This window comes from Oncorhynchus mykiss, chromosome 6 (assembly GCF_013265735.2).
Source record: "Oncorhynchus mykiss isolate Arlee chromosome 6, USDA_OmykA_1.1, whole genome shotgun sequence".
NCBI lineage: Eukaryota > Metazoa > Chordata > Actinopteri > Salmoniformes > Salmonidae > Oncorhynchus > Oncorhynchus mykiss.
In genome coordinates, this window is record NC_048570.1 from 25,577,788 (window position 1) to 25,703,476 (window position 125,689).

Sequence of the window (125,689 nt, forward strand, 5' to 3'; positions counted from 1 at the left end):
ATAATCAGTTCATATCCTCACCGGAAGAAGAACCCATTCAATCTGAGTCATCATTGCCATTTAGTTGCATTTATAACTCTCAATGAAGAACTTTGAATGAGTAAAAGAAAGTGCTTCACTATTCAGTGCTGCCAAGTTAAACACAGCACTCTTTGATCTTAAGAGCAAGAGGAGCTGGAGGAGAAGGAGGAATGGTGGGCCTATGTCTTGTAGCTGTCGATGAGAATTAGGAATTGTGGGCCTGTGTCCTGTAGTTGTAGAGGAGAAGGAGGAATGGTGGGCTTGTGTCCTGTAGCTGTGGAGGAGAAGGAGGAATGGTGGGCCTGTGTCCTGTAGCTTTGGGGAAGAAGGAGGAATGGTGGGCCTGCGTCCTGTAGCTGTGGAGGAGGAGGAGGAATGGTGGGCCTGTGTCCTGTAGCTGTGGAGGAGGAGGAGGAATGGTGGGCCTGTGTCCTGTAGCTGTGGAGGAGGAGGAGGAATGGTGGGCCTGTGTCCTGTAGCTGTGGAGTAGAAAGAGGAATGGTGGGCCTGTGTCCTGTAGCTGTGGAGGAGAAGGATGAATGGTGGGCCTGTGTCCTGTAGCTGTGGAGGAGCTCCTCAATGAGCACAAAGAGCCTGCAGAGGTGGGGCCAAACTATGAGCTCAAGCAGAGCCTGTTGGACCAGGGAGCCGAGGGGATAGGGGTGTGTGTGTGTTAGGGCTGTGGGGATATTTTCCATCCTATTCTGTCCCTCTGATGTGGTCCACTGAGCGCCTCTATGCAGTTGAGTGAGTGGTTGGTCAAGTCCAGAACCACAGCCATAACCATTCAGACTCACTGTACCCCTGCTTTTAGGTAACTGTCTCTTCTCTTTACTTGAATTCAAGCCAACTACTGTCACGCCCTGACCTTAGATATCTCTGTTTTTCTATATATTTTGGTTAGGTCAGGGTGTGACTAGGGTGGATACTCTAGTTTTTGTATGTCTAGGGTTTTTGTATGTCTAGGGTTTTTGTATGTCTAGGGTTTTTGTATGTCTAGGGGTTTTTGTATGTCTATGTTGGCCTGATATGGTTCCCAATCAGAGACAGCTGTTTATCGTTGTCTCTGATTGGGGATCATATTTAGGTAGCCATGTTCCTCATTTGTGTTGTGGGATCTTGTCTATGTATAGTTGCCTTAGTGCACATCAGTAGCATCACATTTCGTTTGGTTGTTGTTTTGTTCAGTGAGTTTCGATTTATTAAAATTATGTGGAACTCTACTCACGCTGCGCCTTAGTCCGATCCTTACGACAAACATGACAACTACAGTACTGTGGCCTGAGATAGACTTCTTAAATGGAACTATAAATGGTTTTGAATTCTTATTCAAGTATATGATATGGACAATGGATACACCTATTCAATGCACTTTATCCAATACAGTTTCCACAAGTATGGTATGATGATACATTATGTGATATCATTTTAACAATGTTTAAATCTAATTACCATCCCTTCAGATTACAGGAAATTCAGCCTGAAGTAGAAATTACTTTTCCAAATTGCCTTGTGAAACGTGTATGGAAATAATATTGTAGTCTGTGGTTGTTGAATCCAGGCACACCAATTGTACAGTAGTCCATCATCTCATATGCAGTGGAAAATAGCAAATTCCCACTTTGTGGTTCCTCTGGTTTCACCCTCCAAACTGAGTCTCGTCCTGGAGTCTTTTTTGGGGATAGAAGTCCATATTTTAATCTGGAAAGTATTGCAGGGGTTTGCAGAACATGGGAAACAATAACATCAGTTGGATTCCTCTTCTATCCAGAGTGCTCTGTGAGCAGGAATAGATATGCATTGACCCTTTTTTTCACTAACTCTCTTGCACTGACTCTATGCACATACATTGGACTATACCCAGACACTCACACATATTTACACTGACACCCCAACACACACCCATGCATACTGATGCCAAACACCACATACACAGCTGCTGTCTATTATCTCTTTCTATCACCCCTCTCTCTCTCTCTCTCACACACACACACACACACACACACACACACACACAGGCTGCTACTTTCTATTGTCTACTCCTACCTATATGTACAGTACATAGCTACCTCAACTACCTCGTACCCCTGCACATCGTCTCGGTACTTGTACTCTCTGTATATAGCCATGTTTTTTCTACTGCCTATATACAGTATAGCCATGTTATTTAACTTCTTTTTATTCGTTATTCATTGTACATTTATTCCTTGTGTCACTATTTCAATTTGTTATCTTATCTTTAACTTAGAATTTTTGGAAACATACCAGTAAGTAATCATTTCACTGTTCCTCTACACCTGTTGTCCACGAAGCATGTGACAAATAAATTAGATTTGATACACTGCAGTCTGCAGGTTCAACCCACCACACTAACCACAGCAATCCCCCAGTCTCACAAAAAAAATGTCCATCATGCACACTGTACTGGGCGCCTGAGTGGCGCAGCGGTCTAAGGCACTGCATCTCCATGCTAGAGGTGTCACTACAGACCTTGGTTTGACTCCAGTCTGCATCACAATTAGCAGTGATTGGGAGTCCCATAGGGCAGTGCACAATTGGCCCAGCGTCGTCCGGATTAGTGTTTGGCTGGGGTAGGTCATCATTGAAAAATAAGAATTTGTTCTTAACTGCCTTGCCTTAACTCCAGGATGGCCCGGTGTTCTCTGTTATTCACCAGATTCAACTTCACCATTTCCTACTGCCCAGGATCCAGGAATGTGAAACCTGACACTGAAGGAGGCCAGACGGAGTTTGCCGCGGAGTCTTATTCTGAGCACAAACAGTGCATGATGTGACGAAGGCAGAGGCATCAGGAACCATTGTGGGCCACCAGAAATGTTGTCAGAGGAAGGTCAGTGTTCGACGGGAACCCGGATGGCAGGTAAGCCTGGAGGAATAAGCCCATTTCAGGACCTGGGACCGTACTGAATTAGGGACAAACAACCGGTTAGCTGGGCTCCCTCCAGGGACAGGCTGGGAACGTTGTGCCTGTGGACCAGGGTCTCAATACCCCGGCCCACTGAAGCCGCAAGGCATGAGGTAGGGAGGATGGTCTCGGGGTCAGAGGGTGTGGCAGCGGAACTGTGTAGGCAAGAGAGTGTGTGTCAGGTTTCACATTCCTGGATCCTGGGCAGTAGGAAATGGTGAAGTTGAATCTGGTGAATAACAGAGAACACCGGGCCATCCTGGAGTTAAGGCGATTGGCTATGCGGCGATATTCCAAATTCTTATGGTCGGTCCAAACCAAAAATGGATGTTCTGTTCCTTCCAGCCAGTCCCTCCACTCCTCTAGTGCCATCTTGACCGCTAGGAGTTCTCAGTGACTTGCGTCATAGTTTCTTTCTGCAGAATTGAGACAATGGGACAGGAAGGCACAGGGATGGACCTTTTGGTCCACCACAGGGACAGGATAGCCCCCACTCCAACGTCAGAAGCATCGACCTCAACCACAAGCTGACGGGACGGGTCCGGATGAACGAGGATGGGGTTTCACATTCCTGGATCCTGGACGTAGCTCGGGCAGCTCTTCTCAAGACCAACTCCAGGTATCATCAACAAGCGGACCGCTGCCGGACTCTGGCTCCTCGCTATCGTATTGGGCAGAGGGTATGGCTATCCACATTGGACCTCCGCCTTCGGGTGGAGTCCCGCAAACTTTCCCCCCCATTTCATTGGTCCTTTCACCATCTCTAGAGTCCTTAGTTCCAAAGCTGTCCGTCTTCTGTTACTCCGTGCTCTCCGTATTCATCCTACGTTCCATGTGTCTAGGATTAAACCCGTGTCTCACAGCCCTTTGTCTTCTGTTTCCAGGCCCACCCATCCCCCGGTGTCATCGATGGCCATCCGGCGTACACAGTGAGACGCCTCCTGAGTGTTCGACCACGGGGCAGGGGTTGCCATTATCTGGTTTACTGGGGGGGTTATGGCCTTGAAGGAGAGGTTCTGGGTCCCCGCTAGAGACATCCTGGACACAGCCCTTATCGCAGACTTCCACCGCCGGCACCCTGGTCAACCAAGTATACACCCGGGTAGGACACCGGGGGGGGGGGGGGGGTACTGTCACACACACCCTGATCTGTTTCACTTGTCCTTGTGCTTGTCTCCGCCCCCCTCCAGGTGTCGCCCATCTTCCCCATTATCCCTGTGTATTTATACCTGTGTTTTCTGTCTGTGCCAGTTCATCTTGTTTGCCAAGTCAACCAGCGTTTTCTCCTAGTTCCTGGTTTTTCCCAGTATCTGTTTTTCTCATCCTCCTGCTACTGACCCTTGCATGCCTGACCATTCTGCATGTCCCTGACTTCAAGCCTGCCTGCCGCCCTGTGACGTTTTGGACTCTGACATTGACCTGGTTATGAACTCTTGCCTTTTGCCTACCCCTTGGACTATAATATATATAAACCAATTCTTCCTTTGGCCGCCTCTCCTTCCAGTTCTCTGCTGCCAATGACTGGAAAGAACTACAAAAATCTTTGAAACTGGAAACACTTATCTCCCTCACTAGCTTTAAGCACCAGCTGTCAGAGCAGCTCACAGATTACTGCACCTGTACATAGCCCATCTATAATTTAGCCCAAACAACTACCTCTCCCCCTACTGTATTTATTTATGTATTTATTTTGCTCCTTTTCACCCCATTATTTATATCTCTACCTTGCACATTCTTCCACTGCAAATCTACCATTCCAGTGTTTTACTTGCTATATTGTATTTACTTCGCCACCATGGCCTTTTTTTTGCCTTTACCTCCCTTATCTCACCTCATTTGCTCACATTGTATATAGACTTATTTTTCTACTGTATTATTGACTGTATGTTTGTTTTACTCCATGTGTAACTCTGTGTTGTTGTATGTGTCAAACAGCTTTGCTTTATCTTGGCCAGGTCGCAATTGTAAATGAGAACTTGTTCTCAACTTGCCTACCTGGTTAAATAAAGGTGAAAATAAATAAATAAATAATAAATATTAGAGATCAAACCATCTGCTTCCCATGTCTGCATTTAGGTCTTGCCTTGTGTTGTTATATCTATTAAATAAACCTACTTTAATTCTCAGCTTCTTAACTAGCTCAACCATATGTTTTTTAAATGTAAAATGTTTGTCAATCCAAAAGCCCAGTTATTTATAGGCGGTGAAGGGTTGCTGGACAGGTGTGAGTGGGAATCTCTCTGTGGATAACCCACAGACAGTCAGGGACTCCCTCATGTTTAATATGGCATTATAAACTGAGTGGTTCGAGCACTGAATGCTGATTGGCTGACAGACGTGGTATATCAGACTGTATACCACGGGGTATGACAAAACATGTATTTTTACTGCTCTAATTACATTGGTAACCAGTTTATAATAGCAGTAAGGTACGTCGGGGTTTGTGGTATTTGCCAATATACCACGGCTAAGGGCTGTATCCAGGCACTCCTCATTGCGCCGTGCGTAAGTACAGCCCGTAGCCGTTGTATATAGGCCATATACTACACCCCCTTGTGCCTTATTGCTTACATATAATGAGGAAGCTGAGGCTACAGGGTCAAGAATGACTTATTTTTCCAAAGTCTTTCTAAGCAGAGTGATTTCCTTCTGCTTTCCTCATCTAGGCAGCCAAGGCCTTCCAGAAAATGATTAACTATTGTTTTCAGAGAGGAAATCATCACGACTGATTTGTAAGCTCATGTCAAACACAATCACAGTTGGGACACATAAAGGAAAAAGCCCAGCCAACACAGCCTTCTCTTTGTGGTGAATGTCAAGTGTGGAGAAATTTCCTATAAAAAGCAAGAATACAGAACAGCCAAATGTCTGTCACAGTCAATTAATCCCATTGTACCAGTGCATCTTTACACATCCTACTACCTCATGATCCTCTACCGCAGTTTTGTAGGTCTTGGTGATTAAATGTTCTCGACCATCAGTATCTCATTAGAAGTTGTCCATGCTGTAACTCTCTCTGGTCTGGGGATGAACCCCATGGAACAGCTAGGGAGCATGGTGGCCTGATTATTTTACCCAACTTCTGGTCTGCTTATTTGAGTTCTAATGATCCAAGACAAACAGGCTGAGCTTTCAAAGAGCTCAGTGTGGTCTACCTGTGTGTGACTGCAGTAGTAGTGCCCGACTCTAACTCTGCCCACAATGTGCCAGAATGATGCCAGTGAACCACCAGGAGGGGAGGGCTACATAGATTCTATCTAAAAATGGTTATATAGAGCAATATAACACTGTCCAGCGGAGGATTGGACCTGGTCAGGTTAAAGGTCACCAGTGTTTCCGGTTGTCAAGGTCTCTCAATGGGAGATGTTGAAATCAGTCATCAGCGTCTCTGCTCTGATGCATCTCTGCACAAGGCGACTGGGCTTCTGTGACCACAGAAAGTCGTGTGTTTCTTGGCAGGGACACACAAATACAGATGCTATTCTCAAACATTGGGGAGGAAAACACCACACTTTAGTGACTTTGGCCAAATAAACTGGACAGAGTGTACGCCCAGGTGTTTAGGGTCACTGTCTGTGGCTTGGAAATATACTCATTAAGCAGGAATTGATCTGAATAAAATGATGGATGGCTAGCAGACTAATGTGAAATGGAGGACAGTGAGTGAAGACACATCAGACATACAGTACATCATTAAAGAAAGTCTCCTGGCTTCAAGTTCTGTCAGATATTTGGCGGCTAAGCATAACTACAGTCGTTTCAACTTCTTCCACTTTCATTCCAATCAAGAAGAAAAAGGAATCCCCTCACTAAGTGCTGTATGAGTACTGACTTTTAGATTACTGTACATGCATTAACCAATTTTGTATATCATTGATCGTGACAGAAGGTTAGAATATAGCTTAAATAGGAGACATGGCTAACAGGACAGTGCATAAATAAAGCAATAGCCCAGCTAGCACAGTGGATCTGGGCTGATTCCCGCTGAGAGTCGGGGCACTCGGCTGAGATTCAGACTTGGCCTATGTCATGTGGCCCGAGTCTGGGCCGCATTCAGCAGTATTACTTATGGCTAGGATGCGAGGATTGAGCTCGGGCCGATTCCGGTGTGAGTTATCTGGCCCAAATGTATTACTTGTGGCTCGGCCCGATTTGGGCTACTCTCTGACAGATGATTGCACGGGCTGTTTTATATAATTAACACTTCATTATTTATTTATCCATATTTTCTCATTGTTTCTGTGTTAAAAAAAATACAATTAACATTTAAATTAAATTTATTTAAGAGTCCTGTTTAAGTAGTATTTTAGTATTTTGATACTTTGTGCAAGGCAATTGATAAGCATTAAAAACGTTCTGGGTAGAGTCTCCCGAGTGGTCTAAGACACTGAATTGCAAACTGCTTTGTTACAGATGCCGGTTCGAGACCCATGCCGTTTGCAGCCGGGAAACCTATGTGGTGACACACAATTGGCCCAGCGCCGTCCGAGTTTGGCCAGCCAGAATGTCCTTGTCCCATCGCGCTGTAGTGACTCCTGTGGTCGGGCCAGGCGTGTGCACGCTGACACGGTCACCAGTTGTATGGTGTTTCCTGGCTCAGAATGGTACCACACTTCAGTAGGGATTGGAGCTCTGCTCACCAAGGTACATAAACACAGTGGAAATTGGGTATGGATGGATCAGGACAGGAGTCCCCCCCATACCGCTGTTCCCACTGATCACTAGGCTGTCCCCAGGATATCAGCCATTAAAGTCAGCAGACCTGAACCTAAATACACACCAGCAGAGCACATCTTGTTCTCCACAGTCAAGCAGTCGAGGCAGCACTGAAATGGGATTCATGTTAACACCACTACAAGCAACACTTGGCATGAAGACCAGCTTGTTCAAAACTGCTTTCAAAATGATGTTGTTCTCCTCATAAAAGTTGCATAACATTACCGACTACAGGAATTTGAGGTGTAAAACATAATCATTCAAGAGTCTGTAAAACGGAGCTGTCACATGGGCGTGTTGTATTAAGATGTTAGGGATAACTTAGAAGCGGGGTCTTGTTTTGCCTTACTAAGTGTAACTAATAAACTGGAGGTAGTATTATTCTTCACTCCTACTACTACAAACTAAGACAGAACAGTCCACTGGAATGATCTAAGTAAAGGCATTTACCATTTATCGTGTTTATTAACTGTATATACATGTAATTTTATCATTACAGAAAAGTTCAGGTTTTCTACATCCACTTCAATCAAGCTGGTATTTCAACAACTAAAGAAAATGTGTTTTTAGGGGGGGGGGGGGGGGGGATGTCAAATATTCTGATACTATTCAATGAAGTAATTGACAGCATGATTTTGTGGTGTGTTTATCATGACCACTCCTGTTGAAAGAAACTCTCCAGCGTTACCAGGCCTTCCTCACGAGGTCCCATGCCATCAGGTATGCGATAGAGAAATCCCTTCACTATAATATTTATTTGGTCCAGCTACCATTGCCTTTTCATCTCCTCGTTTAGTTTATCCATCATTATCGGTTTAGGTGAGGCAGTCAAGAGATATGGCACGTCCTTCTATTTGTTGTTATTATGTTCTGAAACGGTGACAATGTTTCCTGACATGGAGCACCTGCTAACATCTTTACCTAACTCTGTCTTCTTGGATTTCCTTCCCAGTGATGTACAGAAGTCAGTCATAAAATGCATGACTCGAAACCATAAGGTATGGCTTTAGAAGCCTTTGAGGCCTACTGATGTAGGATTTTAATTTGAGACAGTTTGCTACAGAAGGAAAATAATTCTGCAGCAACATGTAATGTTATTCCTTTAGGGGTTGATATGTTTTTCTTAAGGGAAAATCAAATCTGAAAGTGGACATTACAAACTTCAGAAACCTTTCTAAACCTGAAATATACTACAAGTTTTACATTTGCTCCAGCAACAGGGTGATCAAATTAAGATCCTACATCTGTACAAATGTAACATTGAACTTGAAATGGCATGGCTTTTAGATTTGGAATACATAGTATGTTGTCAAATGTAATACATTTAGAGGACAGATGTACTGAGTTAGATGAGCTTGCTCCTCTGTAATCCTGGAGGATTGCAGAAGGGTGACTTTTCTCCCTATCTCTAGTCAAGATTTCTGTCAAGCTGAATGGCTGTTAAAATCTGCTGTAATTGAATAACAGCACAGGGTTAGGATGTAGTTCAGGGAGACCAGGTTGCTAGATCCCTGAAATGTGACATTTGCAGCTTCAATACTTGTGGTGATGAATCAATAAATCATACAAGCTGGGATTTATGGGCAGGTAATTTGAAGACTAGGCCACACAGGCCTACATTCCTATAGCCACTCACACTTTCAACTTCAGACTCATAAAGTTTAAATGAAATCCCATTCCTCTGAATTCTCACACGTTCCACATTTGGTGGTTTCATTCTGAGGCTTTTAACACTCAGTGTGATTCTGACAGAATCCTGAGCCAGACACATTTTTTCCACTCTCATCATAAAACTACATTTCTACCTCATAGGATCAGACCAGGTTCCAGCTTAACAATCACATCCGGCACAGCATTTAGTCCTTCCCAACTGACATGCAATGGCTGGATCCATACTATGTAAAGATAGGCAGGCCAGTTTTCCCCTGCATCACTGAGAAAGTCCAAAGTGCGATTACTCGTATGATTAATGTGAAATGACCTGATAACAAAAAACACATAAAACAACAGCATGTGAACATCTAAATGTATCATGAAAGAATAGTCATATGCCGTGTGATGGTGTACAAACAGTGAGATCATTGACCTCCCCGCCCTCTTCTTCAAAAAGCAAATCCTGTGACTCACTTAGAGATGTGACCTGCGTCCGAGTCAGTCTTAACCCAGAACACTCCATCTTCCCAGCAACTCCAGCTGTCTTTACAGCTCCACAACAGCAGACCTCCTCAGGCACATCACCAGATGCACAGCCAATAGAGCCATCCATTTCATAAAAAATAAAAAAAACATCACAAAGTTGAAAAGTACATGAGAGGATGGAAAATGATTCAAGTGTTACACGGAAAAGGCCCCAGTCTTGGTGAGCAACTAGGGGGAGGATACAAGAGACTGTAGTTACAGAGTGCCTGTTCTGCGTCTCAGAACAGGTGAAACAGATATCAATAATTCTACCAGACTGTAATTCTCTTCATGATGCATGATAGTTGAAACTGAGTGATGATGAGGTGTTCATCTGACTGTTTACTTTAGCTCTGGGGCTTGTGTGTGAGGAGTGGAACAGTCTGTACAGTAAGTGCACTGTACTGTAAATTGTAAGTAAACAAGTCACCCAGAAATAAATATAATTTCCAGACAGAAATTCACCCACCCAATACTTCATCCAGAGGGAATAAGCATGCTCTGATGCTAAGATTCCACACAAAAAGAAACCTATATTTCTCTTCTGGTCCGAGAGCTGTCAGTCAACTAAGGGCTTCCAAACAGTGAGTAACAGTTGAGAGCAGCCCAGGGGTGACTAGGTCTCTAGGGTTACCATGGAACCATCCATCATGGCCAGGGAGACAGGGGCACACTCTGGCCTTGTGGTTCAGCAGAACCATGTTTATCCTGCAGGGGCTGAGCAGCATGCATACCACACTATGTGTGTGTGTGTCTGGTGATCTGACACAGTAGGGCACACATCAGGCACACACTGTTCAGCTAAATCACAGAGATGTCTACCTCATCTCTATTCCATCTCTTTGATTGTGTAAGATTATGTTTTCTCTCTTTCCTAAATATATCGTACCTATTGTCCTATGAATACACTCGGTGACTCTGACGGTATATCTATGCTACAGTACTGCATGTCATGACTCTGCAGTTGGAATAAGGTCACTGCTGCTCATTGACAGTACATACAGCCACATCGACAGTAACTGGGAGCTTATACTCATGAACACTGGAAAGCCAGTTAATCCATCTGTATTAGCCACGATGAACTGATCACAGTGATATGAATAAAAACAATGTTGTGTGTCACAGTGTCTCTGTAAAATGGAAGCTTGGATTTCTGCTGTTTTGCTATTTCTGTTCACTCTTGTTTATCTTCCCATGGCTTATTGCTTACTGCTTGATGCTACAGTACATCCCTCAACTAAGAGAGGGATAAAGACAGATAGGAACTTCAAGTTGTTGAACTTCAGCCCTGGGCATCAGACGGAATTCAGAACTTCATGTCACAGTTACCAGGATGCAGTGCTGATTAGCACAACATACAGTACATTTTCTCAAATTCACTCCCTGTTTTGATCAAAGAAAAGGCTGCAACTTGATTCTTGCCATAGTAAAAATCCATACCAAAATCCTTAGGGATTCTTTTGGGCAGTTCTGTTACTTATACAGACATGATTTAGGATGAAGCTTTACTTATGATAAAGGGCCTGAGGCATTTAGAGTAACAGCAAGACAACACAAAGTTCATATAGGCATAGGCCAAAAACCAAGAGGCAACACATCAAATCATCTGCTTATCCATTACCATTGCCTGTATTCAGACTTAGATTCCTTCACTTTCCACCACAAACTCTTTTAAGTTTAATGTGGAACACAATAACTTTGCACAATGTGTTCTGTATGAGATGCTCTTCCATCCCTAAATAGATACTGCTACATTTTAGCAAGGGAGTCTTTGATAGGCTGTGACAAGTCCCTGAGCCTGTCTCCCACCATGTGGTGATGATGTGAGCTGTATGTGAATGATCTGCAGTGCAGACCTCTTTTTCTTTGTATAGGCCTCTCATTACCATGATTTTCTGTGGATAGGGAAGGCGGCTCATTGCAATGTCCCCTCTTAACGACCGTCCTTTCACCTTTTAACGTTTAGCCTAAACCCTAAATCTCATAATATGTACATTTGCTTTCATACTGAATGTGACAAAACACATTTGAGAAAAAAAGAACAATGCATGCTTAGTACATAAGTAGATGAGTTGGAGAAAAAAGGTTTAGTGTATACCTAGTTTACATCAACACAGCATGCATAACAACCATTATGGCATTGAATCAATCAGTCCAATGTTGTCACAAAGTGCTTATAAAAAAAGTGCTGACACAGAAACCCAGGCTAAAACCCCAACGAGCAAGCAAGATGTAGAAGCACGGTGGCTAGGAAAAACTCAATAGAAAGCCAGGAACCTGAGCAGAAGCCTAAAGAGGAACCAGGCTCTGAGGGGTGACCAGTCCTCTTCTGACTGTGCCGGGTGGAGATTATACAACTACATGGCAATTAAGACCAGATCGTTCTTAAAGATTAGAGAGGGAAAGAGATGGTTGAAACAGCAGGTCTGGGACAAGGTAGCATGTCTGGTGAACAGGTCCGGGTTCCACAGCTGCAGGCAGAACAGCAGAAACTGGATCAGCAGCACAACAAGGTGGACTGAGGACGAGGACAGACAGAAGTCATCAGGCCAGGTAGTCCTGATGCATGGTTCTAGGGCTCAGGTCCTCTGGGAGGGGAGAGATAGAGATTGGAGAATTAGAGGGAGCATACCTAATATCACACAGAACCCCAAATAAGACTGGAGAATTATACCAGACTGACCCTAACACCCCAGCACATAGACAATTGCAGCATAGAAAGTATTCTGAACCCTTGACTTATTCCTCACTTTGTTATGTTACAGCCTTATTCTAAAATGGATGAAATTGTTTTTTCCCTCATCAATCTACACACAATAGCCCATGACAGAGCAAAAACAGGTCTTTAGAAATTTTTGCAAATGTATTAAAAAAACTAAAAACTGAAATATTACATTTACATAGGTATTCAGACCCTTAACTCAGTACTTTGTTGAAGCACCTGCCACGATCGTCATTGGAAGCATACTCGGACCAATGTGCAGCGTGATCTGGGTTCCACATCTTTTTTATTGAAGTAAGTGAACCGCACAACAAAACAATAAAGAAACAACGAAACGTGGTGCACATGCACAAAACACAAAATAAGATCCCACAAACACATGTGGGAAAAATGCTACCTAAATATGATCCCCAATTGGAGACAACGATTACCAGCTGCCTCTAATTGGGAATCATACAAATCACCAACATCCTTAGGGCAAATGTCGTGCATCTTCCACCAACTCAACAACTCTCTCCGTTCTTTCTCCTCCAATATCTCCATCCACTCACTGACAGTTTCTGACTCTCTCAGTTCACTCTCCTCCAGTTTCTCCCTCTTCTCCCAGACTGGCTCTGGTTCACTCCTCGGCTCTGCCGACCACCCCTTGTGCCCCCTCCCAAAACATTTGGGCTGTTTCTTGGGCTTTACATGTGGCCGCGAACCCCGGCGTCGTCACCTCCCTTCTCTACAGACCATTCGACCTCACGGCTTGATTTTTGCTCTGACATGCACTGTCAACTGTGGGACCTTATATATTTCCAAATCACGTCCAATCAATAGAATTTACCACAGGTGGTAAATCAAGTTGTAGAAACATCTCAAGGATGATGGAAACAGGATGCACCTGGGCTCAATTTCGAGTCTCATAGCAAAGGGTCTGAATACTTATGTAAATAAGGTATTTCTGTTTTTTATTTTTAAGACATTTGCAAAAAAACTGTTTTCGCTTTGTCATTATGGGTTATTATGTTTCGATTGCTGAGAAAATAACATATATTGTGGAAAATGTGTGGAAAAAGTCAAAAGGTCTGAATACTTTCCATAGGCACTGTAAGTACAGTACAAACCATTCTCATGAAGGAAAAATTTTGGGGATGACAAATTCTGGAACGATGATGAGCATGCATTGGCAATCATGAGTTAAGTTACTGTATGGGCACAAAATAACATTCACCAGGACTTGCATATTAATCACATTAATCCTTTGACCTCATGGCTTGGTTTTTGCTCTGACATGCACTTTCAACTGTGGGACCTTATATAGACAGGTGTCAGCCTTTCCAAGTCAAGTCCAATCAATTGAATTTACCACAGGTCAATTACAATCAAGTTGTAGAAACATCTCAATGAAGATCCATGGAAACAGGATGCACCTGAGCTCAATTTCAAGCCTCATATTAAAGGGTCTGAAATACTTATTTAAATAAGGTTTTTCTGTATTTAAAAAAATTATGTTTTCACTTTGTCATTATGGGGTATTGTATGTAGATTGATGAGGAATACGTCTGTAACACACATTTTTTTTTAAAGGCAAAGGTTCTGGGCGGGGGGGGGGGGGGGGGGATGGGGGGGCGACGGCGACACTGTAGCCCCATCCAAAATGACCTCCCGATAGGGCCAACCAGGCAGGATATAAACCCACCCACTTTTACCAAAGCACATCCCCCACTCCACCAAAGGGATATCATCGTAGCACCCTGAGAAAAGGCAGAGTATAGCCCATTCACATTTGACGGACAGAGAAGGATCATTCATGGAAGTGACATTCATGGAAGTGATCAATAATGATGAACACACAGTCCGTCCAGTGAAAACACCTGCTCTGGCTCAGTGAAGGATGGCTCTTGGAGCTATAAAGACAATTCATTGGGTAGATGGATCTCATGCAGTCTTCAAGTGAGTGAGAAGAAACTCAAAGTAGTCAAAGTACTCTCAAAGTAGTCGCTAGTTGCAAGCTCCACCAAATACCTAACTGCTACTTTATCTTAACGGCTTCGAGATATTGTCGTTCAGTGGGTTTATTTTCAATACCTTTGAATCCACAATATGCATTTACTTTTATAAAGTCAACAATTTTCCAGGAATTGCTCAGCTCAGTAAAGCTAATGCCAAGAAGAACACCTGAGCACTCTCTTCAACTTTTCCAAACTACGGTATTTTTTTTCATATTTAACGTTCATTTAACTACAATATATTGTTTTGAATGTTTGTTTTAGGACTGGTGCCCAACTGAGCGTTCTACTCAATGCAGTCTTTTTAATTTCTTTAACCTCTAGGCAAGTCAGTTAAGAACAAATTCTTATATGAAATGACAGCCTACTCCGGCCAAACCCAGACAACACTGAACCAATTGTGCACCGACCTATGGGACTCTAAATCAGGACCGGTTGTGATACAGCCTAGATTCGAACCAGGGTGTCTGTAGTGACACCTCTAGCACTGAGATGCAGTGCCTTAGAGCGCTGCACCACTCGAGAGCCCTTTTCTGTATAGAAATGAGAACTCAAGGTTTCATTTGCAAATAATACAAACGTGTTTCTGGTTAGAAATGCATAAATGCAAACTGTCTTTCATTCATAAACGCTCATTGATGTCGGCCTACTGCATTTTAACAGTTAAGTAGCAAATCAGTAGAATCTCAATGAAGGCAGGCTGCTAAATTAAGAACTTCACTGTTATAAGAGTTGGTGTCATGATGTGAAAGCAAAATGCCTACACTAAATAGAAAAATGTGTTCAGCTATGGCAATAAACATTATGTTTTAGCTATTTTAATCTATATTTCAGGTTGCAGTTAAGTTAAAGCCTGGCATTTCAGTGTTGTAAGTATCACATTCCCTCTGACTCATAACAATGTTTTATGTGTTTAAACAATGGAGGATTATAAACGTAAATCTTAATTTGACTATTTGGTCGACAAGAGGTTAGGTCTTGCCTGATGGACGGGAGGCTAAATAGCCTATAGGTCTCATGTTTATACCTATAGCAGTGAGAGGCAACATCTGAATCACATTAGAATGTATGTAGCTCAAGGGAAAAGCCAGACATCCTGTACATTGTAAAAACCCACAGTTTTACTTAATGATTTTATTTTACACCAAGCTCCAATAAAAGCAGAGAAATAACATGCTTATATAACAGTGTAGCATTTATAATATGGTAACATGTTGTAGCCTGCTGTTTCAGCCGACCAATATTTCTCTTCAGTCAGCTTTGATCAAGTATCACAAACCAACAGTCTGAGCAAGAATGATGGCAACTACTAATATTTTGTTATTATTACATACTCACTATTGGAAAGCAAGTAACTATATTTATTTATAACCGTCTAGTACCCTTACAAAATGTTATTTGTTGCTGCAAATTTCCTGTACATTTGTGGCAAATTTGCTGCAAACTAAATAGAGTGCCACAAAATGTTGCCAGAAGTATGCAAATGTTTGCCACTAGTGATGAATTTGCGGGAAAACTTTGGCAACAATTATATTTATTGCTGCTAATGGAGGCATAATCACTCCTCAAGGCAAACAATTATCTCTAAATTCTATTTCAATCTGTGGCAAAACCTTTGGCAGTTTACTAGTTGTTTCTGGTGAACACATGTTCATAACCAAGTGGGAAGGTGGTATTTACCGAATAAAACTGGGAAAAATCCACTTGAACGCCCCTGCAACTGGTAATTAGTAGTGGGAAGCTCGTCTATCATCCTTGTGCTCTGACTTCTCCCACATGCTGACTTCAATAACAGCATTTCCGGCAATTAAATAGGAAGACAAAACATTATTTATAAAAAGCAATCTATAAATATGCTTTTGGAACAACATAATTTGTTTGCGAGCATTATAGTTGTACTTTTAGTTTATTATTTGTCATTAGACAATCAGTGTTTCTCAAGGAGTTCTAAGCACATTAATGCATCCAACTCGTTTTTACTACTTCACAAGTGCAAATTACCACCTTCCCACTTGGTTATAAACACAGCATGTGTCCCAGTTTATAATATAGCATTTATATAAGGCAGATTGTTTCCTTGCTGAAAAAATATATAGAATGGCAGTATCAGTGAGAAGCATAGCAACATCAAGGCAACTTTGTAACAGATAACCCCGCTTTTCTAATGCCAAACCTGCACATTAGCTGCTGAGTCAAAATTTTAAGATGCCAAAATATAAAATGTTTTCAGTAATTGTTTTTAGTCGGTGTATCTTAATGTTGTTTTTGATTGTTTTAGTGTATGTATTCAACAAGCTTTGGCCGAAGGACTTCTAGAGGGCTGCCATCTCCAAAGTTCACTCATAAAGTAAATAGTTCTGAACTGGGTATGATTTTGTATTTCTTGTGAATTTAATTATTTCATTTTGTTCATACTCTTTAAAAATTCCAATGGTTGAAAGCTCATTGCTCAGTTATCACTTAGCTAATGTACATTCTGACATTGTCTCTTTAAACATCCTAAGGTTAACATCCCCATAGCGTTCACATTTTCTCATGTAAAGGTTGTGGCTACACAAAAATATGACATTTAAAAAAAGATCAAATAAACAGTTTAAAGAGGAAATATTCAGTCTGCTTCTTTCTTTATTCACATGCTGATGTTTTCAAGGTTAATATTGTAGCACTTTTTTTAAGACACTTAATACATGCTGTTTAGTATTTTTAGTACATTTAGTATGTTTAGTTTAGTTTCCTCTGTGAGTAGCAAATTCATTTAAAGTTATATGTGCTTTGTTATTTAAAATAAGACATTTCAACACTGTTTGCTAGGTCAGCTTATTGAGATCATTATGAGGGGGTTTCTCAAGTGGTTGAATGGGGATGTCACGGTTTTCTAGGTGTGAAGGAGAGTCAGACCAAAATGCGGCGTCGATATTGCGATCCATGTTTAATGAAACTGAAGCAACACGAATCCAATTCAAAAACTACAAAACAATAAATGTAACAAAAACCAAAACAGCCTAATACTGGTGCACATACACACGACAGAAAAAGGACACTAAGGAAACCCAACACCAAACAGGCTACCTAAATATGGTTCCCAATCAGAGACAATGACGAACACCTGCCTCTGATTGAGAACCATATCAGGCCAAACATAGAACTAGACAAACTAGACATGTAACATAGAATGCCCACCCAGCTCACACCCTGACCAACCAAAACATAGAAACATACAAAGCAAACTATGGTCAGGGTGTGACAGGGGAATTGGGCTTCCCGGGAAAATGTTGCAACAGTAACCAAGTGGGGCGGGGTTTAGTGAAGGGTGAATTGTTTGCAACATTTTCCTGGGAAGCCCAAATTTGCAGCAAATTTGCCAAAAGTTTGCCACAACTGTTTGCCAGAAGCCTGTTTTTTTGGTAAGGGTAAGGTTAATTTAAATGTCTACATATAATTATCATCCTAGGTTGCTAATCACCCTGGTTCAGACAGTATTCTAAATAAACACGTCATGTAAATAAAGAATTAAAGTGGAATCCGGAAACCTAGTAACAAGACTATTACCTTAAGAAATAAACAATTCAGTCCTTATGCAAAATGAGAGAGCAACAAAACCTATTTGAGTATAGCCAGTTGAAGACTGTCACAGCCAATTCTCTGCATGACTGCTTTTCTCAGCTTTGGCAAGCTTGTCTACACACTAACACATCATGAACACGCCTTGGCTCTGTGCATACTGAGCAACATGTTCCCAATCAATCTAACAAATTCCAGGCATCTTCTTCAAACAACAAGAACAAAACAAACACACAAACTCAATAATGCAAAGAACCCCAACAATAACAAAAACAACACTGGGTAGATAAGGATGAGGAGATAATAAATACATTAACAGTTTAAATCATCCTCATCAGCCCAATCTGGTGCCCTCTGTAGAGCGGCTTTTCACAACCGAGAGAGCCTGCCCATTAGCTCTGGTCTAGGGACAACTTTCTCTCATCCAATCCAAAGATGAACTACTATTAGCTCAAACCAAAACTGCCATTGGACTAATGCTTGGGTATATTTTCTCCATATAAGCTGCTTCCTTCCTCCTACAGTGGCTCACATACATGATCAATTAGGCTCTGATTACTGTGACATCACCACTCCTTGCTCTTACAACCAACAGCCAATGCCAGAAATAGTGGTGGTGGACCAAGAGGGGGATGGGAAACTGGAGTGAAGTGTGTATGTGTGTGGGAATGAGAGAGGGGAGGTGTGTGTAGCCAGAGCTTGTATCTCATGCTTGTGGGTGTCTTTGTGCCAAGGGGAGGAGAAAGGAGAAAAGGGGAGGGCCTGTGCTAAATTTGTCAGCTTACTGAAACGTTGTGTCAGAGCATTTTTCATCATGTAAATGCACTGAGAGAGGAAGAGAGAGAGAGAGAGAGCGCAAAAGAGAGAGAAGGAAAGTGAGAGACAGGGGAGGGAGAGAGAAAGGAGAGAAAGAAAAGGGGAGTTATTAAGGGGGGCAGCAGAAAAAGATTGTCTCAGTCGTCAGCAGAAGTGATGGACTCAGCACATAGAAAGTGATAGTCTTCTCCTACCGGCCTACAGAGAGCACACTGACCAGACAATGCTGGCCTCTCACTGCCTGCTGCTCTCTCACTGCCTCTGAGGAAACTACCCATTACATCTAACACATTTGGATGTATTCTCTTTTAATTGGTAAGTGTCTAAAATCTTATGAGGTTAATTTTTTTATCCTTGCCCAGTGCCTACAGTACAAAGGACTTATTCCCAGCAAGTGCAGCTCCTGGTTGTAATAACATGATTCAAACCACAGTCAACTATTGAGTGACAGGGTTTACTCAGGTGCCAAAGAGCAAGTGATCCAGAGAGAGAGGGACAGCCCCAAGCAGCTTTTACACAGACTGGTGATGACTTTCTTCAAGGGGACACGTCAATCAGTGTTGCCGGGAGGGCAAGGGAACTGAAGGGAAAACAAGCTACAGTCTACAATTATCTGGTAAGGATTCAGTGGCATTTGACTTTCCCTGTATCTTTCACTGTCTTTATTGAATGTGTACATGCAACCATCTAGCATGGCTTGCTCATAGTTCTTTAAGTGTGGCTAGTCTTATCTGTTGATAATCTAGTACAAAATTGATCGCTAAGCTGCACAGTGACAGAACGGCTTTGGCCACCCTGTGTTGAGTTAGCCAGAGATTCCTGCTGATCAGTTTGAAGCTTAGCCCTTCAGTGGTATCTCTATGGAGATACATGGAGAGGTTTGTTGCCCGGGGCAATTCCCCTGTCTGATTCCTTTAAGTTGTTTAACAAGGCAGCTGGCTCTGATATAGACACAGCAGAGAGGGATTGACACAAAAGCAGAGATAACGAAGTAGTGAGCTTTCCAGAACAAGGGCTTGATAACCACGGATAAACACTCAGCTTATCATCCTTCCAAAGACATACTCGAACAACAAAGATAGGCTGCCAGTGAAAAGTGTCAATAGTAGGAGCCTGGTCTTTTTACCAGGAGCATCTCTGGGGCATTCATGATTGTAAGCAGTGCCATACGAAGCTATGCCCTCCTTGTGTGATGTGGTTCACACTAGTAGAAGTTGCTTATTTGAGGGTGTTTGATTATTCAGAAAAATAACAGAAATTCACATCACAAAATGCCAAATTTCAGATGCATTTTTAGTCTAAATGAGTTTGCTGTCATTTGTACATGAATGGATAAAGCTTATGAATATATACCGTTTAAAAAAAAAATAGAATTCTGCACAAAGTACTGGGTACAACTTTCTGCTGCCTCATGATATACCTCCATGCTGAAGTGGACACGGACGAAAAGGGCTGTTCTGTTGAATCTCTGCTTTGTCTCTGCTGCCAGGGCTGTGGATAAGAGTGCTTTGATGGTGCAATTAGGAACATATCAAAACGATTTCTGAAACCCCCTGCCTGACAGCATGTCCAAAACACACCACAACACACAATCCTGAAAGAGTAAAAGAAAGAAACCTTATTAAATTAAATGTTAAATGTGCTAAACTATCATCAGAACTATTCTCTGCCGTGGAAAGCCATAAGAATGGCTGCTTTCCATCAGCGTCCGACTCAGAGCAGACTGAGCAGGTAGCGGAGGTTGGGGCTGAGGCTGGGCTGAGGTTAATTATGTCTACAGTGTCATGTTATGGGCAAACCAGGATTACATGCGTAAGGAAAGAATGGTGTCACCTTAGATAATGAATTACTCAGATTACCATTTCAAACTGAACTTAATTCTGATCCAAGACATACTGAATGTTTACAACCAGCACTGTCAATTGGTCCTAATTTGAGCATATACCTCATTTTGCACAGTCCTCCAGTGCTGTAGATTTGGAGGTGTTGAATTGATATGTTATGACTAGTAATAAACTGTGAAGAATTATGTGCATTTGTATTAGTTTGTGGTAGTTGAGATAACAGAGCTGCTGGTGTATGTATGACTAGCTGTGGTGTGGTAGAACAGAAGGCAGAACTGACTTGTAGGTACAGCAGAGCTGGAGCAGAGGAGGCGTCTCTCTCTGTCGTTCTCTCTCTTCACAACTACCAGCGTGTCTGTCTGTCTGTCTGTCTGTCTGTCTGTCTGTCTGTCTGTCTGTCTGTCTGTCTGTCTGTCTGTCTGTCTGTCTGTCTGTCTGTCTGTCTGTCTGTCTGTGGCAGCTCACTCTAAAGAGTGGCTAAGAATGTGAGGAATGCCACACTCACTCTGAAATGAGAGGGGCTAGGGCGAGGGCTAGGGCTCTGCTCACCTACTAATTATTATGGGCTACGCATGAACAAAAACACTGGAGCACGCTGCTGCTCACAGCCACACTGACCCACACAAAGCACTGCCTGTCACACACTATTAGATACGGAGAAAAACAGGGAGATGATTTGATAAAGTCATTACCAAGCTGTGAATTTGACAGACATTCTAATGAGCAAAACAACCCTAATTAGACAATCCTAATAAGGAACACTGTTTACCTCAAGTGCACTGTCATCCACAAAGCTACTGTAGTTATTTGTCTATAGTAACACCGTCCTCTTTTTATGTCATGACAATAAGAAGGCCAGTTAGTCAGCTGTCTTTGTATAACTACGGAGGAGAAGAGGGCATGGGGCCTGCTGTTGTTGCCTCGGGTGCTATTTAACGGAGGGGTTAATAATAGATTGACTGTCTTGGGGCAAATAGAACTAACTCTGGTCCCTGGGAGCCCTGGGAGCCCTGGGAGCCTGAGTCTGGCATGTTGTGTTATCTGAACACACACACTCCCCCACTGCCAGCTCAGGCATTTTCCTCCAGCTTTGAGGTGGTGGGAAGCCTGGCTGGGAGACTAATTGGAGACTCCTGGCTGACCGCGTAGTACTATGGAGCTTTTCTGTGGCATGGAGTGACATGGAGTGGCCGGAGCATAGCTTCTCCCAGACACAGAGCTAATGTTCCAGAGAGGGAAACCACATCAATCCCAGGCCATTAACATAAGGGAGACAGTGACTGTTCCATTAGACCAGATCATTATCATGTGTTGTTGTCCTCTTTGTCCCACTGAGGAATTCATTTTTTCCCCCTGTTGTACATCCCACAACGTGGTCTTATATTACTGAAGGCCATCACTGTCTCTTTCGTTCAGAACCTTAATAAGGTCTTCTATGTATGTTTAGATAATGTAGCTTGATCCAACCTTTACTATCGTCTCTTAGTCAATCAGCATCTACTTTGTTGACGTCACACCGCATCATACAACACGGCTTTGTGGGAATTGATTCATTCCATGAAAGGGACCCATATACTGCATTCAGAGGAGAGTTTCACACTAAAAGACTAAAACTGAAACCAAAACTTAACCACGGCTTCTTCTGAGCTTTTACTCGTGGGAAGACACTTTGTGAGAATAACATATGGGCATTCAGTAACAATATATATTTAAATGTGTTAAAGACATGTTTTCACAATTAATGGGAGACAAAAATGTAGGCTAGGCTTATACTAAAATATATATATATATATATATACATATATATATGTGTATGTATGTATAATAATATAGTAAAGATATCAAAACTATGAAATAACACATGGAATCATGTAGTAACCCAAAACGTGTTAAATCAGAATAGATTTTAGATTCTTCAAAATGGCCTTGTTGACAGCTTTGCACACTCTAGGCATTCTCTCAGCCAGCTTCATGAGGAATGCTTTTTCAACAGTCTTGAAGGAGTTCCCACATATTCTGTGCACTTGTTGTCTGCTTTTCCTTCACTCTGCGGTCCAACTCATCCCAAACCATCTCAATTGGGTTGAGGTCGGGTTATTGTGGAGGCCAGGTCATCTGATGCAGTACTCCATCACTCTCCTTCTTAGTCAAATAGCCCTTACACAGCCTGGAGGTGTGTTGGGTCATTGTTCTGTTGAAAAACAAATGATAGACCCATTAAGCGCAAACCAGATGGTGAATCGCTACATAATGCTGTGGTAGCCATGCTGGTTAAGTATGCCTTGAATTCCAAATAAATCACACACAGTGTCACCAGCAAAGCATCCCCACACCATCACACTTCCTCCTCCATGCTTCGCAGTGGGAACCACACATGTGGAGATCATCCGTTCACCTACTATGCGGCTCACAAAGACACAGTGGTTGGAACAAAAAAATCACAAATTTGGACTCATCAGACCAAAGGACAGATTTCCACCGGTATAATGTCCGTTGCTCGTGTTTCTTGGCCCAAGCAAATCTCTTCTTCTTATTAGTGTTCTTTGGTAGTGGTTTCCTTGCAACAAGTTGACCATGAAGGCCTGATTCACATAGTCTCCTCTAAACAGTTGATGTTGAGATGTGTTTTATACATGGGCTGCAATTTTTGGGCTGCAATTTCTTAGTCTGGTAACTCTAATGAACTGATCCTCTGCAGCACAGGTAACTCTGGGTCTTCCTTTCCTGTGGCGGTCCTCATGAGAGCCAGATTCATCATATCGTTTGATGGTTTTTGTAACTGCACTTGAAGAAACGTTCAAAGTTCTTGAAATGTTCCTCATTGACTGACCTTAATGTCTTAAAGTAATGATGGACTGTCTTTTCTCTTTGCTTACTTGAGTTGTTCTTGCCATACTATGGACTTGGTCTTTTACCAAATAGGGCTATCTTCTGTGTACCACCACTACCTTGTCACAACCTAACTGATTGGCTCAAATTTATTAAGAAGGAAAGAAATTCCACTAACAAACTATTAACAAAGCAGACCTGTTGATTGAAATGCATTCCAGGTGACTACCTCATGGAGCTGGTTGAGAGAATGCCAAGTGTGCAAAGCTGTCATCAAGGCAAAGGGTGGCTACTTTGAAAAATCAAAAATATATTTTGATTTGTTTACCACTTTTTTGGTTACTACATGATTCCATATGTGTTATTTCATAATTTTGATATCTTTACTATATTAAAAACCCTGGAATGTGTAGGTGTGTCCAAACCTTTGACTGATATTGTATATATTTTTTAACCTTTATTTAACTAGTTAAGAACACATTTTTATTTACAATGATGGCCTAGCAAAAGGCAAAAGGTCTCCTGCGGGGATGGGTTCTGGGATAAAAAAATAAATACAATGGGGCAAAAAAGTATTTAGTCAGCCGCCAATTGTGCAAGTTCTCCCACTTAAAAAGATGAGAGAGGCCTGTAATTTTCATCATAGGTACACTTCAACTATGACAGACAAAATGAGAAAAGAAATCCAGAAAATCACATTGTAGGATTTTTTATGAATTTATTTGCAAATTATGGTGGAAAATAAGTATTTGGTCAATAACAAAAGTTTATCTCAATACTTTGTTATATACCCTTTGTTGGCAATGACAGAGGTCAAACGTTTCTGTAAGTCTTCACAAGGTTTTCACACACTGTTGCTGGTATTTTGGCCCATTCCTCCATGCAGATCTCCTCTAGAGCAGTGATGTTTTGGGGCTGTTGCTGGGCAACACGGACATTCAACTCCCTCCAAAGATTTTCTATGGGGTTGAGATCTGGAGACTGGCTAGGCCACTCCAGGACATTGAAATGCTTCTTTCGAAGCCACTCCTTCGTTGGCTGGGCGGTGTGTTTGGGATCATTGTCATGCTGAAAGACCCAGCCACGTTTCATCTTCAATGCCCTTGCTGATGGAAGGAGGTTTTCACTCAAAATGTCACGATACATGGCCCCATTCATTCTTTCCTTTACACGGATCAGTCGTCCTGGTCCCTTTGCAGAAAAACAGCCCCAAAGCATGATGTTTGCACCCCCATGCTTCACAGTAGGTATGGTGTTCTTTGGATGCAACTCAGCATTATTTGTCCTCCAAACACAACGAGTTGAGTTTTTACCAAAAAGTTACATATTGGTTTCATCTGACCATATGACATTCTCCCAATCTTCTTCTGGATCATCCAAATGCACTCTAGCAAACTTCAGATGGGCCTGGACATGTACTGGCTTAAGCAGGGGGACACGTCTGGCACTGCAGGATTTGAGTCCCTGGCGGCGTAGTGTGTTACTGATGGTAGGCTTTGTTACTTTGGTCCCAGCTCTCTGCAGGTCATTCACTAGGTCCCCCTGTGTGGTTCTGGGATTTTTGCTCACCGTTCTTGTGATCATTTTGACCCCACGGGGTGAGATCTTGCGTGGAGCCCCAGATCGAGGGAGATTATCAGTGGTCTTGTATGTCTTCCATTTCCTAATAATTGCTCCCACAGTTGATTTCTTCAAACCAAGCTGCTTACCTATTGCAGTGCTGCAGGTCTACAATTTTGTTTCTGTGTCCTTTGACAGCTCTTTGGTCTTGGCCATAGTGGAGTTTGGAGTGTGACTGTTTGAGCTTGTGGACAGGTGTCTTTTATACTGATAACAAGTTCAAACAGGTGCCATTAATAAAGGTAACGAGTGGAGGACAGAGGAGCCTCTTAAAGAAGAAGTTACAGGTCTGTGAGAGCCAGAAATCTTGCTTGTTTGTAGGTGACCAAATACTTATTTTCCACCATAATTTGCAAATACATTCATTAAAAATCCTACAATGTGATTTTCTGGATTTTTTTTCTGATTTTGTCTGTCATAGTTGAAGTGTACCTATGATGAAAATTACAGGCCTCTCTCATATTTTTAAGTGGGAGAACTTGCACAATTGGTGGCTGACTAAATACTTTTTTGCCCCACTGTATATAGGACAAAACACACATCAATACAAGAGAGACACCACAACACAACATAAAGAAAGACCTAAGACAACTGCATAGCATGGCAGCAACACATGACAACACAGCATGGAAGCAACACCACATGACACCAATATGGTAGCAACAAAACATGGCAGCAGCACAAAATTTTTAAGTGAGTTAATATCTGGCTGTCTCTCCCATTCCATGCCTTTATATCTTTCATATCTTCAACTATAATTTCCCTCATACCAGCCAGAGATCTCCAAAGGCCTTGTTCTTGGACAGTTTTGCTCTCCATCTCTTTAACCTAATGTGCTGGCCCCAAGCCCAGAATAGCAAGGCAAAAACAAGTGTTCTCCCCTCTCATTCTGAAGGCAGTCTGAGCATCATGCACGTGGTTCTCCTTTGGGTCAGACATCTAGCAGTAACTGCTGAACAGTTCATATAGTTACCCTCATACTGAACAGACTCAACAGAACTAGGCAGCCATGAGCCTGCCCTGCACCAAGCCTCCCACTTTGAGATAAGAAAGGATTGTCCTGACTCTGGGGAGGTGTTGCACAGGCTCCTCCATAATCCAATATGCAGCAGCTTTCAATTAAGGAGCCCCAGGGGTACAGGCCCTTGTTATCACATTCTCCTCTTCACTCTGGGGCATCCCCTCCGCTTCCAATAACACCACAGCCCCTCCAACTGCTGCCCGGCTATTTTTCTAATATAAATGCCTTCACTTTGAAATATGGAACAAACAGTCAAAGTGCCTATTTTTCATGCACTCCTGCAAAAAGCTAAGGGTTGTATCTTAAAATGTTGTTGTGCATTAATCACACTACTTAAATGTAGCTTCTCTGCAGAGACACACTGTCAGGGAAGATTGATATTACACAACATTCTCTCAACACTGATAAAACAGAGTAATGCAATGATCCAGAGCACATTGAGAAGGTTCAAGAGTTTACATTCTTTTCAGGTTAAATTTAGATTGAAATTCCAATATTCCAAATACATATAGGAAATTATATACACACAATGATGTGTTCTTTAACTTGTGAATGCACCCCAGTGTCCTTCTCTTGGTAAACAGTTCAGGTCTGATACAATCTGATCAATATATTAAAGGCGCAAGAACAGCATCAGCTGCTATGCATGTCAAACTTTCCATAAGAAGTGATGCCCAGGCCTGCACAGCACTGAGGAGCAGATGGGGGATAGACATTTGAAAACACTCCTCCTAACAGTGGCCGTCACCCAAGAGAGCCAGAGTCAGGACAGCTAGCTAAACACAACTCCCTGACATCAATAAAAAAAACTTACCAACTAGAGAGATCAGTACCTCATTAGCTAAAAGAAACAACACTTGCCTTAGCAGAGGTGGAAAGGGTTAGACTATTGACACTCCAACAACTTCCATTTAACACATCTAATTCCGGTCCACTGAATAACAGTTCACAAACCCAAGCTACTGTATCGCAGATGACTTTACTGTTAAGTAAAAGCACAATCCAGATCAAATTGTATGTCCCTGTCTATGTGTCTGGCTAAGTTTTTCATACTCAAACATACATTTTAAGGTTATTCCTCTACTTTTATTATGCAACACAGTTACAGTTGATGTTATATAATACAAAGTCACAGCATCCTAAGCAGGAAATGCTTCCTTTTATGGTGGCCAATATTTATTTAGCCCCAAGGACCCTCAGAGTTGCCCTAGGCTGGGCTCTGGAATGAATAGGGGCTCCCAGGGCAGGACAGGACTGCTCCCTGAGGTGTGTGCCTGCCTGGCCCTCACAGGTAATAGAGACTGGGAGAAGGCCATTCTAAGGGACATGCGGCCTCCGGTCTCAATCAGTGGAGCTGTGAAGGCTCCCATTAATGTCCTGTCAGTGTAAGAGTAGATCCCAGCCTTGTGGGTCAACAGCAGGGGCCTTAATGGACTAAACAGGCAGGCCACGAAAAAGGTTTCTTAATGCCCAGAGCCAGCCATGCTCTCATAACCATAGCCAACACCACCAGCCTGGTGCCTGTTTAGAAACATGATGGGACGGCAGCTTGGCATCTTGGTGAAATCAAATCTGTCTCGGAGTTGAGATTTCCACTGTTTGATAACATTCAATGATATCACAAGCATAGAATATGTGGTGCCAGATCTTGTGTTGGAATCAGTGTCTTGTTTCTTTCAGCCTGTACAGACAGGACCCATGGAAAACACACCATTACCAAAGTGACAATACCTGACAAAATAATACCCTTTCACTTGAGACATGCTAACCCCAAGAAGTGAATATGAGTGTGAGTTTAAAGGAAAAACCACAATTTCCTTTAATTTTCAGTGTTAAATAACAGTAACAACAATATTTTTTGTGAACAAATGTTTCATTTTGACGTTATAATAAGCTAGGTAGCAACATTGAAAATCATTGTGGAAATCTGTTGCAGCTCAAGTCGACTACATTGTGCAAAATGCAATGCTTTGTCTATAGGCTGGCTGGCTAGCTAGCAAATGTAGCTAAACACACAATAATACCAAAGACAATATCAGCATGTAATGTAGCTAGTTAGCTGTAAAATCGCTTATACAAACTGCACAAATACATTTCTACAAGGGCAGATATACTTTTGAGGAGATGGGAAACGTTGCTCATGCTACGTCAATGGGCCGCGAGGTGTATTCTGGGAAAAAGAGTGCTCTCCTTCAAGGAGTCAATGGGAGTCTATTGGGCGCCAGCTCAAAAACATGAAAACATGACATCACTCAGAGATGCACAAAAACAATATAACATAAAAAATGGGTGAACCTTTCCTTTGAATTATACAAATGAGTTTGTTTAGGTTTTATAACACATTCATCCATTTATCAAAACGGTAGGCCTATATTGTGCGATTAGAGATCATTTCAATGAGATAGCTGACCACAGCGTGGAATATCACAGTATTTTTAAAACAATTCATTATTTGTGCCAAACCAATGACCTCCCTTTCTCTTTCCCCGTCCATTCCTGTTGTTCTAAATCCCTATACCTCCTAAGGTGTGTGTGAGTGAGAGCCCTTCCCAGACTGATGGAGCTCCCCGTGGTGCTGCTGTTCCTAGTGTATGGTCTTGTCTCTGGAGCCAAGCAGCCCCAGGGTCCGGGGAACCCTCAGGAGAGCAACCCCCAGGCCAGGAGCAAGGAAAGGGAGAGCAATGAGGATGGCCTGGAGAGAGAGTTCCTGTATCCTGGGCAGAGGAGCAGGCGAGCCGCAGCTGAACCCCAGCAGCCTGACAAGTGTTCCTACACCTTCATCGTTCCCCAGCAGAAGGTGACAGGGGCCATCTGTGTGAACCGCAAGGAGCCGGATGCAGCGCTGGAGAACCGCGTCAACAAGCAGGAACTGGAGCTGCTGAACGAGGAGCTGCAGAAGCAGAAGAGGCAGATCGAGACGCTGCAGCAGCTGGTTGAGGTGGACGGAGGCATCGTCAACGAGGTGAAGCTGCTGAGGAAGGAGAGCAGGAACATGAACTCCAGGGTGACCCAGCTCTACATGCAGCTGCTACACGAGATCATCAGGAAGAGGGACAACGCCCTGGAGCTGTCCCAGATGGAGAACCGCATCCTCAACCAGACCTCGGAGATGCAGCAGCTCACTAACCGCTACAAGGACCTGGAGCACAAGTACCAGCACCTGGCCACTCTGGCCAACAACCAGTCGGTCCTCATCGCCCTGCTGGAGGAGCAGTGCCAGGGTCGGCCCGTCAGCCCCCCTCGCCCTGTTCCCGTCCCCCAGCCAAGGCCACAGCCCCCACCCCCACCTGCACCATCACCACCCATCAACAAGCCCTACCAACCTCCCACCTACCCACGCCTCACCAACCAGATCACCAACGAGATTCAGAGTGACCAGAAGTCTGTACTGCCTGTCATTCCTACCATGCCCAGCGGCACAGGCAGCCCCTCTATCACTACCAAACCCTCTGGTGAGTCTCTCTGTTTCATTGAGCAGCCTGGCTGTTTTATGTTACCAATTGAAATTAATATTCCTTGATACAGATCTGGTCTGAAGTTACATTTATATGAGGGGTCAAGCGGAAATAGAGAAGCTGGCATGTTCTATGAACACTCATCAGACTAATGTCTGCGCCAGTCTGAAACAGAGGGTTGTGTGTGAGAGCAGTTTGGTATTTCTTAATCATCAGCCAACAGCAGCTCTCCATTCTTTATCCATTCTTCTCACTATTGTCTATGGGAATAATAAGTTCCACACATTCCCTGAGAAAAGGCCTCTAAGGGAGAACAGAGCTGTTGTTGTCTCAAACCCTTTGAGATGCATATCATCTAATGGGCTTGATACTACAGTCAGCTGATTACAATCCACACAAGAATCTTAAAACACATATTTATGTGTGCTCATGGATGGTTGGGCTAGAGCCCTCTGGTTTTGAGGCCAGTGAAAGTGGAGCTGTCTGAACCTATCCTCCTTGATTTGGTACACTTAATGAAGCTTAAGTAAGTGGATGATTAATTGATAGATTTAGTTAACTGTATAGTTGATGAAATACAACAGGGATCACAACTGGATAAGGCTGTCTGTCATGTACTCTAGTTGTGTGTGTGTTTGGCGAGTTAACTTGGTCTTTATCTGATAAGAGAAGTAAAACAATCTGACTGGTCTTCAACAAAACATGACTAATTCCTACAGTATATCATTGTCTTTAAAGTTTTATTCCTTTATTCCTCATATTTAACTGTTAACAGTGAAATGTTAGCTCGTATGTCTGTGCGGGTGACTATTGCTGTTGGATATGAATATTCCGACATTAAAAAAACACTACAGTTAACTATAGCATACTACAGTACTTACTACAGAATTATGTAGTAAACTGTAGTATACTATAGAACAGTGGTTCCCAAACTATAGGTGAGGTCAGCAAGTGGGGCGAGGAGTTCCCCTCCTCCTCAATTGTCTTTTTTTTTTTAAGGAAGTCAGTCAGGCTTTCAACTTACTGATGTTCACCAATGGTGGAAGGGGGGCCCCGAGTGAAAAAGTCTGGGAACCACTGCTGTAGAATACTATACTACACACTGTATTATCCCTCGATCATCTGTAGTACTTACTATAGATTATTGTAGTGTACTGTAGAATACTATAGTATTATCCGCAAAAAAACACTGTAGTAAATACAACAGTAATGTCCGCAAAAACACTACAGTTCGAAAAGAAAACACCTCTTTTTAAACTACAGTAATACTATAGCAGTTAATTTGCATATACCCTGCCTATTCCCCTCCTCCATATCCCAATTTGTGCAACCGATTAGTGAGAAACCTACATGCCAAGTATAGACCATATATTGTGTTCCCTATAGGTTACAGAAAAGAGCAGACGCTCTGAACTATCCGTTCAGACCCCAGTCCTACCTACCTACCTACAGGTTATGGAAAATGTGCTCTTTTAGTATTTGTCCAGTAGGTTTCCTCAAGGAGAAAGACCCCACTTCTATGTCAAAGATAATTAAACAAAAACACTACAGTAAACACTACAGTAATGTCCGCTATAAAACACTACAGTAAACACTACAGTAATGTCCACTATAAAACACTACAGTAAACACTACAGTAATGTCCACTATAAAACACTACAGTAATGTCTGCTATAAAACACTACAGTAATGTCCGCTATAAAACACTACAGTAAACACTACAGTAATGTCCACTATAAAACACTACAGTAATGTCTGCTATAAAACACTACAGTAAACACTACAGTAATGTCCACTATAAAACACTACAGTAATGTCTGCTATAAAACACTACAGTAATGTCTGCTATAAAACACTACAGTAATGTCCACTATAAAACACTACAGTAATGTCTGCTATAAAACACTACAGTAATGTCTGCTATAAAACACTACAGTAATGTCTGCTATAAAACACTACAGTAATGTCCGCTATAAAACACTACAGTAATGTCTGCTATAAAACACTACAGTAAACACTACAGTAATGTCTGCTATAAAACACGACAGTAAATACTACAGTAATGTCCACTATAAAACACTACAGTAAATACTAAAGTATACTACAGTATGCAAAAACACTACAGTAAATACGACAGTCCACAAAAACACTACAGTAAACACTACAGTAATGTCCGATATAAAACACCACAGTAAACACTACAGTAATGTCCGATATAAAACACTACAGTAAATACTAAAGTATACTACAGTACGCAAAAACACTACAGTAAATATGACAGTCCACAGAAACACTACAGTAAATACGACAGTCCACAAAAACACTACAGTAAATACTACAGTATACTACAGTCAGCAAAAAACTACAGTAATTACTATTGTATATACAGTTCTCAAAAACAGTACAGTAATTACTAGTTTATACTACAGTTTTTTTACAACAGTGTTAGTCAATTCTAAATACTACAGTATACTACAGTAATGGCCGCAAAAACACAACAGTTAATACTACAGTAAAGTCCGCAAAAACCCTACAGTGAATACTATAGTATTTATACCATAGTATACTATAATATTTTTGAGTGAAAAGCAGATGTGTCTCAGTGGACAGACACCAGATGAAGGGAAGTTTAGAGACAGGGATTGTGTGGTCTCAACTCACCATGGGCTACAAGCCGACTGCTGAGGGGGCGAAGCCAGCTTACACTGCATTTCATGGTCAATCTATCCCTGACAATGGTAGCATGGTAAATATAGCGTTTCAGTTATGAGGGAAACCCCACCACAGGCTAGCAGCACTCTGCCACGGATTGTCCAGAGGATGTATAAGACTCGGTGAGGCTTCCATAAGGAATTTTCTTGTTAACAGATACAGTACATCCACTAGATACCATGTAATTTGAATGTAGTCGGAAACACTGGCTTATGCTGTACAGCTCTTTCCATAGAAATGTTTGTGTTCCACAGTGTGCTTTCCTGACTGTGTTTGAAGGGGGGCAAGCAATTTCCTGTCAGGGCCGACTGCAACTCACCCCTCAAAGGTTATACAAACTCCTCACACAAAAACTGAGTCCTATTACAATGCAGAAAGGAATGGAGAGAGAGAGGTGTGGTGGTAGAGAGAGAAAGAAAGAAAAGAAAGAAAGAGTAAGGAATAGAGGGTATGAAAAGAAAGAGGAAAGATAATGAATACGTATCTGTGTGATGTCATTTATTCCATCCCCACTAGGCTTGTATCAGTCAAATGTTCTGCCACAGTGGCAGGCTCAGCCCTCTGGTTTATGTCTAAACAACACAGCTCTTCCACAAAGCCCACTGGAGAGAAGGAGGCTGGCTGATGGATTACTTCCCACATGCAATCCAAGCACAACCTGACCTGTTTTAGCCTGGCAATTTACAATGTGAACCTTTGTTCCTCTGTCTCTGTCTGTGACAGTCCTGCTTGTCGTTTACAGTCCTACTTGGAATTAGCTCCTTGATTTCCCTCCTTTTTATTCTGATACAGCCAGGCTGTCAGTGTGACCTCTTTATGAAAGCCTGACATCCCCCTGTCTGGTCTTCCTCTCTTTCTATCACCCCTCTCTCTCTCTCTCACACACACACACACACACACACACACACACACACACACACACACACACACACTGCCTTTTCCCAGTATTTTAAACCAGGGCTCGCTTCCATTCCCTGGTTGGACACAGACTAGCTGCTTCAGTCTCTGTGTGTATACCTCTCTTCCTCCTGTCTCTGTACAAATGTCCATCTTGTCCTAAACAGGTCAGTTGGCTAATCACATCAGTGTAAGCCAGTGGTCACCAACTGGTCCAGTTCATGTTTTTATTCAGCATTGTCAACACTGTTTTTATTCAACACTATTACAAAACATAAAGAGCGCTTCTCCCTACTTCCACTCGCGCTGCAGCTGCAATGAATGAGTAGCCAAGTGTACCGATACCACAGGAGGTTGGTGACACCTTCATTGTGGAGGACGGGCTTGTAGTAATGGCAAGAGCAGTATCAACAGAATGGTATCAAATATATCAAACACATGGGTATCTTTCTAGAGCTCCAACTTTCCGACCTGAAGATCACTGACATCATGATTTGACCTAGTTTTTTTTTCTGAGTTCCCGGTTGTTTTGAAAGCACCATGACCATCAGATGCAGGTAACATCAGTCCAGTAAAATAGAAAAGCTAATTATTTCAACTTACGCTCAGCTGTGCCTTGCACATCAACTTATCTATTATGTTATGAAAGCTTGAGTTTTCAAATATAATTTGTTCTGAGAATAATAATATTGGCAGGCCAGGCATATAGCCAATATGCTGTGATAATATATTAGGCCTAGTGCACAAACCTCATTCCTACAGAACAGTTTTTATTAGGATAATGTAAATAAAAAATACATGTTTTAAAAAATTCTGAGCGGTAGAGCTCGGCTTGCTTTTTGACCGTGATAGTGATTTTGACGCAGAAAAGGTTGGTGACCACTAGTGTAAACTCTTGAATAGGAAAATACTGAAATGGCTAGCTAGTTAGCGGGGTGCGCGCTAATAGCGTTTCAATCGGTGACTTCACTCGCTCTGAGACCTTGAAGTAGTTGTTCCCCTTGCTCTGCAAGGGCCGCGGCTTTTGTGGAGCGATGGGTAACAATGCTTCGTTGGGTGACTGTTGTCAATGTGTGCAGAGGGTCTCTGGTTCGAGCCCAGGTAGGGGCGAGGAGAGGTACGGAAACTAAACTGTTACATTAATGCTGTTGACCCTGATTGCTGCGGAAAAGGAGGAGGTCAAAAGGGGGGTGAGTGTAACTGATGTGAAATGGCTAGCTAGTTAGCAAGGTGCGCGCTAATAGCATTTCAATCGGTGACGTCACTCGCTCTGAGACCTTGAAGTAGTTTTTCCCCTTGCTCTGCAAGGGCCGTGGCTTTTGTGTAGTGATGGGTAACGATGCTTCGTGGGAGGCAGTTGTAGATGTGTGCAGAGGGTCCCTGGTTCGAGGCGAGGAGAGGGACGGAAGCTATACTGTTACACCAGCAGCCCAATAGAAGCCGGTTTCCAAGTATGATGACTAGAGCTCTTCTAGGTGGAGAGTAACGGCTGACAGGCAATAAGCCAATTCATGTTATTACAGATATGAACCTGTTTTTACAGATATTAACCAGTTTCAAAGAGAACAAACACCAAGAGAGACTAATAAACCAAACACGTGCAGCATTTAACATAAACTTCATTCCTCGTTAAATGATATACGGCAGAACAATAGAAAACACATCCTGCTCAGAATTTGGTATCTGTCAGAGCATCCATTTTAGCATACAGTTCTGTTACTTCTATGCAGTGAATCATATTATATATGCTGCTAAATGCATTAGAACATCTATGGTGGTGGAGGATGTTTCAGAGATAAGGAAACATACTTTAACCTACAGAAAGACACAACAATGCTTTAATGGTCAGTTTTCAAATTTGTCTTCAAAACATAGCCATATTAAATACCCCATCACAGTACTTCTGTTAAACGACCAACTGCCAAGTTGGGAATTATGTCAGATAAATGAAACGTGAAGTGAAAGTTTGAACATTTTGGAATTTGGGATAAGTTCCAGCGGTCTCCCTGGCAGAGTTACTGAGGTAAAATAAGGATTTTAATGTAGCAGGATTATTTTAAATTAGTCCAATTCAGTATAATGAATTTGAATAAACAACCAGATTAATAGTGTACACTTGAAGAGGTTCAGGAAAATCTGAGTTGAGGTAATGTTTTGCAAAAAGTATCATTGTAGTGCTGCAAGACCCACACAGTCTGATGCTGGAACACCCCAACATATTTTTTTCACCCACATACTTACACTAGCAACGCACATGCCTCGTCCACCTGAGGTGGTCATCTGTCATTTTCAGCCATATATTGTTGATTTTTTTTTTATCCGAGGGTATTCTGCTATTGACACTCTTATGCAACAGAACGTGACAACAACAGTAATTAATGAGGCTGTCTAGACAGTGCAGGTAAGTGCAGGTAGGGCAGAGAGAACAGGTAAGAGCAGGTAGGGCAGACAGAACAGGTAAGAGATGGTAGGGCAGACAGAGCAGGTAGGGCAGACAGAACAGGTAAGAGCAGGTAGGGCAGACAGAACAGGTAAGAGCAGGTAGGGTAGACAGAACAGGTAAGAGCAGGTAGGGCAGACAGAACATGTAAGAGCAGGTAGGGCAGACAGAACAGGTAAGAGCAGGTAGGGTAGACAGAACAGGTAAGAGCAGGTAGGGCAGACAGAACATGTAAGAGCAGGTAGGGCAGACAGAACAGGTAAGAGCAGGTAGGGCAGACAGAACAGGTAAGAGCAGGTAGGGCAGACAGAACAGGTAAGAGCAGGTAGGGTAGACCAAAGTGTTTGGTGGTTGCAGCCATGTTCCGCCCTGTTCCATCCCTTTGTGTAAATTTATTAATGCAAATACGCCCAATAGTTATCTATTTTAACACAAAATATCTGATGCAATAAGAAAATGTATATATGATTGCGTTCTAAGAAAAAGTGAAATTCAACAATAAATTCAATGCCTGAATTCCCATCAAAATCACTGAACTCCATACATTATTTGTCCATGTCAGTAAAATGTTTTATGTGCTATAAATCAGTCAAAATCTGATGGATTATTTAAAAAATAAAACATTTGCAGTATTTTCATCTATTGCCCAACTTTTGCATTTATTAGAATTGTTATGATGATTTCTACTCGACGGAGGTGCAGCCATAAGACAGAGCATAGCCTGTACTTGTACTTCTCCAAGTTGCGTATTCATGGGTTGCACCTCCGTCACTAGGTTGCATCGTTGCCATTGCTATCAACGTTCTACAGATGCTGCAGCATATTGATGTCTGGCTGATGGTTGATGCCAGGTCTTTCTGATTGGGGGCTAATGACTGTTTCATCAAATGTACACTATAATGGCTTGAAAACATTGCTGCTTGGACATTGCTGAAGTAGATTTTAAAAAATCCATTGTAGAAAACAACTTTGTCATCATTATGATGTGGTCAAGTTAACTTTAAAGAGATGGCAAGGTTGCCATGAGCTAGCAAAGTTAATCAGAAATACAGTTGAAGTCAGAAGTCGACATACACTTAGGTTGGAGTCTGACTCGTTTTTCAACCACCCCACAAATTTCTTGTTAAATAACTATAGTTTCGGCAAGTCGGTTAGGACATCTACGGTATGCATGACACAAGTCATTTTTACAACAATTGTTTACAGACAGATTATTTTACTTATAATTCACTGTTTCACAATTCCAGTGGGTCAGATGTTTACTAAGTTGACTGCCTTTAAACAGCTTGGAAAATTCCAGAAAATGATGTTATGGCTTTAGAAGCTTCTGATAGGTTTATTGACATAATTTGAGTCAATTGGACGTGCACCTGTGGATGTATTTCAAGGCCTACCTTCAAACTTTGCTTGACATCATGGGAATATCAAAAGAAATCAGCCAAGAACTCTCACAAAAATTGTGGACCTCCACAAGTCTGGTTCATCCTTGGGAGCAATTTCCAAACGCCTGAAGGTACCACGTTCATCTGTACAAACAATAGTACACAAGTATAAACACCATGGGACCACGCAGCCGTCATACCGCTCAGGGAGGAGACGCGTTCTGTCTCCTAGAGATGAACGTACTTTGGTGTGAAAAGTGCTCCAAAACCGCCATAAAAAAGCCAGACTACGGTTTGCAACTGCACATGGGGACAAAGATCATACATTTTGGAGAAATGCCCTCTGGTCTGATGAAACAAAAATATAACTGTTTGGCCATAATGAACATTGTTATGTTTAGAGGAAAAAGGGGGAGGCTTGCAAGCCGAAGAACACCATCCCAACTGTGAAGCATGGGGGTGGCAGCATCATGTTGTAGGGGTGCTTTGCTGCAGGAAGGACTGGTGCACTTCACAAAATAGATTGCATCACGAGGACAGAACATTATGTGGATATATTGAAGCAACATCTCAAGAAGTTAAAGCTTGGTCGCAAATGGGTCTTCCAAATGGACAATGACCCTAAGCATACTTCCAAAGTTGTGACAAAATGGCTTAAGGATTTAAAGGCAATGCTACCAAATACTAATTGAGTGTATGTAAACTTCTGACCCACTGGGAATGTGATGAAATAAATTAAAGCTGAAATAAATCAATCACTCTCTATTATTCTGAAATGTCCCATTCTTAAAATAAAGTGGTGATCCTAACTGACCTTAGACAGGGGATTTTTACTACGATTAAATGTCAGGAATTGTGAAAAACTGAGTTTAAATGTATTTGGCTAAGGTGTATGTAAACTTCCGACTTCAACTGTAGATAGCAATGCCAACGTTACCTAGCTAAATGCTAGTCAATTTGGAGACATCACAGTGATAGCAAAAGCTTGTCCTACTAATTATTTCCCTCCTTTTAAAATGTCATCGTGTTTCCAAGCCACAGTAATGCACTTTAGACAAAATCTTCATCAGCACCCATTAAGACACCCATTAAGACTCACTAGGGCTCCTGAGTGGTGCAGCGGTCTAAGGCACTACATCTCAATGCAAGAGGTGTCATTACAGTCCCGAATCCAGGCTGTATCACATCCGGCCGTGATTGGGAGTCCCATAGGGCGGAGCACAATTGGCCCAGCGTCGTCCGGGTTTGGCCGGGGTCGGCCGTCATTGTAAATAAGAATTTGTTCTTAACTGACTTGCCTAGCTAAATAAAGGTAAAACATTTTTTTAAAGACTGCATTGAGTAGAACGCTCAGTTGGGCATCAGTCCTAATACAAATGTTCAAAACAATATTGTGATGAAATGTGGACAGACAGCTGTATGGCACATGGTGTGTCCACAAATACACAGGTCTTTCCAGATGAAGGAGGCCATTGTCTCAGTAGAGTTTTAATGGCTGATATCTGAGATTAGATTACCAGAGAATGGCCAAGCTAAAGCCCACTGCTGAGAGAACACGCTTTATGAAAACACTATCAATCACATGGAATGTCTCCGATCTGCATGACAGCACAACTGCTCTCTGGGTCAGTATTGTAGAGGATGTGGTTTTACCTCCACTGGGGTAGGTCAAAAACACCCATTGACAATAACAACATAAGAAACATGCAAGGGTTTAATAGGGGTTTAGAAAGACAGTGATTAAATATTAAGAGACTTTCCAACTCTACTTCAACAAAAGAGTGTTTTCTACAGCCCAATGCCCATGATATCATTCATCAACAAGGGACCTTTAGAGTGCCTGCTGATCTACAGTATCTGCTAATGTTGCATCATTCAGCAATCAGGCCTCCCTATAGCCATGTGCCAATGTTGCTCTTGGCTGCACAGCCTGCAGTCATTTCACTTGTGAGAGCAGCAACCAAAGTCAATCCTGGCCTTAAACTGAAAGCTACTGTAAAATGGGAGTAGCAGCAGTAACATGATGCCGTGGTCTTTTCAATTAGGCTGTATAGCATCGATCTCCAGTACTGTGATGGTCACACAATAAGAATGTTGCATTAAGCCTTGTGTGGTATTCAGGTCTGTGGGACCCATTTTCAATGTTTACTAAAGAGAAATTATCAAATTGATAACTTTTTTCAACCTGAGACTCATTGGCCTTGGCTCATTTTCTGTGAAGAACATGTAAAATAACACATTTATTGAGTGCACACTGTGCACCCCCCTACACATGTATATTACATACAGTATGTGGTGTTTGGGTCCACTGGACCCAGGTTAATTAAAAAGTGTAGAAAAGTGTGTGTGTAGGTGAAAACAAGTAAAAATTAAACAAAAAGGTTTGCTGTGTGCCTTCACTCTGTCTTCCTCCTCCCTGGGCCTGCTGTTTCAACATAGCACCAAGAACCTGTCTGTCTCCCTGCCTGTCTCCCGCTTTTCTCACACTCTTTACCCTTTGTAGTGTGTGAAACTAGACAATGTTTTGCGGGAACCTACGCAATGTTATTACAATACATTATTTCGATACATTGTACAAAAAAATCTGTATTTTCCCACACTCTACCCCAGCCAGGTGCAAATTGGGGGAGGGACTCAACAAATAAATAGCTTTGCATGTGTGCTCCTTACCACAATCAATCAGTATAGCAAAAATAATCTCTGATCAGAGGACCTTAGAAATAATTTTTGTAGAGAGAGAAGCTAGTGTGGAAATACAGTGCCTTGCGAAACTATTCGCCCCTCTTGAACTTTGCGACCTTTTGCCACATTTCAGGCTTCAAACATAAAGATATAAAACTGTATTTTTTTGTGAAGAATCAACAACAAGTGGGACACAATCATGAAGTGGAACGACATTTATTGGATATTTCAAACTTTTTTAACAAATCAAAAACTGAAAAATTGGGCGTGCAAAATTATTCAGCCCCTTTACTTTCAGTGCAGCAAACTCTCTCCAGAAGTTCAGTGAGGATCTCTGAATGATCCAATGTTGACCTAAATGACTAATGATGATAAAGACAATCCACCTGTGTGTAATCAAGTCTCCGTATAAATGCACCTGCACTGTGATAGTCTCAGAGGTCCGTTAAAAGCGCAGAGAGCATCATGAAGAACAAGAAGTTTAAAGCCGGATTTGGATACAAAAAGATTTCCCAAGCTTTAAACATCCCAAGGAGCACTGTGCAAGCGATAATATTGAAATGGAAGGAGTATCAGACCACTGCAAATCTACCAAGACCTGGCCGTCCCTCTAAACTTTCAGCTCATACAAGGAGAAGACGGATCAGAGATGCAGCCAAGAGGCCCATGATCACTCTGGATGAACTGCAGAGATCTACAGCTGAGGTGGGAGACTCTGTCCATAGGACAACAATCAGTCGTATATTGCACAAATCTGGCCTTTATGGAAGAGTGGCAAGAAGAAAGCCATTTCTTAAAGATATCCATAAAAAGTGTTGTTTAAAGTTTGCCACAAGCCACCTGGGAGACACACCAAACATGTGGAAGAAGGTGCTCTGGTCAGATGAAACCAAAAATGTAACTTTTTGGCAACAATGCAAAACGTTATGTTTGGCGTAAAAGCAACACAGCTGAACACACCATCCCCACTGTCAAACATGGTGGTGGCAGCATCATGGTTTGGGCCTGCTTTTCTTCAGCAGGGACAGGGAAGATGGTTAAAATTGATGGGAAGATGGATGGAGCCAAATACAGGACCATTCTGGAAGAAAACCTGATGGAGTCTGCAAAAGACCTGAGACTGGGACGGAGATTTGTCTTCCAACAAGACAATGATCCAAAACATAAAGCAAAATCTACAATGGAATGGTTCAAAAATAAACATATCCAGGTGTTAGAATGGCCAAGTCAAAGTCCAGACCTGAATCCAATCGAGAATCTGTGGAAAGAACTGAAAACTGCTGTTCACAAATGCTCTCCATCCAACCTCACTGAGCTCGAGCTGTTTTGCAAGGAGGAATGGGAAAAAATGTCAGTCTCTCGATGTGCAAAACTGATAGAGACATACCCCAAGCGAATTACAGCTGTAATCGCAGCAAAAGGTGGCGCTACAAAGTATTAACTTAAGGGGGCTGAATAATTTTGCACGCCCAATTTTTCAATTTTTGATTTGTTAAAAAAGTTTGAAATATCCAATAAATGTCGTTCCACTTCATGATGGTGTCCCACTTGTTGTTGATTCTTCACAAAAAAATACAGTTTTATATCTTTATGTTTGAAGCCTGAAATGTGGTAAAAGGTCGCAAAGTTCAAGGGGGCCGAATACTTTCGCAAGGCACTGTAGCATCTTCCACTTTGGAAGATGAAGAATTTTCAGAATATGAGGATCATGTCTCTGTCAATTCGGAGTCTGACAGTGAGTTGGAAGAAGACGATGAGATTGACCCTCAGCCAGCCCCAGAACCAGCCTGTCAGCAACCAGCTCATCAGCAGCCTGCAGGAGGAGAAATATGCCCAAGGAATGAGCCACCCCGCATAGCTGTCAATGTGATAAGGATGCAACCAGGGCCGATGGCGGTTACTCATGTTCAGGACATAAAGTCTTCTTTTGAACTGTTCATCCCAGACACCATCCAGGAAATCATTCTGGACTGCACTCATTTGGAGGGAAGGTGTGTTTTTGGAGAGCGATGAAAGGAGATGGACCAAACTCATTTACATGCATACTTTGGGGTTCTTATCCTTGCTGGTGTTTTCAGTGGGGAATCCACAGAATCCCGGTGGGATGCAGAAACTGTCAGAGAACTCTTCCGTGCAACAACGTCTCTGAAAAACTTCAACATTATTTCTATGATTATTCGCTTCGATAACCGAGACACCAGACCAGCTCAGCGGCAGAGAGACCAGCTAGCTGCAATCAGGTCAGTGTGGGACAAGTGGGTGGACCGCCTTCTCCTGTTTCACAACCCTGGGCCCAACGTTACTGTTGATAAGCAGCTTATTCCATTTAGGGGACACTGCCCCTTCAGGCAGTACATACCGTCTAAACATACAAAATATGGAATCAAGATCTGGGCCCTCTGTGATGCTGCTTCATCCTATGCGTGGAACTTGCAAGTGTATATGGGGAAGCCAGATGGAGGAGCCCCTGAGAATAACCAAGGGATGTGGGTTGTCCTGGACGTGACACAAGGACTCCGTGGCCACAACATCATAGGAAAAACTGTTTTACTTTGCACAAGTTGGGACAGGAGCTCCCCAAGATGAAGCTGACGATGGTAGGAACAGTACGAAAAAAAACAAGCCAGAGCTCCCAACTCAGCTGTTGAATACACAGAACAGGCCTATCAATTCCTCTACATTTGTGTTCACGGCCTACACGGCCCTAGTGTCCTTAAAGAAAGACAAAAATGTGGAACTCATGAGTACACTGCATTGGGATGGCAGAATCTGTGGCCAGGAACATCAAAAAACAGAAATCATAATGCATTACAATGCCACAAAATGAGGGGTGGACAATTTAGACAAGCTGGTGACTGGCTACAGCTGAAAAGAAGAACCTTACGATATTCTTCAACATCTTGGACATCTCAGTGTACAATCCGTTTGTCATCTTGATGGCCTTGAACCCAGATTGGAACAGAGGGAAGCTCCAGAGGAGATGGCACTTTCTCGAGGAGCTGGGCAAGGCATTGGTAAGACCTAAAATCCAGAATAGGCAACATATCCCAAGGACCCCAGCTTCTGCAGCCATCATGAGGAGGATGCTGGTGCCCCATCCGTCTGACCCACAGAACCAACAACTCCAATACCAGAGGTAAGTGTTAGTGATGTTGTTGCATGTGTGTGTGTCTGACTCTCCTACCTTGGCCTGCTGTAACTATACATGTGAGTGAGTGAGATGTTAGTAAAATTCCTGAACTAAGTGTTTTCATCATTCTAGATTGCAACCGGTAGCAACAAGAAGAAGTGCTGCGTTGTGTGTGGACCCAAGATGGACAGGAAGACACAGTTCACATGCATCAAATGCAATAAATACATTAGCAACACACCCACAGTAAAACTCTGTCCCTCATGTGGTGTGTAGACCGGCCTTAATTTGTGTTCAATGGGGCTCATTTATAATTTCCATAAAATACTGTATGTAAAATTAGTCCTTCCAATTTGTTCAGTTCAAAGCAATAAACATCAATAGTGAGGAAAACCTTGTTTCATTTATATTTGTTCAAGATAAACATTTTTTTTAAATTAATTATAATTGATTTTTGTTTACATAATGAAAAAAACGAATAGCTCTTTTATTGGTCAATGTGATCTAGCAGAGGTAAATGGCAAATATTAACCATGTATGCTGTCTATATTCCTTGTAATTGATATCAGTCAACATAAAAATATTAAGTGTTAAGTATTTTTACAAAAATTGTTATGGCTGTATTGTTTTAAAAACCCAATAATGTTGTGGGTCCAGACCCGCAAACATTGGGTGAATAACAAAAACATGAACACCACACAAGGGTTAATTATGAATGTGAAAATGACTCATTTTATAGAAAAAAAGATCCTTTGACAACCTCCACTGACTCCACCAGGCTTTCTGTCTAACCACTGTGTCTGTCTCATTTCCTGTCCCATGCAGGGCCATGGAAGGACTGCCTACAGGCCCTTGAGGATGGCCACACGGCCAGTGGCATGTACCTGGTGAAGCCAGAGAACGCCAACAAACTAATGCAGGTGTGGTGTGACCAGAGACACGACCCTGGTGGCTGGACCGTCATCCAGAGGAGGCTGGACGGATCAGTCAACTTCTTCAGGAACTGGGAGACTTACAAGGTATGTAAACAGCCCCACACTAAGTCAAACTCTTTTAGTATAAAGGGGAGGCAGGTTCTATCCTATGTAGAACTGTGTCTGTATGCTGAACATTGGCAGTAGTTCGAAGTGAAACAGGTGACTTATGTCTGGTGTGTCTGACGTTAAAAAGATCTGAACTAATAAATAAACTAAGTCATTGTTGAGGTTTGAGGAGAATGGTCCCTTGCACTGCCTGTACCTACAGGGTTCTGCACCTGTCAGTCACACCACTGGCCAATGACTCATACCATCCGTCAACAGGAGTTGGGTCTTTAGTCCACACAGGACGCATACAGGCTTAATGAGAAACGTGTGGATGAAAAGCTGCCATACTGGAAATAAATGCCCCAATAAAAATATTGCCCACTGAAAAATGATTCATGGTCCATGAAAATTACTTATATTTACATCACAGCAATTGTTTGAGGAAAAATAAATTTCTGAATTCAGGTAGTTACACAACATTACACAGGCAGTCATGAGGACAGCATGAAATACTAAGGGATGAATATTGCCAGTGGGGAATGAGGTGAAAAGGGTCTGGCTAGTGTAAGGATCTGAAGCACTGCAACAAGGCAAAACAATTTGAGTGCAAACATCATAGGGCAGACAGACAATTTGCAAGAATCTTGTTTAAATCCTTGCCAGAGAACTTTCCAAGACCTTTACGATACACATTAAAACACATGGGAATTAAATGTGTACAATTGCCAGATATTCCCATGATTCAAAGCATGTGCAATGTAATGTAAAACACATCATATCCAGTGACCTGTCCTGGCACGGAACTGAGGCAGAACAGTCCAGACCAGCACACATCTTGTAGATCCCCCACTCTCCTCTACAGGCCATTAAATCATTTTTTATAATTGCAAGACAGTGAAGATCTGACCACTGAATACTGGCTATGGTGTAGTAGGCTCATGTGCTATTTTCTGGTACCTTCCCTGACAATAAACAACACTCTAAGAAAGATTCATATTGACCTTTACTGTCAGAGCATCTAGAGGGACTGTTTATCTCAGTACTTCCCAGGCACCGACTAGAGAAGAGGCTCTGAATTATCCCCCAGACCTCAAGACCAACTGCATTCAGCTGAAAGGTCTTGTGTAAAGCCCATCATGTTGACTGTGTTGTATGTATTCTCCCTTTGCCCCTCATAGCAAGGCTTTGGGAACATCGATGGAGAGTATTGGCTGGGCCTGGAGAACATCTACTGGCTGACCAACCAGAGGAACTACAAGCTGCTGGTGACTCTGGAAGACTGGTCTGGGAGGAAGGTGTTTGCAGAGTACGCCAGCTTCAGGCTGGAGCCTGAGGCAGACTTCTACAAGCTCAGGGTGGGCCGCTACCATGGCAACGCCGGAGACTCCCTCACCTGGCACAATGGCAAACAGTTCACTACGCTGGACAGAGACCATGATGCATATACAGGTAGCACACGCTCACTCAGTCACGTTGAAACAGAAACACGAGATAACATTTCTAGTGTTGAGTTCTGACTCGGTTAATTAGCCTAGTCCATACTGTCAGCCCACAATACATTTTTGTTGAGATTTTACAATATTGTCTAACTAATATTTGCTTCAACCCAGGTAACTGTGCCCACTACCAGAAGGGAGGCTGGTGGTACAATGCATGTGCCCATTCTAACCTCAACGGAGTATGGTACAGAGGAGGACACTACCGCAGTCGCTACCAAGATGGAGTCTACTGGGCTGAATTCAGAGGAGGGGCCTACTCCCTGAAGAAAGTATCTATGATGATACGACCGAACCCAAACACCTTTCATTAAATATCCATAAACAAGACAAAGTAGCCCCTTTTCAAAAACGACTTCCTCTCCACAAAAACCTCAATTCAAACAACTCTTGAACTCTGAAATAAAGGCATCTCACACAGCCAGATCAAGAAGATGATGACATAGACAGTGCAATATCTAAGCCTCAGGCAGGACTCTTGGTGGAGCAATAAAGGAGAAGCAGGGTCCATCCTGTTGCTCCACAGACAAACACATGTAACGGTGTGGCTGTATGCTTGCTTCTCTCCCTTTCAATTTAGTTCAAATGTGTCTGTTTACCTAACTTTGAGCAGTGTACTACTGCCTTAGAACTGCTGGTACGGTGTGATTCATATGGGAGAAAACAGGATGAAAAGAAAAAGAGGAGAGCGTACATCAGTTCACAGTGGTCACACTAAGTAGCTTGGAATAGCAATCTTATATTGTAGTCCGTATGTTTTATAGTGCAGAACATAATTTTATGAGAATGAAGATGACGCAGGACATTGTATCCAGTGACTAACCTTATGGTGTTTAAATCAAGCTCTTCAGGTGAGTAATTTATAGGAAACAATAATCACATTTCTTAAACTATGGTATAGACAGGTACTCTTAATATGTTAGCCATAATCTTTGTCAACATACACAATCTAATGTCTATCACTTATGTAAAAGGGGGAATAGATACAACAGTCTGCTCTACGGCACTAGTACTGTCAACAGTTATGACCTGATATCTGGCTTACAAACTCAAAGTAACAATGATTTAGATCATTCCAATAAACATACTGCTGGTGTGGCAGAGTGCAAGGTACAGGGAATAATGACAACTGACTTAACATTACAGTACATTGGGAAAATATTCAAACCCCTTAACTTTTTCCACATTTTTAAAGACTTATTCTAAAATTAATTAAAAAGTCCCCCCCCCCCCTCAACAATCTACACACAATGCCCCAAAATGAAATATCACATTTACAAAAGTATTCAGACCCTTTACTCAGTACTTTGTTGAAGCCCCTTTGGCAGCGATTACAGCCTTCTGTCTTCTTTGGTATGATGCTACAAGCTTGGAACACCTGTATTTGGGGAGTTTCTCCCATTCTTCTCTGCAGATCCTCTCAAGCTCTGTCATGGTTGGATGGGGAGCGTCGCTGCACAGCTATTTTCAGGTCTCTCCAGAGATGTTCGATCAGGCTCAAGTCCAGGCTCTGGCTGGGCCACTCAAGGACATACAGAGACTTGTCCCGAAGCCACTCCTGTGTTGTCTTGGCTGTGTGCTTAGGGTCATTGTCCTGTTGGAAGGTGAACCTTCGCCCCAGTCTGAGGTCCTGAGCGCTCTGGAGCAGGTTTTCATCAAAGATCTCTCTGTACTTTGCTCCGTTCATCTTTCCCTCGATCCTGACTAGTCTCCCAGTCCCTTCCGCTGAAAAACATCCCCACAGCATGCCACCACCATGCTTTACTGTAGGGGTGGTGTCAGGTTTCCTCCAGACATGACGCTTGGCATTGAGGCCAAAGAGTTCAATCTTGGTTTCATCAGACCAGAGAATATTGTTTCTTATGAGCGAAGTCCTTTAGGTGCCTTTTGGCAAACTCCAAGCAGCGCTCGTGCCTTTTACTGAGGAGTGGCTTCCGTCTGGCCACTCTACCATAAAGGCCTGATTGGTGGAGTGCTGCAGAGATGGTTGTCCTTCTGGAAGGTTCTCCCATCTTCACAGAGGAACTCTGGAACTCTGTCAGAATGACCATCGGTTTGTTGGTCACTCCCTGACCAAGGCCCTTGTCCCCTGATTGCTCAGTTTAGCCGGGCGGCCAGCTCTAGGAAGAGTCTTGATGTTTCCAAACTTCTTCCATTTAAGAACGATGGAGGCCACTGTGTTCTCTGGGGACCTTCAATGCTGCAGACATTTTTTGGTACCCTTCCCCAGACCTGTGCCTCGACACAATCCTGTCTCAGAGCTCTACGGACAATTCCTTCGACCTCATTGCTTGGTTTTTGCACTGACATGCATTGTCAACTGTGGGACCTTATATAGACAGATGAGTGCCTTTCCAAATCATGTCCAATCAATTGAATTTACCACAGGTGGACTCCAATCAAGTTGTAGAAACATCTCTTTGTTTGATCAATGGGAACAGGATGTACCTGAGCTCAATTTCGAGTCTCATAGCAAAGGGTTTGAATACTTACGTAAATAAGGTATTTCTGTTTGTTTTTTAAATACATTTGCAAAAAATTCAAATAAACTGTTTTTGCTTTGTCATTATGGGGTATTGTGTGTAGATTGATGAGGAACAACTATTTAGAATAAGGCTGTAACTTAACAAAATGTGGAAAAAGTCAAGGGGTATGAAATCTTTCCGAATGCACTGTAAGTCTAGATGGTAGAGTGATATTCTATAAAATATAATGGTTACCTGCAGCAGACATTTTTGAATATTACTTTATGACATGAAACCTCAAATGTAAGGCCAGGTATTCATTTGCTTGCAACAAAGCAATGTATGTACTGTATAAATTAATTGTTGGTGTAAATTGAGCCGACACATTTTGTCTGTACATAAAATATATTTGTAATATAACGTAACAAAGCTAACATGTATCACTATACAGTTGCAATAAACAATGTGCAGCTTCTTTGAGAGTTTTTCTGTATGTACAGACACAACTGTAAATGTATATTCTGTTGTATTACCTTGTTTATGTTCACGTGTCTTGGATCTAGTATTATAGGCCATACACATACATAGAGAGAGAGAGAGATTGTAAGTCTGAGAGCCCAAGCCAAGCAGGGCCTGGGTCCACAGGAGCCATGGAGATTAGGATAATTACAGGCAGTCTGCGATGAAGATGTCACTAGCAGCTCTGCCCTCCTGTGTACAACGTGTGATTGGGGAGATAGAGACAATGTCTTTGATATAGCATTTATCAACCACAGGGCCAGTGGACCATGGGATGATGAATGAAACATGACAGCCTGTAAAACCTCTGGCATGCCATTGTCCCTTCCCCTCACAGCGCTTTTATTCCACTGCTCCTGGGACTTCCAATCCAGGGTGGAAAATATAGAGAGCTTGAAGGGGAGAGAGAAAAATGTAATTTGTATTGCAGTCTGAAATTATTCCCCATGAAAGGTGTAATGTGCAAAACTTGCACCGCCATTTCCTGGTTGCTAAAATTCTAATAGTTCAGCTAATTTTATGTAATAAAACAAGCAAAGAGAATCATTGTATTTTCAGCTGTTTGATGCTGGTGTACAAAGCTGAATGTAAAAGATGTTAAAACTAAACTTAAGAATGGGAAGCATAGAAATAGTGCACATGCAACATATTTACTGCTTCTTAGATTTGCTTTCCATGGGAATGACAGATCTACAACTCTCATTTTTATGAACATTTGGTCAGGTTTCCCAAAAAGTGACTTATTGCAGCTTTAAGACGGTATGACAGAGGACATTTAATGCATCAAGACATTTAAATGGTATAACAAACTTTGGAGATGGATATTTCCTGTCTGTAGAGAAAGGAAAAGCATGTCAACACTGCAATGAATCTGGTTCCATCAGATGTTTTTCATCTGAACATCCTTTTGCAACCACTGGAGTATCAAAAAAGAACCATCAGTCAACCAATGAGACGTGTCTGAAACAAAAGCTTGTTGATAGTGTTTATTAGGAACAGCTCTTTAAAGAGCTAGTCCGCATTTGTTTTTCTGATGAAACGGAGAGGAGCGTCTGGCATCACCGTAACAAAAAAACAACAACTCTTTTCGTTGCTTGTAATAGGGCGGCAGGTAGTCTAACATTTAAGCGCGTTGGGCCAGTAAGCGAAAGGTCGCCGGATCAAATCCCCGAGCCGACTAGATGAAACATCTGTTGACGTGCCCATGAGCAAAGCACCCCTAATTTCTCCGGATAAAGGTGTCTGCTAAAATGTAAAAATGTAATATCGCAAACGGACATGACAGTGTCACCAAATAAGGATTCTAGTTTTAAAGTTAGAATCCTTATCGGTGAAACTGCCACGCCAGTTTGCGATATAATAACAACAAATAAGTTACTGCAAAGCTAATGTTAGTCATGTTTGTAACAATGTTTTCCCCCCTCAGATGTCATTGCATGCGTAATAGAACAACACTTTTTCCCCCACAACGCTCCTCATCTCTGCTTCGTCAACAAAACAAAAACAATAACAACGGCCGTGGGGCAGACAGTGGCCTTGTTTCCCCTATGTTGGATTCCATTTTTAATCCTAAAATAATCTAAAAGGCTTTAGCACTGCCAGATAGCATGCTAATGGTTGCTACAGAAAGAGGGAGCAGCTGTGCTTTTTTTTTCCTGGTTAGAAGACCATGAAAAAAGAAAAGGATTCAGGAGTGAGTGTCACTGAACTGGCTCTCAAATTTGCAGATTTGATGCCTTATTCCAATAGAAAATTGGTTCAGCTGCTTGCTCACATGAAATGAATGGGACAGTAAACCATGCATGCTGCACCAGATTCTCCTCGTGTTGTTATGAGAGGAGCCAAACACATAAAGCAATGTAAGTCACATACATTTTTCCGCCACTTTTGAGTCTCCATTTCTGTCGAATTCAAATACACATCTAGATTATAGGCATTTAGGAAAAGTGGAAAAGCCATTCCTCTGTGCTGTATTCACTGTCTAAATTGTCACTCCCTCTGCTGGAGTTGAATAAACCTGGGGAAAAGAAAGACAGTCCGCTCAAACTGAGCCATATCTATAACCATACACTTTAGAAATAACTGAAGTAAAGTCTCAAGTAAGCTCTAGAGCCATACAGAATAAAGTAGACAAAGACATATCATTTGGTTTTATAGGCAAATTATACATCTGAAACTTATGAAAGATGACTCACTTGTGAAGCTTTATGAATTCCTGGCCTTCCCCCCTCAGTGTCCTCCAGACAATCATTAAGGAATTTTAGGGAGTTGTCTTTTGATCATTTCTCACAGACATGACTAACATTAGCTTCAGGAATGCTAACACATTATATTAATTATGAAAGAAAAATAAGTTAAGCACATCTCACGATGACTCAAATTCAGACACACATTTCAGTAGTAATTTATCAACAGAGATGGGTCATTCCACGAAAAGAGTGCCTTATGGCATCCCTTTGATATATTAGCTAAACTGCGCACCAACATTGAATTTTAAAAGCCCATTGTAATGAATGAAGTGCCCTTTAATTCAATAAAACAAGAATCAATTCCCCCTGTCACAAGGGGATTTATGGCTGATTAAAGAAGAAATCGTCAACACTGTAAGGGTCAACCCTTTTACTTTATATTTCACTTAATATGCACTTACTATAGTCATTTCTTTATTTAACCTCTTTAGATGGGAACACATGTTATTTTACTAAGTTGAACCATGTGCTCTTTATGAATGTTACAATTAGATGAAATACATTTTTCTTTTTACCAGGTAAAACTTCTCAAAAGGCACCTAATTGGTAGAATGACCCAGATTCCATTCGGGTTTCCTTGATTGCAGCCACTGAGAATAAACTGTGTGATCCTCTGGTGTGGCTTTTCTTTGTGAGAAGTTCCTGTATGGTTTAGCACTCATCAACTAAAATGTTTTCCATTTGGAATTTTCATTCCTCTTCATCATTTCAAATCCATCAGAACAGAATTCCCACAAAGGGAAGTTGGATGTTCAGAATGAAAGGGGTTATGCCCAGGTCTGTGCTTTGTCCAAGGTGGAGTGGAAAGCTTCTCTGACAGTGGGCTGGCTCTCAATCAGCTGCTCATTCACACAGAGTTGAGCAGCCACAGTCAGTCCTAGCCAGCCTGGTGAAGAACCAACCAACATACTCAGCCAAGAATCTACCAGAATGGCTCTCAGAACTATATACTGTACATTCATTTTCCTCAACCGTTAGCAGAAACTCATATGCTCAGGTCACTGCAGGTCTGTTCATTCTCACATCCTTGTGTCTCGTGGAGAGAAATCATATGTAACAAAGTTCCATTTATGGATCTGTAAATCTGAGGAGCAAGGTACATGGAGATGTATCAATCATGAACATGAATGTGAGTGTAGCCTGACTGCCAGTGAGCTGTCCCCGCCGTGTATGTCTAATGAACCACCACAATGGAAAAGCCCAGTCAATGTGGCTGACAGAGCCCCGAACCCCACCTCCTCCTCCTCCCCACCAGACAAAGCCGTGTTGAATCCGCACACATACACATTCTAAGCAGAGAAACGCTGAGAGAATCAGTTCAAATGCCTCATCTTTTGAATAATGACGGCTGGGCTGATCGACTCGTATTGCTGTGCAGTCAAGGTTCCAAGACATCTTAATACCTCATACATCAAAGGCTTTGGCAGGGAATTAATAAGATGGATCCCTACAGTTAGTCTTTGTGGCTTCGGGCCTAACGGCTATGTAGCAGGTGTGTGTCAGTGGATGACTCTCTGTAGGGCAGTGGGCATGTAGTAAAGATAAGGAGTGGAACCACAGGACAATGTAATATAGTTCTTAAGGCATTTGACTCTATGCACTGCTCAAATCTGCCAGCAGTAGTATATCATCTAACTTTGTTATAGCACCCTCCTCTCTCTCTATCACTCGCTCCATCTTTACAGTGGGGCAAAAAAGTATTTAGTCAGCCACCAATTGTGCAAGTTCTCCCACTTAAAAATATGAGCGAGGCCTGTAATTTTCATCATAGGTACACTTCAACTATGACAGACAAAATGAGAAAAAAAATCAAGAAAATCACATAGTAGGATTTTTTATGAATTTATATGCAAATTATGGTGGAAAATAAGTATTTGGTCACCTACAAACAAGCAAGATTTCTGGCTCTCACAGACCTGTAACTTCTTCTTTAAGAGGCTCCTCTGTCCTCCACTCGTTACCTGTATTAATGGCACCTGTTTGAACTTGTTATCAGTATAAAAGACACCTGTTCACAACCTCAAACAGTCACACTCCAAACTCCACTATGGCCAAGCTCAAAGAGCTGTCAAAGGACACCATAAAAAAAATTGTAGACCTGCACCAGGCTGGGAAGACTGAATCTGCAATAGGTAAGCAGCTTGGTTTGAAGAAATCAACTGTGGGAGCAATTATTGGGAAATTGAAGACATACAAGACCACTGATAATCTCCCTCGATCTGGGGCTCCACGCAAGATCTCACCCCGTGGGGTCAAAATGATCACAAGAACGGTGAGCAAAAATCCCAGAACCACACGGAGGGACCTAGTGAATGACCTGCAGAGAGCTGGGACCAAAGTAACAAAGCCTACCATCAGTAACACACTACGCCGCCAGGGACTCAAATCCTGCAGTGCCAGACGTGTCCCCCTGCTTAAGCCAGGACATGTCCAGGCCCATCTGAAGTTTGCTAGAGTGCATTTGGATGATCCAGAAGAAGATTGGGAGAATGTCATATGGTCAGATGAAACCAAAATATAACTTTTTGGTAAAAACTCAACTCGTCGTGTTTGGAGGAGGAGCAATTGATCTACCAGCACAGGTATGTTCTGTTGGTGTTTCACTGGTGTAGAACATAGTTAGGCTTATGTTTAAATGTTTTCCCAAAAATGCAACAAAGAAATGCCCATATGAAATCTGAAAGCATTAATGCAGCACAATGTCAAATAAAAATGTCAAAGCTGGCATGGCAGACAGTTATGGGTCATTTAGAGAGACCACAGATTGAGACATGCATGGACAATGTGATCCCATAGGCATATTGTTGAGAGGCATCAGGCATCAGTAGTTGTTGAAGGAGGCCTCTGTCAAGAAAGTCTATAGTCCTCACAACTTTACCAAGATCATTTACTGCAAAGTACTCTGATGTCATGTGCCTATTTTCACATAGAAATTTGAAATTAAGCCAAAGGGTACCATATTCCACTCTTAATTGTACCATGTAAAGAACATTCCTCAGCCATAGTCTGGTAATATTAGAGACTGTCTATTTCTTTGACCTTTATTTTCATATATAGCCAAATAAACCTATAATGTACATCAGCCTGGGAAAAGGAGACTGGCTTTGACATGGAGCAGAGCTTTCTCCCATAGAGGTGGCATACAGCATGTCGCTGAATAGTGAGCAGAATGGTACATTTCACTGACTTACTGCAAGTCAGCAAAAACACAATTTAAAACAACATGGATGGAATAATTATAATAATAAATTGTGATTGCAATAAAAACCTAACCAATATATTGTTCCATATGTATATCCAAACCAAACCAAATTATTGTCACAGAAGTATTATCATCAATGTGGTAGTCATTGGAAACATTTAGAAACAGAGTCACACATAGTATATAGGCTAATATAGTATAGCTGGTTGAAGATTAAATATTCTTAGTTGTTTATTGCATTCATGGGTATCAAATGTGGAATAATTCAGCTTTCCCTAAGACCAAAACCATGGAACTGAGCTTCAAATTGTGGTGATGTGTAGATCTACTAATAGCTTTTAAGCCTGGGGTAAAAACTGATGCCATGACCACTGTTTCAAGTTCTTCCAACCCACTTCTGTGCACTTTTCTGTGTGGAAACTCTGTCCCGGGTTTAATTCAATCGTATACTTCTTCTAAAAGTTAGAGCAGGGTGTGATGCAGAAAGCAACCTCTTACAGTCCTACCATGTCTTGCGATCCAAGTCTATCTGGAGATCTAAATGACAGAGATTAAAGAGAGCATAGGTCATTCAGTTCCAGGAAAAGTATCAACCTTCCAGAACGAGACAGCTATTAATGCATTATATGGCTTCGAATAAGCATTCACAATAAAATATGACAAGTTTAAAGTGCATTTAATTCTAATGCTGAGACTCTGCTTTCATCCCACTTCCTTAAATCCTCAATAAACTCAATGATTTATTGACCTCTGTGCAGCTCCTGTCTTCAGTTGTTTGTTCCCTTCCAGATTTTGGGGGTGTATGATGTCAGTATTTTTCCACGTTTTTAACTTCCACAGGGTGACCTGTCTGTAGCACTGTGCTGGCTTTCCCTGTATTAGAAAAGTCAGAAGGAACTCTTTGTTTTTGTCATCAGTGTGCCTGCTTGAACTATTACCTTTAGCCCAATCATGCTAACTGACGCCGGATGACCAAAAGGAGAAGAGAGGTTAGGACATAGATATAGTGTACACTTTTGTTGTACCCTTTAGAGGTGCCTTTTCAATGGTATACCGACATGTTACAGATAAAACAAATATATTTGTCACAAGAATTTGCAATCACCTCTTAGTCTGTTGCTAACATTGAGCACATTGTTGTACTAAATCCGGTTTCACAAGTGTTCCCATGACAGTTGCAAGTCCAATAAAACGCATGAACCACATCTCCCTCGAAATGGAAATAACACTTGTAAAATGATCACATGAATTCCAGGAATGTGGAAAAAGAGAGGATACAAGTTCTACAGTGTAAGACCCTGTATGGAACCCTTTTCTTGACCTATTTCAATGTCCAAAGTATCAGTTTTAGAGCAGAAAGTGCTGCTGTTTTCTGTCACACTGTAACCCAGCAGGTTGCATGCAGCTAATAGGGACTGAAACAACATGAATGTGCTATGGGTCTTGACAGCAGTGCCACACAGCTGAAGGTCTGCGGGTTTACTGGAAGTGTTGGAAACTTACGCGCAGCCCATGGTTCTCTCCATCCCAGCCTGTACAGAGCCAGGAGGGCTGTAGCTTTTACTACACCCAGTCACTGAGGTAATGCAGACAGTTTTTGAGCAAAACTTCATAAACTTCAGACGGAATCAGATTTATGGACTACATTTATAATTTGACAAGGGCAAATGCTCTGACCTGGACAGGTCCAGTGAGGACTAATAGTGTAGGGTCGTACTGTTAGGGGACTGTGGGTCATACTGTCTGAAACAAAAAAAAAAAAAAAACTTGTATGCCTTACTGGAAACATCTAAGCACACCATTACAAACCTAGCACAAATGTAGCAGGAAGTAACTCATCTTGATGGTTTTAAGAGATTACTCTTTATTTATTTTTGCATTTTGTTGTAAATATGTCTCTCATCAGCCATAAACTGACTTGCAGGAAATGGAATAGCCTATGCATGAAATTAAGACAACAAATCAACAAGTCACACATTCATTGATTCACCAGCCATCATCACTATATGCATCTACAGGAAGAGATGCTGTAGAAGCCAAAAATCAGTCCTTTGGACAAAGTGTTTCTATTACAGTATAATACAGTTGTAAATTAGGCCTACCTGATGGAATGTGAGGGAGAGATGGAGGCGTCTCCATCTTACCCTCTTATTCTGTCATGTAAAAATGATAAGTAGTCTGAAATGCACTCTTACGAAAGCAAGTGAGGTCATCCACCCTTCTACACGAGGGTATTGTGCAAATGGTTGGCGTGATGTGGGCTACATGATTCTGGGGCACAGCTGACATATGGTTATGATGACATGGGATTTAACATTTCCAAATCGTTTAATAGCCTACATCAGTATCTATTCCCAATGGGGTTGGAATTTGTGTAATTGTGGAAATGGTCTGAGAAAAGTTAAACAATAAATAACAATAACATGTTAACTAAAAAAATGGACAATAACATTCCACTCCATCTTTGGGTTTGCGTGACATCCCAACATCAGTCAAACATATATTTGCGGTTGTGAGGGTTTGGGCAATTCAGGCAAAACGTGAAAGATGACACAGAGCGGTTAAACAATGGTTTTAATTCAACAGCTAATTTAAACTGTACAGCCTAACATCCAAATCAAAGTGATGTTTTAATGTGCCAGTGGTGAATGAGCTCATATCTTTAGATGTGAATTCACATCAGTGAACCATTCATGATTTTTTTTGCACATTGCTGCAATAACTCTGTCTGTCAAAGGCGAAGAAATACTGTTAGTACTATCCCTTGTTCCTTGTTCATACCTAACATTTACAGCTTTCATTCATGCAATATCAATGACTGATTGTCTCAAAATATTAACTCCATGAATTTATGACATGGTAGATCACTATTAGGGTGATGCTTTCTATCTACTTTGCTATGGTACTAACACAAACCTTCACAGCCACTTCAATGTTATCATGCATGTACTGATGATACATATACATCTTAAGAGAGTACTAAAGACAGGAATGGGGTGAACCAATAGAGCCACATTGAATAGCGCTGAATAGAGGTCTAATAAGAATGTAACAGGCAAAATTGGAGGGTGGCATCATGCCTATAATTTCAGCACAACCAGTCCTCCTGTTAAGAAGGCCATAAGTAATGCCTGTTTCACTGAACAACAACAAGTACACATCTGAAAATGACAAATAAAACGTGGTTTACAGAAAAATATGGAAAATGTGACTGGAAAAAGTACTAACATCAGGTTTATGAAATCAAGACACCTTTTTAATGTCACCAACTATCAAAGTGGAATAACCAGAGAAATGAACCCCTTCATTAAGTGCCATCAGATATATTGCACCAGCAGGACCCATAAACATACTGTACTGGAAAAGGCCAACCGCAATTTAACATCTAGGCCCAATGGCTATTTCTTATACTCCTTAGGCTTGGGCAGAGCTCAAACACTGATAAGCAGAGCATGGATTCATGCATGGATACTACTTAGCCTTTCATGTCTTCCATATTTGGCCACATTCTCCAATGAAAGACTGGAGGCACAAAAGCTATGCTGTGCTCTAACAGTGAGAGTTCGTCAGTATGGGCCACAGGAGATATGCAATAACATTGTTATAAAACTGCACAGTCAGAATCCAGAGATAGTAAATAAAAACAGACCAAGATGAGGTATTCAATACGAAGGGAGGTGTAGGCCTATTCCCCTGTTATGTGGTTATCAAGGATTTTTATCATAAAGCTACATCTGAATCAAAAATATATATATAATGTACTTAATTAGCATATGATTGTTTTACTTTTAACAGTGGAAGTCCCACTTTCCATCCCGTCGAATCCAGATGACCAGATGATGAGTTTTGAATTAAGATGTCACAAATTACCCAGAGAAAATACATACATTTTAGTCAATATGAGTCTCCTAGTCTCCTGGTATAGTGTAAAGAACTGCTAGAACACTAGTTACTGTTCCTCTGAGGTCCTGAAATAAATATTTTAAAATGTCAGCCAAACATAAATCCAACTCCATAATACACTGGCTACATACACTGCCAGTTGTTCCATGATTGATTAAGCTACTATAACAATACATACAGTCGGTCTATAATGCCTACTCATCTTTGAGCTGAAAGCTGGAATAATAATACAATAAAAAAAAGACTTGTAGACTGATCTCATAAATAAAATTGGACAAAAGAGATCTAATGAAAAACACGATGGAATCGTAAGTGACTAATAGGGAGACCCAACCACAACTGCCATTCACTGTAACCCAGGCCTGGATAGCTAGCTTGAGCAGGTCTGTTAGATCCAAACATAATGTTTACAGTACGTAATGTTTAGACCAACCATGGCCAGTACATCACACTCAGAGTGTGTGCTTAGGTTATTTAAATCACAGCTGTTAGCTAAATAACACACCACTACAGGGTTTCCTGGACTTTCATTGTGTGATGCGTTTTAATCTTATATTTCACTGCACAGAGAGATTTAAAGTGTTATTTCAGGATAAACTTTTACTGCTACGACACTATCCATTTTATTATCTATTAACTGACTTAGTATGCAACCTCAACTATGACTAAAAAAACATTTACATCTATACTGAACAAAAATATAAACGCAACATGCAACAATGTCATTGATTTTAGTTTCAGTTCATATGAGGAAATCAGACAATTGAAATAAATGTATTAGGCACTAATCTATCGATTTTACATGACTGAGCAGGGGCGCAGCCAGGCCGACCTACTGGGGAGCCAGGCCCAGCCAATCAGAATTAGTTTTTCCCCACAAAAGGGCTTTATTACAGACATAAATACACCTCAGTTCCATAAGCTGTCAGGGTGGCTGGTCTCAGACGATCCCGCAGGTGAATAAGCCGGATGTGGAGGTAATGGTGTCATGTGGTCTGTGGTTGTGAGACCGGTTGGACATAGTGCCAAATTTTCTAAAACAACGTTGGAGGCGGCTTATGGTAGAGAAATTAACATAAAATTATCTGGCAACAGCTCTGGTGGACATTCCTGCAGTCAGCATGCCAATTGCGTGCTCCCTCAAAACTTGAAAACATCTGTGGCATTGTGTTGTGTGACAAAACTGTACATTTTAGTGGCCTTCCATTGCCCCCCCAGCACAAGGTGCACCTGTGTAATAATCATGCTGTTTACTCAGCTTCTTGATATGCAACACCTGTCAGGTGGAGGGATTATCTTGGCAAATGAGAAATGCTCACTTACAGGGATGTAAACAAATGTCTGCACATAATTTGAGAGAAATAAGCTTTTTGTGCATATGGAATATTTCTGGGATCTTTTATTTTAGCTCATGAAACATGGGATCAATACTTTACATGTTGTGATTATATTTTTGTTCAATATACTCTGTCAAATGGACTGGTGCTGACATGTAACTAAGCAGTGATGATATTTCACAATATAATGCCAAACAAAGCATAAACAAATTAAAAAACATACTTTTACTGTACACATCTTCAGGGTTGCCAAACCCTTCTATGGTAAAGAAAGTTAGAATGGAGTCAGCACTCTCAGATGAGAATAGGCCTCAATTTTCAAACCATATAATTAAGATTGAATACATTTACATAATATGTGGCCTTGTGGTATGGCAAAAGTAGAGCATCACTAATAAAATAAGCTACAATAAGCTAAAATAAGATACAAATCTTTATCCACTTCAAAACGATGAACTCCCAAGACTACTAGGCTTAGTAGAAACACATTTTTTAGCAATTAAACACTGGAAAACTATTGAATACAAACTGTGGGATATCCACTGCTGACAACTGTGAAACCCACTGCTGTAAAAGTGATAGAGAACCATTTAAACCCAGATGATAGATGTGGGGAGGCCTCCCTGCCATTTACTCCATTTTAGTCCAATTCATTCCCAGATGAACAATTTGGACCCAAGCTCACAAAACACTAACACTGTCTGCATTGGCCTCTAGCTGTAGCACAGCTGTATATCTCCCCCTGCAGATGCATATTTTAACACTATGGGGCCAGCAGCAATAACACTGCAGAACATTAAACAGAACATTCAACTGGAGTCTGAGAAGGAAAAGGGGCTGCTGGTAGTAAATGTACTTTGTGTTACTTAGAGTCAGAGTAATGTGGGACAGCTCAATGCCAGCATGGCTCCTTAACCAAATGCTCAGTGAATGAGATTCCACAAACTCAGGTTTTTAGCTGCTTCTGGTTATGTTATCCTGCTATTTAGGAAACAAATTGATACTGCATTTCACCATCAGCATCCATATATTTTAAAAGCTAAACAAAGGAAATCGAAGTACAAAACTAATCGGACTATCCGTTTAATAAGTATTGTACCGAGTGAATAGTAAATGATGTAATCTTCCTAGTCTCTGATCTTGAATACTTAAATCAGTGCCATCTCCTCCTCCTCTGGACTCAAACAGAAAAGAGAGCAGTAAGTCTATCCACATGCAACCACTTTAAAATCAAAGATCATTTCTAGTGTAAGCTCATATCCTCTAAATAGGCTACTCAATGACATCAATATAGAAATGAAGAGCATCAACATTCAGGTTGTCTTTCACCTTGTCATACTGCCTTTGAAGTGTAATATATATATATATATATATATATATAGTTTTTCCTGACCGATCCTCTCCTGATCATGGTCCTGTGCACCTTCACAAACAACAAGCGGATAATAGCATGAAATCTCTCCTGTTGCTCTCCTCAATCAATGCATAGTAAGTAAAGTTGCATACAGTACTGACATACAGGTATGCTGCAATTCCACATCAACAGGGCACTGCCATTCATGTTCATTCTCTAGCACCCTCTGGTGGCATTGTCAACACATCAGCTAAAAAGGAGGGGCATACTTCAGGCAAACACTACCATGGTTACTGATTACTGTTCTATTTAACTAGGCAGTTAAAAACAAATTCTTATTTTCAATGACTGCCTAGGAACAGTGGGTTAACTGCCTTGTTCAGGTGCAGAACGGCAGATTTTTATCTTGTCAGTTCAGGGATTTGATTTTGCAACCTTCTGGTTACTAGTCCAATGATCTAACCACTAGGCTACCACTAGGCCACTAAGCTGACCTCTCCATGACAACCAAAGCAGTATCCATAAACACTAAACACCAGAAGGCAGTGGCTTGGACTCACTATAAACTCTAATAACGCCATGACTGCCATTAGCTCATTTGTCCTAGGTTCTAGTCACCCAGCAGCAGAGGCTCAAACGGTTAAAAACAACAAACCTTCATTCTGTGTGTGAGCTGAGGACGGCAGACAGGTTCTCCTTCGTGCTTCAAGCTGAGAATCTCTGCTGTAGAGGTAAGACAACTTCTGTAACCATATCAACCCAGAATATAATTCAGTATACCTTAAAATGATAATTCTACCATCACAAGATATACAGTATATTTGCCCATTTGTAACATACACTGAATCTGCTTAAAACTGGCATGTAATCTGTGCTGTACTATGAGATGGTGCACCCCTGATTCCTCTTATCAGAACCTCTTGGTGTGGCTCTTGCTTTGCTAGATGTTGCTGAACAGACCACTAGCAGGAACAGGTGAAGAGGTGGGACCCCAGGGGTCCATCAGGGTGAACGTGGAGCTGCAGTACAAGCTGGGAGAGAAGACCGAGGCACGGCTGCAGGAGAAGGGGGCATGGTGTATCGAAGAGGTCACCCTTAGAGAGCATTACTACGACACAGAGAGCTTCCACCTGGCTTCTCAGCAGACCTGGCTAAGCAAACAGGGCAGTCAGTGGAGAATGATCATAGGTAACAATCCATACTCTTCCAACAATATGCCACCAGAGCCAGATAGTCAGGCTGCTGGCTCTGGATGTCCCTCTACAGTCTGGGGAGAGAAGCTATGTGTGGATAGAGATGAAACAGAAGGGCCAAAGGGCTGTGAGGACAACCCCCTTTCTATTCCAGAGATAGGACAGATCCAGGGTCAGCCCTGTCCTCCTGCACCCCAGTACAGGGAGCTGACTGGCCACACTCCCATCATCCAGCACCTGGCTCACTGCTTAGGGGTCCCAGTGAGAGATCAGGAGAGCTGCAGCAGCACTGAGGCCATGAAGGCCTTCCTGGAGCTGGCAGGGATCCAGAGTTATGGCAGCTGGACAAGGGCCAGGAGGATGGAGTACAAGCTGCCTGGTGATGACTGCACACTGGTGGTGCAGAAGAACCACAGCGTGGGAGGATCTGCAAACAATGAAACTGCACTGGTGTCCATGAGGGCAGACATTTTACATATTGGCCATGAACTGGAGAAGATGGAAAACGTGGCTGCAGAGCTTGACCTAAGGCCCTTATCTCCCAACTGACCATGTTACAAGCTACTGTTTATGGTTATCTAAGCGTTTCAAACAGAAGTTCATGGCAAGAGGACAATTGACCCAAATTATTAAATGTTTATCTAGGTTGGTGTCTAATCCATTTTACAGTTCAGGTTGTTATTTTCACCGTATGCAAGCCATCATGTGGATGTTGTTAGTAGGCCCACCTACGAATGATAACAGCATGCACAAGATGATCAACGTGTTGCATGATGCACTTGCTATTGTGTTGCGCGAGAAATCATTATCGCAATGCCTGTGGATAAAAAAAAGTCAGTAGCTAGGTTTACATCCAATTTGCGACAGATTTTCATGCGAATATTCTAAAATCTACATAAAATAAAACTTTCCCAATAGAGATGTTTCCATCAAACTGACTTATTGTGGACAAACGTCTGTGCATGATGACATAGGGCACATAAAAATACCTTTTGAGGTTACATTTCCTATGTAGTAATGAAAAATATAAGTTAAATGGGTTCCGATCGCATTTTCAACACAACTGATGGGTTTTGTCACAAACTGTCGTTATATAGCAAACGTGCCCACTCTGGCCTTGGCACGTGCGCTCTAGCCAACACCTTACAGATACAGTACGGGTAGGTTACCTACATTTAAAGGAGCATCAAGCATATCAAGTGCACTTTCACCACCCTGTGAGTTTGTTATGTTCTGTTAATTACTGATGTCCCCTTTAAGAGCGGAGCGCCCTTGGTCATGCGCAGTCTTTTGCTCTGTTATTCTTGTACTAACTAGTTTTAGTAATTTTGAAGCTACAGTTCATTTTCTTGTATTCGGAGTCTTTCTTGTTATATAAATTAGTAATAAGAGTTTTACCGACCACAAAAAGATCCCACCATGTCGAACGAACAAATTGTGTCACTACCATCAGCCAGGTAATGACTTCTCATGCATCAGGTAATTCATCCTCATGAAATGTTTGGATGGAAACCTGGCTAGTGAGAGACTGCTTGAATTCAGTAAAAAAAAAAGATTGGTCTAGTTGGTCTAGTTGTCATAAAAAAAATCTTCGGTAATGTAGCTAGTGTTTGTGTGCAACATCTACATTTTTTTTAAATAAAATGTTATGTAACATGTGCCAAATACAACTGGTGTAGAAAATAAATTGTAAGAAGAATAAAATAAAATACACAAGAATGGGAGTTATATTCAGGGAGTACCAGTACCATATCAATCTGCAGAGGTACGAGGTAGTTGAGGTAGATATGTATTTGAAGCCAGGGTAAAGTGACTATACATCAGGATAGATAAGAGTAAAATAAACAGAGTAGCTACAGCAAATGAGGAGTGTGTGATGTCCCTCTGCTGGCGAGGTCATATCTGCAGTTTCTGCACCCAACAATGTCTCACCTACAACGTGCTCGCCTCCACCTTTAGTACAATAAAATTACTGGACAAGGGTGCCAAATGAGCATCTTTATTTTACAAATAAAAACACATTTTCTATTGACATTTCATAGTATCATAAAAAAGCAATTTACAAGCTTATGAACAAAAATAAAGCAGCACAGAATGATTATGAGTAAAGTATAATTTGAATAAATATATTTTTCATGCTATAAAATAAGTTCAGAAATGGCAAGTTAAAAGTTAAAGCATCAGCTCTAGCTAGCTTCATTTACTTCATCATTGTACAAAACAGTAGAGTTGAGGTTCACAGTTGGGTTGTATGTAGAACGGACTAGAGGCAGGTGGACGGACAATAGGCCAAACTAAAAAGGTCTCCCCTGTTCCTCAGCATTGAAGCTCGTCACATACATGCAGAGTGGGAATGGAAAACATGGGTTCAGTGAGACCCTTGAGGCAGAATGTTTGGGAACCACTGACTGAGGATTTGTTTCCCCACCTGAATATAAGTTCACGTTGAATTCTACACACGAGCTGTATGCCCAGAGTGACCACTTTATAACACTAGTATAAACCCTGAGTTCTACTTAGTTTTTTGCCATATGACCACATACTTAACCAGATACCACAGAATGTGAGAGACCAAGGAGTTTCACATCAAAGAGAATGAAACAGGTCAGTCTAAACATTTAGTTAAAGCAGTACTGACCACTTCCACTCTGACCCGCTAAAACTATAGTCTCAGTACTCGAGGGGAAAGGGAAGACCTTGAAATTTTAGCATGAAAACAGATTGCCACTTCTACTATGTGGCTGTGCAGCCCAAAATCCCTTTCAGTATTTGACACAGATGGAGGTGCAACTTTAAAACCAGTGCCATTGGGGTTTGACGGAATCACATGTTCAGCTTTGCATTTCAGTTCACTGATCGTTTTAGGCTTTGGATGCCTACTTAAAAGACCAGCAATACCAGTCTCACCTAATGAGCATTTTCACCTAACCGATCCAAAGATTCACAAAATATATAAAAATAAATCTATATCAAATTGTCCTCGACTTACTTTAGTTCTACAGCTCCCTCACATTCAGCTTTTGTTTGAGAAGTGAAAGCCCAAGAACTAGATTAGTCTCATTGATACCAATATATCCCCTTTAAAAAAAGGTTATTGCTTTTGTATATTACACAGTGGAGAAAGGTTGAGAAGCTATGGAAATCTATATCAGTGTTCATAAACTACCTGAAGTTAATCAGTTAAAAAAAAGTAATTGAACGATCTGCAAATTCAAAAAGTAGTCCAACAGCCTTCCCTGTAAACACTTCCTTTTGATTACTTCTGGCCCACAAATATCGCTCCCCCACCTTTAATATGAATAGTTTTGAACAAACAGAGTGAATGCAAACAAGTGTCAGGTTCAGTTGGTTGGTGAGTGTTGTAGCATTAGTAACTTAAGTTTATAAAAGCATTTAAACAAAATTACCCCTCCATCCCCTTATAATGAATTAATATATATGCATGTATATAGTCTTTTGTATATAAAAATCAATAAATAACCTGACCAGACTAAAAGCACCATTTATTGGGGGGGTCCCTAAAGATAAAGTAATCCCTTAAAAAGGGGAGACTAGAATGATACATCCCTCTGGAATATGAATGTATCAAAGACAGGTTATGCTGTTTCTAAGTACATGCCAGATGAGACAAAAACAAGAACTAATGTTAAGTTCCAAAAACTGCCATCAGCATTTCTAAACAATTTTGTGGGTGAGTGATGTGCAATACATAACCGAGCACGTTTGCACTTTAAAACACTTTAAAAAAAAAAAAATGTTTTAAACCTGCTCATTCTCAACAAGCTGTCCCCCTGGCCAGATGTAACTAAATTAATCTTGAGAGGGAAGAGTCTAGCTATACTCTCCCTTCTCTGAGACTGAAGGAGATCTTAGATTGTCCTCAGTGCTAACAGAAAGGATACAGTATACATACAAAACAGCCTCTGGAGAGACGAACAGAACAGCTCATGACTGCGATTAGATGCCATGCAAGTCACAATATAATAAAACACAATCCATCACATAATCAAATGAATACAAGTATCAAAAAGGGTCTGATGACAAGGAAATGGTATGGCTGACTAAAAACGAGGTGCCCATTACCCTGCTAACTTAAGGGCGCAACATGGGCATGTATCTCAGACATGATTCTCCGTGCCTATTCCCTTGTAGACATTTCACTTTTGCATAAACTATTACCATTTATTTTTTAAATCCAAATTAAAAGTGAAGAAAATCAACAGTACTTTATCAATACTTTGTCCTCAATCCTTTTATTCTTTCCATTGAAGGCAGGAACAAAACAAATGTCTACTGTAAGTGTCAGATGCTTTATATCCACAGGGATCGTTTGTATGGCAAGGCACAGATCAAGATTCAAAAGCTTATTTTTCTTTAAAATATTTCTAGGATTTGTATGGTTGGCATCTTAAAATGACAATGAAACAAACAATCTCAACTTTAGTACTTATGGCTTCATACATTTCTTTCATGATATGACTATCATATCTGGCAACATCCTATGTGGGATTCAACTGCATTGTGTTGTAACAAGATCATCTGGAATTGGAAGAAAAAAAAGTATTATCTAGAAAACTCATCATGCCTCTTGTCGGGCCAAATGTATACCTTTGGAGAATTATCTACTGGGAAATCTTTGATTTGACTCCTGGCTCAATAACCTATTAAAAGGACCATATTTTTACATGGTAAAGTACACTGAACAAAAATATAAATGCAACATGTAAAGTGTTGGTCCCATGCTCCATGAGCTGAAATAAAAGACCCCATAAGCACAAAAAGCTTTTTTCAAAAAACAAAATGTGCACAAATTTGTTTACATCCCTGTTGGTGAGCATTTCTCCTTTGCCAAGATAATCCATCCACCTGACAGGTGTGGCATATCAAAAAGCTGATTAAACAGCATGATCATTACACAGGTGCACCTTGTGCTGTGAACAATAAAAAGCCACTAAAATGTAGAGCTGTGTCACAACACAATGCCACGTCTCAAGTTGATGGACCGTGCAACTGGCATACTGACTGCAGGAATGTCCATTAGAGCCGTTGTCAGAGAATTCAATGTTAATTCTCTATCATAAGCCGCCTCCATCCTTTTAGAGAATTTGGTAGTACATCCAACCGGCCTCACAACCACAGACCACATGTAACCACGCCAGCCCAGGACATCTACAGCCGGCATCTTCACCTGCGGGATCGCCTGAGTCCAGCCACCAGGATAGCTGATGAAACTGTGGGTGTGCAAAAGCGAAACATTTCTGCAGAAACTGTCTCAGGGAAGCTCATGTACGTACTTGTGGTCCTCACCAGGGTCTTGACCTGACTGCAGTTCAGCGTCGTAAACGACTTCAGTGGGCAAATGCTTAACTTCGATGACCATTGGCACGCTGGAGTAGTGTGCTCTTCGCGGATGAATCCCGGTTTCAACTGTACCGGGCAGATTGCAGACCGCGTGCATGGTGTCGTGCGGGCCAGCGGTTTGCTGATATCAACGTTGTGAACAGAGTGTACCAGGGTGGGGGTGGGGTATTGGCAGACAAGCTAAGGACAACAAACACAATTGCATTTTATCAATGGCAATTTGAATGCACAGAGATAACATGCTTAAATACTGAGGCCCATTGTGGTGCTGTACATAATTCTTAGAAGCTGAAAATGTCCCAGTTTTTCCATTACCTCACCAGACATGTCAACCATTGAGCATGTTTGGGATACTCTGGATCGACGTGTACGACAGCGTGTTCCAGTTCCCGACAATTACCAGCAACTTCGCACAGCCACTGAAGAAGATTGGGAAAAAAATTCCACATGCTACAATCAACAGCCTGATCAACTCTATGCTAAGGATATTTGTCACACTACACAAGGCAAAACGGTGGTCACACCAGACACGGATTGGTTCTGATCCACGTCCCTACCCCCCCCCCCTTTTTTTTAAAGGTATCTGGGACCAACAGATGCATATATCTGTATTACCAGTCATGTGAAATTCATAGATTAAGGCCTAATGAATTTATTTAAATTGACTGATTTCCTTATATGCACAGTAACTCAGTAAAATAAAAAATGGTTGCATTTATAACTTTGTTCAGTGTCGATTCCCCATTCTAAAATCAGTAGGGGGACAGAGGGACAGATTCAATAAGAGCAGGGTTAAGACTTTACAGATATGGTTCTGCAAATGTGCAGAGTGCATTACCACACAGAGCATAACATAAATATCCCAGACTTATCCAAGACAGAGGAAAATAGATTGTGGCTGACTTTGGACAACCCTGTCAAGCATATGTTCTGTTGATGGAGAAATACAAAAATAAAACAAAAAGGGAAGGGCCTGTCACTGATCAGCAACAAGACATGGAGACAGTGAATCAGATAACTCACTGAATCACAGAAGGGTCCTTTTGGTTGTAAACGGGACAGTTTCCAACAGTATCTGGTGAAACAATGAGCTAACCACATGTGTAGTGAGCATTCAGTGGAGAAAAGACTGCATTGGTGACCTAACATTACACAATATGGAAATACATGCAAAACTTCACAATACCAATATGAAAACAAAATCACAGAACCAAGTTCTGCCAAAGGCAAGGGGATGGTAATGTGATAAAAAAAAGATGCAGCAAACAACCGAAAAATAACATACAGGCATAGTAAATGGTGGTGCTACATTAAATGAAGAGGAAATTCTCTTGTCCACACCCACCTGGACCTCTGGGCTTTTCGGGACATTTCTCTCTAAATTATAGTTTTGTGTGTTCATGTGTAAAAACTAAAAGATAACAGGATACAAGGATGGCAACTCACTGCTGAAATAGCAAGTCAGCAAGCAGAGGGGTAATGGAGCAAAATTACTGTTGACAAAAAGTGCTTTTTAAGGATCAGCTTTCCACCTGATCTTAACCGCACCTACCAAATAAAGAGCTTGATCTGGGCTAGGACGTTAGCGCAATAATTATATGAATTTAGGCCCATATTATTAAAAACTACTGCACTTAGAAGCATTATCACACAATAAGAATATTGAAATCCCATTCGCCACCTAAACTATGCCATGGCATTGTGCATTGCAATGCTTAGCCATGTAATGCAATATACATCTGACACAGCCTACCTCCCACCCCAACCATAGTGTGCATTAGTGACTTATGACGATATGAAAAATGGAATCTCTAACAAAAGTTGTGAAATGTGGTCAAATGACATTCATCCAACTGCTGAGCCCTGAAAGCCCGGCTAATCTCTAAACAAGCAGAGCACCATCCCCGATGCCAGCAGTGCCCTTTGATTATTATTTACCAATTAACACTGAAAAAGCTAGCTACCAATCTGTTGTCAAATGGACTTACACTGACTGATGCAGTAATAATTTGATCATTGACTATTAAAAAGCCTATTTTTGTCACAATAAACTGATGGTCACCAGTCACCACTGCTCTTAACTTTAACTGCCACTATTTTACTCACAAAAAGTGCACCATTACTTTGGTTCACAACCTCATCTCACAACCCTCTACCCTCTGTCCATCAAACTCTTAATTTCTAATGAAGCATCAATGAGACTACACGCTTTCCCATTTTATCCCCTCATCTCAACAGTTGCGTCTGCTCAGGAAAGGGCAGAAACTGTAAATTAAAACAAAAGAGCAGAACAAGAGTTCTCATGAAATGGAGTGAACAAAAACTGCCATGACAAGATGGCGGATATTCCCTTCTCCCTGTTTGCATACTGTGAGCATATTGATTCCATGCACAGATCCAGGGCAGCGCTGCGCCTGCTGTGCCAAGCTAATGAGGGGAACTCTGCACTGAGCATCATCTCCACACAGATAAAAAACAGTTTCACATAAACAGGTTGAGAATAATTAACTAAACACCATCAGAATGGAAGACACTCCAATGATTTCACTGTGTCAGGCTCAATCATTGATCCCATGTCGATTAATAGATAGAATCACATCTGTAAAACACACCACGGCCAACTGCATGTGACCTTCACTGGGTAAAAAAAGAGACAGATAAGTGGAATCTGCTCCTGTGTGTTCTGAAAAGTAAACTAGATCTTGGCTATAGAGACAGTGGAAATAATGTAATGTATTGTGTTCTACTATTGTACTCTATCCACTGTCCTTGAGCTTGCTCAATGCAAACATACAACATACTTAATATTTCTTATACACCATTATAAAGTGGGTGGTTTGAGCCCTGAATGCTGATTTGCTGAAAGCTATGGTATATCAGACCATATACCATGGGTATGACCCCTAAAATATGTTTTAAATGTTCTAATTACATTGGTAAGCAGTTTATCATAGCAACAAGGCACCTCAAGGGTTTATGGTATTTGGCCAATATACTCCGCGTTGCGTTGTGCGTAAGAAGAGCACTTAACCGTGGTATATGGACCTTATACCACACCTCCCCGGGTCTTATTGCTTAAATATAGCAAATCCTTTCTTCGACCACATTACATCCTTGTTGACCATGAACTGATGGACAAGGTCCAGAGTTCATACAACCAGCAAGGAACATTAGTCTACAGTATCAAGGCGTTGTGTTGAGACTGAGGATTGTTCTTCTTAGAGTTTGGCAAATATAACACATAGACCCTAAAACAAAACTGTTTGTTTTTTTAAACGGAAAACACTTCTGTTCCTGTTAGGTTCTTAGCTATGAGGTAGAACCTGGTGGAGTTTCATAAAATACTGTCTGTTATGAGTATGTAGTTGTATCATGAGGTATTGAACAGATATGTCACATGAAGCTTTGCACTTGCAGAAAAATAATTCCTTGTGAGTAAAGTGACCACCTTTGGCCACATGTGCAAAAACAGATCAGGTAAAAACTTGTGACAAGCAGCAGAGCTTTCATATTATCAATTATTGCAACATGCCTATATTACTCTGTAAATATGTTTTAAAAACATGGAAAGATTAAAGAGAAAACAAAAACAACAAGGAGGCCTTGATTATTGAGGCCACCTTATCAATAGCAAGTTGATTCTCCTTCCTTTTGAAATAATCTATTTTTAAAAAGCACCCTTTTCTTCTTCTATGTTTCTACTTTCACTAAAATGGACAGGCAGAAAACCTGGAAGTACAAGGTAGATTCAACATTTGAAGGAGCCGCTTCCAAAAGAAATCCTAAACATAAAAAAAAATAAAAAAATAAAAAACATGTTAAAGCTTCCTCAACCAGAACAGGGGCCTAAAAATCACACCTGGATGCCTGGGCTTCCTCAGGGCTGCACTTTGAGCTCTCCTCCATGTCGGTGGCCGGAGCCTCCTCAACATACTGCGTCTCAAAGACCATCCCCTCAGAGGCATCCTCTGGGTCTTTCTGACCAGAGCTCCCCTCCGTTCTCTCTGGAGAGTCCATGTGATTGGTGCCCTCTGTGGCCCCCAAGTGCTTCTTCCTCAAGTGCTGGTTGAGGGTTCCCTGGAAAGGGAAGCACTTGCCACAGATCTGACAGTGGAAGGGCTTGTTGTCCGTGTGACCGCGGATGTGGTACTCCAGCTGGTCTTTGCGCGTGTACTTCTTGCCGCAGAACTTGCAGACGAAGGGTGTGATTCCCATGTGCAGGCGCATGTGGCGGTCCAGGCTGCCCTTCTGATTGAAGGACTTGCCGCAGTAGATGCAGAGGAGCCTCTCATTGTAGGGGTACCACTGGCTGCGCAGGCTCCGTTCCTGGACGTCATTCTCAAAGCCTGCTTGACCCAACAGTGCTTCGCTGCTGTCCTCTGCGTTTCCTGGTTTGATCTGACTCAGGACTTCTGCTGGGACGGCTACAGGGGGGCGCTTGGCTCTGGCCCGGCCTCCCCTGAAGCCACTGAGCATGGAGCGGGAGGGGCTGGAGCTGCTGAGGCTCACGAAGCAGGGAGATGACAGGCCTGAGTAAGTGTAGCCAGCTGCCTGGATGACAGGACCATAGGAGCCGACACTGACAGCCAGCACCTGCTCTCCATCCACCAGCTCTGTGTGGTAGCCATCGTCGCCTGCCGAGGAGCTGTCGGAGTAGCTGGGCCGGTCCGTCTTTTCCAGCTTCACATGCACGTCTGTCACCTGGCCGTCCTTCCCAATCAGCTCCACCTGCTCTGTCTCTCCCTCCGTGGCTGCCTCCTGCTCTGACACACCGTCACTGCTGCCGCGGTCTGACTGGCCCTCCTCCTGGTGCCGCGCCCTGCCATGGCCTTTCCCTGCTGCTAGCTCAGAGCGGGCCTCTATGCTGTGTCTGGAGTAGTAAGGGGGGGAGATCTGTGTGGGGTTGATGAAGAGGCTGCTGTCTTTAACACCGTTGCGGCTGGCCTGGGAGCCCTCGTCTGGGCTGGTGGCGCTGCTGATCTTGGAGTGGATTCCCTCCAGGATCTGGGTGCACTTGTCAATGACGGCCTGCATCTGCAAGAAGCTGGCTGCTGTGAGGAAGCTGATGACATCTTTGAGCTGCAGGGACATGCGGCCAGTGTAGCAGAAGGCCAGCAGCTGCTCAAACACATCAGGGTTCTTGATGACGGAGATGGACAGGCCGCTCATGGTTCCCAGGGCTGAGTGGTCGCGGAAGTACGGTGAGCTGGCCGCCAGCACGGCCTTGTGGGCCCGGAACGGTTGGCCCTGGATGTGAACGATAATGTCACATAGCTTCCCCTGCAGCCGCAAGTCGTTGAGCTGGTTGAGGACGGTGTTGCTGAACTCTGGCACATCAAACTCTATGTAGGCGCTGCCGTCATCCATCTCTTGGATATGGCTTACCAGTTTGTAGACAACCTGGCAGAAACAGAAAATAAAACAATCATTAGGACTAAGAATCAGGATATATCTGAGAACACCTGCATGCAGTCACAGTTTAGTGACTAGTGCATTTCAAGTTTCATTTTCACATACAAAATATCCGAAAGAACATTGACAGTTAACATTGAGGTTAATTTAAGATATTTTACAAATAAAGTCAGTGTGCCACAACAGCCAAATAGCAACAAACATGCTTTGAGCAAACTTTGGCTGTCTGTGCCAGAAATATGCCAACACTAAGAAATCTGGCTACAGCCAATATAATTTCACATTCACAATGGCCTGAGAAAATACTGTATGCTTTCAAAATGGCCAGTACAAGTTAGACTAACCTCTCATTCTTTGCCAGAAAAAGGCATATATTTTTTTATATATATAGCATTTATTCAGAGAAGAATCGCCTGGGCAAAAACGTAGTGCATTTGACATATTGCAGTAATAGGCATTGAGAGTCAAAGCCTAGTTCAGCATTGACCCGACTGACTCTCATAAGAGAACAATTTGGAAATCTGGATTTGAAATAAGATCCATTCAGCAGCTGGCCAATTTCACAGTAAATTTGCCAAAGGAATGACTGTAGGGATAACTGCAGCCTCATCCAAGTTTGGAGATGGCCTGCAAAAGCATATTCATTCCACCCATTCCAGTGCACAAGTTCAACACACAGCACCACAGAAAAACAACTAACGACAACAAAAAATACAAGCAGATGTTTAATCTGGAGTGAAAATCCTCACAGCACGAACAAAGGAGGCCCTTAAACCTTGGAGGTCAGAAGAGATAGTACTGCAGCATGGTAGTCTGACACAATTTGAAATGAATCATTAGAAGGAATATGACAAGAACTGTAGTCCTCCATGTGGAATAGAATGTACTCTAAAAGCATTTCTGCATTTTAATTACACTAGCATGTCGTTTTATGCGTTTTGGCAAAGAAAGAAGAAAATCTGGTTATTTGGCAAGAAAGTGTTAGCCAGCCCAGCCTAGCTGTAACTGTCAGAAAGTCACTTTGTTACAACCAGAGTAGGACTGAACACTGCTTTGTAAAGGAGATCAAAAGAAAAATGCTGTAGACTACAACATAGATGGAACTACCTTAACCATTCTCTGAGGGTTGAAAATGCAGGCCAGGGCACTGTAATTACCAATGCCATGATGAGGCAAATGGGAAATTCCAGTGTTATGGATGTGACACTTCCACACAGAATGAGAAACAAAATGTCTCACAAAATTGACTTATCATTTCTGAGAGACATTTGTAGAACCCTATAGGGGAAGAGTAGACACAAAACGCCAAAATTCTAAGTAATGCCACTTTGAAAGTAACGGAACAACAAAACTTACGTTATGTATGTGAGGGAAATGGACAGCCATTTTTGGGAGAATGGAGACACCAGCTAAAGTCAAGCTCAAAGTCTTAGGGTAAAATATTAATAGCCACTTTGAAAGTATGGCTTGGCTACACACAAAAACAACAAAAAATTGTCACATACTTTAGAGAGGAAAATGTACCGTTATGCATGGGAGATTCTCTGTTATGGATGTGACGCTGTGCGAAATAATTGTTTATATATTAAAGAAATAACAAGTATCTTGAATAGTTATTGCATAGGCTATCAAAGTGCACTCATGTGTCCCATATTAATTAAGCAACCATAAATGCACAAATGTGCTAGAAAATGCATTCAGAATTCTTTATTTGGAAAAACTCTACTTTCATTCCAAATTAGAGTGCTGCATACATCAACAATTATAGAAACATTTGCACTTTCACAATAACACTAGAGGAAAATGTTATGGATGTGACAGAGTCCCAAAAGACAGACCGCAAATGAAACTGCAATCCATTTCAAATGTACAAAGTTTTAGTAAATTCATTCTAGATCATGAATGTTTTTTAAATATCTTTAATATGTTGTCAAATCACCTATTGAGTAACAGAATAAACATACAAAAACTCAAAACTCAAAAGTTGCTTTTAGAAACTCATGCTTTGCATTAATCTCACACCCTTTAATCTGCCAGCATAGGCTCTAAAATACCCCCTCAACGTTGTCCACAAAAGGACACAGGGACTGGACAACTTGACCTGCAGCCACGCAAGCCTTGTCATCTTTGGCTGGCAAGATGTACACAAATCCTGTGTGGTCGTTTCTCCTCAAGAACTGTATTTCAACAGCATCAGAGTCGGTCTTTATCTGTTACCAATTCCACAAACTGCCTATATATACACTGTGTATACCAAACATTAGGAAATCCTAAAGGCTTAAAAATCTTCTTTAACTAGGGATGCACTATATATCGGTGAGAATATCACAATCGGCCGATATTAGCCAAAAATGCCAACATCGGGCATCGGCCCTATTGTCGAGTTTAACGCCGATGTGCAAAAACCGATGTCAAAGCTGACGTGTACACCTGGATAACGTAGGTAGGTGACGTAATGAAGCCACAAAAACATACAGCGCTACATGTGCAACACAGCATTCCTAACCTAGCCCACAATGTCTGCTGTGTGGACCTATTTTGAAGTTTCAGAGGAAGATAACAAAAAGGCCATATGCAACGTTTGTGCTGCTATTATTTCCCGAGGGGAGAAAGTGAAATCTTTCAATACCACAAACCTAATTACTCATTTGAAAGTGCATCATCCCCCAGACGTTCAGCAACTACCTAGAACAAACACTTCTAACAACTAAACAAGTTCAAGTCAAGCAGTCATTTGAAAGAGCAAGAACATTTCAGCGAGACAACTCAAAGGCGAAATCCATTAACGCCAAGATAATGGAATTCATTGCCCTTGACAATCAACCGTTCTCTGCACCAGTACACACTACCAAGTAGGCGCTATTTTTCAGATGTTTCCCTACCGGAGTTACACAGTATTGTTGAATCGCACATCAGCGAGCTACTTGCTATGGGCGTCACTGCTACTAGCTTCACGACTGACATTTGGACCAGCGATGTCAGCCCCATGAGCATGCGGAGTCTGACAGCACAGTGGGTCGATGAGGATTTCGTACTGAGGAAAGCCATATTGCATGCTCAAGAATGTGCTGGTTCTCTTATTGCTGCTGCCATTTCAATGGCATTTGAGAACATGTTTGAAATCCCCAAGAACAAAGTACACGATGTGCTACGTGATAACGCACGTAACATGACAAAGGCTTTTGAAGAATGCGGAGTCGCCAGTTTTCCATGCATGGCACACATGCTGTGAACGAAGGTGTTTTGGCCCAACACAGCATATCTGACACAGTGGCAACAGGTAGGAAGATAATAGGTCATTTTAAACACTCACAGCTAGCATACAGCCACCTGCAAGCAATACAGGAGCAGCTTGGAGTGCAAACGAAAAGGCTTAAGCAAGACGTTTTCACCAGAAGGAACAGTACTCTTTACATGATGGAGAGCCTGCTGGAACAAAAATGAGTGCTTGGCGTGTACGCAGCTGACTGAGTTACCGGCAACAAATCAGTACAAACCAGTGGACTCATTGAAAACATGAACACACTCCTAGCTCCAGTCAAACAACTGACTGGAGAAATAAGCTCGTCAACTGCGTCTGCAGCAGACGTGATACCCTCTGTCATGGCATTAAAACGCCTGCTCAACAAAACTTCCAACACAGACCGTGGGGTTAGAACTTGCCAAAGTACTCTACCAGACGCTGTGAACATGCGATTCGGTGGTATTCACTCTGAGCCTCTTTACTGTGTCGTCACCATGCTCGATGCTAGGTACAAGGACCGCTACTTTGATGCAGACAAGAAACAGGGTTTACGTGAAATGTTACAGAGACAGCTGGACAAGATGGAAACACAAGTATCTTGGTGCTCTATGTACTAGTGTGGACAGTGATCGCTTTTTCAGTGCAGCTTCACACACTACAGACGAAAAAAGAAACAGACTTTCGTGACAAAGCCGAGCAGGTCTTCTTTGTGAAGAAAAACTTCCCCCAAATGTTAAAATTGTAAATGGGCAGTCATATTGTAACCCAGCCATCTAGAGTCACTGGAAACAATTGTACTAAGACGAATGGCTTTTCTATTGTTCATTCATGGCAGGTATAGGTCAAGATTTTCAATTAATTTAAAAACAAAGCAATTGTTTGTTTGTTTTTTATTTTTTTATTCCTAAATGAAAGATGAGCTGGTGTTGTAAATTTGCTCTCATTTTACGAGTCAAGTCAGTTGAGCACATTTGAAAAGTTTAAGTTGTGCCATTTATAGAAGTTTATGACAGTCTAGAGACAGTCATGTTTTCAAGTAGTCAAAGCAAAAATTATTAACTGCATTTGAGTTTAAACCAATACTTATTTCAAAGCATGTTTAGGTTTCTCCATATAGTCAAGAATGGATAGTAAGAAGAGCCACCAACACCTTAACCATCTTTGTAATGCAGGGCAGCTAAAATATTTGTGTCATGAATACCTGTTGTGCGATAAAATACATTCATGGATGTGTAATTTTTCCCATTTACAAGTTATTAAACAATATGTTCCTAACTGAACCTATGACACTTTGTTTAAACTATTTAACTGTACTAGAATGCTTAAAAGGCTGCTAAAATGTTAAATATCGGTATTGTTTTCTTTGGCAAGGAAAATATCAGAATCGGACAAAATTTAATATCAGTGCCTCCCTATGTTTAACCCGTCTCATCCCCTTTATCTACACTGATTTGAAGTGAATTTAACAAGTGACATCAATAAGGGATCATGGCTTACACCTGACCAGTGTAAGACATGGAAAGAACAGGTGTTCTTAATGTTTTGTAGACTCTGTGTATACCTCTAACCCTAGACTCAAGGATTGATACACCCATTTCATTCCCTTGTTTATTTTAGCTAGCTGTACTCATTCCTCACTCATCCCTACTATATCGTCTTTCCTATGAAGGGTTAACTTCTTCATTTTCCTTACTGAAATGGTAATAAAAAAAAAAGTTTAATTATAATCTACCAGTGGCACAGGGTTTGCACTTTTGTAGAGATTCTGAGACTTAACAGCTACAGTTCACAAGCATGTGCATTGCAGACTACACAGATACAGATCAATATTGTCACTGGGGGGTACCTGTAGTTACTCAAGGGAGTAAACAAACTCAGCATGACCGGTGAAACTTTGTGATGGATTTTTAAGACCTTAATTATGTTTCTGAATTTAAGATCTTTATTATGCCATGTGATCACATGCAATGCTCCAGTTAGCAGAACGCATGATTGCAGTTCATATGAGAAGGTGAGTACATGTGAAACAGATCACACACACACAGATAAAGATTGTCTGCTAGCTTGTTTGCAAACATAAACACACTTTGGAAGCAGTAGGAAGGGCATGAACATTCTATCATGATCGTGTTATGCAGTGTTGCTGACTGGTGAGTCATTGATGAAGTTATGAAGCGTCCATAACGGTCACATCCATTTTGCTTAGAACGAGTACTGAAAATACTTATTTTGAGAGTTTTGTATCCTACTTTGTAGTAACAATAACATTCAATTTGGCAAATATTAAAAGGTCAAATGTAGTCTTTAATTCAAAATATACACATTCAAGGTAAATATGAAAGTAGTTTAATTAGGAAATAAGCTATTTTGCTTTTTCTTGCTCAGGTTGACCTTAATATGGAATTGCTCAAATGTATTCTGTTTTAGCCACTTGGCCTGAGCAATTTGACAAAAACTGGTTTGTCTGAGTCCGTTCTCCAGCTCTGCCCTCTTCTGCACATTGACTCGGTACTAGTACCCCATATATATAGCCAAGTTATCATTTTTCATTGTGTATTTATAATTCTGTGTTATTACTTTTCTATTTTCTTTCTCTCTGGATTGTTGGGAAGGGTCATAAGTAGGCATTTCACTGTTAGTCCACACCTGTCGTTTACGACGCATGTGACAAATACAATTTTATTTCTCCCCCCCAATCCATCGGCCCCTCTCCCAGCTCTCCCCCTGCCTCTCTCTGGCAATTCAGCATGATCTTCTGTCAGCAGTTTGAAAATGAAAACACTTTCTCCAATTGCCAAGGCTTGCCAAGACACCTGTCACACTAACCATATGTTATCATCCTGGCACAGGAGACTGAGGGGGAAAGAAGCAAGATGGAGAGAAAAGGAAAATGGAGGTGCAGTCTTACATTATTTTCACTCTGCCATCATGAGGCTTGCAAATATTGTGTGCATATTAAACCTATCAGTGGCCTCTGCCAACACCATGCATTGCAAACTGAACTGAGAGCCAAGTTGAAGGGCAGCCAAAGAATGTATGCTCTGTGGCTGAGCTGAAACCAAAGGGGTGCCGGTCACATAAGCAATGCTAAAATGGACCGGATGGGAAACACAAACATACACTTTAATTTAGTAGGTCTGATTAAGCCCAAAATGAAAGATCCAATCTATTGTGGGCCTGTGACTTATGGCTGAACAAAAGACTACACTTCAAAGACAACCTCCAAAACCTGCCCATCAGCACTGGCAAACAAGCAAAGAATGCTTACTTCAAGATAAGCAGTATTTTGCAAAACCAGCATGCAGCCCAACTCAAGCAAGACATGATACAGCAACATGAGATGGGCAACAAATAGTCTGCAGAGTGGGAGACTTCTGAGAAAAATGTATTTTGTGAATTTGGAGGGGGATAATGTGTGGGGATTAGTTTATCTGCCCTGGTGTGAGCAGCATGACATGCAAGCACATTGATGTATTTTAAATTTGAGCATTGGAAATAACAAGGAATTAATTAATAAATGTAGCACTGACCCACATGAAATTGGGTTTCTGGGTTGATTAAGACATGAGAAAGAGTTCCATTATCCATTAGCCTATAATCTCCTATCATCTGTGTAGCAGGCTTATTAGAATTCCCCATGCATTGGAGAAAAAGCACTGGAAGACAACGCAATCCTTTAGCTACTAGCCTAATCAAAATGCGACCAACACCATGAAAATAACACCCCACTTGGGATGTCCCTACCTGCCTCATTCTAATGGCAGGTCATCACTAACCTCTGCTTACTTCAATTACTGACATGGACTACTATTCACGCCATTCAGCCATTACATTTAAATGTTTCCACATTTACGTTTAGCAGATGCTCTTAGCCAGAGTGACTGACAGTACTGAGTATTTTAATACTCCCTTGGAAATCGAACCCACAGCCTTGGCGTTGCAAGCGCCATGCTCTACCAACTGAGCTACACAGGAGTACCATCTCTGTTAAGTCATCTCTGTTCAGGCCAGTCCCTTTGGGTAAATAACATTTCAATGAACAGAAACTGATAACCAAGCTGCCGTGGAATAACTGCAGCACAATTACAAGTAGCAAAGGCCTAATTAAAAAATGGCTATTACAAAATTAGCAAGGGAAATCAGGCTTTGCATAGGCCTATTTGCTGGTCATATTCTAACCAGTACAACAACAAAAAAACTACTTCCCTGTAAGTCGTTGCGCAGAGAAGTCAAATCCTTCTCTTTTATACTCACCCAAACGGAACGCTGAGCTGAGCAAATCCAACACTATGCTAACTAACCTACTGGTAATAACTATAACTTCCTTAACCTGTTCTCAAAGACAGATGACCCAATACAACTTCAAGCATATATTTAGCCCAAATAACTACCCACCATTGAAATGTCAAAACAGACAATGTTAATAAATATGTTTTGATAAAGGAATTCAAATGAGAAACTCACATCAAGGCTATTACTGCTATATTCAGAGCCAGACCTCCTTTGTCTGGCTATTCCTAGCAGCTTGCCCTTGTACTGCTCAATCAACAGTGATGGCAGAGGCAGACTAAAACCTTTTAAAGCTTATCCTGATGAGAACCATGACTATAAATGCAGGGTTTAATGTGTGCAAAGTCAATGCTACTCACGCACAAGGCTTAATTTGGTTTGTCTCTGTATATTCTGACAAGCCATGCAGTGAATATATTCAGTGGTTGAGTAACTCCTATAATACTGCAGCACAATAGAAAACCCTAGAAGGTTGTATGGGCTTCAAGGGTGTTGTTTTTCTGTCTTCCCTTTCGTATGAAAAAAATAAACTATTACAATGCACTGCCCTTTGAGTTTGTGGTATGGCTCGACCAAATCCAAGTTATTGACAAAGTACTGTATGTGCATTAGCTAGGGAAAGGGACACACACAATTGTACTGTCTAACAAGTTAATATAACTACCCTTGAATTCAAGGAGAATGCAGGTGAACTGGATGACCCCAGGCGACAATGCACTTTGTACTGCTGTGTCCTTACATCATGTCTATAACTAGTTTACAACATACAACCAGACTAACAGTGGTTTTATCTGGCCTTTTATCAAGGTCAGATGCTCCACGTAAAGTTGACAACCGAAAAAAACAGACCCATCATGTTTTTTAAGCCAATAGCCTACATTTTATATTTCTGTATTACTGTTACAATGTTTGTTTACTATCAGTGTAGCTAATTTGCATGATATTTAGCTAAATACCTAGCTAACTATCAACTGACAATGCAGGAACTAGGCAACTTTACTTGCAACACAGTAATTTAGTTAGATACTAGCTAGATAGCTATTTTATTAGTTACATGTTCCACAGTATTTCCCCACAAATGTCACCTACCTACCTAAAGGCAATCGACCTTTCCATTTCCACAAAAACGTTAATAATGTAATAGCCATTGCTTTGGATCCATGCAAATGAAATGAACATCGTAACGTCATCTAACGTTAACGCCCAGTTCATGTAGGTAGCTATCTTGATACACTGACAAGATAATCCTGTTGAGAAAAAGTTTGATTTGAACAAACGTTAACTCCCACAATAATTAGAAAAGTAGCTAACGAGACAGACATTAGCTTCGAAAAGTTGCAACGGCATTATTCCGTGTCTGTCTAGAGTCGAGCAAAGTTTGTTGCCGCCCGAACGGACGTTAACGTCAGCCTGCAACAAATTCTGACAGGCTAGCTAGCTTCTAGGTGGCTACATCCTACGGCATAAAAACACAAGACTGGCACACTTGGGGCTAGCCAAAATAAGTTAATGTTGGTTAGCCAGCTAACTAGGTCTAATTGACGTAATGTGGCTAAAGTTAGCTAGCAAGCTATGTAATGCAAAACTAACCTGTGCGGGCTGAGACCATGGCTCTTAACAGATATCGAAGAGAACAGGCAAATTCCCCAAAAATGTGCTAGGCGTATGCGCCTAGTGTTACCCACGTTGAACAGTTAGCACGCGCCGCTAGAGTAGAACCTTTTTCACCAAATGACACAAGCAGCAGCAACATCGTTTTGACGATGAGGTTATATTCGATTAGTGTCCAAATCAATGTTTTTACTCTGTCGAACTCACCTTTTCCCGATCAAACGTCACCCATTCCCCCCAGTAGCTCGCTTTCACTAGAGGAAGGCCTCCCCCACTCCAGCTGTGTCGGTAGCTGCAATTTTTTTATGCAACCGGAAGTGTATTATGTTTCGAGCCCGACCTGCCAATGATTCTGTCTGGGCAGAGATTTGTATATAATGACGAGATACCAAATAGTGTGGATATAATGGCAAGATGCATGTCCCTCCGCCCTAGCAATCGGAATCGTTGTCCACAAAGCGGCACCGCGGGCCGTCAAGCTCCAGCCTATCCTTTCTTTGCATTATTGTAATTATTTTTGAATATTCGATGAGGGTTGTTGACGTCAACCGCTTGTATTCAATAGTGAGAGATGCTATGGGCTGCTACGTAGTTGGTGGTGTCCGGTGCGAGTCGCAGGGTTCATATAGGAAACACAGATGCTGATGAACGCATGGTGATGGTCGACGTGTTTTGTGAGATGAGAGAGAAGGCGGTAGGTGAGGTGTCTCCTCAGCTGTTTACCATCGCCACTCTGACAGGACATGCCATGGGACCCAACTACTCTATCATCATGGACAACGGAGTTGCCCATCGCTCTGGCAATGCCCATCAGTGGCAGAAAGCGGGGAGGTTCTGTGTTCGAATCCAGGCTGCATCACATCCGGCCGTGATTGGCAGTCCTATAGAGCGGCGCACAATTGGCCCAGCGTCGTCCGGGTTTGGCCTTAAGTGTAAATAATAATTTGTTCTTAACTGATTTTCCTAGTTGAATAAAGGTAGTAAAAACAAATCTGGCGTGAGGACTATGACTTCTATAAGGGGATGTATGAGGATATTCTGCAAAGCAACAACCTGACATCCTCTGCTACACCCCGCGGACATCAGACCCCTGCTGCCTTCCTCATCATGGCCTCTGGGCTGAACACGTGGGGTGTGGACTCTGGCACTCATCTGCCTTACATTGACATCGCTGGTTCTAGTGGCTCTTTCCTTGGCTGGTGTCCCCACCGGAGCTCAAATCCTCGCCATGGCTACCTACTGCATCCTACCCAGTGCCTATCAACCCAACGACGCCCTGCCCAGAGCCTAGCAATTTGATGATATAAATAGAATGTGTCGAATGGACCCTATTTTTCCGTCTCATGGTTGTCACATAGAACCGTCCTGATAGTGCCAGTTCAATTGATATGTTGTACAAAGTATTCAAGAACAAATATCCAGCAATGCTGTGATATCGGCAGTTCATTTCGAACATTCCAATACCTCTCCAAGATTATATGTATACAATTATGATACTGTTTATCCGTCCAACCTCAAATGTAAAATGTTTGACCAACATTTCTAACATGAGTCACTGTATTTTTGTTTCTTCTCCCGAGTGGCGCAGTGCTAGAGGCGTCACTACAGACCCTGGTTCGATCCCGGGCTGTATCAGAATCGGCCGTGAACTGGAGTCCCAAAGGGCACTTTGGCCCAGCATCGTCCGTCCGTGTGTTAGGGGAGGGTTGGGCCGGGGAAGGCGTAATTGTAAATAAGAAATTTGGTCTTAAGTGACTTGCCTAGTTAAATAAAGGTTACAAATAAATAAATAAATACACTCAATTATTCTAGCCTCATACTATGAATATGCATAACCATCGCGAGACAACTCCGGTATAGTGTTTTTTTCCTCAACGTTGCCGGGATGTCACGTGTCCTACTTAGATCAGTACTTTCGTAACAACTTAAGTATTACGAAACTTCTATTCGATCAAAAAGATCTCACGTAGCAAATAAGCCATTCGTTTTTATTTTGACCAATTTAAACATTCTCATTAACCAGGTTTGCGTTTAAACTTTTTATGCGAGTAAAGTACATGTCAGATAAAAATATAATTACATTTTCCGGTTAACTTTCCAAATGTCGACAAAATAAAGTAAACTAGACAGGTTGAGATATTTTTGTGTCTGTTCAAGGAATTATTCGAGAAATGTCGGTGGAAACGTTTTTATGTGCAAATGTTGATATAATATTCATCATATTGAAGAAAACTTGGGAGTCAACGATGATATGTTCCACTACGACTCGGAAAACCATGCAGTTTATTACACTAGTACAGTTTAAATAAAGTATGACGACCTTCACAGGGTGGTGAAATTGCAGTTGATGAGCATGTTGCTCCTTTAAATATAGAGGGTCATATTCTGGTGACATGATGATTGATGCTTGGCTGCCGTTTGACAAATACAAATAATATCGCTCGCTCTTATTCATTATCTCATAGTGTAGGTAGCCTACCCGTACTGTATCAGCGACCTTTTAGCTAGAGCGCACGTGCCAAGGCCAGAGTGCGCATGTTGGCTATATAACGCAAACGTTTTTGTGAGAAGACCAGCAGTAGCGTTGAAAATGCAATGCAAACCCATTTAACTTGCATGTTTCATTCGCACATTGGAATTTAAAAGCAAATGTTATTTGTATGTGCACTACGTCATCACGCACATACTTGTTTCCACAATAAGTCAGTTTGATGGAAACACATTTCTGGTGGGAAAATGCGCATATTGTTTTATGCAGATTTTAGAACATTCTCATGAAAATCTTTCGCCAATTGGATGGAAACCTAGCTATTGACCTCCATACAAAAACTCCTCGCTTGGTGAGCGAAAGAAACAAAACACCGCCATCTGCTGGCCCAGTTGTCCCTGTTGCTTCGCCTCTTCTTCTCTGGTCTGAATCTGCTAGTATCGATAGCTAGATTAATAACCAAAATAAAACAAAGATGCCTATAAAACTCACGGGGTTCTGTCGTCATTATTATTGCGTACCTACTGCATCAAATATCTGCTAGGTACTTTTTTTTATGGTGACAAATTTGTAGCATATCCTATTCTTACAGCTACACCATTTTTTAAACTAGCGATACTTTTTTATGTTACCTTTATTTAACCTGTCAAGTTCTTACTGACTGCCTGCCTTTTTCAGGGGCAGAACAACAGATTTCTACCTTGTCAGCTCGAGGGATTCGATATAGCAACCTTTTAACACTCTAACCACTAGGCTACCTGCCGCCCCGATCACATTATGGTACAAATAACAAATAACTATCTGTTTGAGTTAGGTTCAAAGTTGTTAATCACAGTTATCATACCACATACGCAGGTGATATGCAGGTGATACAGTCTTACACTCAGCTAGCCCCTCCCTGGATTTTGTGTTAAATGCTCTACAACAAAGCTTTCTTAGTGTTCAACAAGTTTTCTCTACCCTTAACCTTGTTCTGAACACATCCAAAACAAAGGTCATGTGGTTTGGTAAGAAGAATGTAATTTTCCCCACAGGTGTTATAACTACCTCTGAGTGTTTAGAGCTTGAGGTAGTCACCTCATACAAGTACTTGGGAGTATGGCTAGACGGTACACTGTACTTCTCTCAGCACATATCAAAGCTGCAGGCTAAAGTTAAATCTAGACTTGGTTTCCTCTATCGTAATCTCTCCTCTTTCTCCCCAGCAGCCAAATTAACCCTGATTCAGATGACCATCCTACCCATGCTAGATTACAGAGACATAATTTATAGATTGGCAGGTAAGAGTGCTCTCGAGCGGCTAGATGTTCTTTACTATTCAGCCATCAGATTTGCCACCAATGCTCTTTACAGGACACATCACTCTACTCTATACTCCTCTGTAAACTGGTCATCTCTGTACCCATCGCAAGACCCACTGGTTGATGCTTATTTATAAAACCCTCTTAGGCCTCACTCCCCCTTATCTGAGATATCTACTGCAGCCCTCATCCTCCACATACAACACCCGTTCTGCCAGTCACATTCTGTTAAAGGTCCCCAAAGCACACACATCCCTGGGTCGCTCCTCTTTTCAGTTTGCTGCAGCTAGCAACTGGAACGAGCTGCAACAAACACTCAACCTGGACAGTTTTATCTCAATCTCTTCATTCATAGACTCAATCATGGACACTCTTACTGACAGTTGTGGCTGCTTTGTGTGATGTATTTTTGTCTCTACCTTCTTGCCCTTTGTGCTGTTGTCTGTGACCAATAATGTTTGTACCATGTTTTGTGCTGCTACCATGTTGTGTTGCTACCATGTTGTTGTTATGTTGTGTTGCTTTCATGCTGTGTTGTCATGTGTTGCTGCCTTGCTATATTGTTGTTTTAGGTCTCTATGTAGTGTTGTGCTGTCTCTCTTGTTGTGATGTGTTTTGTCCTATATTTATATTGTATTTATTTTTTATTTTATATCCCAGGCGCAGGTCCCCGCAGGAGGTCTTTTGCCTTTTGGTAGGCCGTCATTGTAAATACGAATTTGTTCTTAACTGACTTGCCTAGCTAAATAAAGGTTAAATAAATAAATAAGTCAATGATCCACCCTTTATGAACCAGTCATAAAGGTACTGCATGTAGTTCTGTAGTCTCTCCAGCATGGGGTGCCACTGACTAAAGAGAGGGCTGTGGAATAACAATCTATATGGAACAACAGGGAGCAAAGAAAATAGTAAGGATAAATAGAGATATAGTTATTTGAAAGCAAAACAGAGGAAAGGAAAGGTCACAATAATTATATTGTGTCATTACTTTGAGATGTTTCTCTTTAAAAATACATGCTTATCTGAAAATTCAATGGAATTGTGGTTGTTGATATTGTATGTGTAGCCTGATGCTACAGTATGTCTGCAATACTGTAACTTCACCACAATCTGATTTACAGTAGGACACTGTAAATCGCAGAGCTATGCAATAGTATGATAAGGAGTCCCTCCCTCCTGATTTAGAGTGTTGAAATGCAAAAGTGATTTGCAGTTTTAATTTCCAATAAATCAGTCTAGCTTCTCAATTATTTGTATTTTCTATTTAACCTTTATTTAACTAGGCGAGTCAGTTAAGAACAAATGATTATTTACAATGACGGCCTACCCCGGCCGAACGATGCTGGGCCAATTGTGCACCGCCCTATGGAACTCCCAATCATGGCCGGATATAGCCTGGAATCAAACCAGGATCTGTGTGACGCCTCTAGCACTGAGATGCAGTGTTTAGACCGCTGCACCACTCGGTAGCCACTTATAATTACAATTATAATTACAGTTAATGCAGTACATAGTGTTGTGCATATGATCTAATGTAGCAATTGCAGATAACAGAGTTGTGTCAAATTAACTGTGTCACCTCAACCAAATCTATTTTTACATATTAACCATAATACAAAATAAACATTCATCCAAAAAACAGAAGCTACGTTTAGTTTCTCTCTACTTGGATATTGACCAATATATGCAAAGAGGCGAGTTTGAAATCTTGCATATGTATGGAGCTATGTACTGTATATAACATGTTTGTCAAAAGTAAATATTTCTGTGAAAGACAGACATCAATACATCAATTTGGAGTCAATTTGGAAATGTGATAACACAAAATAATGAACATCTTTCAAAACAGAAATACTCTTTGTGTGCTATACACTACACAGTAGACTTTGGAGTGTAGCAAATGGACAACCTTGTTGTTATTGGAAAGTTAGTGCATGGCTGCAACGTTTTCTTTTTGATGATGTACAAACTAAAGCTTACAAACCTGAATTTGTAATGATTGTAATAAAAAATATAAATGGCTTTATATCCTTCCTATAAAACAAGAATGGAATAGCTCTTTTCTTTTAGACTATAGCAGTCTCTGTCCTTCCTGACCTACAGTATTTATGGACGAGAGGGCTGAATGTGATCCTGTGTGTATTTTTTCTCATTCTGTGTGAGTGACAACTTGGCAGCTCTAGTGAATATCTTACCTAATCTGGGTGCAGGTGGATGATCGACATAAGGAACAGAATCGCTCTGTCATTGCACATGCTCCTTGTTAAACAAGTTGCTCCTCTATTCTCAACAGTAATTTGCTTTTTTCAAGAGATCGACACAGAACTGAAGGTGCAGCCAAGGTATGGTGATTAGAAATGGTTTTGTTGACCTGCAGGGGTGATCATGGTATTGATAACATTTCAAGCAGCCTCCTAATCAAAGGATTTCCTGTTGAAGTTGTAATCTTTCTTGAAAAAGGGCTTTGTTTGTTTCAGTGCCATTTAGGCTACTTGACCAATAACTTTTTGGCAGTAAACTAATGGGACTGGGTTTGAGTGGTGTTGTGGCAAGGATCAGGCTCCAGGTGGGGTGGCTTGAGGCTCTGAGATGCCTCACTTATTTTTTTATTATTCCAGATGACTTAGCAAATACCGCAATAACCCCCCTCCTTAAATCTTTGGGGAGCAAAGGCTGCTAGGATCTGTTCAAAGTCATGATCTCAGGTATCAGTGTGAAGGAATAGGGGGCTCTACTGTTTTGTTTTGACTATAGAACACCCCCCCCCCCCCCCCCAAAAAAAAATATGAACATATGCTTTGTTTCAGAATAAAAACAGAATAACCTGAGCAGTTGTCATACAACTGTCACTTTAATTTTCAATATCAAACATAATTGAACTACAACATCTTGACATGCAAGGAAATGGTTTACACTTTAATAACATTTAATAGCAATGGAGAACATTCCATTTGTCTCCTTGTAAATATAACATGAATAACACATTGTTCTCCATGTGCAGCAAGAGTCCAGAAATAACTTGGCTGTCAGTACTCAGGAGGAACAATGGCCTCCCAGTCCTCTAGTCCAGAGGGAAGCTGTAGCTCACTGATGGAGAACATATTTCCCAATAGCAGGTGTTTGAGTCTGTCAGTGCCTGGTCCTCACCATGACTGTCAATGAAAGGGCCAGCTCGGCCAGGTGTGGGAGCACCTCTCAGCCCTCTCAGGTTACTCCTTGAAGACGTTGAGGGTTTGGGGGAGGTTGTAGCTGATATCAGCAAAGAAAATGTTGCCATTATTTATAAAGAGAGAGAAAGCATACCGCATATTTCCCCTGTCATTGTTCAAGACTAGAGCAAATTATTCTAATGATTCTAAAAGAAAAACCATGCATTTGCATCTTTTGTTTAGCACTTTATCTGTCCCTTTAAATATTTAGGCGCCTCGGTGAAAATGAATAGCTTAGATATCTTAATTTGATCTGAAAATCTGAACTACCAAAGATGAACAAAGGTACGGCACACTACTCTCAGAAAAATCATAATTAGAGGTGCGTGGATACAAATGATAATGAAGCTCTAAATGCTTTGTCTTCAAATGTATCATATTGCATTTGCCTAAGAAATTAAGGCAAATTGTGGAAATTATGGCCTGGGCTTTCAGCAAACACAGAGAGGCCTGTGGGGATGAGTGATATCTGGCACACCATGAAGAGAAGGAGAGGTGTGCTGCCCGGTGCTTAGCCCAAATGAAAGACCTGCTTAGTGGAGCAGAGATCAAGATGACGGACTGGTGGAGGGTTCAGCTGGGCCTTTGTTATTGATAAGTCTGTCATCCCTGCTGATATTGGAGCAGTAATGGCAGCTGATGATTAGGCCAATCCTGAGCTATTAACTACATTTCTTATCCCTTTACTCGAGCCCAGGAGAGCAGGCTAAAGAGACAAAGGCCGCCTTTATGAAGCCAAGAACTTAAACGGCATCCACCTGACCTGAAAGACACAACTGTTACGTCTTTCTGCCAGGCCAAAGAAGTCAGGGATGAGGTACGTGTCAAAGGTTGCTATTTTAAATGAAGGGGTTCTGAGTGACTGGGCTGTTGAAAGAAGGCTGCGATGAAATTAGAGAAAATTGGCTGTTTTGTCAACATTTCATCGGCAGATTTACAGAAAGCTGACCTCAACCCTCTCTCTCCTCTTTTTCGTTAGGCTAAGGGGATTGGGTCACTCAGAATTGACGGACAAATCTCCTCTTTATTTCTCTCTCGCTTTCGCTCTCCCTCTCAAGAAGTGATATTTAATATGATCTCTTTTTAATGATCCATAGCTGGCTGAAATTACATCTCTTCCAAAACATGTAAAAAGACAGGCTTTAGCTTTATTTACCAAAATGTTTACAACATATAAGCTAGTTTGATTACAATTAAAACTAAACAGTAATACAAAGTAATATTTTGCCTACAAATATAGACATTAGATATTATAGTGAAACCAGCAAACAATGTTGTCAATCTTACAAGTGAACCAACCTGGAAATGAAATATTACAGAGCTGAAATGAAAATATAGCTACTGGATTTGTTGCTTATGAACACATCACTTTACAAATTTTGCAACAGCATTTCCATCTCAAATCCCTATCCTTGTCACTGACCACATACCTGCCGTATGTCTTTCTCTGGTATTGCCTGACAAAGACCAGCAGGAGTCCTGGTCTAGTTGGTTTAGCCACCTGCAGCCAGATGCAAAGCATCTTTCATTAAAGTCTAAAACTTCAGGAATATGATACTGGCCCTGTGATAAGATCTGGTAATGCAGTAACATGGAATTATGAAGAAAACTGCCATTTTGTAAATAAGCACCTGTGATCTCTTATGAAAGCCCCTGTTTATGGGCCGGGTCAGTACAGGGAGAGAGGTGGCCCTGGAACCCAATCCGTCCCCATGTGCAGACTCAGATTGGGGATTTACAGACCAGGGGCCATGCAGGGGGCCGGGGGCAGTAATATTGGAGCTGTGGAAGGTCAGCCCAGGGAGGACTAGACAGTGCTCCCCCTTACAGGGGAGAATGGCCTCCTGTAGATGGTCCCTTTCATAACCACCAGTCAGTGGCCCGTGTTAAAGTCATGTTGAGAGTTGTGTTGTGGTGGTCAATGCTAACAGGGAGGGAGGCTCTACAGGGCAGCATTCCATCCACTGTCTGTAGTGTGTGAACCAGGCTGACCACATCCCTTTATTGCATTGATCCCTGACTTCAGTGTGGAGGTGTTGTCATGTTATCATAGACGGAAGAGGAAGCGAGACACCCCACTCACAGTTTGTTTTCTTGATTTTCTTTTGTTGTTCAATGAAAGTCAGTTAACTAAGTAGATCAGACCCAGCTGTTTTTGCGGGAGGGGGATCTCTCACTCGCCAGCTGAACAGGTTCTGAGACAGCGAGCAGCTTAACAATGTCAGACAGAAAATGAAAGGGACAGTTCCAACAGAAAGGCAGAAAAAAGGCCTAATGTTTATCAGCAGATTTTTTTACAGTTCTTTTTTTGATATCATACCTAGAGGCCCGGGCCGTGAAGGAGCTGTAACATTGCCGTTATTCTCTTATCCTCATTGATTATCCACATACACAGCACTTGTGGAGCTTTTAGAATATAGCCTCCCGAGTGGCACAGCGGTCTAAGGCACTGCATCGCAGTGCTTGAGGAGTCACTACAGACCCGGGTTTGATCCCAGGCTGTGTCACAACCAGCCATGACCGGAAGTCCCATAGGGTGGCGCACAATTGACCCAGCATAGTCCGGATTAAGGGAGGGTTTGGCCGTTGGGGCTTTACAAGACTCATCGCTCTCTAGCAACTCCTTGTGGCGGTCCGGGCACCTGCAGGCTGACTTCAGTTGTCAGTTGAGCGGTGTTTCCTCTGACACATTGGTGCAGCTGGCTTCCGGGTTAAGCGGGTGGGTGTTAAGAAGAGTGGTTTGGCGGGTCATGTTTCGGAGGATGCATGACTCGACCTTCGCCTCTCCCGAGCCCTTTGGGGAGTTGCAATGATGAGACAAGTTTGAAAAGGGGGGTAAAATAAAGAAATAAAGAATATAGGCTACCCAACACTATAAGGCTGTCCATTGTTTTGTTTCCTCTGTCACTTGTCAGTTTTTTTTAAAGGGTTGTAATGATCTAGTGATTGATCCCACAGGGGCATGTCTGTTCTCCCTCCCCTCCATCCCTGAAAGTGCATGTCAGGTGCGATAGAGTTATGTGACATTCTGACAGATTTGACGAAGGAAATATAGTGTTGTACTTACACTCACCCCAAGTTCAGAACCATCAAAAGAGCCCACCAAGCATGCAGTTGTCCTGCAAGAAAATTATGCTACCCTCCCCCACCCCTTTGGCTCTCTTTTTTCTCTCTCCGAGCAACCACAAGCAGAGCTATGCTTAATGCTCACATAGCAAACCTTCTGAACATACTGATATCCATGATCAGGGCTGGCTGTAGCGTTTTGGGATCCCAAAGTTTGGTTGGGGGCCTTCCCTACCTCGCGGCAAATCATTTTTGTGGCTCCCTTCTTTGTGAATTTTCTGCAATTAAAAAAACTTTTATGGGGTGGAGAGAAAACGTTGCAGTTTTATAGCAAATTTCCTGAAATTCTACACATTTTGCCATCTGAGTGTAAAGTGACTAACATAATCAGGGACCCTGGGCACCTGCCTTGCGTACCCTATCAGTAATTACGCCATGATTACTACAAGGTTTAGATAGCTGTCTTGACTAACTTACCTAGCAATCTATAAAATGTTAGCTGACATGGGCTAATTGAGTGATTATCTATTATTCTAAACCTAAACAGTAAGTTGAAACCACGACTGACTTGTTTTCGTTTTTGGTCGGGGGCCCACTAGTGGCCGCGGGGCCCTAAGCAGCCGCTCATGTTGCTTAGTGCCATCACTGTCCATGATACAGTTTCCAACAAGGTGTCATTCTCATGTACTGTGGTTGAAATCTTCAGCCAAGAACAGTCCGCTGGTCGTTCACACCTCATAGAAGCACAGGACTATCCGTGACTGCCACCTCTAAGGATTTGTTCTGTTTCACCTCATTATACGCAGCTTGCTTTGACAAATTCTTGATTTTCGTTCGTAAGTGGAGGCTTTGGTGAAATTTAAGTCAGAATGCCCAGTTCTCAGTGCAATCAATTTACCCAGGCTTTCCTTAAACATAATCCCCACTGTTAGTTACGTCTCCACTGACTCATGACGACATAAGTCCCCCAACACAAGAACAGGTTAAAGTGGCTGGAAATGAGTGCTCAGGAGGTTTGCTAAAATGGAGAGGTTAGATGGAAGAAAGAGAGAAGTCTTATTGTGCTAGAACTGATGTGTTTCTTGTCTCCTCTGGGTAGTTTCCTCATCACCTCTTTAAATTTGAAAGCGATTGGCACACAGCCCACAGCAGGTTCTCTTGAGGAAGCCAGCAAAGCAATGAGGGTCAATGGTGGCCATACATTTTAAAATCTGCAGATTGGAATCAGCCACGGACACATTTAGCTTGTTCATATTATTGTCATACTACCCTCTACAAGGATAACATCAATTAAGATACTCTACCATGAAAGGTGATTGAGATATTTTGAATGTAATAATCCAACTATCCGAATGTCTGTCCAGGACATTTTGAGGTGTCAGTTTTAATATAGGTGGCTCTGTGCAGTAAGCGCGAAACCAACAGTTACTTTTAATTCCTTCCCCAAAGATGTCTTGTGAATGAATATGAAAGACTGGAAATTTAATTTAAGCTCTCAAATTACTTGGCAAAGGCTAATCAAGGAAAAATAAATAATTTAATATATCCATTTGGAAGAAATTGGTCTTTCATGGAAATTCATTTGGAATAGTGTCTTAAATCACAAATAAGTGAAATTAAATAATCTTGCCAAGAGATTTGGGGACCAGAAATGTAAAGCCAGTGTGACTACAAAACAGATTTTGAAAAAATACCAATCTTGAATAGCCATAAACTGCTTTTGATCTGCAGAGTACAATGTGTAACATGCTCAAACTCCCCATAACTCTCGCCCTCGGTGGAAGGGCTGGAGAGGGAGTGGGGTTGGCAGACATTTTTTCGCAGCTCATTCCAGAACGATGTAATAAGTGACATGACTGTGGCCTTAACTAACACTCACAGACAAGTGTTTTTTCCACCAAGCCTCTGTCCTTCCTCACCTAAATCATGCCTCTAGATTACACTGTAAAATGTACTGTATGACCTCATGTGGTCATCATAATTGGATACATATTCTTAGGCCTACCAACATAGAATATATCATGGGCCCAAACACAGCAACTGTTTTGTACTGTAGACCTGAGCAAGCCTGTACTGTGCCACATGTTCAGACATACAGTACTGTGACTTACAGTCTGTGTTATATTTTTATATACCATCAGGGGGTGATGTGAGAAAGCTAAAACAAAATATCTAATAATTCGTCCATTAGTCCAATAAACAAGCAACGAATGCAATTGTTAATTATAGTAAACTAAGAAGTTATTTAAAACCTAATCTCTCTTGGACAGATTTTACGTGTTAACTGTTTGGGTTTCTTGTCACTGGTTATTTGTATTTCGCAGGGGTTAGCATCTTTCACATTTCTGAAGGGGAGGGAACATTCGGCCCATAGACTTGCCTGTAACTTGCGAAGAAAGAGGGTGGAGCTCCTTGTTCCGGTTCTGTTCCTCACTCTAGCATCTCTTAATCCCTTCTCTTAACATGTATGGTCCCAGAACTTAATTGAGCAGCTGACCAATTACGCAAGACTTTAGTTCTAGGTTAACTAAGATTGTTTTAAACTTAATCAGGTGAAATACCATTATAGGACTTATATCATTAAATAAAAACCATTTACTGTTCTTATTTTGCTAATTCAAAGTTGAGGTAAAATCATGTGTAATGTGTGTGAACTGAAGACACTGAGGGGGAGAACAATATTTACAAGCTGGGAGTGTGATTAAGACAGTAATTCAATTAGACAAGTATCCCCGCCCACTCTGTCTGTGGGTCAAAGTTAACCTCCATCTTCATCATGGGAGACCGGAGATGCCTGAGCTCCACTGGTTTCCTTTTTGGGTTAGTCAGATTGGACGAACAATGGCAATTACATATATTGACTATCACTGCTAGAAATATCAAGAACATATGCTACCGATGTACACATACAAACCCCAGTGAGGATTATAGGCTACAGGAGGAGGGAACAAAATATTGACTTCAGTTTTTGCGAACATTTTCAAGCAGAGCAGTTTCACCAGAAACAAACCACAGCTGCTTTGCCCTGCAGGAGAACATGAAAACAAGTTATATGCAAAAGATAATTCATTGCATAGGGTAAAGAGGCATGACAGTGCACCGAGGGACATGCATAAATCAATAGATTGTAACCACCACTGTTCAGTGTAGCTCTTCCCTTGTTGGAAAGCACATGTACACCATGTTCATCTGCTATTAATCCAACCCAGAGAGAGACACTGTGTCATACCTTGAGTCTGATAAAACACTCATAACAAAGCAATACAATCTACAGGACTGAATATACTGTGCATACAGCACATTCGGAAAGTATTCAAACCCCTTCACTTTTCCCACATTTTGTTACGTTACAGCCTTATTCTAAAATTGATGAAGTTCATTATTTTCCTCATCAATCTAAACACAATAACGCATAATGACAAAGCGAAAAAAAGGTTAGAATTTGTTTTGCAAATGTATTACAAATATAAAACAGTATTCAGACACTTTGCTATGAAACTCGAAACTGGGCTCAGGTGTATCCTGTTTCGAATGATCATCCTTGAGATATTTCTACAACTTGATTGGAGTCCACCTGTGGTAAATTCAATTGATTGGACATGATTTGTAAAGGCACACATCTCTCTATATAAGGTCCCATAGTTTACAGTGCATGTCAGTGCCAAAGCCAAGCCATGAGGTCGAAGGAATGGTCCGTAGAGATCGTAAACAATATTGTGTCGAGGCACAGATCTGGGGAAGGGTACCAAATAATTCTGCAGCATTGAAGGTCCCCAAGAACACAGTGGCCTCCATCATTCTTAAATGGAAGAAGTTTGGAACCACCAAGACTCTTACTAGAGTTGGCCGCCTGCCCAAACTGAGCAATCAGGGGACAAGGGCCTTGGTCAGGGAGGTGACCAAGAAGCCAATGGTCACTCTGACAGAGCTCCAGAGTTCCTCTCTGGAGATGGGAGAAACTTCCAGAAGGATACCTTCTCTGCGGCACTCCACCAATCAGGCCTTTATGGTATTGTGGTTAGACGGACGCCCCTCCTCTGTAAAAATGCACATGACAGCCTACTAGGAGTTTGCCAAAAGGCACCTAAAGGACTCAGAGCATGAGAAACAAGATTCTCTGGTCTGATGATACCAAAATTGAATTATTTGACCTGAATGCCGTCACTGGTACCATCCCTACAATACGGTGAACCATGGTGGTGGCAGCATAATGCTGTGGGGATGATTTTCAGCGGCAGGGAAAGATGAACGGAGCAAAGTACAGAGAGATCTTTGATGAAAACCTGCTCCAGCGTGCTCAGGACCTTAGACCTGGGGCGAAGATTCACATTCCAACAGGACAACAACCCTAAGCACACAGTCAAGACAATGCAGGAGTGGCTTCAGGATAAGTCTATGAATGTCTTTGAGTGGCCCAGCCAGAGCCCAGACCTGAACCCGATCGAACATCTCTGGAGAGACCTGAAAATAGCTGTGCAGCGACGCTCCCCATCCAACCTGACATTGAGAGGATCTGCGGAGAAGAATGTGAGAAACTCATTGTTGTTGCGTCATATCAAGAAGACTCGAGGCAGTAATCGCTGCCAAAGGTGCTTCAACAAGGTACTGAGTAAAGGGTATTTTGCAACCAGCAAAAGAAGATAAATTCCACAAAGAACTGTTTTAACAGTACATTACTGTAAAGTTTTGTATTTACGGTAACATACTGTGCCTTTCTCTATAATAACTTACAGGTAACTGGATGCCATTTTTTTTACAGTGTGGTGTTAATTGACATAAAATTAATGAACAACTTCTTGGGCCTGTTGTATTTATTTCAAGGCTACCATATACAATGCATCTTTAGCGAGACAAAAAAAATCACAAGTTAGTTAGCACTTTGCCCCAAGCCATCCTCACACTAAACCCTTTCTGTTTTGACAGATGGCAGTCTGTCCTCTCCCCTGGCTTGTTATTTATATTCCCAACTTAACAACTTCCCATTGAAGCCTTTGAAACATCCAAAGGCAACTTTAATAAGAGCTGGGTCTTCATTGGATGCACAAGTGTATCTTAAACTGGATTTCCGAACCTTCCTTTACCGTCTGAGACCTGTCTGAGACCTGTCTCTGCACCATGCATCTTCCTGTATGTGATTTCATACCGCCTTATCTTTTCAATAACTAAGTGCAAACAGTCCCTTCCCCTCAGTCTGAACCATTGCCATCAGATTGAACCTATGCTGGGGGCACCTGCAGTACTTTGCAATATAATATATCTGAGCTACATTACAGACAATGACACAAGAATGTATATACCAAGCTTATACAATTTGACTTGGACTTGTTGGACTTTATTACCAGCTTATATAGGCCTATATATATTCTAGTATGGCAATACATATGCAGGTCATGTGACAATAACAACAACAAAAAACGTGTGAACATGGATGCCAATAGTACTACCATATAAATTACTAAAAACAATTCAACCTGGGACAAAATGGGAAAATCAATGGGAACAATATTCCAAAATCAATAGGGATATCTATCAGTAATGGCTGTATGTAGCTCTAATCTAAGGTGGTGTAGTGACAAGACTGGTATTGGCAGCTGACACTTTGTGAACACTGCAAGGCCCTATGCATTATTAAACATCTTGTGTGTTGATCTCTCCAGTGACCTCTACAACTCTGTAGTCCTCTCCCTCCATAGGGCTCTATTGAAAATCACCAAGCTGTCCTCATAATGTGTATTCGGTATGACGACACAGCCAGCATCAAGTACAAGCAGTGGAATGTTGAAATGATGGTGTATTTGTGACCATATAATTCCACAAACGGTAGAACTCTGTGATGTGTGGGATCTCTGTGTTTGTGACAGCCTCGTGACAGCCTATCACATTTTTTGAAATCGTTTAAGTCTTGTTTCATTTTATTTCAATAACTCAAAAAAGACAGTTGGATATCTCTGATTCAAACAAATTTGCTGTCATTCATTTCATGTCATGTGGGCAACTCAGGTGACCAATTTGTCCATGGACTGACAGTGCCTGGGTGCAGGGGAGAAAGAGGGTGGGGGACAGCAGAGTAGACAGATAGAGGGGGAGGAGAAGGACCATGCAGGCCTGTCATCCTGACTCTGAGATGAAGTGGGGAATTAGTGTGGAGGTGAAAGCCTGCTGAGGACCATGGAGACAGCAGATGGAGAGAGATAGGATAAAATCTGAAATTCACAAATGGTGTCGGCATGAGGAGACAGAGTGAGGGAGAAAGAGAGAGAGAGGTAGAGAGAGAAAGAGAAGACAGAGAGACATTTTGTGTTGTTCTAACCTCTTGACACCGGAATAGTCAGATATTACTTTCTTCACACAAAAACACAGGACTCTGGCCTCCAGGTCATTATAATATGACACCAGTACATATTATATACCTGGTACAGATCACTGTTGACCTTTCTGTGTGATAACCTGAGAAATCACATCTTATGATATACAATAATGAAAGCTGTCGGGAAGAGTGGATGATGTGTTTGTGTATCCTGTGGCTGTGTGTATGTGTGTGTGTGTGTGTGTGTGTGTGTGTGTGTGTGCATGCGTGCGTGCGTGCGTGCGTGCGTGCGTGTGTGTGCATGTTGTGGTACAGCAACACCAGGCATTCCTCCTCCAGCAGACACACTGACTAGGCGAGAGTGGGCTCAGGTATCTCCAGTAACCTCCCTTTTGTCCTGCGCTATAATAGAGCCTTTTGTCTGCTGGTTTCTGCAGGTCATTGTGAGGAGCACTTCTTAGTGTCAGCTTTAATTTACACTGTAATTCTAACCATGATGCTCTGGGGAGCACTGCGGCAGCATTACCTGATAACTGCACCCAAGGGGGAGCTTGTAATGTTTGTTGCTTAAATATTTAAATATTGGTTCAATTGACAGACCTCACCCAGAGTAACGGCAGGGTCCACAGTGTGGATGGGTATCTGGAAACTTCCTAAGATCCCAGCCAGGATGATGGCCCTCGGGCTCTGTCTGCCTCAATGTCCTCAAAAAAGAAAAGAAAGAAAAGAAGATCCTCACTTTAAAACAGCAAACATTATAACCTAATACAGATACTCGGCTTGAGTCAGACAGTGACTGGGACATAACACTGTCTGTACAGTGCTTCTCTTCAGAATTACATGATCCAGCAGGAAGTGTTTCTTCAAACTTTAGACATCTTGGCTGAAAATATGTTAAACTTTCAAAGCTTATTATTATAACATTTACTGTTGAGAAATGGTTAGCAAAATGTTTGTCTTACTTCGCCATTCAATTATTATGTACTGTAAATTCAGTATGAATGGGCTGGACTACGTATAACCAACCAATCAACCAGTCAATATAATCATTGATCATTACTAAGTCTGGCTGTTTCTAATATCTTCTCTAAAATACTTTTTGTAAATAACACAAAAACTGATGATTTCAGGAAAGATCTTTGAGTGTAATGTATACTTATAGTAGCCATACCAGAACCCAGTTTTCCAGGGACAAGCAAGTAAAAACATAGGGAGGTTCAAACGGGCCTGTTGACATGTGGAGTGGAGGGTTGTGGGAGCCAGTCTCAGCCCTGTTCAGCTCACGTTCTCTGGGTGAACCCGTGTCCCGGGGCCCTGGGCCAGCTGGGCGGCTCTGTCTCATGTCTCAGGTCCTCACAGTTCACTGAGCCCTTTAAAGTGAACACACCCACCAGGGTCACTCAGGCCCACAAACACAGATAGGGCAGTCTTGGCTCCCATCTGAGACACACACACACACACACACACACACACACACACACACACACACACACACACACACACACACACACACACTCACACACACACACACACACACACACACACACACACACACACACACACACACACACACACACACACACACACACACACACACACACACACACACCAGACAGGCATCCTTTTATCTAACTCACTTTCCTTTGATTTAATTAAGACACAAGTTTTTGTATTTCTTGTTGTTGTTTTTTTCGTCTGCAAGAGATGGATTCTGAGATGGTTACTGCAGGGAAATGTCCAGAGTGGATCAGTTTTCTGACATGGCACACTCCAGTGAACATATGCATGGAGATCAAAGTGCCCCTGTACCTACCACAGTGCATCCCCGACAGATCTGACAGTGCCCCCATTGTGCAACCCTGACCTGTTACTGATAATGGATAGCCGCCACAGCCGCCCCCCTTTGAGAACCGGTCACACACAGAGAGCCATGTAGAGCTATGGCTGCAGTAGCTATCCCCCTGAATCATCACATATGACAACAGGTCAACTCTCATGTAGTAAGACAGACAGGACTATGGACTAATACACACAGTGCTGAGTCCTTGTATCTTCATGCAAGTGAATGTGATTCATTACCATTCACTAGATTCATAGCTTCCTCCCTGTTGCAGCCATTTTGGTCTGTAATCTCTCCTCCGCATTACTGTTTATTTATCGTAGTGCAGAAACTCTTGGAACATCAAAGAAAGGGAACAACTGAGTGTGAATTCCGCACATAAAAATATTATCTGCAGTTGTTTGATATTTCTGCTTAAACAGCAATGCACAGGATTTGGCTTCCATCAGGTCAGAACAGAATTCTCCCCTCACATCTGACTCTAGTCTGTGTTTTCAATTCTACTATGTTTTAGTATCTTGATGGAACTTTAGATTAGTCTAGAACAGACTCTCCTTCAGGCTGGTGATAATTACTTTGTTTTGGTACTTGCATGGATCTGCAAACCTGTTCAGAAAGGTTGTAACCCTGAAAGTGCTTTCAGCATTCAGACAGTCTCAGAAAGTCTCCCTTCCAGCCTTGTCTTTGCCCTAGGCTGATGATCTCTCCGTCATGCCCCTCACAAAACAAGTTTGGATGATCAAGGCCAGAGCAGTAGTAAAGTACACCAACTTTGACCTTCTCATGAACTCTGTCTTCACTGTACCTTAGAGGTTGACACACATTAATGGTTCTGTGTATATTAGAGACCAATCCATGACAGGTTTGTGAATTATCACTGGCATGAATGTGTAAGATATACTGAAGGGCTACTGGTGGCTCCATCTAACCCAGACAGACTCCCCTCTAGCAGAGACAGTGGGACCATGAGGGGGTCAAAAATGCACAAGTTATCAAATTATCCCCAAAAGCTCCTCCATACCCCCCGCCTGGGCTTACAGAAGCAGGCCAGACTCCCACAACACACTCTGCCAGCCTGCCAGTCCTGAGGGCTCCTTCAGACAGCTCGGGAATTTAGGATGGGGATTCGACAAGGCCTATAGCTGGGATGAAAATGTCTCTCCTCCTCTGTTTCAGCTTCTTATTGTCTGGGACAGGGATCATGGGGTGCTCCTTCTGCCTTTATCTTCCTCTGAATCACATGTTTGGATGACCTGTTTGTTGGGGCTCTAGGGTCATAATCCTAAAACATCACTGTCTGTCTTTCAGAGGAAAACTAGAATGTCACCAGAACAAAGGTGCACCAAACTGAAACATTACAGGAACATGGAGGGGCACAAAACAGAGCTAATATTTCACCTCTCAGGATGAACCTTGATGGAATTCAAATCTATTGATGTTGAAAACAATTGTAAATGTTACACCAGTTTGTAAAGTTGATGCAGCCAAGGATGTGTCTGTACTGATTAAGTTCCATAAGAGACAGTAGTTTCATTTTGTATGAAATAAACATTTGTCAAATGCGTCTTGCAGTGTGAAGGTAAATATAGGTATGCTAATTATTTATTTATTACATAAACACATGTTGCAACTTTCTATTTATGGTCTGGAAATTTCCAACAACAACAATATCTAAAGTAGTAATTATTTACATAATTACATTTGGAAATATTACTTGGAATAAATACCCTCAATAGGCAAAGGGATGTTTTAGCATTCAGGGTTTTATCACCATTCTCAGTTCAAAATCATTATAGACGATCCATCATCATACTGTACCATGCATGTTGGTATGGTATGATATGGTGATGAAACATAGTTTATTAAAAACTGCAGTAATAATTTCGGATAATGAAGTTATCAACACATGAAAACCATCACCAACACATAGACAAAGTTATGAGTCTGGTGCTTAGCGTTTATTATGACAGTAAGAGGTTACCACACTTCATTTTTACATGTGCGCTTACTTCTAGAATGATTTCAGAGATATGGTTTTAACTTCATATTGATTAAATACTAAAGGATGACAAAATATTGACACTTACATTTTGTTATCTAACTGCTTTTAATTTATTCACAATTCCATTTTGAACATGATTGCAATACAGTGAATGTGTTCCAGGGGGCAGTATTAACCTGGCAGAGATCAATTTGGCCCCACCGCAGGTTGACCAAAGAACAAATCAAATCAAATTTTATTGGTCACTTACACATATTTTGCAGATGTGATCACGGGTGTAGCAAAATGCAGACAAGACAGTAAATAATTAAACTCTTATCTATAGCTTAGACAATATCACCACAAATATTTCCCCACAAATTGACTGTTTCATGAAAACTGTATTAGTAACACCCATACAGAATCCTACTGGAGAATTATGTTCTCAGGCTTTACTATATTACCAACTTTGGAGTGTAGCATTGACATTTGATTGGTCATTATTTTCACCTTCCCTGTGGCAGGTGAATTAAGTCAACTAATCTTGGAAGATACAATGTGACAAGAATGTGTCACAGTGCCAAAAACGTATTTAAAAAATATACATATATTCTTCACTTTCATCTTTAATTAAGACTAGATCTCAAAAACTATCATGAAAGTAGTTCTAATAAATATTTTCTTTGGTATTTCTCATTTCAGGTGAAGAAGCTATTGCACTTTTAAGAAGGTAGGCCTAGTTGGATTTAAGAAGGAATGAGGGGTGTGTGTCAGTATGTTGAGCATAGCATATTTGAAAATATATTTAAATTGCTTTTCTCTCAATTAACTGGAGAGGGAGAGCAGCAGTGTAGTTTGATCATATGATTTCGACACATTGTTTGTGAAATTCATCGCACAGCTTATACAATCAAATATAAAAGCAACCCTTATTTTTTTACTGCCTTGGCACAGCTAAGAACGTTCCTCTGTTCCACTCGCTGCTCATTATATTATCAAAATATGATTTAGCATTTCTAAGATTTTAATAAAACATTCACATCATGTTTCAAGTTTTAATGTCACGTGCACAAGTACAGTGAAATGCCTTTCTTGCAAGTTCTAAACCCAACAATGCAGCTGTCAATAACAATGTAATACTAAAAACAACAAGGTAGAATAAAAACACATGAGAAATAAAAACACACTGTATACAGGGTCAGTCAGTTGTCACCCCCCCCCCCCCCCCCCCCCCCCCCTCTTTTCCTGTAGTCCACAATCAGCTCCTCGGTTGTTCTTCCGGCACCACCTCCCTGTAGGCTGTCTCATCCTCACCGGTGATCAGGCCTACCACTGTCGTGTCGTCTGCAAACTTAGTGGTGGTGTTGGAGTCATGCATCGCCACGCAGGCATGGGTGAACAGGGAGTACAGGAGGGGACATAATGATTGTCGGAAGAAAAGTAAAATGTACAAGATAGTTCTATGACAGATTCAGTAACTTTCTCTCGTTTTGTAGCAAACCTTATATAATTTCATTGAAGACAATGGCAATCAACACAATTCACACCACTGCATTAACAAAAACAAGCAATAATTTTGTGTCCTATGAAATTAAATTGTATGGATATTAGATAAGCCTAAAGTGAAAAAGGCCATAAGACAACAAACAAGTTGCACAGTCAAACAAACAGCAAACAACAAAATGCCCAGCTAATCCTTGTCCTGGCTAGCCTCATTGTTGATCACACCATATTGTGAAAGCTGAAAAGAAGCCAGATCACAGCTGAGGCCATGACACTCGTCACATACAAACTCAGCCGACGAGATGGACAGATGAGATGGAATGAGAAGATATTAGAGTAGGAGAGAACAGGATATGGCTGGGCTGTAGATGAGGCCTGGCAGAGAGAGGCTGGCAGCTCCAGGGAGAATAGGCCAGCAGAACCATGCAGGTGGCTGGCTGTTGGCCCTCAGATGGGCCTGCCGCCAGTCTGGCCACAGGCCCCATCCCAACCTCCTGCTCTCTATTCAGCCCTTTGTGTTGCTGTGGGGCAGGCCAGACAAATTCATGTCTCATCATCACACACTGTGATAGCAGTGACTCAGCGAGCGTCAATATCCCCTGTCACCAAAATCAATAGTGATGACTGTATTACACAACGCGCATGCCCGTGCGTGCGCGCGCGCACACACACACACACACACACACACACACACACACACACACGCACAGAAGAGTGATAAATACACAATTAAACAATGCCTAAATATTGTCCTTGCATTAATATATTCTTCTCATTTACATGAAGCCTTAAACCCTAATAGGAAGTAATATACCCATACAAAGCCTCAAGTGTCAAGCAATAATGCAGTTTGAAATGTCATAAGAACGTAATGTCTTTGGACTGGCTCTCACAGCTGATATCTGCAGATATCAGAGGAAGTGTCTCACCTTCTGTTTGATTTTTCTCTATGCATACTCTACACAAACACTCACACCCACACACTGTCACACCCTTGTTGTGTCTTTGGCTATGCCGGATTAAGTGGCAAGGGGGGAAGGGGGAAACGAAGCGGTCTTCTGGTCAGACTCCGGAGACGGGCACATCGTGCATCTAGCACCAATGTCCAGTCTCTTGACAACAAGGTTGATTAAATCCGAGCAAGGGTAGCATTCCAGAGGGACATCAGAGACTGTAACGTTCTTTGCTTCACGGAAACATGGCTCACTGGAGAGACGCTATCGGAGTCGGTGCAGCCAGCTGGTTTCTCCACGCATCGCGCCGACAGAAACAAACATCTTTCTGGTAAGAAGAGAGGCGGGGGCGTATGCTTCATGGTTAACGAGACGTGGTGTGGCCACAACAACATACAGGAACTCAAGTCCTTCTGTTCACCTGATTTAGAATTCCTCACGATCAAATGTCGACCGCATTATCTACCTCTTCGATTATAATCACAGCCGTATATATTCCCCCCCAAGCAGACACATCGATGGCTCTGAACAAACTTTATTTGACTCTTTGCAAACTGGAATCCATATATCCTGAGGCTGCATTCATTGTAGCTGGGGATTTTAACAAGGCTAATCTGAAAACAAGACTCCCTAAATTGTATCAGCATATCGATTGCGCAACCAGGGCTGGAAAAACCTTGGATCATTGCTATTCTAACTTCCGCGACGCATATAAGGCCCTGCACCGCTCTCCTTTCGGAAAAGCTGACCACGACTCCATTTTATTGATCCCTGCCTACAGACAGAAACTAAAACAAGAAGCTCCCGCGCTGAGGTCTGTTCAACGCTGGTCCGACCAATCTGATTCCACACTCCAAGACTGCTTCCATCACGTGGACTGGGATATGTTTCGTATTGCATCAAACAACAACTTTGACCAATACGCTGATTCGGTGAGCGAGTTCATTAGAACGTGCGTTGAAGATGTCGTTCCCATAGCAACGATTAAAACATTCCCAAACCAGAAACCGTGGATTGATGGCAGCATTCGCGTAAAACTGAAAGCGCGAACCACTGCTTTTAATCAGGGCAAGGTGACCGGAAACATGACCGAATACAAACAGTGTAGCTATTCCCTCCGCAAGGCAATCAAACAAGCTAAGCGTCAGTATAGAGACAAAGTAGAATCTCAATTCAACGGCTCAGACACAAGAGGTATGTGACAGGGTCTACAGTCAATCACGGATTACAAAAAGAAAACCAGCCCCGTCACGGACCAGGATGTCTTGCTCTCCGGCAGACTAAATAACTTTTTTGCCCGCTTTGAGGACAATACAGTGCCACTGACACGGCCTGCAACCAAAACATGCGGACTCTCCTTCACTGCAGCCGACGTGAGGAAAACATTTAAACGTGTCAACCCTCGCAGGGCTGCAGGCCCAGACGGCATCCCCAGCCGCGCCCTCAGAGCATGCGCAGACCAGCTGGCCGGTGTGTTTACGGACATATTCAATCAATCCCTATCCCAGTCTGTTGTTCCCACATGCTTCAAGAGGGCCACCATTGTTCCTGTTCCCAAGAAAGCTAAGGTAACTGAGCTAAACGACTACCGCCCCCTAGCACTCACTTCCGTCATCATGAAATGCTTTGAGAGACTAGTCAAGGACCATATCACCTCCACCCTACCTGACACCCTAGACCCACTCCAATTTGCTTACCGCCCAAATAGGTCCACAGATGATGCAATCTCAACCACACTGCACACTGCCCTAACCCATCTGGACAAGAGGAATACCTATGTGAGAATGCTGTTCATCGACTACAGCTCGGCATTTAACACCATAGTGCCCTCCAAGTTCGTCATCAAGCTCGAGGCCCTGGGTCTCGACCCCGCCCTGTGCAACTGGGTACTGGACTTCCTGACGGGCCGCCCCCAGGTGGTGAGGGTAGGCAACAACATCTCCACCCCGCTGATCCTCAACACTGGGGCCCCACAAGGGTGCGTTCTGAGCCCTCTCCTGTACTCCCTGTTCACCCACGACTGCGTGGCCATGCACGCCTCCAACTCAATCATCAAGTTTGCGGACGACACAACAGTGGTAGGCTTGATTACCAACAACAACGAGACGGCCTACAGGGAGGAGGTGAGGGCCCTCGGAGTGTGGTGTCAGGAAAATAACCTCACCCTCAACGTCAACAAAACTAAGGAGATGATTGTGGACTTCAGGAAACAGCAGAGGGAACACCCCCCTATCCACATCGATGGAACAGTAGTGGAGAGGGTAGTAAGTTTTAAGTTCCTCGGCGTACACATCACACACAAACTGAATTGGTCCACCCACACAGACAGCATCGTGAAGAAGGCACAGCAGCGCCTCTTCAACCTCAGATGGCTGAAGAAATTTGGCTTGTCACCAAAGTACTCACAAACTTCTACAAATGCACAATTGAGAGCATCCTGTCGGGCTGTATCACTGCCTGGTACGGCAACTGCTCCGCCCACAACTGTAAGGCTCTCCAGAGGGTAGTGAGGTCTGCACAACGCATCACCGGGGGCAAACTACCTGCCCTCCAGGACACCTACACCACCCGATGTCACAGGAAGGCCATAAAGATCATCAAGGACAACAACTACCCGAGCCGCTGCCTGTTCACCCCGCTATCATCCAGAAGGCGAGGTCAGTACAGGTGCATCAAAGCTGGGACCGAGAGACTGAAAAACAGCTTCTATCTCAAGGCCATCAGACTGTTAAACAGCCACCACTAACATTGAGTGGCTGTTGCCAACATACTGACTCAACTCCAGCCACTTTAATAATGGGAATTGATGGGAAATGATGTAAAATATATCACTAGCCACTTTAAACAATGCTACCTAATATAATGTTTACATACCCTACATTATTCATCTCATATGTATACGTATATACTGTACTCTATATCATCTACTGCATCTTTATGTAATACATGTATCACTAGCCACTTTAACTATGCCACTTTGTTTACATACTCATCTCATATGTATATACTGTACTCAATACCATCTACTGTATCTTGCCTATGCCGCTCTGTACCATCACTCATTCATATATCTTTATGTACATATTCTTTATCCCCTTACACTTGTGTCTATAAGGTAGTAGTTTTGGAATTGTTAGCTAGATTACTTGTTGGTTATTACTGCATTGCCGGAACTAGAAGCACAAGCATTTCGCTACACTCGCATTAACATCTGCTAACCATGTGTATGTGACAAATAACATTTGATTTGATTTGATTTGCTATGACATGCTAGTCTATAAAATAATTTATCCATAATTAATATTACCTGATTGAGCTAATCATGTAAATGTAATTAACTAGAGAGTCGGGGACCACAAAATTATATTTATAGAGCTGTTATCTTCCGAATAAACTCTTAAAGACCTAGTAATATTTTACATCAAAAGCAGTCAATATTAATCGTCATCTTAATTCAGTCTCATCTGAAAGTTGTAAGTTCTTGGTTATCTGAACGAATCCTGGCTAACAAGTTGAATCAGCAATACAAAATTGGGTTTAATTATTTATTTACTAAATACCTAACTAATCACACAGAATTACACATACACATAATTAAATCTTAACTTGATTACAAATGACGTCATAAAGGAAAACATCCCTAGCGGGCGGAACAGATATGACAGCTGGTTACACCAAAGAAAGGGCTGGGTTTGAGTGAAAGAGCGGGAAGACTGAGGAACAAAGGGCGAAGCTGTGTTATCGTAAATACAGAATCTTATGCATTCTAAATTACCGCCCATTTGGAAGAAAAAAAATGAAATAAATATTTACTCTGAACTGCGCTTCGGTAGGTTGGTGATAGATGGAAGGCCGTGTTGCCCAACCGAGTCCTTTGTCCTTTGAATAATGTCTCTGCTGGTAAATTGAATATGTTGTAGTAACGTCATTGTGTGGTAGATGGGATACTCTGTCTGTTCCTTCCTAACCTGCGTTTGCATCTGCTGTTGCTAACTCAACGGCTAGGAGGTATCACTTCTGTAGTGAATAATCTGAACCATTCTGACATCGGACCGTCGTCCTCACATCCTCGGAACAGGAGGTTATATTGTCGTCAAGGCTTTATATACGAAGGGAGAGGAGGGCGTGTTTGAAATTTTTTATAGCCCATGTCCCTTCACAGGGGCGGGCCACTGATTGAGCAGATCCTTATGAAAACCCAAATCTCACATTTTAGAAGCTAAAATCACATTTCATCCCATCACGAATAAATTCATATTCAAACATTTAAATTGAACAACAATTCCATGTGAATCCGATAACTCTGATGTGTAGTCTTTCGCCCATTTTCCTCATTATCCCCTGTGCATTTATACCTGTGTTTTCTGTTTGTCCATTCCCAGTTCGTCTTGTCTCGTCAAACCCATGTTCTGTTTAATCCCTGTTTTCTAGTTCTTCCGGTTTTGACCATTCTGCCTGCCCTGACTCTGAGCCTGCCTGCCGTTCTGTACCTTACGGACTCTGCCCTGGATTACTGACCTCTGCCTGCCCTTGACCTGTCATTTGCCTGGCCCCTGTTTTGTAAATAAACTTCTGTGACTTGAGCTGTCTGCATCTGGGTCTTATCATGAGGTATCCTGCTGTGTTCCAGGCTCTGGTTAACAACGTACTCCGCAACATGTTCAAACGGTTCGTGTTTGTCTACCTTGACGACATCCTCATCTTGTCACGCTCAGCTCAAGAACATGTTCTCCACGTCCGACAAGTCCTTCATCGTCTGCTGGAAAACCAGCTTTTGTGAAAGCAGAAAAATGCGAATTCCATCTCTTCTTCCTTGGATACATCATTGCTACTGGTAATGTGCAGATGGATCCCGGAAAGGTGAGAACGGTGGTGGATTGGCCCCAACCCACGTCCAGAGTGCAGTTGCAACGCTTCCTGGGATTTTCCAATTTCTATTTCCGTTTTATCTGGGGTTACAGCACCATGGCTTCCCCCCTTTCTGCAATCACCTCTTCCAAGGTGTCATTCACATGGTCACCAGCGGCTGACCAGGCATTCCTGGACATTAAGCACTGCTTCACCACAGCTCCTATATTAATGCATCTAGACCCGTGTCGTCATTTCGTGGTGGAGGATTATGCTTCGGACGTTCGAGTCAGGGCTGTCCTGTCCCAGCATTCTGCTCTGGACCTTAAGCTGCATCCCTGTGCCTTCTTCTCCCATCGTCTTAATGCCACAGAGAGGAATTAAGATGTGGGAAATATGAAACTACTCGCGGTGAAGATGGTGTTGGAGGAGTGGAGGCACTGGTTAGAGGGGGCAGAACATCCATTCATTAGGGGAACGGATCACAAGATCCTGGAATATCTCCGCACCGCCCATTGTCTTAACTCCAGGCAAGCAAAAATGGTCCCTGCTTTTCACTCAGTTCAACTTTACCATCTCCTACCGCCCGGGGTACAAGAATGTGAAGCCAGATGTGCTTTCATGCTGATATAGCCCCGCCGTTACACCCTTGGACCCTGAGACCATCCTTCCCACCTCGTGTCTGCTGGCTGCACTCATCTGGGGAATATAGAACCTGGTCCGTGAGGCACTGCGTTCCCAGCCGGAACCCGGGGGGGCAGCTAACTGGATGTTTGTCCCAGACGCTGCCCGCTCCCTGGCCCTGGACTGGGCTCATTCCTCCATGCTTACCTGTCACCATGGCTCTCGTCGTACCCTGGCATTTGTTCAACAACGCTTTTGGTGGCCGACCATGGTCCTTGATGTCTCCGCGTTCGTCGCCTCCTGCACTGTCTGTGCTCAGAATAAGAGTCCTTGGCAAGCTCCGGCTGGCCTCCTTCAACCACTTCCTGTCCCTCACCATCCCTGGTCACACATATCTCTGGACTTCGTCACTGGTCTCCCTCAGTCTGATGTCAACACCACAATCCTTACGGTGGTGGTCATTCCCCTCCCCAAGCTCCCCTCAGTCAAGGAGACGGCCTAACTCATGTTACAGCACGTCTTCCGGATCCAAGGACTTCCGGTGGGCATGGTCTCTGACCATGGTCCGCAGTTCTCGTTCCGGTTCTGGAAGGTGTTCTGCACACTCATTGGGACATCGGCCAGTCCGTCCTCCGGGTTTCATCCCCAGTCAACAGCCAGTCGGAGTGAGCCAATCAGGATCTGGAGACGACTCTTCACTTCCTTGTCTCCGCCAACCCCACTACCTTGAGCCAGCAACTCGTGTGGGTGGAATATACCCACAACATCCTTCCCTGCTCAGCCACTGGTCTCTCGCCTTTCAAGTGGTTGATGGGTTATCAGCCCCCGCTCTTCCCTGATAAAGAGGAAGAGGTCAGCGTACCCTTGGCCCAGATGTTCATCCGCCGCTGTCGCCGTACCTGGAAGAGTGCCCGGTCTGCTTTTCTCAAGACCACCTCTAGGGGTCGATGATAGGCAGACCGCCACCGGACCCCGGCTTCCAGCTATCATCTGAGGCCGAGGGTATGGCTGTCCATTCGTGGACTGCCCCTCCGGGAAAACTTTCACACTGTTTAATTGGCCTTTTCCCCATCTATAAGATTTGTAACCTCTGCTGTTCATCTTCTGTTGCCAGTTCGTCTTGTCTCGTCAAGCCTACCAGCGTGTTTTTCCATACCCCTGTTTTCTTTAGTCCCTGTTTTCTAGTTCTTCTGGTTTTCTAGTTCTTCTGACCATTCTGCATGCCCTGACCCTGAGCCTGCCTGCAGTTCTGTACCTTACGGACTCTGCCCTGGATTACTGACCTGCCCTTGAGCTGTCGTTTGACCTGTCATTTGCCTACCCCTCTGTTTCGCAGATAAACTCATGTGATCTGAACTGTCTGCATCTGGGTCTCATCCTGAGGTCTAATACACACTGACACTGATACTTCAACACACACACGCACACGCACACACACACTTCATTTGCTCACACGTACAGTTGAAGTCGGAAGTTTACATACACTTAGGTTGGAGTCATTAAAACTCGTTTTTCAACCACTCCACACATTTCTTGTTAATTAACAAACAATTGTTTTGGCAAGTCGGTTAGGACATCTACAAGTAATTTTTCCAACAATTGTTTACAGACAGATTATTTCACTTATAATTCACTGCATCACAATTCAAGTAGGTCAGAAGTTTACATACACTAAGTTGACTGTGCCTTTAAACAGCTTGGAAAATTCCAGAAAATTATGTCATGGCTTTAGAAGCTTCTGATAGGCTAATTGACATCATTTGAGTCAATTGGGGGTGTACCTGTGGATGTATTTCAAGGCCTACCTTCAAACTCGGTGTATCTTTGCTTGACATAATGGAAAAATCTAAATAAATCAGCCAAGACTTCAGAAAAACAGGTGTAGACCTCCACAAGTCTGGTTCATCATTGGGAGCAATTTCAAAACGCCTGAAGGTACCACGTTCATCTGTACAAAAAATAGTATGCAAGTATAAACACCATGGGACCACTCAGCCGTCATACCGCTCAGGAAGGAGATGCGTTCTGTGCAAATCAAAATCAATCCCAGAACAACAGCAAAAGACCTTGTGAAGATGCTGGAGGAAACAGGTACAAAAGTATCTATATCCACAGTAAAACGAGTCCTATATCGACATAACCTAAAAGGCCGCTCAGCAAGGGAGAAGCCACTGCTCCAAAACCGCAATAAAAAAGCCAGAGTGCGGTTTGCAACTGCACAAGGTGACAAAGATCTCACTTTTTGGAGAAATGTTCTCTGGTCTGATGAAACAAAAATAGAACTGTTTGGCCATAATGACCATCGTTATGTTTGGAGGGAAAAGGGGGAGGCACTTCACAAAATAGATGGCTTCATGAGGGAGGAAAATTATGTGGATATATTGAAGCAACATCTCAAGACATCAGTCAGGAAGTTAAAGCTTGGTCGCAAATGGGTCTTCCAAATGGACAATGACCCCAAGCATACTTAAGAACAATAACGTCAATGTATTGGAGTGGCCATCACAAAACCCTGACCTCAATCCTACAGAACATTTGATGGCAGAACTGAAAAAGCTTGTGCGAGCAAGGAGGCCTACAAACCTGACTCAGTTACACCAGCTCTGTCAGCAGGAATGGGCCAAATTTCACCCAACTTATTGTGGGAAGCTTGTGGAAGGCAACCCAAAAGGTTTGATCCAAGCTAAACATTTTAAAGGCAATGCTACCATAGGCCGCCGCCTATGATGGCAGATTGACGAGTGCGGCATTTTCTGAGCTAAACTGACCAAGACCCACCTCCAACAACAACACATAACACCTCACATAATTCTGCCCAAAAGCAATTACAATTTCTCTCAACCAGTGACATATGGTCTTTTTAGGTGAGCGCTGATGTCGCCCTGTAATACAGTGTCGACTTTGTCAAAGGCAGGGGCGCAAAATGTCCAGGGTGCTGTTGGAGAGAGCTGCGGCGCTCCGCCAACATTCCATCAAAAAAGTATCTAACATAAATCATATAGCAGATATAGGATATTGTAGAAAGAGTATGCAGTCTTTTCTGTAGCCTACAAGATAAAATGAATGACAGTGCAATGAGATGGACAATTTTAACATCATGCAGGTTTCTCCGATCAAATAGCCTAACCTAAATCAAATAAAATATAAAATGAGCTGTCATGTTAACAAACAACATGTCCTAAAAACAGGACAGGTCAAAGTAAAATGGACAATATGGAATGGACAATCACAACTGTTGTCCAGGAGTTTCACCCCATTGTCATCATCAGTGGTTTCAAGTTTGTATCAATACATTTTTGACAAGCTGATCATACTCAAAAATAAAATACGTCTGCATTTCCTGCTGTGTTAACACATTGCAAATAGGCTGACGATAACACCTGATAAAGTTGAGTTGCTGATTTTCAGAGCTTAAATAGCCAAATTGATTAGTCACAGGAATCAGGACTAATAAATCCAATGCAACGGCCTGTTTTACAAATGGTGAGCCTACCACATGGATGGGCATTCATAAAATGCCCATTGCAGCCGACATGGCATGCTACACCCCAGTAAGCACGGACAGACGTCTATGTTTGGTTCAGATTTTGTCGGATCTGGGCTAGCCTTGATTGGGCCCAAACACAGACGTATATAAATTACGTCTTTCAAACTTTTATTCAGAACAAAATATTTGCCTGATTTCAACATTAGGAAAATACATATTTTTCAATGATTGGAAAATATGCATTTTCAACGTCCTGCAAAATATGCATTTTAAACTTACTGAAAACATGTCTTTTCACCTTCCATTCAGAACCTAAATTGAACCTAACTTCAACGTCTAGAAAATACATATTTTACATGTCTTTTCAACGGCATTTTGCTTACTGGGACTATTCTAGTTTTTTTTGGTGGGAGGACATTTTTTGGTCTCTCCTAGCGAGGCAGAACGGCACATTGTAAATATGGTATTTGCACTGACCCTGGAACTGACCCTGTATATACAGTAGCTTACTTACTCTCTTGTGTTCTTCTTATTTCCATTTCTCATTTCTCATGTTTTTGTTCTACTTAACTTTTTTGTATTGTACTACTGTTATTGAAATGTTGGGAAAGAGCAAGCTAGAAAGGCATTTCACTGTACTTGCATTTCACTAAAACTTGAAACTTGAAACATTCAGAATATGCAGGGAACCAGAACAACCCACTACCATTTGTTTTCCCTTCTGTGGCTATGAAGCTACAAAAGAGACTGACAGTATTTGTTACCTTAAATCCATGTTGGCGTGATTTGATGGTTGTGAAGGAGGCATGAGGTTCATATACTGTGGTCCCATGAGTAGACAGGACCTAATGAGAAGCAGGGGGGGCTGGGAGGTGGGAGTTGGGAGCTGGATGGGCCCTGGGGACGGGGTCACCCTGGGTTAACTATCAAAGATGAGGGCAAACCTATCCCTGTGGAAAAGGCCCAAAAGAAAACATCACCCTGCGCAAGCTAAGCCCTCCAAACAGAACAGGGAGTTCCCCGCCATACAATAATTAATCCAAGACACTAGAAACTGCATTTTTTTCATCCTACTAACTCCTTATTGGTCACAGCCCACAAGACTGGACACTGAGAAACTTTGGTCCAAAAACATGTTGGTCTATTGAGACGAGAAAATCATCATTCAGCCATCCTGTTAAAGATTTTGGTGGATAACTTGACATTTGGCACAATAGCTGTGTATGATTGTTGTATAAAAAAGGCTTTGACCCTCTTTCTTTCTAAATACAGTCGTTTGTTTTATATCAATATTTTTTTGTATTGCTCCATGTGCGTATTGCCAAGCCTTAGCTTTTGAGAGCATTTCATGGTTTTCAACAAAAATACTGACCATAAGAAATTGATACATGTTTATTTCTTTGACTGTTTATTGAAAAATATCTGAAGGAATGAATAAAGTATATATGGTTAACCATGGAGAAAATATGATAATAAATGTATTATAGAGTCTTGGAAAGATTCGTGTGGGGATTTTGAGAAACACCCAGCAAATGTGGTAACCACACAGTGATAGACAGTGAAAAACCAAATGAAAATAAAGACAGATGTGAAAGTCCAACATTTAGCATGACAGAAACAGTGGCAACAATGAAGTTGTCTAGACGGCTAGTTTTTATTAGATGAAAAGCTGGCTATTAATGCATTCTCTGTATTAAAGTCAACTTGAAAAAAGAAGTCTAAACCCAATCCAAATTTCTGTGTACAGTATACTTTCCTGTTTAAACTTTTAAACACAGTAAAGTGGCATTCACAATCCCAAAATAACTCTTTCTTACAATGCTATTTGAATCTTTCAAACAAGCCTACTTAAAAATGTGACACAATCTGTGCAATTTAACTCATAATGATAATGCGGATTTTATTGTCATCAACTTGACGGCGTCAGGCAAAGTAACTATTAGGACCACCACTCGATGAAGATGAAGTGCTTCTTCTACAACTAGAACAGCGTTTCCTGAATCCTTTGTCCACCATGGTCCAAGAGGGCATGCACCTGCCATGCCGTTACTGATTCAGCATTGTGGTCCAGCGAACATCACAATTCATGTCAAATCCTCCATGGGATCACTGCATGGATATCAAGTGAACAGCTCCTCTCTATGTTCTGTGATGATGATAGAGTACCTCAACCTTACTGCTAACAAAACCCAGCTTCCCCAGCAGATCACTGGATCTTATGCATGTATATGTACCCATAACATAGATAAGAAGACCCACACACCTACACAAATACTGCCCCCCTAATCTTTTTAATCAACCCTCTGCTGACACTCCTTGCTAGAAGGCCCCTTAAAGAGAATCTCTTTCATCACAGCGACACTTTTAGTCTCATTTCACACGTCCAGACAGAGGTAGCAGTGCTAATGGGGTTGCAATACTTGTCAAATGGGTTACAGGTCCTTGGGCAGAGGCAGTAAAGTCACATCACTGAGACACTGCTTGTCTGACAGCTCACTGCATGGTTCTAACTACTATATATCTATGAAGTGCTAGAACCTTCTGATGATCATGTCTGCTTTATTCTTTATATTTGTCTTTAGTCAATTTGCTTTTTGTTGTGATTGCCTTAACCACTTGAAAAAAATACTATAGTTTACTATTTTCTAAATTCTGTAGTATTACTATAGTTTAAAAACTGTGGTGTTTTTGTGGACTGTAAGATATGTATTATAGTGCTTTTGCAGATATTACTGTAGAATACTATAGTAGTATACATGCAAACCTTATTGTAGTATTTTCTATAGTGTTTTTATCTTTAGAAGTGGGTTCTTTCTCCTTGAGGAAACCTACTGGACATATACTAAAATAACACATTTTCCATAACCTGTACTGTAGGTAGGTAGGTAGGTAGGTAGGTAGGTAGGTAGGTAGGTAGGTAGGTAGGTAGGTAGGTAGGTAGGTAGGTAGGTAGGTAGGTAGGTAGCACTCGGGTCTGAACAGAGAGTTCAGCTCTTCTGCTCCTTTCTTTAACCTGTAGCAAACACAACACATTGTCTAAACTTGGCATGTAGGTTTCTCACTTATGGGTGGCACAACTTGGGATATGGGGAGGGGAATGGGCAGGGTTTATGCAAATTAAATACTGTGGTATCACTACAGTTGTCATGCCCTGACCTGAGTTATCTTTGTTTTCTTTATTATTTTGGTTAGGTCAGGGTTTGACGAGGGTGGTGTGTGTTTTTGTCTTGTTTAAGATTTGTATATCTATTGGGTTTTGGTATGTCTAGGTATATGTAGGTCTATGGTGGCCTGAATTGGTTCCCAATCAGAGACAGCTGTTTATTGTTGTCTCTGATTGGGGATCCTATTTAGGTTGCCATTTTCCATTTTTGTTTTGTGTGTTATTGTCTATGTGTAGTTGCAGATCAGCACTCGGTTTATCATAGCGTCATGTTCGTGGTTTTGTTACTTTGTTTAAGTGTTCTTTGTTAATTAAAGAAGAATGTATCCTTATCACGTAGTATTTTTTTTATGTGGGTAGAGCCATAAGAAATATGTTAAGACAAGTACAAAATGTATGCTGTTTGGACCTTTCTTTCCCCAACATGTCAAATGAATCAGCAAAGTGTACAACTGTGAAGTAATGCAGGCTGCTAAAGACTTAGGTTATTGGTTATTGGATATGGTAATTTAAGAATATACTAGATCAGCGTTTCCTCATTGTCCAGTCAACATGGAAGAAAAAGAGAAACCAATAGCCATTAAGACATCGCTCAGCACTTGTAGCCTACTGGGTCCTAAAGCACCAGTAATGTGTTGTTTCTATATGTCCAATGCTGATGAGTTTATTGTTTTAGAGCAGGGCTCCTCCTGCTGAGATCATTAACAGCTTTAAATTGTTTAAGGCTGAACTCATGCTGAAACCCAAGCTCCCAGACATCATTAATTCAATTAGGCTACAATGACATCATTTGCTGGGGGAGCATTGTCGTAAACACTAAAGATGGCTGACACCTGTCTATGTAGATACTGCAGGGCAGTCGTACAGTCATATACTTTGCATATTTCTCGCTTAATTGTATTAACACCCGCATGGTCTATTAATGTTGCTCTGTTCCAATTGCTGTAGTGACACAAATATTTCATGTTTGCCATCATCCCTGCAGTGTGAGTCTAGTTATGTTTGGCATACAACCTACTGCTGGGATAATGCAAGATTAGATGGTGTTCTCTTTATTATCAGGAGACCAAGAAGAGCACTAACAAACAATGTTATTATCTATTTTGTTCTGTAAGGGATTAAATATTTGGGATACACATCATTCTGTAAGCGTATGTCAGACCTGTAGCTATCTAACAGACCTGTGACAGGACTAGTTGGGCAGGGACATTTACACTTTACTCTTACAAACAGTTTATGTGGACTTGAAGAATTAAAGCATGTACATTCCTCACCTGACACTGAGACAGCTTATCTTTTGAATCTTCTTCCAGACAGTTTTAACACAAACTTTAAGACAGTGAAGAGGCAACCCAATGTTTCCAGGGCAACTTGACAAGAAATTACATGCACCTTCAAATGTACAGCCAAAGGCAAGGGGTTTGTGGGTAGCCTTTCCTCCCTGAGCGATGGTAACTCATTTCAGGCTGGCTGGGAACACAGCCCTCTCTCTGTCAGGGCTTGCTGCCTTCACCTGAGCCCCCTGCTGCCTTCACCTGAGCCTCCTGCTGCCTTCACCTGAGCCTCCTGCTGCCTTCACCTGAGCCTCCTGCTGCCTTCACCTGAGCCCCCTGCTGCCTTCACCTGAGCCCCCTGCTGCCTTCACCTGAGCCTCCTGCTGCCTTCACCTGAGCACCCTGCTGCCTTCACCTGAGCCTCCTGCTGCCTTCACCTAAACCCCCTGCTGCCTTCACCTGAGCCCCCTGCTTCCTTCACCTGAGCCCCCTGCTGCCTTCACCTGAGCCCCCTGCTCCCTCCCAGAAGGCTGCTGCATCACATTGTTTTCCTCCTCTCAGAGGCAAATCAGGTGATCCAGTTACACAGTGATTGACACCACCGATGTGCATCTCAGCAAGAGGATTGGATCTTCTCAAGAAGTATTTCAAATGTTGTTTTGAGGAGCTAATACAGAATGGTTGTTTCTGAGGAATATTCAGACATCATAAAACTATGACACAAGAGCTTTACAAAGCATGAGTAATGTTAATTTTAAATAAACCTTTCTCACACCCCTTCTCTGAGAACATTTTCATTTAGTGAAAAGCTATAACATAAAGACATAAAACCGTGTGTTACTTATCCTAATTCATGGCTTAGCGCTCAACGCCATATAGCTTGTCAGGCCTCCCTTTCAGCAGAGGAAGTCAACAGAGAGCTTTCCATCAGGAGGGTACAGGGAGTCTGATGACATGCAGGGAGGTGGGGAACAGAGACATGTGAACCCATGTACCTCCACCTTGGGAGAGAACCAGTAAATGCCCGGGAGGAACCGATCCATCACGACCTTGACTTTCCATTGCCTGCTTTGCCTCACTGATGTGACGGTCTGACCGCACCAAGCGAGGAGGAGTAGGACTAGAGGGAGGGTCTGTGAAACTCAAGCCTCACACACACAAATGCATGCACGGCCGCAGCCGGATGAGTAAACACACCGACAGAACGTATACATAAAAAGGTCATTCTGGGAGGTCACGTCCTTTGATATCTGTGCTAGGATGTAATCTGGAACCAGAGATTATTGCTCCGGCTAGAAACATATACTATATTAAATGATAATGCATCCCCACCCCAACACTGACAGGTAAACAATTAATGAGATTGAGGTTTATATAACATGGAGATCAAAGAAATGTCAAATGATTTAACATACTGTACATGTGGTGGTGTTCTATGTCTAAATATTAACATGGATCTATTGAGATGAATATGTTATTACATCCACCAGTTAATCCCCAAAAATATATATGGAGAAGACAAACAATAGCAACACTTAACTTCACCAGACTCAGAGACATCGCAAAAGTGCAATTTCTCTCCAAAACGACCCCACAGTTAATTATTAAACCATGACATTTAAGAAAGCCCATAAAAATCCATATAGTGAATGTCCTAACCTTTTGAAGAAAAGTTTGGCGGGGCTGTTCATCTGAGGTTTATTTGGGATGTTTAAAACCTTATAATAAAGCTGTCAAAGCCAGTCAAAGCTGCCCATCTGAGAGTAACGGTCTTCTGGTGTGGTGCTCTGGTTGGTAAGCTGAGAGAAGAAGGTACTGGGGTTCAGTCAGGCCTCTGATACAGTCAATACGGTCTGGGAGGACACAGACATAGAGAGAAGACTCTCTGAGGAGGCACAAGGAATCACGATTGTGTTTTCCATTATATATATTCATCCATCCTATGAGACATGTATGGAAAACACATTCACATTCACATTAAAATAATAGCATTGCTGTCCTGACAAAAACTCCGGAGCCTTCATAATATCTCAGAGCAGGTCAGAGGGAAGGGCACGCAAGTGACAGTGGTAGGGACCTCTATCCTCTCTGAGAAAACACCCGTTATCAGATACGTCAATTATGTCATACATAGATCACACAGGGTGACGTGACAAGTTCCAGAATCCAGCCCAAAAGTCCTTAGGTTTGCACTGTTAGCTTTGTCATTGCAACTGGAGTTAAGCAGGATTCCAGCGTGGGGTTTAACGAGGGCTTAAATAATTGAGGTCAGCCAATTAGATTTTTGTGGATTCATTGCATGACTTGTCTGGGTGTAGTTAATCCCTTGGACCATTTCACTTCAACATGGCCCAAAGGTCCTTACTACTGTAGCTAGTCCCCTCAGAATGTCATACAGTATGGCTCACACTGCCACTGACCTGGTAAAGCTTGAAAAGGAAGACCCTTTCGCTCTCTGTGAGAGAACTATCCCTCCTGCCCTTGTTAGGAAATTGAATTATTTATACTGACCTAAGGACATTCTTCTAAAACTGGTCAATATATAAAGTAAGATAAAAAAGTAGATTATTTCATTGTTTATTGCAATTCTATCAGAGTAAATTATTTCATAACATATGTGCAAAAGATGCTGCAAACTCGAGACATCAGCTGATTTGAATGATAAAGATTAGGAGAACAATTATCACAGTGTCACTTCAATAAGTTTTGCTCTCTGCAGATTTACTATTTTTCAAAGACCTTTGGGCATGAACAACAACTTAAGCTAATTTATGTAAACAAATATAGACCTTAAGGACAGGCTTGCTTTTTATAACTTCCCTCATAAAGAACAGAGGCAAATGTATGTCTTACAAGTCAGCAATGGCCTACAGGAAGCAGAGAAAAAGGGTCTCTTATTGGAGGTATTAAGCGTATGTAATAAATAGAAAGTACATGACAGGATGTGCGCCAAATGCAGAATTCCTGCCAGTTTAGTTTACCAGTTATTGGCTGTTGACTTTAGGATTTACTGTCTACGGCAAGTTCTATGCCTACAGTACCTGTGATTTATTAGCCAATGGCTATTTCTGTCAAAACATCGTGGGGTGAAATATAGCAGAGAGCCTAAACACCTTGTCCTGTGCTACATCCCAGGGTAACTGAAAGGTCTCCTCTACTTCCCAGAGGACTAGATGTGCTGTCTGGAGGGACCCAGTCTGCTGCGAGCCAGTCATCTGACTCCTCCCTGCCCTGAGTGTGCCTGGACAAGTTGTCTCCTATTCAGTTTCAGCTATACAAGTGTGATAGGATCACAGAGTGCAGAAGGCATCGGACTTTAACAGGCTATCAAATGAAACTGATTATGTCTCTCCGTTACATGAAGCCATTTTTTTAAAGAAAATGAGACGGAATAAAATACTTAAATAGAGCTCTTTATTTGACGGTTTGTAAACTGCCTGAGTAATATGAAACTGCAGACACACACTCCCTTCCAAGTCTTGTGGTTAACAGACAGCTTATCTAGAGAGAAAACGCGGTGACAGGTTTAATTCTGTGTTCCTTTTTGACGTATGTCCATCCAATACAACAGCAGCGGTGAACTTTAATTTGTTAGAAGTTAGGTCAGTAAATGTCAGTGTCCTGTGTATTTGCAAAAAGATAAGTCAAGTCATGTAATAATGGTAAGCACACAGGTATCAGTTTACATTGCATTTCATGGTTATGAAACACTATAGTGAAAGATAAATAAACTTATTTACCCTGCATGCAAGCAATAACTTTGCCACTGCATAGTGTTCTAACAAACCTCTAATTAAAGTTAAGACCACAAGCAAGATATTAGGTTTTCCAATTATCTTCTCTTTATCCACATTGAATAGCCTTTCTTAGGTTTCATAATAGGAGCATAATACTGTCTGTATGTCAATTTTAATTAGACGCAGCAAATGGAAAACTCTTCCTATAGTCATTCTTATTCTATAAATTGAGGTCCCCGGTCAATCTATTGTTCTAGTTTGCAATTCCCATGAGGGAGTCCAAAAATGTCTGTGGCAAAAATGTGTTTGGGGATTGTAGGGCAGCATTAAAGGTGGATCTCCAGGAGGTTAGGGGTGCTGGCTTGTGTTAGCCCCGGAGGTTATCTCTACTACATCCATTGCCCCTGGCCTCACCATCCTCCTCAGACTTCAAACAGTCAGACTGCATTCCTCGGCCGTGTACAAATAAGGACTAATAATGCTGAAAAATCAAAAAAACAGATGGTGTCCAATAGCGTGGGAGGATTACTGGGGCTATCCAAGGCTATGTCTACACCTCTGGGCACAGAGAGGTAAATCACATTCCATTTCTTTCTCAGCAAAAGGACACAGAGTTGACCAGCCTCTCACGACACAAATAGTTTCATACAGTATCTGTGGAAGAGCGTGGTGTTTTTGGATTGAGAGCCTGAACTCAAAGCTTCTCTGGGGGGGGCGGTACCTGGCTGGATAGCAGGCTATGACCTCTCTATTTGTTTACGAGCACAGTCAGTCAGCCTCAGTCGTGTGCTCATCACGTACAGGGCCTTTTAAGACTCTTTCTTCAAGAAAATGACTGGCTTGAAGAAAGTGTCAGAGTCAGATATTGGTTACCACCATTCTCCCTAACAGTTAACCACAAGCAATGAAAAGTGCTCAACAAAAACGGAGAGAAGCTCCTCTGCTCCCCAGTTGGACTTGGGCTGAACTCAGATGATTGTGCTGGGAGCAGGGAGATCCAGACAGTAGTGAGCCCACAGAGGCCTGATTGTCTTAGGCCCAGCCTGTAATTAATTGGGCTGAGGGAAATGTGGTCTCGGTCGCTTCTAATTGTAAGGTTGGGAAATAATGGTGATAAAATACGCCTTAAAGGACCTCATTGTGTTAAAATATGCTGTGGATATGAAAACAATAGTCAGATAAACCAATGTATTGTGGGATATTCAGAGCAAACCCAGTCATCTGTTACAGTAGATTCATTCGTGACGGGCCTCTTCTGATTTGAGTGATGGAGAGAGGATGGTTGTAAGGTCACTGACTGACACATACTGTAGCACTATCGATTGTCTTCAGCCATGCTGTGTTCTTAAGAGGCCTGCTGCTAAAAATGTATGTAGCTATTCATTTAATACTTTGGATAAACAAACAGGACCATACATATGTTTTTTCTTGGGGCGGAATGTAAAGAAAACATCTAGAATAAAAAAACAGGCCTACAACTGTCTCTCAGGTGGAAAATGGGGGATTTTGGTAATCAAATCTAATTTCCTATGTGGTGCCAGAGCGGCAGTGGTGAAAATGTGTGAAAACTCTACGGAGGCCAACGGTTAACAGAGTGGAAATGTGTGTATGAGAGTGTGTGTGAGGGTGTGTGTGAGTGGTAGAGGTCAGCTCATGTTTCAGGAGTGGTGTTTTCTTGCCCAGGCCACCCCACTAGTCCCTAACAGGGACTTCTCTGGGCGAGCTGAATCTCAGAGCAGTGATACAGCGAACTACTGCCTGCACTGTTTTGGCTTGATTAGTTCCGCTCTAATTTGAGAAGCTAGAATCTCAGGTTTGTGTTGATGATGAGCGGTACATTATTAATGACAATAAGCAGTTTGTGGTTTGAAATGACAGGATATGAAGGCATGTGGATGGAATAAGGAATTATGGTTGGAAAAAGCTTAAACAACCAGTACATTATTGAGATCCAGAAGTGCCTAAGAGTGAAAAGGTTTAAAATATTGTGATATTCACTAATATGATATAATATCTTCAAATAATGGAATCCAACATGAATAAACATGATGTCAACTCTGCACAGTAAAGTACTATACAGTACAGTATATCACACTGCATGCTTGTGTTTGCTGGTAACTGAGCTTACAGTTGTCGTCAGAGCCCTACACTGTGGGTTCACCTGGCCTGATGTCTACTAGGTGAGGTCCTGACCAACAGTCTTTTTGAAATTCAAACACTCCGTGGGTGTGCCAGCTCCCTGTGTGTTTACTGTAAATGAGGCTCCTTTGTCATCCCAGTTTGCTGTGGCTTTCACTCTGTAATCAGTACTCACGACTCAGCCCATTGAGCCCATCACTTCAACCTGCTTCCTGAGAGGAGACATTATGAGGCATGTTCCCTGGACATACTGTATCTCCTCACAGCTGTACAGAGTCTTAGTTCATCTATAATAAATAATTCATAACATACTAATAATACCACACATTTATGAAAAGGATTTTAGCTAATATTGTACAGAAGAAATGGCAACTGCATTTGGCTATGGTAAGACTGCCATAGTGGAGAAATGACAGCAATTCAGCCAGGGGCCATAACTCACATAGATTAACAAGGTGATATGGGTGGTACCCATTTCCCTGTCATTTGTATCTGTAGACACTGAGGTGTTTGAGCTGAAGTGGTAATGTAAGTGATGCTCCTTTAAGGAGTGGCAGGATAATAACAGAGAGACAGGGGAAGACGAACGACCCTATACCTTCCAACACCTGTGATGTCAGATCTCTAGGTTGATAAGGAAGATATATACTACTGTCCCAGAGAGAGGAGGCCTTCAGCAGCTCACTCACGCCACAAGCCCTCCAAGCCTCGGTCGTCACCATCACAGCAGTAGATCTCGCACGCATTGTTCTTGCTGCTGTGGAGTTGTCTTCAGGTGGACATTTATTTAATACCTCACTCACTCACTCACTCACTCACTCACTCACTCATTCACTGTCATGGATCCCTCCGGAACTTTCATCACGCACACCTGCCCCCCATTCTCACTGATAAGTATTTGTATATATGTGCCCTTTGGTTTCCATTGGGTTGTCGATTAATGTTACTATGTCTGTTGGTGCATGTGAGTACCTGTGCTGTGTGTTTTGGGCTTTCGTGCCCTTGTGGATTGGGTAGATGATTACGGGTCTCATTCCCGTGTGTTTATCATTGTGCGCATGTGTTATTTATTCGAGGTATTCCTCACTCTTTTGTTTGGGTTTTAACCCTGTGTTTTGTATGGTGTTTGTTTGGGTTTCTACCCTGTGTTTTGTATAGTGTTTGTTTGGGTTTCAACCCTGTGTTTTGTATAGTGTTTGTTTGGGTTTCAACCCTGTGTTTTGTATAGTGTTTGTTTGGGTTTCTACCCTGTGTTTTGTATGGTGTTTGTTTGGGTTTCAACCCTGTGTTTTGTATAGTGTTTGTTTGGGTTTCAACCCTGTGTTTTGTATAGTGTTTGTTTGGGTTTCAACCCTGTGTTTTGTATAGTGTTTGTTTGGGTTTCTACCCTGTGTTTTGTATGGTGTTTGTTTGGGTTTTAACCCTGTGTTTTGTATAGTGTTTGTTTGGGTTTCTACCCTGTGTTTTGTATAGTGTTTGTTTGGGTTTCAACCCTGTGTTTTGTATAGTGTTTGTTTGGGTTTCTACCCTGTGTTTTGTATAGTGTTTGTTTGGGTTTCAACCCTGTGTTTTGTATAGTGTTTGTTTGGGTTTCAACCCTGTGTTTTGTATAGTGTTTGTTTGGGTTTCAACCCTGTGTTTTGTATAGTGTTTGTTTGGGTTTCTACCCTGTGTTTTGTATAGTGTTTGTTTGGGTTTTAACCCTGTGTTTTGTATAGTGTTTGTTTGGGTTTCAACCCTGTGTTTTGTATAGTGTTTGTTTGGGTTTCAACCCTGTGTTTTGAATAGTGTTTGTTTGGGTTTCAACCCTGTGTTTTGTATAGTGTTTGTTTGGGTTTCAACCCTGTGTTTTGTATAGTGTTTGTTTGGGTTTCTACCCTGTGTTTTGTATAGTGTTTGTTTGGGTTTCAACCCTGCGTTTTGTATAGTGTTTGTTTGGGTTTCAACCCTGTGTTTTGTATAGTGTTTGTTTGGGTTTCAACCCTGTGTTTTGTATAGTGTTTGTTTGGGTTTCAACCCTGTGTTTTGTATAGTGTTTGTTTGGGTTTCAACCCTGTGTTTTGTATAGTGTTTGTTTGGTCTTCGTCCCCATGCCTTTACACGACACGCTGTAATTTGGGCTTAATAAAAAAAACGATTACACATTTCCTGCGCCTGTCTCC

At 42.0% G+C, this 125,689-nt stretch overlaps 3 protein-coding genes and 1 non-coding gene across 8 annotated transcripts; 3 read left to right on the plus strand and 1 right to left on the minus strand.

Annotated features, from left to right (window-relative positions):
• The first annotated feature begins 18,861 nt into the window (after nt 1-18,861).
• On the plus strand, nt 18,862-46,728 carry LOC110525599 (angiopoietin-related protein 2). 5 transcript variants are annotated; one of them, XM_021605851.2, is made up of 6 exons: nt 18,863-19,249; nt 19,368-19,550; nt 28,775-29,700; nt 43,772-43,965; nt 45,150-45,420; nt 45,582-46,728. In XM_021605851.2, exons 3-6 carry the CDS (start codon nt 28,806-28,808, stop codon nt 45,779-45,781), a joined length of 1,560 nt encoding a protein of 519 aa, XP_021461526.2. In that variant the 5' UTR covers nt 18,863-19,249; nt 19,368-19,550; nt 28,775-28,805; the 3' UTR covers nt 45,782-46,728. The 5 variants fall into 5 exon arrangements, with proteins under 5 accessions (XP_021461530.2, XP_021461526.2, XP_021461528.2 ...); XM_021605853.2 differs by having other exon boundaries at nt 19,386-19,550; XM_021605852.2 differs by having other exon boundaries at nt 19,397-19,550.
• LOC118965109 lies at nt 31,164-31,217 on the plus strand. Its single transcript, XR_005052441.1, has one exon. It is a non-coding gene; the product is annotated as a U7 small nuclear RNA (small nuclear RNA).
• A 14,300-nt stretch (nt 46,729-61,028) lies between the features above and the next one.
• On the plus strand, nt 61,029-63,391 carry si:dkey-191c17.2 (uncharacterized protein LOC100005628 homolog). The gene is made up of 2 exons (XM_021605856.2): nt 61,029-61,227; nt 61,441-63,391. Exon 2 carries the CDS (start codon nt 61,441-61,443, stop codon nt 62,236-62,238), a length of 798 nt encoding a protein of 265 aa, XP_021461531.2. The 5' UTR covers nt 61,029-61,227; the 3' UTR covers nt 62,239-63,391.
• A 2,053-nt stretch (nt 63,392-65,444) lies between these two features.
• On the minus strand, nt 65,445-82,462 carry LOC110525601 (zinc finger and BTB domain-containing protein 34). The gene is made up of 2 exons (XM_021605858.2): nt 81,815-82,462; nt 65,445-72,450 (listed from the first exon to the last, which is right to left on the minus strand). The coding sequence occupies exon 2, from the start codon at nt 72,415-72,417 to the stop codon at nt 70,897-70,899; it is 1,521 nt and encodes a 506-aa protein (XP_021461533.1). The 5' UTR covers nt 72,418-72,450; nt 81,815-82,462; the 3' UTR covers nt 65,445-70,896.
• Nucleotides 82,463-125,689: the final 43,227 nt, after the last annotated feature.

Coding starts and splice junctions, on each gene's coding strand:
- LOC110525599 (XM_021605855.2), top strand. CDS start 28,806: ATGGAGCTCCCCGTGGTGCTGCTGTTCCTAGTGTATGGTCTTGTCTCT. Junction 29,701..43,771: donor TATCACTACCAAACCCTCTG/GTGAGTCTCTCT, acceptor TGTCCCATGCAG/GGCCATGGAAGGACTGCCTA. Junction 43,966..45,149: donor GGAACTGGGAGACTTACAAG/GTATGTAAACAG, acceptor TGCCCCTCATAG/CAAGGCTTTGGGAACATCGA.
- si:dkey-191c17.2 (XM_021605856.2), top strand. CDS start 61,441: ATGTTGCTGAACAGACCACTAGCAGGAACAGGTGAAGAGGTGGGACCC.
- LOC110525601 (XM_021605858.2), bottom strand. CDS start 72,417: ATGGATGACGGCAGCGCCTACATAGAGTTTGATGTGCCAGAGTTCAGC.